Source organism: Eptatretus burgeri, chromosome 10, assembly GCF_056783735.1.
Source record: "Eptatretus burgeri isolate ZD-2024b chromosome 10, Ebu_testis_v1, whole genome shotgun sequence".
NCBI classification, from domain to species: Eukaryota; Metazoa; Chordata; class Myxini; order Myxiniformes; family Myxinidae; genus Eptatretus; species Eptatretus burgeri.
Window position 1 is genome coordinate 40,724,674 of NC_140970.1, and position 107,500 is coordinate 40,832,173.

The window sequence follows — 107,500 nt, forward strand, 5'->3', positions numbered from 1 at the left end:
CTTACAGAGAGATCTCACCTACGGGACCTGAATGGTGGTTTGCGAATTTCCACAACCGCAATATATATATATATATATATATATATATATATATATATATATATATATATATATATATTATTATACACAGTAGTGGTCAAAAGTTTTCGAACACCCCCATTTTTCCAGTTTTTACTGAAATTTAAGCAGTTTATTGTTTCAATGTACTCTGGAATTAAAGCATAGAACAAAAAAACAATTGGAGATAAAAAAATAAATCATGGAATCGTTTTGTTGAACAAAATTAAATCTAAATTTTTGACACATCAAAGTAGCCACCTTTTGCAGATATAATAGCCAAACATACTCGTGGCATTCTTTCTACAATGGAAATCAAATATTGTTCGGAAAGTTCTTCCCAACACTGTTGCAGAAGTTCCCACAAATGTGTTGCACTTGTAGGTTGCTTTGCTTTCACCCTTCTGTCCAGTTCATCCCAAACCAACTCGATGGGGTTTAAGTCTGGAGACTGTGCTGGCCATTCCATGATTTAAAGTCTTGTTCTTTTCTTTGAAGGTCGTTCTGACATAGCCTGGAGGTATGTTTTGAGTCATTATCTTGCTGTAGGATGAACCCCTGACCAACTAGGCATAGACCAGGTATTGCATGGCACTGCAAAATGCTGTGGTAGCCCTTTTTGTTCAGGGTGGCAGTCACTCTGTGCAAGTCGCCGACTCTGGATCCAGCAAAAGAGCCACAGATCATCACAATTCCTCTCCCATGTTTGACAGTTGGTGTCACACACTGAGGAACCATCCTTTTGCCTACTCGACGGCGTACAAAAACCCTGTATGATGAACCAAAGATTTAAAATTTTGATTCATTGGTCCATATGACCTTCTTCCAGTTTTCACTAGTCCACTGGCAGTGCTTCATGACCCAGGAAAGCCTCTTTTTCTTATTTTGCCATCTCAGCAATGGCTTTCTTACTGCCACTTGACCTGTCAAACCTGCAGCTCAAAGTCTTCTCTTCACAGTTGAAACTGAGACTTCCTTACTTTGATCAGTTAATCTGTGCTTGAAGCTGCTGTCCTGTGAGCCGCCTACCACGCAAGCTGTTGACTCTCAGAAACTTGTCTTCTGATTGTGTTGTGGCTTTGGATCTGCCAGACCTCTTCCTGTCAGAGTTTCCTCCAGTTTCCAAGTGCCTTTTGATGGTGTAAGAAGCTGTACTCACTGACACCTTGGCTTGCTTTGTAATTTCTCTCAAGGAAAGACCAACACTTTTAAGGGTTGTAATAGTCCATTTGCCGTTATTATGTGTTCCATTGTCAACCTTGTTGATGTGGAAAGTGTATGGTTTTATGATTGTTTTGGACTAACATGGGTCCATTAATAAAATTCAGGTTGGTTGCCTGGGTGGCTACCTTGGGGAACTCCTGTAATTTGCATAAATTCAAGATGGCTGCTACAGGTCAAACGATGGGGTGAAGTTTTTAATCGGTCAACATATAATCCTGTGTAATACCTCTTTTCCATATGATTTTGACATGAGGAATTCAATTTTGGGGTTATTTTTTTACGTTCAGGAATAAATAGAGGTTCACATGAAATGTCCATGACTATTTTCTGCTGAAAATTATACAACACCAATGCAAAAGTGAAGTCATGAATGGTTCACAACAGTATGTTGATGATCAGAAAGCATACACATTGTCATGTCATTATATTGGACATCTTAGGAACAGAGGACATAGAGCCAAGTAGACAACTTACATATTGTTCATTCCCATTCGCTGTACTCGTCCCCTTCCGTATCCTCGTCTCTTTCCAGTTCTGCTTCGACACTCCCTTCTTCCACTTCACTTTCACTGTCCTCCACAGTCTTGTGTGGGTTGAAGCACTTGTCACTGCAACCACAAGTGCAGTATAGCGTGCAGGAGATCTTTGCATGGTGACAACTGCAACTTGCAGTACTGCAGGCCTTCCCCTCTGCTTTGCATCCACACCGCACAACATCCATGAGGTCCAAAGGGGCTGGTGGAGTAGCAGAAGTTGCTGGCACTGGGATTCCATTTCTGATGTCCCATCCATATTTTGTAATGTCAAGTTCAGGTGGGGCCTGCTGATCAGCTGATTTTGCAAGTACTGTCTGTGGATGTGCACGCAAAATATGTAGGAAGAGATTGATCTCAGTTGGAGGTAATGCCATGAGCTTGAGGGGCTTGCCAGACTTCCTTGTGTACATATAGTACCTCATCTCACTCATCGTGGTACCTTCTGGCTGACCATACAGGGCACAGAAGAATGTCCGCCCAGCTTCCATGAGCTGTTCATGGCTTGCGTTCAGCTTGCCAAGTGCGGAGTACACACCAGGGAAGTTGCCAGCTCTCAGTGTCTTCAGGGCTGACACTTTGCCCTTGCCGTATGGGTATGACATGGTATCTGAGCCAGTGATGTAGTGCATTCCCAAAAGCTGCAGACACTTGGGGCCAAGCTGGTCACAGGTGGTGTTGATATCCCAAATTGCTCCATCCCACTTTTCCATCTGCACTGTGGCTTGGATGTTGGTAAACCAAACAAACCCAGTAAACCATCAATACAAAAATATCAGTGTCATCAGAGAGGATACGTATCACTCTTGCATTACATTCAGCAGCCATGACCAGGTGTGAGATCATTGTAATGTCTGCTTCATCATGGTTGAACACACCATGGCTACGGCTCTCCACAGTAACTCCTTCACTAAAGTTAGAGGTACTCAAAACCTTGGACAGCTGCAACTTGTTCTGCTTGTTTTTCAGGATGGCGTCTCGACGAGGCAGGGGTGTGTTTATTGTGAGGTCAGAGTTGATGGAACCAATGCCAGCACGCCTCACTCGTTCATGGTCCTTTGCAGAAACATCATAATATTTATCAAAGACCAAGATCTTCTGACCAGCAATGGTGGACAGCCTTGTCTTGATGGACTCAACTAAGACTGACACAGTTCCCCTGAAAGGCCAGACAATATGATAGAGAAGTTGGCTCGCGTCAACAATGGCAACATCTGGTTGCAGAGGCTGTTGTGCCTGAACACAGAGTTTGTTTGCCAGTGGTGCTTTGTTGCCTTTCCTTAAGCACCTATATTCATCAATCAGTGAGGGGGGTACTGAGCAGAGCTCAAACTGGAAGATAGGTCCTAGCTCCATTTGTCTTTGCTGTCCAATAGTCAGCAGCCTGAGGAAGATGGTTTCGAGATCAAAGATCGTCTTGTCCCCAATTTTCACTCCTTTCTGTAAGTGCTCCATTGTCTTGATGGGGCATGAGATGGTTGCATGGAATCCACCTGGAAGGGATGCATGGAACTCTGCAACCATTTTCTGACCTATAACCACGGAATCCTCAACATTCACTTCAGCTTCTCGGGGAGCAATTCGACCATTGGCAATGTTGTACAGATGTGGTGAGTGATTCTCAAGAGGATGAGACACATTCGACAATTCAAGTAAAATCTGGTGCCTATCATCTGCATCAACTTCTGTCCTCTTCTTCCCCTCCTCCTTGTGACATGGTCCGATTCTTGTGTCCTTTTCTCTCACTTGGTCTTCATTGTCCTTGTTTGAGGAGTCAGGGTAGATGTGCTCCATTGTATCTGAGATGTAGGCAGTGACAGGAAAGGAATCGATCCACTCTGCTACCATCTCTGGAGAAAGAGTCATACCCTTGAGGCCACCCTTGCCAATTCTAATAGCAGTTTGTTCACCGAACTGATCAGAGCTCACACCATTCCAAATGCCTTCCTGGTGACGACACACAAAAGCACCTGATATGAGCTCTGACTTGGCATCTGGTGGCAGCAGATAGCGCATCTCCAGAAGGTGATGGGTGATGTAACGGGCATAGTGATGGTGACCAGCAACAAAGAAGTAGGGAAGCATGCGTTCAAGTGTTAGCTGTTGCAGCAGGAAGTCTGCCTCCCTCTCACTATGAAGAAGTTGATGAACAAGCAGAGTAGGCTTGATGAAGTTATCAACCCAGTGCTTCCCAGTTGGGTGCTGTCTGCATGTCTCAAGGTAGCTGCACAACTCCTGGAATGCCTTGGGGCCTGTGGTGAGGAAGGAAATGAGAAGGGCAGTTGAAACCATCCAGAAGGCTCTCATTGATCGAACCCAGGACTTGCCGCTCATGATTCCTGCCAGGCCCCCGAATGCTGAACTGATGAGAGTCTCAACAACAGACCCACGCATGAGTTTGCCAATGCAACCACAGAAGGACTGCACAGTGTGCATTATCCCAGGCCTCAGAATCACATTTTTAAAGTGATCAACATCATGCCACTTGATTTGGCAAGCCACCATGTAGAGCTGGAGATCCACAGAGATGTGGACATAAGTCATTCCCATATCAGTCAATGACTTCTGAAGATACTCCAGTGAAGTCACTACAGTGGCTTCGGCTTCGGCTTCCCCTCCACTCCCACCTCATGTTTATAGGTGTACTGTACCGTCCACCGAACAGTGATGACTCCATCTACAGCTCACTATCCGAAAACATGGACCATCTTCTATCTTCTCATCCAAACTCTCTCTTCCTCTTATGTGGTGACTTCAATTGTCATCACGCCAGTTGGCTAGGTGTGGGTACCTCTCTCACCTGCCATGGCACCTCAGCAAAAGCTTTCTGCGACTCATTGGGACTGACTCAATCAGTCAACTTCCCGACCCGGATCTCAACCAATGGTACTCCATCTCTTCTGGATCTGATTTTAACAAATTTCCCTGACAATATCTGCTGCTCTTCCTTCGCTCCAATTGGTTCTTCTGACCACGTCCTTGTTAAAGTGGACATCTCTCTGGCTTTTATCAGAGAACCACCTCACCGCCATCGAGTCTGGCATTTCACTCAAGCCGACTGGCAGGGTCTCCAAGCAGCCATCAAACTTACAGACCGGTCTCCTATCACTACTTTCTCAAACATCAACTCATCCTGGGAATTCTTTCAAAGAAACTTGCTCTCCCTCATGCACAGATTTATCCCCTCTCGTGTTCAGTTGTCTTACCCTTCCTCCCGCCCTTGGTTTACTGAAGCTTGTGGCGAGGCAGTTGTCCTGAAACAACTTGCCTTTGCCTCATGGAAAGCAAACCCAACTGAGGGCAATCTCAGTTCTTTCCACAAAGCTCGGAACAAGTGTGTATCTACCCTCAGGAGAGCCAGAAAACAACATCTTTCTCATCTCAAGTCTGAACTCTCAAACCTCTCTCCCTCCTCAAAATCCTGGTGGCGTTTAATCAAATCTGTTTCTGGTGTATGTTCCCCCTCCATCCCCTCCCTTACCTCAAATGGCCGCACTGCTGATTCCACACATGATAAAGCTGAATGTCTAAACTCAGTGTTTGCAGCTAAATCTTGTGTCCTAAATCCATCACTATCTCTACCTACTTTACCCAGTCGCACCCAACTGTCCCTGGACTCTGTATCCTTTTCTCCTGACAAGGTGGAGAGCTTGCTTTCAAACCTCGAGTCAGATTCTGCAACCGGTCCAGACGGCATCAGGCCACGTGTCCTCAAAGTCTGCTCTTCTACTCTTGCTCACCCTCTCTCTGTTCTTTTCACCCTTTCATTTGCCCAAGGTCATCTGCCATCTGCTTGGAAATCTGCTAACATCACTGCCCTGCATAAAAAAGGTGCAAAAACAGATCCCTGTAACTACAGACCAATCAGCCTTCTCCCAATCATCAGCAAGGTGATGGAATCCATCATCGCCTCAGATATGAAATCCTTCCTCTTCTCCAATGGCTTGATTTCCAATCATCAATTTGGTTTCAGACGAGGTCACTCTACCCTGGATATGCTGCTTCTGCTCTCCCATCAATGGATGGAGGTCCTCAATGCCAGACAGGAAATCCGAGCCGTATCCCTGGGCATATCATGTGCTTTTGACACAGTCTGGCACCCTGCACTACTCACCAAACTCTCTGCCCATGGTATTCAAGGCCATCTCCACTCATGGCTCGCAGACTTCCTCTCCTGTCGCAGTCACCGTGTGGCCCTAAATGGAGTTCTTTCATCCCCTCTTCCTGTGCAGGCTGGAGTTCCTCAAGGTAGCGTTCTGGGCCCTGTTCTTTTTCTGGTTTTCATCAATGATCTCTCGGACTCTCTGGAAAATCCTCTATTTCTCTTTGCCGATGACTCCACCCTCTGCCGTACCATCTGTCATCCCTCAGACCGGCAAGCAGCAGCTTCTTCGCTCACTGCAGATCTGGATAAAATCACAAACTGGTCCAACATGTGGAACATGTCTTTCAATCCAGACAAATCTCACACTCTCACTATGTCTCTTCGAAAGGACCATTTAGAACCCCCCCCATCCACTTTCTCAACAATCCTCTGGAAGAAGTCTTTCTTTCAAGCTTCTGGGTCTCACTGTCTGCCATGACCTTTCCTGGGAAAGTCACATTTCCAACCTCGCCTCAAAAGCCAGTCGCCGACTGGGAATCCTCCATCGTGCAAAGTCCTTCCTCGGCCCTCTTGAGCTCCTGACCACTTACAAAGCTTTTGTCCGTAGCCTGATGGAGTACTGCTCTCCCCTCTGGGCTGGTGCTCCTGCCTCCCACCTTTCTCGGCTTCACGCTGTCGAAACCAGGGCATTTAAGATCATCGGCATCTCCCGCAATGAAGCTGAGTCTTTGGGCCTCTCACTCAATCATCGCAGGTTGGTCGGTGGTCTTTCTGTCTTCTACCGACTCCTCTCCAGCCTTGCCCCCCCCTGCTCTCTCTGCGATTTGTCCCCACCATATTTCCACAGGGCGCTCAAGGTCCGCCAACAACCCCCTTCTGGTAAAACTTCCAAAATCACGAATCACTGCTCATCTTCACTCTTTCATTCCTCTTTTTTCCCGCCTTTGGAATAAACTTCCTCACTCTATTCTTTCCCATTCTTCCCTCCAGGCTTTCAAAACAACTGTTCACCACCACCTCTTATCTTCCCCCATCCAAATCCTCGATCTTTTCTACCCCCGATAATCCACCCAAGCCCACTTCCTTCAATTCCCCTGATTTCCTTCCTGAAAGTCCCTGTAATGTCCATCTTCTCTTCGCCATGTTCCCCGTCCCATCCCCATCCCTCTCCCTTCCACAGTTCACCTAATGTGTCTGTTCCCCACTGTTTTGTCCCTCCCACTCCCGCCCCTCTTGTCTCATGCCTCCTTGCTGTGAGTTGTGTGTTAGCTTTCATACGAGCCTCGACCAAGGCATACAAAAAAAAAAAGTGTCTGGATGAGAATCTTTGGCATCAATAAGGGGTCCGAACATATAGGTACTTGCTGGCTTTTCTGCATGACTGGTGAATGCTTCTTGGTTATTGAACCCACCCCATTCCATGGCGTTCACCTGTGTGCCGACTGTGTTTAGCCACTTCATGTCCTTTTCCTGTGCAGCAGCTAAACTAGCTTGCCGGGCACACACTTCTTGGTAGGAGAATCCAGAGGTTGCATCCACAGCCAGGGGGTTCACTTTGGATGGCCCAGTGTAGTGCTGCAGAGGAAGGCTCCCGGATGAGCTGCTGCTTGTCCTAGACTGGGCAGCTTTCTTAGACAGTCGTGGGATAATAAGGTCGCTCTTCCCTGGGTGAGCATGCCCATACTCAAGAATGCCTGCAGGATGGGGTTGCTGAAATTAATGTGAGAGGACATGAGTAGTGCGCCAACCATTAGGCATGAACACTTGCAGATCAAGATTATCAAACCAGGCAAAAATCACGCCAACAGTTCTACTCAAACCCATGAATTGGTGGAGAAGCTGAGCATTGTCACCAAGAAAATGAGCAGTGGATTTCCTGAATCTCAGGACCTCATCATATGACGTTGTGAACCCATGTTCATGAAGGAGCTTTAGAAGATCAGAACTGCCATGGCGGTGCAGTAGTTTGACAGCCAGTCCCAATGTTGTCTGATTTCTCGTACCTGCAACATGACTTTGAATCTACTGGCTCAGGCTTAGAGATTTCTTGATCATTTCACCACCAGACACTAAGTCTGAAATCAACCTCAGTAAAGTTGGGCTTGTTGCCTTGATTGTGTTGGCTTGTGTAAATTCTGAGAGGTCATAATTGGCACTGTTGTACTTGACTGAGCGTGCCTCCTTCTTGTTCTGCCTTACCACAGAATCAATACTCCTCTCATCTGCATCATCCACTTTAACCATTTTCAGATGGTTAGCAATGGACTCACGGAAACCAACAATGGTAGCACATCCATCTACCCGAACTAACATAATGCCCTTACTCATGCAGTCTGTCAGTTTGCTAAACATATCACGTCGAGTGAGTTTGCCACCAAGATCACAGTACAGGGAATGCAGTTCAACGCTATTCCACATCTTTGACCTGTCACAATTCATACGCTCTATGACGTTCTTTAGGGCACTTTCTTCTGCAACACCAGTTGGCAAATCAGCATATTTAGGGACTGTCATGAAACTGTTATAACAGCGTACACGGTATTTGCACTCAGCCGCAGGGAGATCAACCAAATATCCAATATGTAACTTGACCGTTCTGGCTACTTCATCATTACGTTGCTCAGCAGCATTAATGATGGCATCTTTCATAGTTGGGATGGGATTACCTTCCTTGTCAAAATGTTCTTTCGTCATGCACTGACGAACACGATCCCATCTTTCTGGATGTTTGTCATCAACAGGTAAACATTCTTTGCCACAAAAAAATGCAGTCACGTTTGTAAACAAACGCACCACTGCCTGTTGCCTGTGTGCGAGATCTTGTTGTCACTGTAACACAATCATCTTCAGCTTTTCTTTTCTGTGATTTACGAAGTCTCTCATTTTTTTGTTTTGATGTGTAAGTACAGTAGCATCCTTTGTGACATTCTATGCGAACAGCATCACCACCACCATCAACAATGTCCTGTAGTTTTGCACGTAGCTCTTCATCTCCACGGGCTTTGGCACAGGAGATCAATGTCTTGATCCCTTGATCAGCGAATTTCTTCAATTCCCCTCCACCATGACACACGGGAAGAAAGCACCTTGAATCAGCCATATCTGTAAAAACAAAACAATGAATTAGTAACTCGCATTAATGTCGTATGTGAGCGTCCAGTTGTCAGAATAGTGACCTTGTCGTCATTCAAAATGTATCTCACACGGCAAACAATTGCCAGGAACTCGAACATTGTCCTCAAATTTACTTCTAATCACAAAAATAAGGTTAAATATCGATTTCTAATGCCAAAATTATATGGAAAAGATCTCATGTGTAATTTTAAGTTCATTACCTAAAAACTTATATTTTCAGCCCGGTCGATGACGGCCATCTTGTATTTGCGCAAAAATAACAGATTTCTCCATGGTTGCCATCTGGGCAACCAAGCTTAATTTTGTCTATGCATGCCTGAGAACAAGAAACCACCATAAAACCATACACTTTTGAGGACAACAAGGTCACTTCTCTGGCAAATGGACTATAATGGTCTGTCTGTCTGTCTTCCTTTGCTAATTGTCTATTTCTCGCCATGATGATAGCAATATACTACTTCCTGCAGTGCAATATTGTCCAAATAATGCTTCAGAGGGTGGAGCAACACAGTCTGTTCCAACACTGCTTTTATACAGACAGAGGATTTGTAACTAATCAACAAAAGTTGGGACACCCGTAGGAATTGTTTGCATCAACTTTCCAGGCTTAATTTACTTCCATTGCTGCAGAACATCTGCAGTTGTTAACCCATTACTTGTTCCCTGAAAAAGGCCTTTTTGTTAACAACTCTGAAATTTACATTATTTTTCAGTTTTTGGTAACCGAAACTTTTTTTTTTTAACCTCTGGCAGTTTACCGCTTAGCTTTGTACCATTTCAGGTTATTTACTGGGCTTGAACTGCTTAAATTTCAGTAAAAACTGGAAAAATGGGGGTGTTCTAAAACTTTCGACCAGTCGTGTACTTTAAATGATGCTCAAGTATGTCTGACTTTGGATCGGTCAGTTTCCATGAACTATTATAATGGTCGACTTCAACTATTATAATAAATAAATAAATATATTTATACAGTATATATATAATATAATTTTGGAGTGGCGTGCTCTATTCACCACCCCAAAAATAATGAGGCCCTGGGCAACTGCCCAACATGCCCATGCGTTAAGACGGCTGAATACATGGGATTTAGAACCTAAGTTCTGAGTATCTTGAGCTACTGGTTCAGATGGAAATGCTAAACAGCCATTACATCAAAAAATGGCAGAATGGTCCTTCTCCTCCAGCGAGTACTTACCTCCCCTCTCTCCAGTTGTCATCTCTCCTCACAATCTCTTCCAGGAGTCTCGTCGTTTCAGGAGTGTTAAAAATAACAACAAACACGTTCTTTGACTAATTTTTGTTTTTACCTTTCAATCCTCCACAACTCTCAAAGTACTTTCTATTTTCTTCACATACTTTCTTTTCTTTGTCTTAATCTGTTTCTCAACTCCTACTCCTACCTCCTTCAGCACAGGTCGGTACAGTGGAAGCGGATTGGTTGTGTCGGTAAGTAAGACTTCCTCAAAAGCGGTTTAAGTGGAAGCGAAGTCAGTCAGAGAACTATTTGCCATTACCGTACTCGATTCCATCTTGGGAGCTTTCGGGGATTTTGTGTGCACCGCTTCATATTAGATGTACACAGTCCCACCTGTACCACAAGGAGGAACCCACCTGTGTGGCTGTGCTACATACAAATTGCCAGTTCATGATCAAGAGTTCGCACTGCACGCCCTCAAACAGAGCTTCTTATAAAGAAGGTGCAACTTCCATCTAGTTTTGGTGCCCTTGGAAATTTGCCCCCTCCATACCCAAGTCCAGGCCAAAAAAGTTATGCAATCTTCATGAAAATGAAAGTATCTCAATGTAAGGTGGAACTTGCTCAAGAATGTCATAGTTTCTCACTATATCAATGTGACATCATCGGATCGATCTCAGACGCTATTGTTGGAGACTACGTAGTCTGGAGATATATTTCTGATAAACAATTCAATGTTCAGATCCATAAAAAAAGCGTTCAGCAGACAGTTGATGGGTACACATCCATTTTTGGTCTTGAAACTGGTGTCTATGTGTGCCATAAGTAATCTCAGAGACCACAGAATAAACCAGATGCATTAAGCATCTATCTTTTAAATAAAAAGTTCTGAATACAATCTACAGATTGAAGTTAAGTAATCCTCCGTCGTGCAAAGTCCTTCCTCGGCCCTCCTGAGCTCCTGACCACTTACAAAGCTTTTGTCCATAGCCTGATGGAGTACTGCTCTCCCCTCTGGGCTGGTGCTCCTGCCTCCCACCTTTCTCGGCTTCACGCTGCAGAAACCAAGGCATTTAGGATCATCGGCATCTCCTGCAATGAGGCTGAATCTTTGGGCCTCTCACTCAATCACCGCAGGTTGGTCGGTGGTCTTTCTGTCTTCTGCCATCTCCTCTCCAGCCTTGCCCCCCCTGCTCTCTCTCTCTCTGCGATTTGTCCCCACCACATTTCCACAGGGCACTCAAGGTCCGCCAACAACCCCCTTCTGGTAAAACTACCAAAATCACGAATCACTGCTCACCTTCACTCTCTCATTCCTCTTTTTTCCGGCCTTTGGAATAAACTCCCTCACTCTATTCATTCCCATTCTTCCCTCCAGGCTTTCAAAACAGCTGTTCACCACCACCTCTCATCATCCCCCATCCAAATCCTCGATCTTTTCTACCCCCGATAATCCACCCAAGCCCACTTCCTTCAATTCTCCTGCTTTCCTTCCTGAAAGGCCCTGTAATGTCCATCTTCTATTCCCCATGTTCCCTGTCCCACCCCTCTCCCTTCCAGAGATCTCCTAATGTGTCTGTTCCCCACTGTTTTGTCCCTCCCACTCCCTCCCCTCTTGTCTCATGCCCCCTTGCCGTGCGTTGTGTGTTAGCTCTCATACGAGCCTCGACAAGGCATACAAAAAAAAAAATCTCAGCTCCATTACCTTAGTTTACAGGTAGTGATTTTCAAACCAAAAATCGAGATCCAAAGACCCAATCTTTCAACTTTGCGTTAAAGGTCCACAGCAGGTGAGCAAAGATCCGTCAACAGCATGCTGGAATTCATGTCCTGGGTGTGTGGAGATATTTGGAGTAGAAAATACACATACTCGTAGATTCCATTGGTCGACTCAAAAGTGCACAAAAAAGGAAAGCAAGTGCAAGTTCAAACAATGCCATTGCAAAAGGTGTGGGTGCCAGAACACAGCCTTGCTCAACACCCTACACAGCTCGATCATTGCATGTTCTCCATTTACCTTTAAATTGATGTCTTCATAGTGGCTTTAAACCCCAGAATCACTGCTCACATCTACTCATTCATTCCTCTCTCTTCTCCCACCTGTGGAACAAACTTCTTTCGTCTCTTCAATCTCATTTTCCCCTCTGGGGTTTCAAGGCAGCTGTTCACTACCATCTCAGGTGGAATGCTCAATATCTCACCCCCCATCCAAAACCATGATATTTTATATCCACTTTGACCCTCCCCAAGACCACTTCTTTCAAATTTTCCGTTTTTCCTTCCACCTCTCTGATTGAGAGATTGTGGATGTATCCATCTTGTTCACCCCCCCCCCCCTTTTTGCCCCTATTCTTCCCCACATGCTTTATTTCTCCAAGTCTCTCTATTTTGACCCTCAACCCTGCTGCAGAAGTTACGTCCTAATACATTGTGTTCCAGCTCCTCCATGAGCCTCGACTGTGTATTCAAAAAGGCTTCCTCTGATAATGCTCATTAATGTTGTGGAACATCCGAGCTGTCTCCAGAAGCTCTCATTCGATGGTGTCAAAGGCTTTTGTGAGTCTGTGGAGATCACATTGCTGCTTCATGTGCACTCTCCTTCAGCTGATATGACAGATAAAATCTAAACTCCATTGCGATTCTGGTTGCAGAATTTCAGTAATCAATGGTCTTGTCAAGGGAATATGAATCTGGGAGCTGCGGGTCGTGCTTCAAAGGGCTATTGCAGTCATTTCAAAGCTTGTTACAACCTATACCTCATCTTCCACCCTCCCCCCTTTACTTTCCTCCTTGTTCCAAAATATCAACCTCATCAAACACCTGTAGCATTTCCTGGCATAGTACCAACGTACACCCTCATCTAACACCAGTTTCAGACAGACAAGGTTCTGGGAAGTACAATTTGAATTAAAACAGGAAGAGACACCATGATTTAGACGCCACGACTTGTTAACGCCGTCATTCATTGTGTTCAAAGAAGTACCTTGACATTCCACATTTTATCAATGCAGCGACGCATTTGAAAGTGATAATGCAATTTCTGGCCAAAAGAGAAAAATAGAGATAAAGAGTAAGCTGGGGAAGGCATGTTGTGTTTTTTTATTATTACATGAGAATTTGGTGGCGAGCCTTTGAGAATGATAGCAATGCCAGGCAGTTTCACTTCTCACGGTGTCTTTTCATCTCCACTACTAACAGGGATACCTGCCATTGCCCTGTGCTGTTCTAATCCTGTTGGCTTTTTGAAGAAATCAAACTTTTGTTTTTTTCTATTTTTTTGTGGGCCCAAAAACACTTCCCTACACCCACTAAGGAATGCGGTCCGGGACCATTTAATATTACCTGTCACGTAGCTACAAAGGCTTCGGCACTACAGAGCGATTAAAAAATAAAACATATCATAAAAAATACAAGAATTTTCGAAAAAAACATTTTTTCAAAACTTGTTTTTAACCTAAACCACTCCTCAGCACTTACTGATGAACCTCTGAAAGTTTGATGAAGATCCCTTTGGCTATCTCTTAGAAGAATGGTTACACAGAAATAGACAGACAGATAAACATGTCTCTTATAGTATCGATATCAGCCATGTTCTCTCGTGGGCAAACCAGATTTCAAAGTTGGCCTCCAAAGCCAGCCGCCGATTGGACATCCTCCGTCATACAAAGCCCTTCCTTGGCACACCTGAACTCCTATCCACTTATGAGGCCTTCATCTGCAGCTTTATGGAGTACTGCTCTCCCCACTGGACTGGCTGCCCTACCTCACATCTTGTACAGCTTGATGCCATGGAAACCAAGGTCTTTAAGATCATTGGGATCTCCTGCGATGAAGCCGAGTCTGTGGGCTTATCACTTTGCCATCACAGACAGGTTGGTGGTCTCTCTGTCACCTACCTCCTCTTTTCTGATCTTGCACCCTCTGCTCTTTCCAGGTTTCTGCAAGGCTCACATGGTCCACCATTAATCCCCTTCTGGTGAAACTCCTGAAATCCAGGATCACTGCTCACCTCCACTCATTAGATCCTCTTTTCTTCACCCACCTGTGGAACCAACTTAGGCATCCTCTTCAGTCTCATTCTTTCCTCCAGATCTTGAAGACAGCTGTTCACCACCATCTCAGATCATCCCCAATCCAAAAACATGATCTTTTTTTACCCTCATTAACCCACCCTCCATCCCATCCCAAACACTTCTCCTTCCAAATTTCCAGTTTTCTCTGCTGAGACTTCCCTCGTGTATCCATCGTGTGCACCGCATGCATCTTCTCCTGTCCCCATTGTTGATTTCTTCAAAATGCCAACAGAATTAAATCAGCACCTTGCACCCCTGCTAGTTCTTAAAAAAAAACAGAATGATGTGAAACTATTCCCCCTCGCCCCCAACGGTCAAATTGATTAATGCAGAACATTATTACGACGTACTCAATGCCAAAATAGCACCCCTTTCGAGCAATCTTCATTTACATTATTGCAATAAAAAAATTTGGTAAAATAATAACAAGCAGATGTACTCATCAAGGAAGGGTGATAGGTTGGTATGGGATTTGATTGGACAGGATGGCCATATAATAACAACAGCAGGAGCAATCCTGGACAGAATGCCGCTAGACGCGCTAACCACCTAGCTAATATACCGGTCAAGGACAGGTGATGGGATTTGATTGTATTGGAAGGCCGTGGAACAACAACCCTCCCGATATGGAATGGCGTCAGATGCGCCACCCATCGGAATGTCACGATGTTATCCAACATGGAGAACATTTTGAGAAACGTCTCCTTTTGACTCAGCTGAATGGGATAAATACAGGTGTTGTAAGTACATTTAGATGCCTTGTTTAGCAGAACTGGATATTGTAAATTAAAGTACAAGAAGTTTGGTTAACGATGTGCGTGAGAGAGCGACAGAGACAGAAAGACAGACAGACCAACCTTTTATTTATTTAGGGTAATGAAGACCCAAATCGAGATTACTTTATTTTACATACCATAAATTGCCATGTATAAGCTGCTCTATTTTATTTTTAAGAAGGGGGGAAAAAAAAAATCAAAAGCCGGTGGTGCGACTAATACACGGAGATAAAGAATTTTGGGCGTATGACATTACAAAATGACCGACTGTATCTGCCATGCTGAATATCTCATTTCGTTCAATCAGACGCACAATGGAAGAACTTGTAATGTGTAATGGGATAATGTTTTTATCAAGGAACGGGAAATGGCAAAGCAACTTGTCGCAGTGATAATTGTGCTTATTCCCTCGCTTCTCGGAATGAGCTGTGCATGTTTTCAGTGACTGTGTGTCTTTGATCATTGTAGCACACGGCCCATAATATGAGAAAGCCGTTGACGATTTCTGTCAAAATCTTGTCCGATTGACCGACAGATATCAGACATGATTGACATTCACGGGTCTCAAAAAATGTGTGATGAAATCTTCTTTGTTGTCTTTAAGAGGAAGGCGCAGCCCGAAGAGAAGTTCTCGCCAGGCGTCATCATGAGCTTCCATCCAAAGGGTTAGATGGATAAAGAGGTCGTCGAAGACTGGCTTCGTTTCGTGTGGGGCAGACGTGATGGTGGACCTTCCCAACGACGAAGCATGCCCGTCCTGGACGCGTTCCAGTGCCACAAGATGGAGTGGACGACGATGACCTCGTCTATCTACTCGGACGAAGGAGCTGCTGGGAGAGGTATGATCTTTGATGAGGAGACGGATGACGAGGACTTCCTGGGCTTCAGCATGAATTATAAGCTAATGCTAAGAACAAAGACACTTTTAAGGGCCACAAATGGGAAACAAAGAATTGTCAAAGCGAATAAATCCCTGTCCCGCTATCTTCTCTTCCATGTGTTTCTTTCATAGGAAAGGTCACAAAATATGAAGAAAAAAAAATTCCACCAGTAGGGACACAAAATTAGGGTGCGGCTTACACTCGGCAATTTACGTATCACCAAGCTCATGTTATATGTCAGCATCACTGAAAAATTATCGGTGCAAATTATGGATCACTATTTGAAGCTGAATATTACGCACATTAAACTTATACATGCCAATTTCACGTTTACTTCGACTGACGCACAACTCAAGCGTCACATTTATTGTTAATTTTTCTTTTACAGGAGCTGCCCCCCCCCCCCCACACACACACACACACACACACACACACACACACACACACACACACACACACACACACACACACACACACCCACACACACACACACACACACACACACACACACACGATAATACAGGACTGTTTAAAGAAACAAACACAGCCACTGAGCTTGATGGAAGCGCCAAACTTCCTGTGGCACTCTGGGTACTAGTGATGCCTCTCTCACTGAACTCAACGGGGCATTTCCTAAGGAGGAATTTCCTTCCTGCCCATGGATGCCAACCGATGGGAATTGTCCATGCTCTTATCCTTTTAAATGCTAAAAAAAAAAAAATCAAGCAAGGAAGCAGCGCATACCATTTGTAAAGTCTTGGGCATGACTCCATTGGGGTTTGAACCGCTGACCTCCCAGACTCGAAACGGACGCTCTAACCGTTACACCACCGAGTCTTGTTATTGCAATCGTTCCTGAATCACTCCCACCCCCAAATATCCTAACAGAGGAGGGTGTGTAAAGTTTGAATTGTGATGAGTTACAGCTTACATAGCAGGAATCCAATGTGTTCAAAAAAAAAGCAAAGTGGAAAAAAAGGTAGAAACATGAAAATAATTTCAAATTTTTTTTTTTAAAAAAGGTGGCAAATTGGTCATGAAGGAAATTTCAAGATGCAAACCTCATCCACACAAATATCACATTAGTATTGGAACTGCTGATGAAATAGTACGAGCAAAGAACCCGTCCTTACGGACGGGTTAATTCCCAAACCTTTATCGTGTTCTTGGTAGTAATACGGGCTTCCACCAAGTGACGCTATACGATGCACTTTTACAGAGAGAGAAAAGTGGGGTCCTCTCCCCCATCTAAACTCCTGGGATTATGAATGTCTTTTGAACCACCTCAAACCTTCCAGCACACACTTGAGTACAACCACCAGTGTTCACTTCCTGTCCAGTGGCTCAGTTCTTGTAATGTTCCCACTTCCGGGAGTATTAATTTTATTTAGCACCTACAATCTTCCCCTGAGGACGCTGAGTACAACCACAGGTTTTCAACTCATTCCAACCAGTGGTTCAGGAGTGGATAGAAGGAAAACAAGCACACAAACAGTACGATATTTAATATTGTTTTAGCCATCGGGCGTTCTGGTTTCCCAGTTGGAGTCGGGCAGGTCATGTCAAAGTGACCTCGACAGTGAAACGTTTTGAAGACCCCTTCCTGGATCCTTGCTTCCAAAGCTGCGTTACCATGCAGACTGGAGTTCAGAAAGCATCACGTGCCTTGATCTAATAAGGCCGAGCAAACCTGAAGGCCACGTGAAGCGATCTTAAACAAAGCGGTACGGACCACAACCAATCAACCTTCAACAGGGCCCTTTGGAAGCACCAACTGAAGCGACGAGAACCCGAATTCACCTGAGACTAAGTGGGTTTAATCAAACCAATAATTAATAGGTGGGGGGGGGGAGTGGGGGGGGCAATGGATTTACAAAAAATAATCAAGTCAATAATGAAGCAACAATAAAAACCTTTACCCACGACCAGCATACGTGCCCTGGAACCAACATAAGCTCCTTAATTATACACAGCATGCCTTATCTGGCCCAATCAGACACACCACAGGAAATAGACATGAGATGGATGAGACTGAAATACCTGAGCTGTGCCGTGTGGCATCGCTGGTTAGATGCAGGGTAGCACCACGGCAGATATTTCCCATGCAGGATGGCGGCTCCGTGGGTGGGAGCACGAAGTGGGACTTGAAGAAGGCATGGCTGGCTGGGTGGAGGAATGGTGTCACTTGGCAGCTCTGCGGATTTCTGCACCTTCCTCCAGTCCTTCATCACCTCAGGCATGTACATCATTCCTAATGCTCTGCATCCCACCCCCCTTTCTATCACCATTGGCCAATAGGGCCAGTTGATGGTTGGAAGGACTGCCACCCGCTGCTGTTGTAGGACGCCTTAGAAGGACAGTGTCAAGCCATGGCATTTTCCATCCAGCGAGCACCTACAGCCTCTCAAAATGCTAAAAAGGAACATTAATATGGATAACAGAGATTTGCACATTAAATAAAAGGTCAGATGGGATGGCGATTTTTAGACACAGACAATGGGGGAGGTGGACGTCATTTGGCTTGACATAATGGGGACGCATATCTAATATGACATTTAATAACTTAATGCTCATTAAAAACACTCATTAAGGAAATAACTCTGCTATATTAAGTATTTATTAACCTCAAGGAGTCATTTCCACAACAATATGACAACTCCCCCACTTTCATGATGTCTATGGTATTGATTCAGAGAATTGGCATATTTTATGACTAGTGGGCATACATGCAGATTGAAAACAGATATTGGGGTGCAGACTGCAAGCAGACATTGGCATGCATCCGACCTGTAGACATAATACGAGATGTGTTCAAAATGTATCCAACCTTAATTTTTCGTGTGTAAACAAATGAAGCTAGGGAGGCGTGGTTTGGTGCACGTATGTAGGTGATCCTAATCCGTGTGCGTGAATATTTTCCCGCCTGCAGAAGCTGTCAGTCACTGACAGACCGCCGATGAGTGAGGAAGTGTAAGTGAGAGCCGTCGGATTTTCGTTTTTGACAAAATGATGGAAATACTTAAACAACGCTACTGCATCAAATTTTGTGTAAAGCTTGGCAATTCCCAAGTGGAAACGAACCGCAAGATTCAACAGGCCTTCGGGAACGAAGCAATGGGCACCACACAGATAAAAGAGTGGTACAACCGCTTCAAAGATGGTCACACATCAGTGGAAAGTGAAGCACGTTGTGGTAGGCCCTCAAGCTCCCGAAATGAGATCGTCATTGATCAAGTGAGGATCCTGCTGATGCAGGATCGTCGAATCACGATCAGACAACTTGCAGACGAGGCGGGCGTCAGCATTGGATCCATTCATTCCATTGTGACTGAGGATTTGAGCTTAAGGAGAATCTCAGCGAAGTTCGTGCCAAAGCTGCTAATGATCGAGCAGAAGCAACTCCGTTTGGAGATCGCACAGGACATGCTGGAGACTGTGAACAGCGATCCCAACTTCTTCAACACAGTGATCACTGGCGGAGACCACAGTGATCCGTCATTTTTGCAAAAACGAAAATCCGACGGTGCTCACTTATACTTCCTCACTCATCGGCGGTCTGTCGGTGACTGACAGCTTCTGCAGGCGGGAAAATATTCACGCATACGGATTAGAATCACCGACATACGTGCACCAAACCACGCCTCCCTAGCTTTATTTGTTTACGCATGAAAAATTAAGGTTGGATACTTTTTGAACACACCTCGTATATATATTTGATGAAGTGGATTATTAAAGAACTTAATTTCTTCAATGATGTGGTGTGTGCTTGCAATCTGCAAGCAGCTAAAAAAAACATCCATTCTGTGCTTTGTCCCTTCCCCCTCTAGCCCACATAGTCTGCCAGTTAGCCCTTCTGGTGAAACTCCCAAAATCCAGACTCACTACTCACTTCCACTCATTCATTCCAATCTATGCCCACCTGCAGAACCAACTTCCTCCATCTCTTCAATTTCATTCTTCCGTCTATTTTATCCCTCAACCCTGCCATTGTTGTATTCCCCCTACCTCTAATGTTCTTTTCATTCCGTTATGTCCCGCTTCATTCAGTGTTGTAGCTCCTCCATGACCCTCGATACTGTAAACAAAAACAAGTCAAAGACAAACATTAAAGGATGGAACTGGAACACATAAGCTGAAGCCAAAACAAATGGTGATTGTCATATTCTTGTAGCTCTTCCGACCTTACATGTCGTTAACAGATCCAATACAAGTTATCCTCATGTTAAGTTGGCATCAAATTTAGATCGATTTGCAATCACTTGTTCGAGAGATAGCGATTATTTGTGAACGTCTGATCTGGGTTCAATTCCTGACCGGCTGATAAACGCAGCACAGTATAGTACAACACTCATTTTGTATGCTTTAATAAACGATGATGATGATGATGAATGCATTAGTGGTTTAAACCAAATGCTGCTGTGAAGCATAAATTGAAGATACCATCCAGCAGGCTGTTAAAACATTGCGAATTGTTGAGCCAATGACATCCAATTTCCAGAAAAACCTAAATTCCGTTTCATGTTCTCTCCGAGCCTCTTCCCCCGACTGTTTCAAGAGGCGGGTCCAAGCAAACATTGTCCATCTGAGTGTCTCCATCCTTCTTCCTCGGTGGTGTTCCTGGGGGGTGTATTTCACCACTATGTCAATGCAAAAATGCTGGGAATAATAAAACGATCATTTCATTTTGAGGATTTTGATTATTTTTGGCAATCTCACCTGTATTTTGATGATTTTCTAATGTGGGGCATTCTGTTTGCATGCAACTTGATGGGGCAAAGCCATCTTTCCACCTGGGATTTCCAGCCATGTGGATCATGAATACAGAGTAAATATACATTAAAAAACCTGTTTTGAATGTTTGATATAAAGAGTCGTTTGGTACCATACCAAACGACTCTTTATAACAAACATTTAGGTTTTAAATGTTTGTAATAACTGGGTACTTTATACAAAGGTCCAACTGTACAGTGCCTTCAGAAAGTATTTACACCCCTCGACTCGTCACATTTTGTTGCGTTACAGCCTCAATTTAAAATGGATAAAATCTAAATTTTTTGTCACTGATCGACACAAAATACCCCATTATGACAAAGTGAAAACATGTTTTTAGAATTTTTTACAGGTTAATTAAAAATAAAAAGCTGAAATGTTTTGCGTCATTAAGTATTCAACCCCTTTGCTATGACACTCCAAATTGAGCTCAGGTGCATCCAATTTCCTTTGATTATCCTCAAGATGTCTCTACAACTTGATTGGAGTCCACTTATGGCCAATTCAATTGATTGGACATGATTGAGAAAGAAACACACCTTTCTATATAAGGTCCCACAGTTGACAGTGCATGTCAGAGCAGAAACTCCACCATCCTGTCCAAGGAATTGTCCATCGACCTCTGAGATAGAATTGTGAGGATGCATAGATCAGGAGAAGAGTACAAAACAATTTCTCGAGTGTTGAAAGTTCCCAAGAGCACAGTGAGCTCCATCATTAGGAAATGGAAAGAATATGGAACTACCCAAACTCTTCCTAGAGCTGGCCATCCAACCAAACTGAGCAACAGGTCAAGAAGGACCTTGGTCAGGGAGGAGACCAATAACCCAATGACCACGCTGACAGAACTACAGAGTTTCTTGGCTGAGATGGGACAACCTGCGAGAAGGACAACAATCTCTGCAGCACTTCACAAATCTAGGCTTTATGGGAGAGTGACCAGATGGAAGCCACTCCTGAGAAAAAGGCACATGACAGCAAGCCTGGATTTGCAAAAAGGCACGTGAAAGTTTCTGAGATCATAAGGCAAAAGATTCTGTGGTCTGAAGAGACGAAAATTGAACTCTTTGGCCTGAATGCAATTCACTACGTATGGTGAAAACCAAGCACAGCTAATCACCGATCTAACACCATCCCTACCCTGAAGCATGGTGGTGGTAGCATCATGCTATGGGGATGATTTTCAAAGGCAGGGACTGGGAGACTTGAAGTGATAGAGGGAACAATGAAAGGAGTGAAATACAGGCAAATCCTTGAGGATAACCTGCTTCAGAGTGCAAAAGACCCTTCGACTATAGCGAACATTTATGTTCCAACAGGACAATGACCCCAAACATACAGCCAAAGAAACACTAGAATGGACTCAGAACAAGAATGTGAAAGTCCTTCAGTGGTCCAGCCAAAGCCCATATTTTAATCACATTGAGAATCTATGGAAAGAATTGCTGTTCACCGACGCTCCCCATCAGACTTGATGGAGCTTGAGCAAATCTTCAAGGAAGAATGGCAGAAAATCCCCAAATCCAGATGGGCAAAGCTGATACAGACATACCCAAGATGACTTGAAGCTGTAATCACTGCCAAAGGTGCTTCTACGAAGTATCGACTCAGGGGGTTGAATACTTGACGTAAAACATTTTAGCTTTTCATTTCAAATTAATTTGTAAAAATTTCTAAAAACACATTTTGACTTTGTCATAATGGGGTATTTTGTGTAGATCAGTGACAGATAATTTAAACTTAATCCATTTTAAATTGAGGCTGTAACGCAACAAAATGTGACAAAAGTCAAGGGGTGTGAATACTATCTGAAGGCACTGTATCTACAAACATGCAATACTGTACTTAAAATGTACACTGTAACACCACTGCACTCAGTCTGTAAATGATAAATGTTTATGACTTCCTACCATTGAAAACGATCCATTAAATGACAACCCATAGACACTTCTCTCAAATCATACCACCATAAAACCAAGACACACATTGTGCCTATGCAAGAAAACAGAGATTGTGCGTGTGCAAGATCAAATGAGGTGCCATTGTCTTTGGTCACTTGGCCCTTTGTGAGCAGCAAGGCTGCACTGGCTGACATTTGTTTACAGATATTTCCGTTTACGGACATTTAGGGAAAGTTTTGTGATTTTTCCTGGAACAATGGCTTTGAGTTACATCAGTACGCAGAATTTCAGGTTTTGAATGAAAGTTTCTCAACATTTATGAGTGATTGAGTGAGTGAGTGGTTAGCATAAAGATATATATATATATATATATATATATATATATATATATATATATATATATATATATATATATATATATATATATATATACATATACATATACTTGTTAGATGATGACTTGTAATCACCCCTCACATTGGGAGTGGTGCTATATAATACACAGTTATAGAGAATTTGCATCTCCTCCTCAACTCCCACCCAGAACCCCAGGGGCTATGATTTTTTTTAAACCGCCTAAAACCTTCCGTGCACACGAGTATCATCACCAGTTTTCAACTCATTCTGTCCAATGGTTTAAGAGTGTATACAAGTGAAACACACAAACAAAGAAACAAGCCGGTAGGCGACGATGGGTCACCGAGCATGGAAACTATTAGATATAGAGCAAAATGGATATCATATAGTGGATAGGGAATCACCTTAAGATTATGCATATCAAATCTCATCCAGTTCCATCTGCTGATAACTACTCGGTATCCATTTGAATGAAAAGTACCAAAAATGCGGTTTGAAATCGGAAATCCCCAAATTTCGAGGAGGTGCTGTGGGTGAACAAAGATCTAAATCGAAAATCCGGCTCGGTCGTTTGTGCACAATGTATTCCAGACGATTAGTGTGAATTTTCATGACCATCCGACCATGACCCTGGGAGGGGAGTAGTAGCATTTGGCGCGAAGGCACTTCTGGCTCTCGCATATTATCGATTTTTGCACTAATTGACCTTTGACCCCTGACCTAAGCGAAATCGGTCAATATGTCCTGAGGCAAAGTTGTAGTACTCATTGAGTACCAAGAACCTGCAAAGTTTCATTCGTATCGATGCACTCACCTGGTCACTAGGGGGCCTTCAATTTTCACCAATTTTCGCGCATACCCTAATTGTAGGGGGCGCTGCAGGCAAAGTATTCCATATATCACAAAAACCGGAATATGTTTGATAGGCATCACCTGTAGACCATTCGTGCCAAATTTCATAACCATACGTGGGATAATGGCTTTCGGAATCGATTTCGCGTGAACGGTACCGATTTTGAAGGTTTTTCGGTTGTTGCTAGGGAACCAAAGCATCCCTAGCAACCATCACAATTTCCAAAGCACTAGGTCATAAGATGTACCTCCCACCCGAGTTTGGTCAAAATCTGCCCACGTTTACTACCAATTATGCTGATGACAAACAAACAAACATCCAAACAAACAGACAGAATTACTGACAATAAGGGTCACCTATTTCGGCGACCCAAAATATGTCTTGCAGAGCACAATACTTGCAAAATCCACCCCCTCTCCAAAGGTTTCCATGGATACATCAAATTGTCCATTTCATTAAGATTAAAATTGACAATCTTAATCAAAGCTCAGGTCAATCGGATGAAGATTGAAGATTTTTCAGAGAGAAATTGATGATTTTAAAAGTTTGACTTTGTGACCTCAAAAATAGTTTGTTTCCCAATTCTATGAAGTATCGACTGAGGAGGTTGAATACAATTGACGCAATATGCAAATCATGTTCAACTTTCAAATGAATCGGATGAAAAACAACGATTTTAGAAATTTGACCTTTGATCTCAAAATCAATAGGCTTCTCACTTGAGACAACTTGGTAAAGTTTCATTGACGATCGGTTTAGAATTGTGACCTGTAGGCGATTGACAGACAGACAGACAGACATACAGAATAACAAAATCGACTGGCCAATATACTTTAAAAATCCTGAAAATTGCAAGTAATAAACAGACATTTATGAAATTATGGTACAATTCCTAAATCATACATACAACCAATTAGGCCTGTTATAAGTAGGTATATCAGCCTGGTGTTGGCTTAGTGGTTAGGGTGGCGGCTTGGGATCCAAGGGTCCTGAGTTCAAGCCCCGTTGGCTGCTGAATTAACACCAGGGGGTTGACTCAGCCTGTCATCCATCTGAGGTCGGTGAAGTGAGTACCAGTGTACTGGTCCCAGTGTATGCCCCGGTTAGAATAGGTGTACCATATCCCTGTGTGTCGTAAGAGGCGACCAGGGTTGGCGTCAGGAAGGGCATCCGGCCATAAAAAAAAACATTGCCTCAAGAAAAAGCCCAACCCCTGCACAGCAGGGAAAAATGGCTGTAAAAACGGTCATTATTTATTTTTATTTTAATAAGTAGGTATATCAGGCTATGGAAGAGGGGAGTTATCATGGTAAAGCAGTGATGTGGTGGTATTACATAAAAATCATCAGCATGTGGAGAGAACATTTTTGATGACAGAATTCATTTTTGGAAAATTGACGAAATCCGATGCTCAAATAACTGCAAGAAGAACTGGAACCACACTCAGCAGAGTGCACACCTCCACCAAGATGAACAGATTACATTTTGTATCCCACTGGTAGGCCAGATCTACATAATACATAGACCATAACCAAAATCAAATCGGCTTGTTCTTGTCACCTACCCAACGCATCCACCAAGTTGTAATCTGTCCACACCTTTTTGAGATATCGTGCAATATATCGTTTTTGGCCCGATCTCTCAATGGTGAAGAATCACTTCAAAGATTCCAGTACTGTATCTGGGTTTGGATCCGGATCTTCACCCAAGTAAACTTACTTCGTCCTTGTCACACAAGCAACCTGTCCACCAGGTTTTGTCCAAATCCATCCATAACCTTTAGAGATATCCTGATCACAGACAAACAAGCAGGGGTGATTACATGACCTCCGCCCATCTTTGGTGGCAGAGATAACAATGCCTCCAGTGCCTTCGGCGCCAGAGACATAAGAAAAGATGCGAGTGCACTGTGCAAACTTTTGTTTTTATTTGTTGCTTTTACCAATGTGAACTTAAGATTGATGCTATGCAATGTATTTTGCATCTAATGAAACTTTTATCCCATCTCAAAGTTTGTACCAATGTGAACAACGAGGCGATCTCTCCGTGCGCGTCCTCGTCGATTATTATTAAAGAACGATCAATCAACAATTTGTTGTGTTAAAATGACATGTAGAAATAAACCGATTTCTTCTTTCTTTTTTGATGCGTGAGAAGCGAACACTTCAAAACCGCCGGAAGCACATGAACACAAGGAGACGGAAAATTGTGCAGAAACCTGTGGATATTGTGAGACGCGTGAAAGTGGCATTGTTTTATTTTTTTGGGAAATCGCAGCCGATTTACTCGAGTGGAATGTCTTATTCCCAGCTGATAATGAAACGATATTCAAGTCCCATGTGACACACCCAAGCTAACCCGAGATGACTCTTGGATCAATTGCCAGGGATTCAAACGGTCCAATCGCTCCCATTGTATGACTGAGTCTATTTTAACAAACTGACTCCCCAGCAAATACCATTGTTGTTACAGTACGACAAGTGTTCAGCTTTAATTCTCTGTTGTTGAAATCTTCCTTGAAGCCTTAAATTTTTTTATTTTCCAAAATTATGTTTCAAATGTTTATGTTCTGTGTGATCAATTGATTTCTGCATTTGCAGATATTCGTTTTGTGTGAAAGCAAAACTGATCCTGAAACACCGTTGAACAAAAAAAACAACAAAGACAAGAAAAGCTCAGTATATCAGAAATGCCCTTGGGGCTGGTATGCTGCTCTGGGGGCTCTGGGGAGATTTCTGTGCAGAGCTTGCTCTGAAACAGGGCAAACAAAGACGCTTTCACAGCAAGCCCACCACCGCCTGCTCCGGGTGTGCGGCGTCACACCGGCAACGGCTGTTTTGAGGGTGGAGGTGGAGGAGAGCGAGGAAAAGTGGGAATGATGGTTGTGGGCGATGAAAGGGGGAAGGATGTCGAAAGCACAAGCAACAAGGAGGGATTAAGTGATAGGTGTTCTTCCTATTATAATCTTTTGCACTTTTCTTATACCTTTAAAAATTGTATTAATGGACTCAAAAATATGCACTTCAATATCTACATTTGGTAGGCATACGAGTTCCCTCGGTGAGTTTGTATACCTAATTGATAAGTCTGTTAAGTTTGAAGAATTATTAATCAGGTGAGGAAATGTGGGTTTTCATTCCATCACGGAGGCCGGCCGGGGCAGAACGTCCCCAAAATAGGCAAGCACAAGTCCTAAATGGCCTGGATGTGATTAAACCCAACGTATGTTACGGCTTTAGGGCCTGTATCACTTTCGGCTGCTCAACGCTCTGGGTTTTGTCCTCAACAAGGCCGCATGATCTCTAACCACCATGATTAAATTATACACAATGCTCTGCTGTGCGGTTCGTCCCTGGGGCGGCTCAGGCAGAGACTGCGGTAGGCCGGGCCTATGAAAGACGTACGAGATCTTTTTCCTGAAACATACTGCCCAGCCAGGAATAGCTTAGCTTCTATTATTTAATGCGATTCTCTAGGGTTGGGGGATACCAGCCACCTCGCAGCCTCAACAGAAAAGACACGACGGTGAACACATACCCACGAGCTTCATCGCTCACATTTAAATTGAATGGGCCATGCAAGGGGCGGCATATCATTGGTAAAGTCTGAATGCTTTCCAGATGCAATTTAAATGTTAGAAGTAACAAACAACAGAAGTCCCAAAGTTAGTTTACAACTTCAGGCACGTATCAGCATCATATACGCGGGGTGGGCTATGGAATGACGCTCAACTTTTCAATCGCAATTTTAACGGTGTCGTAATTTTGTGGGCTACCCTGTAGAAACACCAGGAAGAAAAAAAAAATTGATATCGCACTCGAGGACCGACAGACACTACATTCATCAAACCACTGTGAAGCAATGGGAGGTCGCAAGCGCATCAATCGACTGGCACGAACAGAGTTCCTTAACTCGGTTACCAAACAAGTGCCGCGTGAAAGCTTACGTGAAACTGAACATCAATGTTGCAGAAACAGCAACGAAGGAAATCATTAATTATCCTTACTGAGTGAATCATTTGAGATGGCGTGCAATTATTCCCATCATGTGTAATAGAAATTGGCAGGAAGTACAGTACATGTTCTGGGGGAAGCAGGATGGGAATTACTTTAGTAGGTCTCCAACTCGCTGCATACAGTGGTCCGATTTTTAAAACAAAGCTTCTTGTTTCAAGGCAAGTCCCGTTAAAGTGCTTGTGTAAAAAAATGGTGCGAGGTTTGGGGTCGGAGCCATGAGTGGAGAGGCTGTTTGACATGCAGCACAACTTACATCCTGTATCCCACTTGTTTCTTCGTTTAATTTATGGAATAAAGGCAGACAAAGGTGCCGGCCGATAGAATATGGGTGGTCTGTAAAACAACTTCAAAAGCCAATTAAACGTCACCGCAATATAGTTTTGAGACAATTCCCCCATCATATCGATGACGCTTATGAAATCAGAGAAATGTACCAGGGCTGCAGAACGGCTTATGCATTGATGGTCCAAAAGCATGAGGTTACATTCAAAATGGCTTTATTCCACATGCCATACAGTTTACAACAGGTGTATACACCTTGTAACGCAATGTAAGCAGATACTAAATTGCAGCAATCTGCGTAGTCCGGTGCACAGGTTGAGCAACGGTCTGATAGACACCGAGGCTCGTGACAATACCGATGGTACTGGGGTCGAGGAGAAAGATCCCTTGCTAAATCAATCACTGCAAGACGACCTCTGCCGGCATTGGCTGGTCTTGAAGGCCAGCCAAGATGTTCTCAGCCGTCAGGATGGACATCGAGGTTCGTGTGGCAACGGTCGCGCTGCCAATGTGAGGAAGAACCACTGCAGAAAAAAAAAAAGAAGAGCACAGGACCATTTAGGTGGGAGAGGAACGTCGTACAATGGTGAAAAAAAAAATCAATCAATCAAACCTCATGCTAAAAATCAGGAAAGATTGCGGGCGCTTCGTGAAGGTCAATGTTCAGATCAAAGATGGAGCACGTCACAATCATGAAATGTTTAATTGTCATTGTCGGTTCCACTTCACATCTCAGGAAGTGCCAAGTATTGGTTTGTGTGCTTTTTCTTTTTAATTTGGGTCGGTGCCTTTGGTAACTTCGGGAGACGTCTCTTCCAATTAATTTTCTACCACTTTCTGTTTTTGCTTTTCACCACAATGAGAGAACTCATCAAGCATGCGTCAATTCATAGAAGGGGCATTCAAGGACTTAGACACCATGCTACAGACCTTAAGACTTGAGAGCTGTCAAGGGTTAGTGAATAAAGTCGTTTCAATGCGGGGGGGATGGGTGGGGAGGAGGGTGGGGATTTGTAATTTGTTCCGGGTGCCGGCGATAACTTGCCGACTCTTTGCAAAGAACACCGGGAGATCTTTAACGTCCTCAAGCTAACGCTGGTCACGTCCATCCGAGGGACGGCACACACACACATTGATGAATCACCCTGCCTGTGAAACACCAGGATGACAGTTTATAGTTGATTCGAGATTTCAGTCCAGGCTGGACAGCTCAGCGGAGTGTGCGCGTACCTCGAAGCTATCCTTCCAGTCCAAATTAACTTAAATATCACATTTTATCTCCAGGCAGCAAATTTGGCCAAGATTCCAGCACATACCACTTCACTTTATTCCAAATGAAAGACACTGTGTGAGCTTCATCATTCCCAACATGGACAGCCGGCTTTACGTCCCCATCAGAAGGATGGCTTCGACCAAGATGCAGCACCCTCTGCTGGCACCTCACCAGAACAGCAGTTGTCGTGAGATTCCACTCCACAGGTGAAACGAATGTCCAAAAGCGAAGGGCCAGCAGGTAAGGTTCAGTTCAGTTCAGGGTCTAAGCCTCGTCTGCTGGGCAGCTATATCAGGTAATGATGTCATCACTTTTGAGATTAGATCTTCCCAACTACAACCGCTGTAGGGTAAGATAGCATAGAGGAAAGCATGCCACCAAGTGATGTGTCATGGCATTACAGTTCACGTATAAATGTAAACTTTCACTTTGGAAACGCAAGAGGTAAAGCAATAAATTACTTGGAAAGATCGAACCCTCTGCATGTGTGGAGGTAATCTCCCCCATGTCTTCCTCCAACCACCACAACACAATTTGAGTTTGGCAATCAAGAACGAAGTATCATCCACATTTTACTTCGTAGGCCCTCCGACTGCGTACCAGAAAACTTTTGCTCGTGTTGCTTGAATTGGCAGCTTTCACGTCTCAAAGGGGTTCCTTCAGAGTACGTTTGAGAATGGGCAGAGCATTGGCAAAAGTTTATTGAATTACACAAAGCTTATGTTGAGGCCGAATTCTGTTTGTCATGACAAAACACATTGTGGGCTATTTCCATGGTAACATTGTACCTCGTAAAATGGGACGAAGAACGAGTGCAGCAAAACATTTGGCTATTTTCTGGGAGCCGGGAATACCACGTATTCACCTGGAAAACTTTTGACTACCATACCTCGGAGATGAAACCCCTACACTGGCCTGAACCCAAATCCCCATGAAAAAAAAAGCCCAAACTTTGAACATGTGGTCAACCAAGACTGGCATGAAGCAGCAGGACGACTGAAAATACGAATTAGGTGAAAATATCAGGGTAAATAAAGAAGAAGTGCTGCGATTGAGGCCGGAAAAGTGGGAATGAACAACGACAAATGCAACAGCAGGACTTGCGATGACAAACTGTGGTTGGAATTCAAACCCATTCCCCCAAACCACTCAGATTCTGCTCACCAGAGGATTGGGGAGGGGCAATTGTGCGTGTGTGTGTGTGTGTGTGTGTGTGTGTGTGTGTGTGTGTGTGTGTGTGTGTGTGTGTGTGTATAGTAGTGTCACCCTTCTTACCCCATGAGCATTCCTGTAGATTATAACCATAGACTTTGGGCAGAGTGCCCAGTCTGCAGCGGTGCTGTTAAAACCCTCTGGAGGCTCACTCAGCTTCTTGCCCAGTACCCTGTTTGTACCACTTCCTTCTCCGTGTCACGAGATTGATAGGAGTTCAACCACAAGTGTACACCAAGCAGTCTTTCTCCGTGGTTACCTGCTTCTTCTACCATACACCATTACCTGTAAAGCAACTTCTCCAGACCTCAACTTACTTAGTGCTGCGTCTTAGATTTTTTTTTTCTCCTTCAAAGTGATGCATGTCTGAACAGGAGCCAAAGGGATTATGGTGTGGCATGATGCCAAGCAATGCCAAGTAATGCAAAAAACTACTGGACATCGGCATATCTGACACTTTGTGCAAATCCGAGATTTTGTTTCACGGCAAGGCCACAAAGACGTCATCACATTGGCGGTGGACAAACTATTTTAGCTGGGGTGGACGGTTTAGCCTCCGGGCATCCAGGTTGTCTCGGCAGGTACTTTAGCGGACAGCGATGTCGCAATTTACAAATAGTTTGCAATATTCTCACTGGCATAGCATGAGATCCCTTTGGTCTTCAATTCCCGATGGAAGAGGGTCCGGTTACAAACGGAGAAGGCTTATGCATCAGAGTACACGCTGTCTTTCAGAGAGGACGTTAATGGTAGCACTTGCTCAAGGACATAAAACCAAAGACCGTTAAAAGAGTAGGCTATTGTTTACCAGGACGCTGGCCAAATTCCAACCTTTTAATTTTTGTTAAATCTCTGCAGTGAACCCAGTAATACATGCAATGCAACAGCAACGCACAACGGAACAAAGACATTTTTGGTGAAACGATCATTTCTGGCATCGGAATTCCTTTTTCATTTTTGAGTCGTCTTACAACATGAGATAGCAATGGTGAACTACAATCTGATGCCTTCTCCCATTTATGACAGCGACAAAGTATTTTTTTAATTTTACTTTTTTTAAAGGCTTGCACGGCCCATGGGAAAAAGTGAGATGTGAAAGGGGGGAGTGTGAGAGGGGAAGGGAGGGAGAAAAAGACGGATAGAAAGAGAAAGAAAGAATTGGCGTTGCAGGTTTTCAAGGGATCTGACATCTTGGAAAAAAATTTTAAATAAAAAAGCCTCGACTCGTTCATGCAAGCAGGTGTTTGAAAAGTCGAAAAAGTGCCCTCCACTTGGACTCGCTTCATTTTGAGATTCAGAGTATTCAGCAGAAATAAAACGGTGTCTAATTTAGTGATGTGCCTCTTGCTCACACTGCCTGTCAGTTATCTGTCACTTGTTTTCTGGGACACGTGCGTGCCGCCCTGCAACACAATGACACCATGTCTGCCACCCAGTCGAAGGGAGCGAAGATGCAGTGATTTCGAAGAGGATAAGTGCACTCTGCAAGTGGAGTGCTCCGTAAGAAGGCAGCACCTTGCGCATCGAAAATATCCCTTGTGATGTGAAACTGCTATGAAGCCGGACAGGTCCTGACAACAGTGCAGTCACTGTTGAAGCAGCAAAGAAATGTGCACACAGTCCCTCTAGGCAAATCAAAGAGGACACAATAAATCCTTAGTTAATCCCCGATTGCATCCCTAGCTTACTTTTACATCACCATGTCATCAAGACCAGCAACATGTCCGTTTGATTAATATTAGTAATAGACTCAAGTCGAGATTGCATGCATGTTTCATTATATATATATATATATATATATATATATATATATATATATATATATATATATATATATATATATATATATATATATATATATATATATATATATATATGAATACAAATAAAGACCCACTCACATCTCTCACCTGTGAAAGGGGGAAAATAGCCGATAGCCAATTATAGCCAATCTTTATTTATTGTTTATATATTGACTGCTTTTGACGGTTGCACGTGGTCGGTATATGCTTGGGAGCCTCGTTGGTATGCATTGCTGTTTGCGCTATCGCTGATGAGTCACCAATAAGTGATGAGACCCGTCCGGTAGCTGAAGGGGTGTGTAGCATTGGGATTCTCATGTGTGTACGATGTGTGAACGTCTTTATAGTTGTTGAGGAACTCTGGGAAGGGTTCGAAACAGACTGTGTTGCTACACCCTCTGAAGCATTATTTGGACAACATTGCACTGCAGGAAGTAGTATATTGCTATCATAATGGTGAGACAAAGACAATTAACAAAGGAAGATAGACAGACCATATATATATATATATATATATATATATATATATATATATATATATATATATATATATATATATATATATATATATATATATATATATATATATATATTGTTACGGCTGTGGAAATTCGCATTACACCATAAAGGGCCCTCAGGTGAGATATCTCGATAGGTACATGTGTAGTTAGCCCAAACCCATTGTATAGAGGGAATTTATGTGATCCATTCGTGCTGCAATCCTCCAGTTAGTCGTTTTTCTTTCCCTATCTGATTTCAAACGAACAAAAACTGCCAAGGATGCTGGTGGGCTTTTCCCGTCATTCTTCCCCACGCTTGGTGTGAGGGAAGGGGGGAAGGGCGGCTCACCGCCGATTGGTGGATGGACAGCGTGAGGCGGTCGGGGTGAGGGAACACCCCTTTTCGAGAACCCTCTCAAAAGAGGGTGGAGCGGAAAACGGGGCGGAGTGAAGGGCGGAGCGCCGTGCTATAAAAGACAGACACGGGCGGGGCGCGTTCTCTCCCTCTTCCTGCGTCCTCCCTCTTCCTCTCGCTCTCTCCCTGACTCGTGAAACTCATCTGAAGTCGTTGTTTGGTCATCGCCGAGCTGTGTCGTCGTGGTCGAGTGTCTCTGCGTCGGTGTGGAGCTCGTGGAGCTCGAGGAGCTCGATGAAGTCGAGCTGTGTCATTGTCGAGTCTGGTCGAGTCGGCAGTGGAGGACGGCGGAGGAGGACTCGACGGCCGCACCAAGGGAAGTCCTTTCTTTTCTTTGGGTTTGTGTAAATGACTGTGGGTGGCGCCTGTCCGACAAGTAGAACTGTTTAAGTGTTGCCGTGTGTACGCGTTTTCGGTTTTAACTCTTATTTCGCTTTTTATGTGCATTTTGATTATTGTGACTAAATACGTGCCTTCCGTGCTGGTCTGTGTGAACTTGTTCCCCGTTTCGCTGCGTCCTTTCCTTTGTTTGACTCTCCATCCTGCTTCACGTAAAGGGTTCGTAGTGGGTGCAACATCCCGGTAATTAATCGGAACCGTCAAGGCCGACGATAACACCGCTCGGTTATCACTGTAGCACGGAACGGACCGCTAAGCGGTTCGTGTACGGAGTCGGCCTGTGGCGTGGTACAATCGCCCGGTCGACCATCCGCGCAGGCACTTAGGTCGATCGAATTTGGCGAGCAACCCTATCGTGCGCGGGTGGGCAATTGGCACGATCGTGGTGAGGTTAAACCCCCACCCGTGACTAGCTCCCGGCGTTGTTCCGAGAGGGTCACGACTGAATTGTCCGTTCCGATGGGCGAGGCGGCCGCCATTCGAGTCGAGCGGCCGATCGCACGCCGGCAGGCGCGAATTCGCAACAATATAAAGTTGAAAGTGTGTCTGTTTGTCTGTGACCTATGCACACGAAAAGTACTGGACTGATCCTCACCAAACTTCACATGCTGACAGACCATGTACCCGGGAGTGTCCCGATGTAAAATAATTGTACTTCCGGTTTCCGAATTATGACGTCCTCACCTGATTTTGTAACGTTAATTTTTCAAGTTCAGCCGATTGACAAGGGGCCAACGCCATATACAACATATCTAACATATGATTTTAAGTTTTTGTTTGTCCCTTTGTTTGTTTGTCTGCAAGTGCTAATCTCCTGAAAGGTGAAAGATAGGAGCTAACCACTGAAAAAAAATGTCGGGATGGGCCCCGAGAAGGTTATAGGCGATGTGGCAAGGCCCCTCGGCCGGGGGGGGGAGGGGAAGGGGGTGTGTTTCCCCTTCACCAACCCCCTTAGCCTATGACTGCCATGGCCCAATAGGGAACCGATACTGTGCTCGCGTCAGACATATGTATAGAAGATTAAATTCATTCAAAAAGAACCCGGGCAGCGCCGGGTGCATTCACTTGGTGATCTATATATTCCTAAAACTCTCATGTTGTATGTATGTATGCATATATGCATTGTATGTATTGTATGTATGTATGTATGTATGTATGTATGTATGTTCCCGAAATACAGCCAAAATGACACACGATAGCGCAAAATTTTTTCGCCAACGTTACTCACCATTCTCCTGTGTGCAGTATCAAGTTTCGTTTAAATCGGGCAACGAAAAAATTATTTAAAAATCAATTCCTGATTTAGTCAAGTACTCTTCAGGAGTATTTGATCAATGCAAACAACCTCAGCGGTATAGTTCGCTGGAGTTATCTATTCTTTTTTTCTTTTCATCAACCGCTGCCACAACGGGAACCCAACGGGTTCACGGGTCGTCTAGTAACCCTTAAATGTGTAGGTCTTTCCTTTAGAGCAATTGCAAAAAAGCCAAGATGTCAGTGAGTACAGTTTCCTTCACCATCAAAAGGCACTTGGAAACTGGAGGAAACTGACAAGAAGAGGTCTGGCAGTCCCAAAGCCATAACACAATCAGAAGTCAAGTTTCTGAGAGTCAACAGCTTGCGTGATAGGCAGCTCACAGGACAGCAGCTTCAAGCACAGCTTAACACTGGTCGAAGTAAGGAAGTCTCCGTTTCAACTGTGAAGAGAAGACTTCGAGCTGTAGGTTTGACAGGTCGAGTGGCAGTAAGAAAGCCATTGCTAAGATGGCAAAATAAGAAAAAGAGGCTTGCCTGGGCTATGAAGTACCACCAGTGGACGACTGAAAACTGGAAGAAGGTCTTATGGACCGATAAATCAAAATTTGAAATTTTCGGTTCATCACGCAGGGTTTTTGTACACTGTCAAGTAGGCGAAAGGATGGTTCCTCAGTGTGTGACACCAACTGTCAAACATGGAGGAGGAAGCATGATGATCTGGGGCTCTTTTGCTGGATCCAGAGTCAGCAACTTGCACAGAGTGACCCTGAACCAAAGGGCAACCACAGCATTTTGCAGCGCCATGCAATATCCTCTGGTCGATGCCTAGTTGGTCAGGGGTTCATCCTACAGCAAGATAACGACCCAAAACATACCTCCAGGCTATGTCAGAACTACCTTAGAATAAAAGAACAAGACGGTCAGCTTCAAATCATGGAATGATCAGCAAAGTCTCCAGACTTAAACCCCATCGAGCTGGTTTGGGATGAACTGGACAGAAGGGTGAAAAAGCAAAGCAACCTACAAGTGCATCACATTTGTGGGAACTTCTGTAACAGTGTTGGGAAGAACTTTCCGAACAATATTTGATTTCCATTGCACAAAGAATGCCACGAGTATGTTCGGCTGTTAAATGTGCAAAAGGTGGCTACTTCGAGGAGTCAAAAATTTAGATTAAATTTTGTTCATCAAAACGATTCCATGATTTCTTTTTTTATCTGCAATTGTTTATTTGTCTTCAAATTCAGAGTACATTGAAACATTAAACTGCTTAAATTAGAGTAAAAATTGGAAAAATGGGGGTGTTCTCAAACTTTTGACCAGTGGAGTGTGTATATATATATATTCATGAGAGGGGGTTTGATTCCTGGTCTGGGCATGTAATTTTTCCGATATATATAATCTTTGTTTCCTGTTCATTTATAATTGTGTCACTGCGCTCCCTGTGGTGAATAATAGCGGCCATGGAATTGGCCCCCCACAGGGGAAGACCTTCTTTTGGACAGGCCCTTACTGCTCCGATGGTCGACAGAGAGTGCCCTGGAAGCAACGGGGGAGAGAGAGTGGAATCTATATGTGGGAGAATTACGTATTCAGCCTGTGGCTCGCCCAGATAGCTCAGATGGCAGAACACTGGTACGGTTTTCCAGAGGACCTGGGTATGTAATTTTTCATGTACATATATATATATATATATATATATATATATATATATATATATATATATATATATATATATTCTTTCTTCCCTGTTCATTTATAATTACATATTTAATTCCAAAAAGCCAAAGATCCAAAGCAAACTACTGAATGGAATTAATAAAGAGGCAGAAAAGGATGTTGGTGAAATGGAGGTGCATGGGGGATTGGTATAAACATGTCTTTAGTGCGTTGGCTCAACGGTTAAGGTGACTGGCTTAAGATCCTCGGGTCTTGAGTTCAGGGCCTTGTCATACCATTGAATTAACACCAGGTATGGTTGACCGAGCCCGTCATCCTTTTGGGGTCAGCATAATGAGTACCAGCATGCTGGTTACAGGGCACAGCTATGCCCCCATATTCAGTAGCAGTGGCGATGCACTGTTGTCATAGCCAGTTGAAAGCATGAAATCGTGCCACCACAATAAGTGGAAGTAAATGTGTTGTTTTTTTTTAAGTCTATAGTAAATCTAACCAATTTTGAACCCTAAGATGATGAGCAATGATGGTACTTAGTTCAATTGCAAATGATAGTGAGAGGAAAAAAAAAAGGTCAATTTCGTCTTGGTTGGGGGAACCACTTCAAAGGACTTGGATATTCCTGGACACAATGGCAAGTTCCACGGGAAGGCAAAAATCAGGAATTACGGGTGTTGTTATATGGTCAGTCTATAATCTCGAATTTGCAGGTAGCCACTCACCTCTGTTGGCAATTTAGTTAAACATAAAAGAGCTGTTGCTTATCAAATATGCAAAATGGTAGAATCCTTGCCCCACCACTACCCCCTAATCCACTTCCCATCCCTCTCCTTCACTCTACTCCTCCCACATCACACTGTCTCTCCAATACAAGTATCCCCTTTTCTTCTTCGTTTTCACAATTTAGCACCTGCCCCAATCTACCACTTCACCCCTTGCATACATCACAAAAATGTAGAATGAAGAACTCGTCTTGTTCATGAAGGCTGGTGTCGATCAGCATTGGCAGACAGTTAGAACAATGGATGAAATCAACAGGACAATGATCGAGGTATGCCAACCTCCATGGGAAGTATGGAGAAGCTGCTATTTCGGGCATTCACCCTTCATGAGAGCAATTTTTTTTTATAGCAACGATGAAGGGTTAATTGCTGAAACGTCAGCTTCTCTTTGCTTCCTACGGCGGTTAGCATACCTCAATCAACATCCTATTGATTTCATCCAAACATAACAAATAGACAACCTCAAAGGAGTCTGGTATGAACTGGAGAGGAAGTTTTACATGAGCTTAACTTTGCAGTCGAAAACTATTGAAGAATGGATCTGTAGAATCATAGAACATGCCTGCGTGACTAACCCAACATTGGGCTGAGTCAATTAAAATACTCCGCACAGCCGAAGTAGGAAGGAAAAGGATTACATGACGACGCAATCCTAAACACATCACCGTGCTAGTGTATAACCATGCAAGGCAGCACTCAAATTAGTACGGCCATCAAAAAATGTGCAACAAAACCGGGGAGCAAGAACACGACAAATTCATTGAACCAGTCGCAATTGCTTTGTGCACCTGCACGAACTTGGTGTGCGTGACGGCGCCGTCAAGCTCACCGCGTCACTTCGCGTGTTCATGGTTCGTGCACAGCTTTTTCTTATGGGGGAGAGAGAGAGGGCGAGAGCTCAGGGACTTTGTTACGACACAGGGTCGCATTTCTAAGGGGGATTAAAATAGTGTGCCAGCCTCTCTCCCAAGTATATTATCATTAGTGCCTTTCACTGTAATAATCACGAAGGCAAAATTGCTAACACGAGGTGGAGGGGAGCGCATGGCACGCAACATTCAAGCGATGACATTTCACTGCTGTTTTAACACAGTGCCTTCCACTGGAATCAAAGTACAACCTAGTGTCAGCAGTTTGCAGTTCAGCCCAAAGAAAACAAAACCACCAACCTCTTCGTAGATGTGTAACTGACCTTTTTACAGCCATTTTTCACTGCTGAGCAGGGGTTAGCTTTTTTGCGGGCTCCATGCAATCATGGTTCCCTTCTTGAGGCAATGTTTTATGGCCGGATGCCCTTCCTGACGCCAACCCTGGTCACCTCTTACGACACACAGGGATATGGTACACCTATTCTAACCGGGGAATACACCGGGAGCAGAACACTGGTACTCATTTCGTCGACCTCGGAAGGATGACAGGCTGAGTCAACCCCCTGGTGTTAATTCAGTGGCAAATGGGGATTGAACTCAGGACCCTAGGATCCCAAGCCAGCCACCGCAGCCACTAAGCCAACACCAGGCATAATGTGTAACTGACCATTTGCAGCAAATTATTATTCATTGTTACAAAAACAAACAAACAAGTAGCGGTACATTCAAAGTACACCGCCCCCATGCCAAATAAATAAATAAATAAATAAATCCTCCAGCACACGACATTGCTGGGGCACCTTCGGTGCCCAGTGATGCCACCGTGCAGCACATGGAGAGGGATTTGGGGTGGAGCGGTGTACAATAATTGATTGATTGATTAATTGCATAATTAAAATAAATGATAATGATAAAATAATTGATTTCTCAATCAATTGCCAAATAACATACCAAAACCACCACTGTTTCATCCAAATCTGTAACTTTTTGAAAATCAAGTAATTCATCGGAAAATGAATAATTATTATAATTAATTGTAATTAATTGATTGATCAATAAATCCAAAAATACCCTTTAGAGGCAAATCACTTGTTCACTGTTGTGCACAAATATCAGTTTCCAAACTCAAAAGATGCCCGAGATATTGCTCAGATGAGAAAGAGAATAAATTGAAAATAATTACGTAATAAATCAATTAATTTATGAATCAAAAAATAAGAAATACTTTTTTTTTTCCACCAAAGCACATCTTCACTTTTGTTAAATACCCTTTATAGTCAAATCACTTGATCACTGTCGTGTCTAAATATCAGCTTCTGAGCTCAAAATGCGCCTGAGATATTACCAGGATGAGAAATAAAGTAAATAAGTAATTAATTAATCGATAATATCGTGAAGTAACTAATCAATTAAATGATGAATCAAAATTTTTTAAAAACCATTGTTGTCAAAGCAAATCCTCACTTTTGTCCCCAAATTTCAGCTTCCTAGATCAAAGGATGGCTGAGATATCGCCCTGACAAACAAACAAACAAACAAACAAACAAAGAAAACAAACAAACGGAGTAAAAACTGAGTACTCCCAGCGATGACGTCATGCATTGCCTGGATATGGAATTGGGAAGGAGCGGTGTACAATGAACAGCATTGGTTTCAATAATCTGTGGACAAAGGCAATATTATGGCAGAGAAGCCACTGGCATGGAGTTATGTTTTTGAAAGCTGCACAAATATCAAAGGTCTTGAAGACAGCACTTACAATGGTACATTCACAGGGAGCTGGGAAAAGGACGAGCAGATTTGCATCGTGCATCATTGCGATGAAAGCCGTGTCAGCACTCAAAGTCGAGCTTACTTGTTTTTCGAATGTATGATTGAAAACATAATATGACTCTTCATTAAAGGAGTGCTCCATAAAAGGAAAACCCGAACTGCTTGGAGGAAATATCACTTGCCAGAGGTGGGCATGACGAACTAATGTTTATCAGTCACCTTCGCAATATCCAGACTGGCAGGGCAAATCGGTAGGCACAGTGAAGGAACCGATCTTCTAAAAACGCAGCAAGTTGGCAGAACAATGGAACACACTTGGGCTCATCTGACAACACCTTGTCCAGATCAATGAGCTTCAATTAGTCGAGAGGCACGCAACACATCTTTTGTAATCCCTCCGAAACGTGCCAAATTTGAAGCTGAGAGAAGGCACAAGCACACACTCACAAATATATATTGTTGCGGAATTCGCGCCCGCCGGCGTGCTGACGGCCACGTAACTCGAATCGCGGCACGTCGCCCACCGGACGGACAATCCAGTCGTGACCCTCTCGGACTAACGCCGGGAACCAGTCACGGGTGGACCTTTCGGTCTCACCGCGATCGAGACAATCAGCCCCCGCGTGGGATAGGGTTGCTCGCCAAATTCGACCTACCTAAGTACCCACGCGGAGGGTAGACCGGGCGATCGCACCTCGCCGCAGGTCGACTTCGGACACGGGCCACTTAAGCGACCCGTTCCGTACTATCAGAATAACCGAGCGGTGTTATCGTCGACCTCGACGGTTCGATTAATTATCGGGCGTATTCAGCCCACTACCAACCCTTTACGTGAAGCAAGATGGGGATTCAATAGAGGAAAAGACGAAGCGAAGCGGGAAACAGTTCAACACAAAGCACATTTATTCGCGGCACACGGGAGCACACATATACAATTCCACCAAATGCACACAGAAAAGACACAATGGAATTTACACAAAAAGCAAATGTAAAAGCGAAAACACAATGCAGAGCTAATACCGACTACCGAGCACACGGCAACACTTATACAATTCTACTTCACAGACGGCGCCGACAACACATACCCAAAACCAAGGAAAAGAATACCCTCAAGGATGAGGCGGGCCTGAGGCCGAGACCGGGTCGCGCCTACCCGTCTGGTGATGAGACGCGGAGCGGCGATGGCGCCTCAACTCCGCGGGCCTCGCGGACAATGTCTGGTAGGGGGTGGGAAAGGGGCCCCCTTGGTCGCACTATCTCAGCGCGGGGGGAAACAGGAGGGGGTTGCTGATGCTCGGGGTATAGAGGATTTTTATTATCCTGCGACGAGCGTCTCCACCTCGGCCAGGTGGCGCTGTCGGCCTCCCAGGGGTGCAGCTCCCTGCACGACGCGAGCACCCCCTCGTCCGCCCTCGCCGCCTCTCCACAGCTCCGTCCCCTCCGTTCCGACTCCAACGCACACGACGACCAGCTCCTTCTTGCCAACTCCACCGCCCGCGAAGTCTTGACTCTCTGTTTCCGACTCTCCTACTCTCCTACTCTCCGCCTCTCGACTCTCTGGACTGACGAACACGGTCCTTTTATCAGCCCCGTAGCTTCGCCCTCTCATCTTTGACCCCCTCCCTTCGACCTTTCACCTCGCTCCCCATTGGCCCGAGAAAAAGTGGGCGTGAAGGCTTTTTGATCCATAAATTTGCATATATCGATCGCCCTGGGGGCGGGGCCAATTCGCCCCTCACTCACCGATTGGACGGCAAAAAGTGGGCGTGTGTCGTTTTTGATCCGTTTTTGAAGCACAAAATCCGTGATTTTGTACACGCTGTTCGGCGCGCGCCCTGCACGAGTCCAACACCGGTACCCACAGCGGGGCAAGAACGGTGGCGATGCGACGGTTGCGAGGTGTGATGGGAAGGTCGTGGCGGTTGTGGTGAAGCGGCGTTGTGGTTGGTGGTTGATGTTGTGGTTGTGGTGGTAATCATGGCGGTTGGTCCAAAATAAAGATAGCAAAAGAAAAACGGCTATCCTGAAGAGTCGCAGCACGCATAAATGACATGTATTCCCACGAGACAACGGGTTTGGGCCTAACTACACATGTACTTACCGAGATACCTCACCTAAGGGACCTGAATGGTGGTTTGCGAATTTGGTAACCACAACACTACCCCCTCCCCTTTTTACAGACTCGTCCCGAGTCGTCAAATTTTCGTGTGCCATCATGTGTAGTTTTCCCCTAGTACATTTTACCTACGGATCCCTGAGTGCGACATTCATGGTATTCGTGTCCCCAAAATAAATAACCTGAGGGCTGCGTAACTACCTAAACAAACTCACTCACACGGACGGCTTAAATAAAATTGCCGGCGCTAAGACATACATGCCGGGGGCGCACTCATATTTACAGTACATGTTAACCTTAACTTACAAATTTTACACTAAACCATGGCCCAGGATCATTGAACTCTGCAAAAAGAAAGCAGTTAGCAGGGAGCCAGGCTGCCCGCATGCAGTCTCTGGCTCAAACAATGCAGGTGACAGGGAACGTGGCTGGCTGCTCACACGCAGTCCAAGGCCTTCCCTTTTGAACTGAACGCAGTGAACCACAACGGTGCATGGGCTGCACAACGCAGTCTCCGTGCCAGCTCAAGTGGCACACACAATGAGCACAACGAATGGATGCATGAACACAAACACGGTGCACGGGCCGCCACTGCAGGCCCGTGTTGTAGCTGCCAACAGGGCAGTTCTTGCAGCTTGCAAACTGTTGCTTTCTGATCCTGGCGCACATGGAAATGAACAGGGGGGGGCAAAGCAAAAAGTGAACGGGGGCTGGTGAACAGGGGCAGTGGGCATGGCATGGCAAAGGCAGCAGGCAAACACAGCCCGCAGAAGAAGGCCGCTGCAGGCAAACACAGCCGGCAGATGAACTGGCCGGCACAGGCCTTGCAGCACAGCAGCGGCAGACAATCCAGCCGGCACAGGCCTTGCAGCACAGCAGCTGCAGACGAAGTTGGCCGGCCTCCGCCTTGAAGCAAAACACGGTCAGCCGATGAAGTTGGCCAGCCTTTGCCGTTCAATGGAGGTTGGTGGAGGGAGTGCGGTGGTGCTGGCCACTTGGAAGGCGGGCTCGGACCGACCTACCTGTCTCCCTCCCAACCTATCGCCTTTGCCTGTCACTGTACATACCCACTCCCTTAATTTGTCAAACGCCAATTTAGCCCCAACTTATTTTTTTGTTGTTTTTATTTTTACTTCCCCACTATAAATCGTCCCCTAACCCCCTTTATCGTCCTTGTTCGGCTAACCTATTCTGTCACCTAGCCTACTCCCAACCCCTACGTTCCCTTCCCGGAGGGGAACAAGGGAGAGCTAACGTCCTGTGTCGAGGCCCAACGAAGCCTCAGAATGGCCTCCCCAGAGTTCGGCGATCTATAACCAAAGTGGGTCCAGCGGCCCACAACGACAGCGAGGGGATGGATGGTGCGGAGGGGTACACTTCCTAATCTACCCTATCCATTTAACTGTTAAACTACCCCGGGGCTTTCAACAAGCGCCTCTCGCTTAAAGTATTGGTTCTAACAACCCAGATTCCCGTCGCCTGTGTTGGTGTCCTCACAATTTCGGGCCTCGCCCCCCAATTTTCTCTCCGTGCCCTCACACGGTCTCCTGGCTGGGACACGTGGCTCCCTTTGGCAGGCACGACCCTCTGCCGAATCTCCCGCTATGGCACCCCCAGGCACTACACTGCCTCCGAGCCTACCAGCTCCCTAACACCGGGGAGTGCCCCCCATGGCACCTCCCCTGAAACGCACACGTGGCAGGCCGGCCTCCCGGGCCCCTTTCCGAGGATCACCCGTGCCCACAACACTGCCCACGCAGCTAATGGCGCCCCGGGCCCCCGCACCAAGCAGGCGCACCCGTGCCCACCACGCTATCCCGGCCCCCCATGGGCCCATGGCCTACCGCGGCCGACTAGCCTGGTGCCCGGGGTACCCACTCAGCGATACTCACCTTTCGCAGCCACGCTCCCAAGCCCGTCAACAGGGCTCCTGCACCCCTCCAAATGGGTCTCGAGCCTACTTTCCCACCAACAACAAAACGACCTCCATTTTTCAATTTGACTAACCCCCGAACTCACTTTACTCTGACCCCGGGGTCCCTTGGGCGGGAGTCACTCCTCCCCCCAATCACTCATCGCACCATGCATTCCCCATTCGCTCCACACACACAGACCCGCTGGCCTCACTCACTCAACATGTACACGTACTCACCTCACAACCCACAACTCTTCAACACACACACCGCTGAACTCTGCCATCCTCCTAACTACCTCCCCTAACTAACTCGTGCTCCCACGTCGTCCCTTAAACTAGATGCACGTTCCTTTTAACACTACGTAGCTAAACTACGTCCCCTCTACACATTCAAAGGCTGTCACTGTCTCCAAATAAATCATTTTATTTCCCAACCTAAATCTGACTACAATCCCTCTAACTAATCCATTCCACGGACTCCATGAGGACTTACCCCTGCCCCATGAAGTCGGTCTAGCTAAGCTAACCCTTCCCCCTAACTAGTTTCCATCCTGCGCCCAGGGTCAAGGGGGTCTTCCACCCCTTGCCCAGGAATCCTGTGCACCCGAAAGTGAGGCTTGCTGTTTTTTTTTTTTTTCATGCGCAGCACCTGCGCGGCAACTCAGAGCTCGCGCACTTTACACCTGCCCGTGACGTCATGCAGCTGCACGTGTACCTCGTCCCTCCTTGGACGGTACCATCCGGCCGGGATACCCCTCCTGCCGGATTCCAACCACACGTGCAGCCATGACGTCACCGTGCGCATAAAAAAAAAAACAAGCCCCACGTCTCGAGGGGTTCCCCACGCGAACACATGTGCTTTGCCCGTTGGAGCTTAACACACACGATCGCGTGGAGAACCCGTCCGGTCCAAATCCGTTTACCTGCCTAAACTTTGTCCGTCCGCGGGATCGGCAAATCCACCGCGTGCGTTTCCGGACCGGGACTTCACTCTCGCAAGCGAGCACGTGGTGGTCTCGTGCGTTGCACAGCACGGACCGCGTGCTCACTGCTGGGTGAACCCGGCACGGTCCCCGAAATAGCTACAGCCGCTACTCGGCTTTCTCTCCTCTGTCGCCGTCTCCGTCTCCATTCCACACACGCATACCTGCGTGTTACGACGCACACAGTCCACTCCATTACATTCACACCGGGAGACGCGGCTGCGTGCTCCCGCATGCCAACCGACATCTCCCTCTCATACCGCTCTCTCACACACACGGTCTCCCTTGCACACAGCGACCTTGCACACGGCCGTTCACTCACGCGTGCGGGGGCACTCACCCGCGGTGCCTCACTCGCACTCCGTGCCTCATCCACACACGCGGGGGAACTCAACCGCGGTGCCTCATCCACACTCCGTGCCTCATCCACACACGGCGTGCTGGGAAGCACGTACTCCGGAACCATCGCCACCACACCACTCACACACGGGGTCGCTTCCACACACGGGGACGCACTCACACCTTGCACCACACACACAGGGGATTTGTGTCCCCACAAGGGTCTCCGGGGCCTCTATACCCCCCAAGCTCTCCGTGCACCCGTCCTCAGCACCCGTCCCCTCAACCTCGCAAAACACGACCGAACTCACCTGGTCGTGACTCGCCTCAAGGGGGCATACTCCCTCCCCTCGTTCCTGGAGGAGGCCATCCAGGTGCTCGCACTGGGTCTCTACACGCTCCGCGAGCTCACCCCCATTGTCCTCCACTACCTCCGTGTGTGTGTGCGCGTCACTTACCCCGTCTTCATCGTGTTTATTGGTCTCTGCTTCTTTCTGGCGTCTTTCCCTTACCTTTATGTAGGTCAACCTTGCTTTCTCTTTAAGTCGCTCCCGTCCTTCCCTGTTTTTCACTCCTTGCTCTTTCACGATCTCCGCGTACCTCATCCTTGCTCTCCGTATTAATTGTTCTTTTCTCTCCCTCGCAATTACTTTCACCTCGTCTCTTGTCTCCCGAATTACTTTTTCCTTACCTGCCTCCACCGCGGGCCTGTCAGCCGTTGCACCCCCTTCTAGCTCGTTTGTTCCGACACGTGGAGTCGCCATTTTAAGTTCCCTGCTCACGGCCTTCATGCCCGCCTGCAGGCATCGGCCCATGTTCTGCGTCTCACCCCGTAGTTCTTTCATTTCTTTTTTCATTTGCTTGCCCATGCTTTTCATTTCGTTTATAAATTCATTTGCGTTTGCATCCATTTTCGTTGTCATTGCCGCCAGCATGGCGAATAGCTGGGCCATGTCGGGTGCGCTTGGGTGAGCCGTTTCGGCAAGGGTCGGTGGGTTTTGGTGGAGAGGGGGGGGGGAGGTGTCATACACCGCGGCCGCTGCCGCTCCTATTTCGGGCTCTGGGTTCAGTTGGGCGAGTCCGTGTTCCTGCACAATCAACATTTCCTGCACGGGGATTCCATCCTGGACCATGGATTCTACACATTCTACATCCATTTCTAATACCCCCGGCTCCCGCTAGCCTTGAGACGCCATCTTGCTTCTCTTAAAGGGTTAATTTCGCTCGCTCGTAATTTGGAGGGAATCGGGGGTCGCTTCTCTCACCCCTGGACCGATTCCCGTGAATTTAGCCGGAGACAGGAGAGCCCGTTTTCCTGTTCTCCGATACCAGTGCCGCGAGGAGGGCGATGAATTTGTATCCCACTCCTGACACCAGTGTTGCGGTATTCGCGCCCGCCGGCGTGCTGACGGCCACGTAACTCGAATCACGGCACGTCGCCCACCGGACGGACAATCCAGTCGTGACCCTCTCGGACTAACGCCGGGAACCAGTCACGGGTGGACCTTTCGGTCTCACCGCGATCGAGCCAATCAGCCCCCGCGTGGGATAGGGTTGCTCGCCAAATTCGACCTACCTAAGTACCCACGCGGAGGGTAGACCGGGCGATCGCACCTCGCCGCAGGTCGACTTCGGACACGGGCCACTTAAGCGACCCGTTCCGTACTATCAGAATAACCGAGCGGTGTTATCGTCGACCTCGACGGTTCGATTAATTATCGGGCGTATTCAGCCCACTACCAACCCTTTACGTGAAGCAAGATGGGGATTCAATAGAGGAAAAGACGAAGCGAAGCGGGAAACAGTTCAACACAAAGCACATTTATTCGCGGCACACGGGAGCACACATATACAATTCCACCAAATGCACACAGAAAAGACACAATGTAATTTACACAAAAAGCAAATGTAAAAGCGAAAACACAATGCAGAGCTAATACCGACTACCGAGCACACGGCAACACTTATACAATTCTACTTCACAGACGGCGCCGACAACACATACCCAAAACCAAGGAAAAGAATACCCTCAAGGATGAGGCGGGCCTGAGGCCGAGACCGGGTCGCGCCTACCCGTCTGGTGATGAGACACGGAGCGGCGATGGCGCCTCAACTCCGCGGGCCTCGCGGACAGTGTCTGGTAGGGGGTGGGAAAGGGGCCCCCTTGATCGCACTATCTCAGCGCGGGGGGAAACAGGAGGGGGTTGCTGATGCTCGGGGTATAGAGGATTTTTATTATCCCGCGACGAGCGTCTCCACCTCGGCCAGGTTGCGCTGTCGGCCTCCCAGGGGTGCAGCTCCCTGCACGACGCGAGCACCCCCTCGTCCGCCCTCGCCGCCTCTCCACAGCTCCGTCCCCTCCGTTCCAACTCCAACGCACACGACGACCAGCTCCTTCTTGCCAACTCCACCGCCCGCGAAGTCTTGACTCTCTGTTTCCGACTCTCCTACTCTCCTACTCTCCGCCTCTCGACTCTCTGGACTGACGAACACGGTCCTTTTATCAGCCCCGTAGCTTCGCCCTCTCATCTTTGACCCCCTCCCTTCGACCTTTCACCTCGCTCCCCATTGGCCCGAGAAAAAGTGGGCGTGAAGGCTTTTTGATCCATAAATTTGCATATATCGATCGCCCTGGGGCGGGGCCAATTCGCCCCTCGCTCACCGATTGGACGGCAAAAAGTGGGCGTGTGTCGTTTTTGATCCGTTTTTGAAGCACAAAATCCGTGATTTTGTACACGCTGTTCGGCGCGCGCCCTGCACGAGTCCAACACCGGTACCCACAGCGGGGCAAGAACGGTGGCGATGCGACGGTTGCGAGGTGTGACGGGAAGGTCGTGGCGGTTGTGGTGAAGCGGCGTTGTGGTTGGTGGTTGATGTTGTGGTTGTGGTGGTAATCATGGCGGTTGGTCCAAAATAAAGATAGCAAAAGAAAAACGGCTATCCTGAAGAGTCGCAGCACGCATAAATGACATGTATTCCCACTAGACAACGGGTTTGGGCCTAACTACACATGTACTTACCGAGATACCTCACCTAAGGGACCTGAATGGTGGTTTGCGAATTTGGTAACCACAACAATATATATATATATATATATCGGATACAAAAACTGATAGTCTTCAATGGGGTGAAAGTAAAATTAGTCCAAAAATCTTTGGATGAAATCCTTGCATGAGGAAAACACTGCACAAGGGGAACATCTCAGGAGCAGACCTTATCGAGAGAGGAAGCTGGAACCCGAAGCAAGAAATCTCAGTCTTTTCTTTGGAGTACAATTACACACTCACACACATATCTATACCAATAAAAGGCAGTGTGTGCGTGTGTGTGTGTGTGTGTATGTGTGTATGTGTGTGTGTGTCGCTGTTGCCTGCTATCTCCACATGTGGGTAGGTTTTAGGAGGTGAAACAAAGACCTGCCAGGTCTCAAAGTGTGTGTAAGTGTGTCTACATATGGGGTGTCAGAATGTGGAATGGAGTCCCCTCAGGCTGGGCTCAAAGTAGCCACCTTCATCTCAGTAAGGGGTCATGATCTATGACAAAGCTGAAGTTTTTTTTGTGTGTGCGGGTTTCAGAAGGTGGAAGGGAACCCTCCCAGGTCTTGAAGCATCCACCGTCGTGTGTGTATATGTGTGTGTGTGTACCTGCAAGTTGTTGTTGCCTGCTATCTCCACATGTAGGTGAGTTTCAGGAGGTGAAACAGAGACCTGCAGGTCTCAAAGTTTGTGTGTGTGTGTATGTGTATGTGTATGTGTATGTGTATGTGTGTGTGTGTTGTTCATAAAGCAGAACAAATTCTTCCTGTTAACTTCCCCACACCGATATATATATATATATATATATATATATATATATATATATATATATATATATATATATATATATATATATATATATATATATCTCTGTCTCTCTCTCTCTCGCTCTACCCCCTCCCAATACAGTGCAGTACCCTCCTCCCGCATCTCCTCTCTCTCTCTCTCTCACTCTCCCCATCCCCTCTATCTCTCTGCCTGTCTCTGTCTCTGGACATATCCGGACGGTGGTTATGTCTGGGCAACGTTCACCTCCAGACTCGTCCGGGCAGTGTTTATTTCTTGGTGGTATTTATAGTATGACCAGTAGAAAATGTATTTCAGACATTATTGTGTTTCCATCTTCACTGTTTTCTCTTTCTCTCCCTCCTCATTTTCTCCCGACCCCTTTAGTATTTCCATCAGTAAAGTGATGGGTGGTATTTGCTTGTATACAATATAGATTATTAAGAGCCCTCATTGATGAAGGTAAAAAGACTGTGGTTGGTTACAGGTACACAAAAGGTCAATTCCAGAGCGGGAATATTGCGACTAAGAGGGAGGAAATGGCTCCCGCCTTTGTCCACTCGGACGTGGGCTCCCTTCTGGTGAGCAGGGTTTCTGTCTTCCAGTGAGTGGCTTCACAGGCTGCCAACTAAGCTTGCTTCTACAAATGAAGAGTGAAAATTTAGAACAGTGATATTCATAGTGACTGGTACATCCCTTAAGGGGCTGTCACACCTTGACGATTTAGCCAGCGTATGCCGACGTATGAAAAATTTGTCTAAAACGTTGGCACACGTCGAATAAGTTATGGGTAAGTTTTGTATAGGCTAAGAGCATGCTTGCATACGTCGTAGTACGCTGAGCTCGTCGACAAATTTTAACATGCTCAAAATTTTTTGACGTATGCCAGCGTATGACTCACACGTTCCGCATACGCTGGCCATAAGTTGTAGGCACGTTACGCGATCGTTGACACACGTCGACACAGGTTACTTGTAAGTTACTCATCAGTTGAAACACATCGAGGTAATGGCGCTGTCACACCTTGACGATTTAGCCAGCAATGGCAACGTATAAAAATGTATGTAAAACGTTGGCGCACGCTGAAATTTTGATTTTTTTTTAAAGTTTTGGTCGTATTCATAACATGTTGGTCGTATGAATAACATATTAGTAACGGGCACAGAACGTTTCGTTGTCTTATAGATAACTTATACCAACGAATGCTTAGCCTGTTGTCGGCGTTCACAACCTATGCCTCACGATAGTTTAACTTGGGCATAGCGTGCTGCACGTATCGCCGACGAACTCGTGGCGTAGCCTGTAAAAAACCTGCCGCACGCCGATTTAAATCATAACCCCCTGAGAATTGGAAGTGTCAACATCTCAATCACACCTTGACGATTTAGCCAGCGTATACGTTAAGAGCACGCTGAAAAAGATGAAGTATGCTGTCATATTTCGTGGTACGTCTCGTACGCCGTGAAATTTCAAGCATGCTGAAAATTTTACGACGTACTCGCCGTATGGCTCACATGTTCCGCTACGCTGGGAATAAGTTGTAGACACGATATGCGATCGTTGACACACGTTGACACAAGTTCCTTGTAAGTTACTCATAAGTCGAAACACGTCGAGGTAATGTTTAGCAAACCCGGAACTTATTTTCTCCGTAAAGGCACATTTTATTTTTTACTCCTTGGCTCCGTGAAGGCACGTGACGAAATATGTTTTTTTTTTTGTTTTTTTTTAGTCTCACGAATTTTAAAATATATTTTGACATTTGCTTTTAAGTTTCGACGTCGACGTGACAATATCCTCAAACAGAAAATATTCACAGAGGAAGAACTAAGAATAAGACATGAGCAAACTGAAGAGGCAATCGGACGTGACGTAACGGCACGTGACGAAATATCGGAAGTTATGGATTTTTTTTTTTAAACGCTGCCAATACGCCATTATACGGTAGCTGTAAATTAGAAACACGTTCAGTAAGTTCTGTGGTCGTCCGGAAGACGTCAATCAAATACGTCTACATACGTCAATATGCGTTGGAGGTACGTTACACATAGGTTCAAAGCACGTTACTCATAGGTTAGAAATAAGTTTTCGGTACGCTAAGCATTACTTCGACGTGTTTCGACTTATGAGTAACTTACAAGTAACGTGCCTCGATGTGTGTCAACAATCGCGTAACGTGCCTACAACACGTTACTCATAGGTTATAAATAAGTTTCAGGTACGCTAATCATTACCTCGACTTATGAGTAACTTACAAGTAATGTGTGTCGACATGTGTCAACGATCGCATAACGTGCCTACAACTTATGGCCAGCGTAGCGGAACGTGTGAGTCATACGCTGGCATAAGTCGTAAAATTTCAAGCATGCTAAAATTTGAGGACAACCGCAAAGTACAACGATGAAAGCCAGCATACTACGACGTATGGCAGTGTTTTTCAGTGTGCTCTTAATGTATACAAAACTTACCCATAAAGTATTCGACGTGTGCCAGCATTTTAGACAAATTTTTCATAAGTCGGCATACGCTGGCTAAATCGTCAAGGTGTGACAGCGCCTTAATGTTTAGCGTACCTGAAACTTATTTCTAACCTATGAGTAACGTGTTGTCGGCACGTTACGCGATCGTTGACACACGCTACTTGTAAGTTACTCATAAGTCGAAACACATCGAGGTAATGTTCAGCGTACCCAAATATATATTTCTAAGCTATGAGTAACGTATTTTGAACGTATGTGTAACGTATCTAGACGTATTTGACGTCTTCCGGAAGACCACAGAACTTACTGAACGTGTTTCTAACTTACAGCTACCGTATAATGGCGTATTGGCAGCGTTTAGGGGAAATGGTATATGCAAATGGGGTTCACAGGAGGAACCTGTCAGTGTTCCAGACTCCATGTTTCTTTTTTTTGTTGTTTTTTTTTTCTTCAGTATGACGGTGATGTTGACACTTCGATTTCTAGTGCGGTTATGATTTAAATCGTTGAGCGGCAACCTATGAATAGCCTACGCCACGTGATCGTCGACGATACGCTGCTACACGCTATGCATACGTTAGACTATCGTTGGGCATACGTTGTGAACGCCGACAACACGCTAAACATTCATTGGTATAAGTTATCTATAAGTTATCGAAATGTTCTCTGTACGTTACTAAAACGTTATGCATTTGTCCAACTCGTTATGAATACGCCAAAAACTTAAAAAACATCAATAGTTCAGCGTAGAAAAACATAAAAAAAAAAAATATATATATATATATAAAAAGCCAAAGAAAACCTCGAAGAATGCTGCAAAGAAGTCTCCTGGCCATGGCCGTGGATGCAAGGAGGATCCATAATCACCCACACCCTCCCCATCACACTCACCTACGACTACTGACATGGACCTACTACTACTAATGACACGCTCACCTACTACTACGACTAAGACTACTACTACTACTACTACTACTACTACTACTACTACTACTACTACTACTACTACTGATACTACTGATACCACTGACATGGACATGTACTCACCATGGAGTCTGAAACACTGACGGGTTCCTCCTGTGAAGCCCATTTTTAAATACCAATTCCCATAAACGCTGCCAATACGCCATTACACAGCAGCTGTAAGTTCGATACACGTTCAGCAAGTTCTGTGGTCGTCCAGAAGACGTCAATCAAATACGTCTACATACGTCAATGTGCGTTGGAGATACGTAACACATAGGTTCAAAGCACGTTACTCATCGGTTAGAAATAAGTTTTGGGTACGCTAAACATTACCTCGACGTGTTTCGACTTATGAGTAACTTACAAGTAACGTGTGTTGACGTGTGTCAACGATCGCGTAACGTGCCTACAACTTATGGGCAGCGTAGCGGAACGTGTGAGTCATACGCTGGCATACGTCGAAAAATTTTGAGCATGCTTAAAAATTTGTCCACATGCTCGGCGTACTACGACGTATGCCAGCGTACTACGACGTATGCCAGCGTGCTTCGGCGTGCTATTAACGTATATAAAACTTACCCATAACGTATTCGACGTGTGCCACCGTATTGGGCAAATTTTTCATACATCGGCATACGCTGGCTAAAACGTCAAGGTGTGACAGGGCACGACGGTGATGTTGACACTTCGATGTCTAGTGCGGTTATGATTTGAATCGTCGAGCGGCAGCCTTTTAATAGGCTACGCCACGTGATCGTCGGCGATACTCTGCCGCGCTATGCATACGTACGACTATCGTTGGGCATACGTTGTGAACGCCGACAACACGCTAAGCATTCGTTGGTATAAATTATCTATAAGTTATCGAAACATTCTGTGTACGTTACTAATGCGTTATGCAGACGTCCAACTCGTTATGAATACGCCAAAAACTTTTAAAAAACATCAATAGTTCACCGTACGCCAGCGTTTTACATACATTTTGATACGTTGCCTTACGCTGGCTAAAACATCAAGGTGTGACAGCCCGTGCTCTTACCATTCATTGCTAAAGGGGCTGTGCTTGGGAATTTTTTGAACTAGACATGAAGATTAACTTGTGCACGTAGAGACTCTTGTTTGAACAAAAATTAAATGGTTCATGAAAACTTTTGTGTTGCTGCTGTGATACATACCTGCAGTGAGCATTTCATTACATGACAAACGGGCTTTGAAAGTGTTGCCGTTCTCTCGGAGTCTGGATATGAACTCATCTCAATCCTGAGAATTTGTCCTGCTTTATTATGTGTAATCTTCATTGACCCAACGGCCCCCAAAAGTAATTACCTCCCAACTTGCGAACAAAGAATTGTGGGATACAGCCAGGGTCTGTTTATTTCAATACCAGCAAATACTACTCGTCTCTTCGCTGACGGTAATATGAAAGGAGGAAGGGAGAAAAAGAGGGGGGGGAGGGAGAGAAGGGTGGGGGATAGAGAGCGTGGGGAGAGTGAAGAGGTGGAGGGGAAAGGGGAGAGGAGAGGGGAGCGAGGAGAGGTGGGAGAAGGGAAGACTGTGTGAGGTGAGAGGAAGGGAAAGCACACGTGCGGTGGAGTGTTAATTACAAATCACATCGTCTCATCAAAATGACGCTGCGTAGAATAACAGTGAAGATGGAAACAAAATAATGTCTGAAATCCATTTTCTACTGGTCATACAATAAACACGGCCTGGAGACAAACTCCTGTCCGGCCAAGTCCGGAGACAAATGCCCGTCCAAACATAAACACCACCCAGAGGCGTCCGGAGACAAACACCGCCCGGCAGACGCATCCGGAGCCAAGCTGCCCGGAGACAAACACTGCTCGGACATGTTCGGAGACAAACTCCCGTCTAGACAAAAACATCACCAGGACACGCCTGGAGACAAACACTGTCCAGACATAGCTACGAGAGAGAGAGAGAGAAAGAGAAAGAAAAAGAAAGAAAGAGAGAGAGAGAGAGAGAGAGAGAGAGAGAGAGAGAGAGAGAGAGAGAGAGAGAGAGAGAGAGAGAGAGAGAGAGAGACAGAGAGAAAAATAAAAAATAAAATAAAAATTAAAAAAAAAAAAAAAAAAAAAAAAAAAAAAAAGAGAAAGAGAAAGAGAAAGAGAAAGAGAAAGAGAAAGAGAAAGAGAAAGAGAAAGAGAAAGAGAAAGAGAAAGAGAAAGAGAAAGAGAAAGAGAAAGAGAAAGAGAAAGAGAAAGACGCAAATGGCTCGGAAATTGGGTGTTATTCAACAACTCGCTCAGGATGGCACAGCACGAACCACTCGCTCAGGGTGACGCAGCACGAACCACTCGCTCAGGGTGACGCAGCACGAACCACTCGCTCAGGGTGACGCAGCACGAACCACTCGCTCAGGGTGACGCAGCACGAACCACTCGCTCAGGGTGACGCAGCACGAACCACTCGCTCAGGGTGACGCAGCACGAACCACTCGCTCAGGGTGACGCAGCACGAACCACTAGCTCAGGGTGACGCAGCACGAACCACTCGCTCAGGGTGACGCAGCAAGAACCACGCACTCAGGGTGACGCAGCACGAACCACTCGCTCAGGGTGACGCAGCACGAACCACTCCCTCAGGGTGACGCAGCACGAACCACTCCCTCAGGGTGACGCAGCACGAACCACTCCCTCAGGGTGACGCAGCACGAACCACTCCCTCAGGGTGACGCAGCACGAACCACTCCCTCAGGGTGACGCAGCACGAACCACTCCCTCAGGGTGACGCAGCACGAACCACTCCCTCAGGGTGACGCAGCACGAACCACTCGCTCAGGGTGACGCAGCACGAACCACTCGCTCAGGGTGACGCAGCACGGACGACTCGCTCAGCGTGACGCAGCACGAACCACTCCCTCAGGGTGACGCAGCACGAACCACTCCCTCAGGGTGACGCAGCACGAACCACTCGCTCAGGGTGACGCAGCACAGACCACTCGCTCAGGGTGACGCAGCACGAACCACTCGCTCAGGGTGACATGGTGCAGCTAAATCATCTGCAGAGAGTGAATGGTTCACTCAGAATGGCTTTGCATGGTACCACTATCGACAATGGGCGCTCGCCAAGTGGCTTAAGCATTCATGTAAGCACTCCAATTAAATGGTTGATAAGGAACGGTTCGCCAAGCTGTCGCTGCATACCATAAAGGATCCCTTTAACTTTAAAGCCGGTCTTCACGACACATGCAACAGTTAATGAAATAAAATTAATTCATTCAAATAATGATTTTATCCACAAAAGATTTGCTGCTTAATGCAGAACAACCCTGGAAATATCACAAAGTTCAATCACCCGTGACATAAACATTGCAAAAAATCTGCCAGATTGCCTGCTCGTCTGTGCACATGTCACGTGGTACATCGGTTTGAGATCCACGCAAATGTTCTAACTTTTTTGTGAAATGTCCGTTTTTCACCAGATTTGCTTTGATTCCCTGTGGAACACTTCACGAAACTTCCGAAAATAGACACAGATCTGGCAGAAGCTATGGATAGGCAGTCCCTCTGGAGGACATGTTGCGTCAGGTCTGCCAGTAAATGCAATAAATCATATCGCTCAATGAAGCTAGATAATTTTGTTACCTTACTTAATGTTTTGTTCACTCAATATAATTCTCCAAACAGTAGAAAAAGATGAGTTTCATGCTTTGGAAATTTCACATTTTCTTGTGTATGTATAGAGAAGAGAACATTGCCTTGCTTGTTTAAAGTAGATAGGTATATCGGCTTTGTTATAAGACTCGTTATTACCTTCGCATTCTGCGAAAGGTTATGTTTTGGTCGCTGTGTATTTATTTATTTGTGAATATGTGTGTTTGTTTGTTATTCGCATAACTCAGAAAGTATTAAACCGAATTGCACGAAATTTGGTGGCATGATTCGTGAGTATCCAAGGACGATTTGTTTAGATTTTGGGAGCGATCGGGTCAAAGGTCAAGGTCAAGGTCATGAAAAGGTCAAAAACACTCTTTTGAGCATAACTTCCTTCATAATACAGCTTTCGACATGCAACCACCGCCATGTTGTTCCATGACGAGATACCTTTCGGATATGTAGTGTCGGATTTGACGTAAGGTCATCGGAAGTGCATCTAAATGACGTCACAAGATGACGTAAATTTTCAGTTTTCGATCTCATCAGTTTTGATCATACCGTTTTGTAGGACTTACCTTAAGGATGTCACACACCAAATTTGACTTCGATCGGACTGATCGTTATGACGTCATTGACGTTTGAACATGACGTTTTTCAATTGTGGCTAAAATGTCCTGATATTTTACATTCAAATATCGATATAATTTATAAAGCAAAGTCTCCCAAATCCAGGCATTAGGATCAGTACCAAAATATCTGTTTATTGATGTACAGGTTTTGCCAATTAACTCTGTAGTCAAGGTCACACTCAAGGTCAAAATATACTTGTAGGCATAGCTTCAGATCTAATAGAGCTAGTGACATGAAACCAACGTTAAAACGTTCAGTGAACTACGAGCTTTCAGAATGGTAGTCTCCGATTGGACGTGACGTCCCCAGAAGTGCGTCAAAATGACGTCAAAAGATGACGTCATTTTTCAACTTTTTAATTTTTCAGTGTTTATCATTCCATTTTGTTGGACTGCCTTCAAGGAGGTTACACACCAAATTTGACATCAATCGGACTGACGGTTGTGACGTCATGGACGTTTTAAAATGACGTTTTTCAAATGTGCCTGGAAAAAAGTTGTGGCAGCGAAGGTATGCGCTCCACCAAGTGCCCGTTCTAGTTTCTTGGTATTATCAGATTTCACAACAGATTTCGACACTTATCTTGTCCGGACGATATCCGATCCTCAAAAGCGAAATAATATTTCAATGATATTCTTTAATTAGTCCGTGAGAGTAGATCGTGGAAAATCATCTCATATAATGGATGAAATCGCTCCAAGCTTCGAATATGAAAACTATAGTACTTACAAAAGCGATGTGTACAGCGATTCGTAGCTATGATGAACAGGCATTCGATATGAGCGAGGAAAGTGAAAAATAAACTTGATCATGAAGAAATCGTTATGGTCTGTTCCAAGTCAAGGCATGGTTGAGTAGGCCAAAAAACATGGCGGCTTCAGACCCCAATAAGGTTACACAGGAAACGTCTTAAGATCCCAGACAGCAAGTTATGGAGGACACACACACACACACACACACACACACACACACACACACACACACACACACACACACACACACAGCCTTTTATTGGTACAGTATATATATATATATATATATATATATATATATATATATATATATATATATATATATATATATATATATATATATATATATATATAATGGAGGCTCACTAAAAAACGAGGTGACAAAGGATAAAATGGCAACTGTTGTGACAGTTGGATACAAGTAAGGGAATGCGTGGACAGAGATAGAGAAGGGAGGTGAGGTGAGGGGAGGAAACGTACAGCAACCTGCAAGGAAGAGTTCATTGAGGTATGGTTGATTTGGAAGGAAACGATTGTGGGAAGTGATGAAGGATCATGTGAGATGGTAGCGCATCTCCTCTTGAAGGAAGAATGCATTTGAAAGATGCTCTCTGGGGGGCAGCTCAACAAACGGGATTAAAAACAACAGGAACAAAACAGTACAAGTGTGTACGAGGCCTACATTTGAGAAGTTTAAGCAGAAGGGGATTAGAAGAAGTACACATACATCTGGAGTTCCTGGGGAGGATCGGAGAGCTAAGAGAGCAGACGGAGCTGGAGGAGAAACGGTTAACAAACAAACAATAAATAAATAAATAAAAATTGGCTACTGACGAGTCTATAATGCCAGAGCAACAGACTTGATTTCATCATGAAAGATGACAATAATGTTGAGACCTTTATATTCCAAAGATTCTAAGAGAGACAGATTATGATGGACACTGGGGGCTTCAGCCGATAGGGAAGCGCAGTACTCCATTGAGCTACAGACAAAGGCTTGTAGGCTGCGATTAGTTCTGGTTTAACAAGGAATGACTGAGAATGATGTTGGATGCTCACTCAGCTGTGGCTGCCTTTGAAGAGCAGCTTTATTGTGTGTTCAGCCATTAATTTGCTCTTTGCTTGCTCTTTCTATTCGATAGAAACTGGGAACTGTGGTTAAAAAAAAAACATGTTAAAATGGTAGTTTTGAAAGTTCATCTTTCAGCCAGGTAGTGTCATTTTTAAGGAAGATAAAGTTTGAGGTCACATGTCTTAGGACTAATTGACCACACACTTTTTACGTAAGTAACGAAGGAAGAAAGTATGGTGCTGGGAGGCTTAAAGACAATAAAAGAGAACAAAAAGAGAATGGTTTGGGATAAGGGAGGGAATGAAAAGTTGGGGGATTGGAAAGAAAGGGGGAAAAAGATGGAAAAGGATTTTAAAGGCAAAGGGATTTGAGGGAAGACAAACATGTATACGAGTTTAAAGGAGGGAGGATAGTGTATAATTTCCTCCCTCCACCCCCCCCTCCCCACTCCCCCAATCATTCCACTTTGTTTATGTATTGTGAGGTGCTGCTCAATGTGCTGGAACAAATTATACCAATAATGTGAGCAACTCACAAAAAATATGAGCAGTCAATATTAAATAGCCAATTAAAAATGAGAAAGATAATTAATTATCTATATTTCTACATTTAAAAGATGTCCTTCAAATAACAAATCATTCATCATGTGAAATGGAGATGTGCTTGAACTGCTGCAAAGTAAAGCATACTGCTGTTGTTGTTTTTGTATGCGGCCTGTGGCTGCTGGTTGCTTCCTTTTCTGGAAGTGTGGCTGTGCTACTGATGCAGTGCCCCTGTTACCAGTAAGCCGATACTCATTTTGCCAACCTCGGAAGGATGACGAGCCGATTCAACCCATCTGGTGTTATTTCAACAGCCTGATAGGGGCTCAAACTCAAGACCCTAAGATCTTAAGCCAGCCACCTTAACCACACCAACACCAGGCTTCTAAAGCATACCAACCTACTACTACTACTACTGCTACTACTACTACTACTACTACTACTACTACTACTTCTCGTACTTTTTTGTCAATGGCCCAAATAATTCCCACCTTCTTCTGTGGTCAGTCAAGGAAAGCTTTTAACCCAAGTCTTTCACTTACTGGCTGGCCAAGCCTGATGCTCGACTGAAGTGAGATGCGGAGGTGACTGTAATTTGGCCTCGGTGCCGGCGACAACTCGTCGACTGTTCGCAAATTACGTCCGCCAGCTAATGTCTTTAACGTCCACCAGCTAATGCTCGTGTGCCCGATACCCATGTTAATATCCATCCGAGGGGGACGGCATGCTTTGTGATGCCTGCAACGCACCAGTCCATCAGTTTATGGTTAGATTGGGAATTGAACCAAGGATAAGCAGCTCAAGGGCAACTCGGCTACCTCTGTGCCATCCTGTCGCATTGAGAGCAAATAAAGCACAAGGGAAACAAAAAAAAAGATCTGCTCGAAATACTTAGAAGGTAAAAAATGGTGATCAATAAAATTCATTTTCCAACACTTTCATGGCATTGTGTTGCACCTTGTAAACAGAGAATGGCACCTCGTATACATCAATAAGTCATGTAGCAAAGTGCCCAACATGAAACATGAATGTATCTCATAAACATGGGAATAAATGTTTTTATGAAATCCCTGAATCTCACAAACAAACAATAGAACTGCCAAAGGAATGTGATCATCACAAGGAATAGCAAGGGAACACTCGGTGAGTGAAAAATTGCAACCGATGTTATTTGATTGGTACAATTCCCAAAGTTTCAGATATCAACCACTCATTTGTTCCTCTTTTCTCTCACCTGTGGAACTCACTTCCCCAGTCTGTTCAGTCCCATTCTTACCTCAAGGACTTCCAATACTTCTGTTCACCACTACTTCAGGTCATCCCCCCATCCGTACTCATGACACATTCCACCCCAAATGACCCAATTCCCAAGCACTCCTACTTTTTGTTCCAGGTTATTGTGATTTTCGTCCCTCTCCCTCACCGCTTTTCATTTGTTCCACTTCTCGTTCATCCCAGCTTTCCCCTTCTCATTCCTCTGTGTTTCAGCTTGTGTGCAGCTCGTTCATCCCTAATGTGTCCTTCCCCCCCTCTCCCCTTGATCTCACCCTCACTCTCACTGATCCTCTGCTGTTGCCGTTTCCCCTTTTCCATTTTGCTCCATTACATTCTGCTGTAGTTCTTCCACGAACCTCAACCATGTTTCCAACAACAACAAAAAATTGAGCAGGAAAGCCTTTTCATCCATAACACTGCAGGATATTTTAAATAGACTCTCGGAGAAGAGTAAAACAAACATAGCAAGATGTTGACAGGGCTCCACAGGCAGTCCAAATATCATTCATCATCAGACCTTACTTAACTGTGCTGTACATACCACAGTTCTTGAGGGACAGCAGGGGGTGATCTGTGGGCAAAGGCTCAGGTGTGGTGACGTCAAGGCCAGCGGCAGCAATTTGTCCCTCTTGTAGTGCCGAGTACAAGGCATCCTGGTCCACCATGGCTCCCCTGAAGTGGTGTCATGTTTAAGCATTTCATAAACACAAACGGCTACTGAATAAGAGTGCATCACATCTCCAAATTAGAAGTGACAATATCTCTAAACCAGTTAAGTGTACTGGACCATGTCATTTGGAGTGATGCAAAAACAAAAACAATAAAAACAAACAAACAAATAAATAAATAATTATTATTAATTCCTGGCAAAACTTCGGATAGCAATTGGTCTGATCTTTTCAGATATTCCGAGACACCGGGTGACGCTGTTTGATGATATCTCAGAGTGTTATTGCTGTGCTCGAAGCAACTCCCACACTATATATATATATATATATATATATATATATATATATATATATATATATATATATATATATATATATATATATATATATATATATATATATATATATATATATATATATATATATATATATATATATATATATATATAAGCAAAGTCATGCTCCCAGGTGTTCACAAGTTTCGCACGAAGGACCATCTTTGGATATTAAAGACAACCAGAACAAGTACAAGTGCAGCTCATCGGGTGTTCAGAACGCCCTCTGCTGGGCTCTCCCAAGTTAGCAAATCATAAAGGAAGAAACAGCTATTTCTGCAACAGGAAGAAGTGGCATTCTTGAGAACCTGCGTAAAGTATGGCTAACACACTGGGCCAGAGTAACTTCCTAATGCTGTACAATACAAAGCTGAAGGTTATTGGATGTTTATAGGAGGTTGCCATGGCAGAGGGTTTGCTTCCCTCACACCTCTGGCATACCACAGGTCTCAGTTTGTTGTTTTTTTTTTTTTCCAAACACTCTTCTCGTCTTGTTGGCAATCATCTGCACCTGTTTACTCAGTTCATTCAAACATGCGAATTATATCAAACCCATCCCTTGTTTGCCTCACGAGGTCCAGTCTGACACATCACTTTCAACAGAACTTCACTTTTACAGTTGTCTATAGTCGTCTTCAAGCATCTTTTCAATCTTGCTCTCTTTACGCAATAAAAGTGGCAACGGGTTCTTTCACATCATTATTACATCTATCCCTGAGTCTAATGTAATGTTGACCACACCAAAGCTCAGAAACTCATTTTATTGACTCCTTAACCATGAACAGAGAAAATGATGGTAAGAAAAGTTGGTAAAGGAGGTAGTCTGGAAAACCCAGCTCCGTCGGTTTGATGTTCACAAATACATTATTGTTCGCAACCCGTAGCTCAGATGTGGAACCTTTGCCTAAGTCAGCCATCCTGCAGTCCCTGACATGTTTGTTTTGAAATGCTGAAAAGGAGGGTTTCTTCTCTCATTCAAAACACCAACAGACACTGGCATAGACTACTCACACGCAATCCCACCAGCGCACGCACGCACGCACGCACACACACACACACCATCTGTGCTGCTCTCTCAGTGCTCGCACTGTTTCACTCTCCGCTAGTGTGCGCATTAGCTGGCTGTCCGGCTATGTTATGTTGAGAAGCATTCACAAGCACATCATGTTGTGCTCTCGTTTGTAACGTCGGTGGCCAAGCTGTCCCCACAGGTATACGCATTCTTGTCCAGCTTCCTCTGTACTTGTACTAAATTGTGCCCAGCTTCAGCTATTTGTCTTATTCTGTGGCACACAACAGCCAGCATAATCAGCACTAATGGGCTAGCTTCCCCTGCGTATACTTAGATAATCTGCTTTTCCCCTTACACCTTGTCATTCTTAAATGTGCAGTCCATCGTCAAGACCCTGACTGACTCAACTCGCTCACATTCCACGCTTATATGGCTGCACACCTCTCACCTCAGCATTGCCCAGATTATCCTCCGTCTCACTGCAGCCTCCACTATTTTAGCCTCTGTCTCACCCCAGCATCCCCTGTATTAGCCTCTCACCTACCCCCCCCTCCCCGGGTGTGATGTCACAGCTGCTCTCGTGCACCTCTGGCAGCGGCGCACCCACACTGTCGCCTTCCTCAGCACACCTATCATCCACATTGGTGGATTTCGCTGCTTACACTAATATTACCATTCTTGTAAAAGCCCATATAGGAGCTCGTACAATGTCACGTGTAGTACCTTAATAGTTATGAGACATCAGTGTGCCATTAAATCGATTACAAGGACATTTTACACAAAACAAATTAATCTTGGGATCCAGCATCATGAGCTATGTGCAGCATCATGAGGAATGCCAAACAGGCGAGCTTTTCTCTTCTTCCTCTTCCTGTTCCTCATCAGGTTGCCCTTGCCTTCCCTTCCCTTCCACTTGCAAGAAAGCATGCTATCCAGTCCACTATCATTTGGCTATTTCACAAGTACTGTCTCTGTAGAAAGTCCACACCCCCTTTTCAACGCTTTCACCTTTTGTTGCCTTATAGCCTGGAATTAAATTGCATTAAATCAGACCTTTTCACCCTTACTTACACATCGTAACCCACAACTTCCAAGTGAAATACAAATTCCACAAATTTCACAAAATTAATTAAAAATACAAAACTAGAATATCTTGGTTGGATAAGTGTCCACCCCTCTTATAAGAGCAATTGTAAATTAGCTCAGTTGTAACAAATCACCTTCAAAGTCACACACAAAGTTAATTAGCCTCCACCTGTGTTAAATTATAGTGATTCTGATGATTTCACAATAAAATCAGCTGTTCCTGTAGGTTTTCTCTGCTGGGTAGTGCATTTCACAGCAAATACTCAAACATGGGCACCAAGGAGCTTTCAAAAGACCACTGGGATAAAGTTGTGGAAAGACACAGATCAGGGGATGGGTATAAAAATATTTCAAAGGCCTTGAATATCTCTTGGAGCAGAGTGAAGACAATCAATAATAGATGGAAGGCGTGTGGCACCACAACAACCCTGCCTTGATCAGGCCGTCCCTCCAAACTGGATGACCAAGCAAGGAGGAGACTGATCAGAGAGGCCACCAAGAGGCCAATGTCAACTTTAAAAGAGTGACATGCCTTTATGGCACAGACTGGTCACTGTGTGCATATGACAACAATATCCCAACACTCCACAAGTCTGGCCTGTACGGTACGGTGGCAAGAAGGAAGCCATTACTCAAAAAAGCCCACCATGCGTCGCATTTGAGGAATGCAAAAAAAACACTCCATGGATTCTGAAGCCATGTGGGGAAAAAGTTTTTTGGAGTGATGAAACCGAGATAGAACTTTTTGGCCTAAATGCAAAAAGTTACGTTTGGCACAAACCCAACACAGCACATCACCCAAAGAACACCATCCCTACTGTGAAGCATGGTGGTGGCAGCATCATGTTTTGGGGATGTTTCTCAGCAGTGACTGGGGCACTTGTCAGGATAGAAGGGAAAATGGAAGGAGCAAAATCCAGAAAAATCCTCGAGGAAAACCTGCTGCCCTCTGCAAGAAAGCTGAAATTGGGATGGAAGTTCACCTTTCAGCAAGATGACCCGAAGCACTCAGCCAAAGCGACACTGGAGTGGCTCAGGAACAAAAATATTAATGTCCTTCAGTAGCCCCGTGAGAGCCCTGACCTAAATACAATCGAAAATCTGTGGCACGACTTGAAGATTACTGTCCATCAACACCCCCCACGCAACTTGGCTGAGCTTGAACAGTTTTGTACGGAAGAATGGGAAAATATTGCCCAATCGAGGTGTGAAAAGTTGGTAGAGACCGATCCCGATAGATTCACAGCTGAAATTGCTGTCAAAGATGTTTCCACCAAGTATTAACTCAGAGGGGGTGGACACTTATCCAACCAAGATATTCTAGTTTTGTATTTTTAATTAATTCTGTGAAATTTGTGGAATTTGTTTTTCATTTGAAAGTTGTGGTTTATGATGTGTAAATAAAGATGGAAAAAGTCTGATGTAATGCAATTCCTGGCTTTTAGGTAATTCAAGGTGAAAATTTTGAAAGGGGGTGTAGATTTTCTATCAGCACTGTAAATAGGCCAGGAACAGTAAGGAAAATTAAAATTAAAAACATCTTGGGGGAAAAGACCAAAAACAACAGCAATAACTAGAAGGGCACTCGGTGGAGCGCATTCCTCAACCATGGAATGCGCGATCAAGCAGAACATATCGGGCCCAATAATTTTTTTGACATGTGCAAGATATCGATTTTGGCCCCATCTCTGAATGGTTAAGAATCACTTACAAAATTAAATAATATTCAGATACAGATCTGGATCTTCACCAAAATTTAATCAATTCTTCCTTGTCACACACCCAGTGTCCACCAAGTTTCATCCAAATCCATTTACAACTTTTTGGGATCTCGTACTATATATAATTTTTGGCCTGATCTCTCAATGGTGAAGAATCACTTAAAAAAAAGTCTGGTGGCCGGATCCGTATTCCGGATCTTCACAAAACCTGATCAGTTCGACCTCGTCACACACCCAACCCACCCGCAAAATTTCATCCAAATCTGTCCAAAACTTTTTGAGATATCCTGCACGCAAACAATCAAACAGACAGACAGACAAACAGACAGGGGTGAAAACACAACCTCTTTCCACCTTCTGGTCACTCTGATGGTTACCATGCCCAAGGGGATGCTGTAGCTGTGTCCAATAAGCTGACACCAATGATATTCTTTTTGGGTCCTCACCAAACACAGATGAGAGTTTCGGCAGGGGCTGCTTGCGGCTTATGTTGATCTCTGTAAAGCGTTCGACTCAGTGAATCGGGATGCCCTCTGGAGGATTCTTGGTCTTCGTGGGGTGCCACCAAAACTGATCGATCTGATATCTAAACTATACTTTGGTACTGAGAGTGCTATGAGATATGGTGGTACCATCTCAGACTTATTTCCAGTTGTTACTGGAGTTCGTCAGGGGTGTGTTCTGGCCCCCACACTTTTCAGCACTTGTATGGACTGGATTTTAGGGAGGATGTTGGAGAAATCAAGCTGCGGTGCATCGTTTGGGAATATCAAGATCTCTGACCTTGATTTCGCAGATGATGCAGTCATCTTTGCAGAGACTTGAGATATCCTTTTGGGGGCCTCGAGGTGCTGAATGAGGAGTCGGAGCCGCTGGGATTACGGGTTTCCTGGGTGAAAACTAAGATCCAGGCTTTCAATGACATCTTGGATCCTGCTGTCTTGTCTGTATATGTTTGTGGTGAGGATGTTGAGGTCACAGAGAGATTCACTTAACTTGGCAGTGATATTCATGTCTCTGCCGGCTGTGAGCCAGAGGTCGACAGACGTCTGGGTCGGGCCTGGGAAGTCATGGATTCAATGGATCATGGGGTGTGGCACTGCCGGTACCTGCGCAGGACGACAAAAGACTGAGTCTTCAGGTCCTTGGTGCTTCCAGTCTTGCTTGATGGATGTGAGACTTGGACTATGACCAGCGATCTGAAACAGCAACTTAATTCCTTTGGTGCCAGGTCACTTCAGAGAATCCTTGGCTATCGCTGATCAAACTGTGTGTCCAATGAGCGGTTACTGAGAGAGACTCAAATGAGATGTGTTACCTGCATGGTCCGTGAGCGTCAGCTGTGGCTGTATGGACATGTGGCTCCTTTTGCTGATGCTGATTCTGCTCATCTGATTCTCTCAGCAAGGGAACCTCGTGAGTGGAGGAGGCCAATGGGCCGACCACGTGCCTCGTGGTTGCAGCAGATTGATCAGCCTCTCAAGGAGATGGGGATGGGCCAGGCATCTGCCTGGGGGATGGCCAGACGGAGGCCCCTGGAGTACCTGTGGAAAGTGTATGCAGCGACGCGCTGCTCTGGCGCATGCTCCCATACCTGACCTGACCTTCCACCTTTGGTGGTGGAGGTAACTCGTGGACTATCTATTCTTTGATAACATGCTGATGAAGACAAAGTTGTTAAAATTTTTGTTTACCAGTACAGCAGGGAAGTTAAATTAGTCCTACTTTTGAATCTTGCAGAAATCACAAGCATCCATTGAGCAATCTATTAATAAATGTATTAATTAAGCACAAATTAAGCCTTGTACTATTAAGTTAGTGAACTATGCAATGCAGTAGATTGAGAACTACACCCACTGACTATGTTATACCAGAGAGTGTGGTTGGCAATCTCCTACCTCTTTCAAAAAGCTTCCTGGAAAGAGCTCGACTAAAGAACACAATATGCAGAAGTGTTACTAGAAGAGTCACAATTCCTTGAGAGAACGTACAGACCTGCTGGTATTGATGAATATGGCAGAGTTTTTCATCTTGCGGAAGGCATCCTCAGCAAACATTTCTCTCGTCTCGGGGGTCAAAGAGCAGCAAAGCACCACAAAGTCCGATTCAGCCAGTAGAGTCGGCAAGGGGACTTTGGAAAAGAAAAAGATGAACACTGAAACCCGAAATCTGAAAATCTACCTCTTCCCAAGAAACAAAATCAAAGCACAAACCAGCTCACAATGCCAGTGAACCAACACAGCAACACAGCTACAACACAGCAACAACACAGTACATTGGTCACAAGCAGAATTCAACAACCTGGATACCGAAACAAGGAAAGTGCCGACTATTCACAAAATGATCAGAATAAGGCCTCAGTCACATTTGCTCTACGGCGAGGATAAGGCGGCCGTCCGCCCTCTGAATTGACAGAAACATGCGGCGGCTGCAGAGAAACTGAGGTGGCCTCAGGGAGGCCCTACACCGTTTGGCTATATTTTACAGCCGTAGGGTCGCCGTGGAATGAAAATCGCTGAGTTATTACTTTTTTTCATTTCTACGCTCGCCGTAGCAATTTGACAAGCCAAGCTATGACGTAGATGTGTTCCACGTCGACCGTACGTAGGGCGTACATTGGGCTTGCGTTATTCGTGTGGCTGCCGTAAGCTCAGCTCGATGAAAAAAGAATTTTCCCAACCCCCAAAAATTTACGGCGGCCGCACTATTTCCACGGTCGCCGTACGGTGGCCTTGCAGTCTGTGTGACTACCTGTGGGCAACGCACGGTCGACACACGGTTCCCCTACGCCCGCCGCGCACCTACGTACGGCCTCCGTGGCAGTCTGCGTCGACCGTGCGTCCACAGTGCGCTACCGCTAGAGATCGGAGTATAGGTGTTTGCCTATACCGTGGTGCCCCCAGAATCCCAATTTAATTCGTTCCAGGAGGCTGTTCGGATTGCAAAAAGTTCGGATTCAAAAAATATTTTCCCAATAAGAAATAATGGAGTGAATTAACCAAAGAAATTAACCAAATGGAGTCCATGTTCGTGGACCCAAAGAAAACCCACTTTCAAGACGCTTTAAACTGAAATTCCCCATGTTTAAGGTAAAATAAGATGAGGGAATGACATTCGGTGGTGGTGTATTGTATGTAAACTGGTACAATCACCACATCCAAAGGTCCACACAGGCTCGAGCTCCGGCCTGGGTTCCGATCGCTCACGCACTCTGCGAGAGCGCTGCCCCCAGGGCACCTCATCAAACATGATGCCCCCAGAACTACAATCACTTTCATCAAACGCATCGGGCTGACGTAATCATGGATATTAAGAATTACAACCGGTTTTGCTGTGAAATTCAATCCTTGCCCGACAGTCCGTCACACCACGTGATCGGATTGCTTTTTTTGTTATTAATTAAAACACAAGATGATTAAAAAAAATAAACATCACAAATGAAGGTGAAAACACGAGGTAAGGCCCAAGTCACATTTGCTCGGCGCCCGGAAGGTCCACAAAATGTACGGGCACTCACAATTATAAAGCGGCCGCAGTATTTCCACGGTCACACAATGTAGCAGTCACATATGTTTTTATTTTTCGGGTAGACACACGGCGTGTTTATAAATTGTGGACACCGAAAATGTGGGGGTGCCATACGGTCTTTGATTTGATGTCGCACGGTGACCTCAGGGCGTCGCTGCGGCAGCCATAGAATTTTCAAGGCAGACACAAGGCGACCGCAGGGGGACCGCAGGGGGGCCCTAAGGCGAACGTGCGGCCAGACGGACGGTAACGAATGGGTATATATACCAGTTCTTTTTTTTACTGAATTAAAAATATACCAGTATATATATAACTGAATATACTATAACTAGAATATACCGTGGTCCCCCAGAATCCGAACGGCCAAGCTGTTTGAACAAATTGGAATCCGAACAATTTTTTCGAGAAAGTTTGGCCCTAAAAACCCAATACATTTAAAAAAAAACCAAACACAACGTAGCGTTCATGTTTGTTCATGTGTCTCCCCCACCTGTTCGAGCCGCCTCTTCGCGCTTTGTTCATCCAGTTCGTCGGTGGAAGTATTCAGTCACATTTGCTCTACGGCGAGGATACGGCGGCCGTACGCCCTCTGAATTGACAGAAACGTGCGGCGGCCGCAGAGAAACTGAGGTGGCCTCAGGGTGGCCCTAAGCCGTTTGGCTATATTTTACAGGCCGTAGGGTCGCGTGGAATTATAACTGCGGAGTTATAACTTTTTTTCATTTCTACATTCGCCGTAGCAATTTGACAAAGCCAAGCTATGACGTAGATGTGTTCCACGTCGACCGTACGTAGTGCGTACGGTGGGCTTGCGTTTTCCGTGTGGCTGCCGTAAGCTCTTCTTAATGAAAAATGAATTTTCCCAACCCCCAAAAAATTACAGCACCCCCACGTTTTCAGTCTCCACAATTTATAAACACGCCGTGCGGCTCCCCGAAAAATAAAAACATATGTGACTGCTACATTGTGTGACCGTGGAAATACTGCGGCCACCGTATAATTGCTAGTGGCTGCAGATTTTGGAGACCCCACGGCCGCCGTGGCAAATGTGACCAAGGCCTAACCAACGCATCCCAAAGCTATACCTGTTGAGACTTGAAGGGGGCACACTCTCATGGAATTGAATCAGGTGCAATTGAAGGATTAGTCACGGACTTGAACATGAAAAATGCTCAGCAGATCATAAAGTACAATTTGTACATGAACATGAAGAAAGCAAGCCGGGAAAAACGAGACACAACTCGGATTGCTCAAATAATCCAACAACAAGTGTAATTGGAAAATGTAATGCAGTATCTGAGAGTGAGGTGTGTGAGTGTGTTTGTGTGTTTGTGTGTTTGTGTGTGTGTGGGGGGGGGGGGGGGTTGCATATACTGTGTTGACAATGCAGGGGACAGAAACAGGAGGTTGTAAAACATACAGTTATATTAGATTCATGAGAGCACAAAATATTGCTCATCATCTGGGGGAAGATCAGAGATGATGGTGAACCAGTGATTTGACAAAGAGAGAAGAATAAGAATGGACTGGCAATAAGATCGCATGCTCACACATTTGTTTGTGTAGTTGTCAGTGTTGTTGCTGAATTTTGCGTAAATTGATTGGACATTAACCTTTTGGACCCAAGCAAACATTTTACAGGCAGCGATTCAGACCTTCATATAACCGAGAGGCCAGGTTACCGGCCGCTATTTAAACCTCCATATACTTGGACGGCCAGGTTACCGGCCGCTATTCAAACCTCCATATACTTGGACGGCCAGGTTACCGGCCGCTATTCAAACCTCCATATACTTGGACGGCCAGGTTACCGGCCGCTATTCAAACCTCCATATACTTGGACGGCCAGGTTACCGGCCGCTATTTAAACCTCCATATACTTGGACGGCCAGGTTACCGGCCGCTATTCAAACCTCCATATACTTGGACGGCCAGGTTACCGGCCGCTATTCAAACCTCCATATACTTGGACGGCCAGGTTACCGGCCGCTATTTAAACCTCCATATACTTGGACGGCCAGGTTACCGGCCGCTATTCAAACCTCCATATACTTGGACGGCCAGGTTACCGGCCGCTATTCAAACCTCCATATACTTGGACGGCCAGGTTACCGGCCGCTATTCAAACCTCCATATACTTGGATGGCCAAGTTACCGGCCGCTATTCAAACCTCCATATACTTGGACGGCCAGGTTACCGGCCGCTATTCAAACCTCCATATACTTGGACGGCCAGGTTACCGGCCGCTATTCAAACCTCCATATACTTGGACGGCCAGGTTACCGGCCGCTATTCAAACCTCCATATACTTGGACGGCCAAGTTACCGGCCGCTATTCAAACCTCCATATACTTGGACGGCCAAGTTACCGGCCGCTATTCAAACCTCCATATACTTGGATGGCCAGGTTACCGGCCGCTATTCAAACCTCCATATACTTGGACGGCCAGGTTACCGGCCGCTATTCAAACCTCTATATACTTGGATGGCCAAGTTACTGGCCGCTATTCAAACCTCCAGATACTCGAGCGGCCAGGTTACCGGCCGCTATTCAAACCTCTATATACTTGGATGGCCAAGTTACCGGCCACTATTCAAACCTCTATATACTTGGATGGCCAAGTTACCGGCCGCTATTCAAACCTCTATATACTTGGATGGCCAAGTTACCGGCCGCTATTCAAACCTCTATATACTTGGATGGCCAAGTTACCGGCCGCTATTCAAACCTCTATATACTTGGATGGCCAAGTTACCGGCCGCTATTCAAACCTCCATATACTTGGATGGCCAGGTTACCGGCTGCCATTCAAACCTCCATATACTCGAGCGGCCAGGTTACCGGCCACTATTGAAACCTCCATATACTTGGACGGCCAGGTTACCGGCCGCTATTCAAACCTCCATATAACCAAGTGGCTGTATTTTTTTTTTTATCTCGGGAGCGCATGGCAAGGAGTGGCCAACTCCCTTGTGTATTCATGTTAATATACAAATTGCCGCATCTGTGTCGTACTTTTGTGAATCGGAAAAAGTGGTCCAAATGTACCGGAGATGGAGTATCTGATCATGTGTTCCATGGCTCTGGTTTCCCTTTCACCCCTAATGCCAAGAATAAACCACTGTGCGTCATCATTTTACTGTTCATCGTGCATCCGTGCCGCTCCAGGAGCTGCAGCCTCACCCTAGCGGTCTGGTACGTGATGTACGGCACAGAGATGCCGAAGACCACCCTCGAAGCCTCAAAAGAGGTGTCAATGATGCTGTGCGGATGATTTTGCCAGCGTCCTTGATGATGGGCATTGGAGTTAGGACAGGTAGGGACAGTAACAAATGTAATACCTTCATTCAAGAAAGAAAAAAAGAAAGAACATGAATTGGAGAACTAGAGACCAATTCGTTGAACTTCATTTAGTGGAAGATATTAGGGACGTTAATTAGGGATCAGATGGAGAACCACTGGGAGAAATTTTTCATCTAAATAAAGGGAGTTAGGGTGTCATGGTTAACGAATTTATTGGAGTTCTATGAAGCAGTTTCTGATTGGTTGGATGAGGGACATACAGTGGATGTAGTATATCCAGACTTCCAAAAGGCATTCGATAAGGTTGTGCATAGAAGGCTGTTTGCCAAGATGAGGGCTTGAGGAGTAGCTGGTAAAATAGTTAGGCAGATTAGAAACTGGCTTCGTGAAAGTGGAAGGACATCTAGCGGGGAGGATGCAAGTGGTGGGGTACCTCAGGGATCGATTTTATGAGTATTATCGATTATGTAATGCGAACAGTGGTGTCTATCAGTGTTCGGGTTCGAATCTCGGCCGTCATCCTGGACATAAACCGTCATCCCGGTGTTTCACTGACTCGGTGAATCACCAATATGTGTGCCGCACCTCCAATGGACGTTAAACTGGACATCACGTCGACCGATATTAGTTGTTGGACGTTAAATGTCCTCATGGTGTCCTTTGCAAGGAGTCGGCGAGCTATTGGTGACACCGTGGCCAAATCAAAAATTCCTGCCCCAACGACTGCTGGAAGGCAATGGCAAACCACCCAGTTTAACAATTGCTCAGGAAGCTGCTTCAGCAACACCAACACTCTGTGACAGAGAATGAGGATTATCACAAAGTAGAACAAACCATGTCAGCATTATTAATAACAGTCAGCCGATACCATTATTATCCATGTCAGCCGATACCATGTCAGCATTATTAATAACAATTGGTTTCCGTCGATTTCGAGGAGAATGCCTTGTCCGATTAAATCCATTTTGCAGGGTGTGTTGGGGTTGAGTAGAGGAAGTTTCCTTTCGAAAATGGGCGAGCCGCAATTTTCACGAGCCGCCACGGTAGCCATCTTGAAGTCTGATTGATTGATTTTCGATATGACGTCCAACGTGCTCTAACTGACTGCATCATCGTGATATCACTGCTTCCTTTTACAATGCATGGGCTGAGGGGTTACGCCCGCTTTTTGGAAATATTTTTTTTCAATGTTATAAACAGCTTTTAAAGGAAGTGATGTTTTATTAATTGAAGATTCAGTTTGGGGATATTGAAAATGAGAAGGGATTGGGAATTAAGGAATAACAGAGCATGGGAGATAGAGTTCAGTTTTTTTCCTGATGTAGTTGTTGTTTTTTTGTGGTTGGGGGGGGGCAGGAAGGGGGTTGAAATAAAGACAAAACAAGTGGGATAAAAGGAGCGGAAACGAGGGACATGGGATAAAAAAAAAATACGGAGGCAGAAGCAACAACCTGACTACCATTAGTGGGCCACACTTTACAAGGGACACAAACTCGACGATTCAACACAATAAGATACGGTTTGGGACCAAAAAAATTCGATGAAAAACACGACCAGCAACACAGGGATTAAAACAAGAAAAAGAGCAATCGGTGATTGCAAACCCTCACCAGGACTTCTTTTGAGTGGTGCGTTTTATCGATTGGTTTTAGGGTAAATCCAATATGGCTACCAAACCATGTGACCAATGACATCATATGTGTGAACCTTTTGTTCCTCATGGACAGGCGGTCATATGTGTAAAGTTTCACCTCCATCTGTTAAACCACTTCAGAGAAGATTTTTGAAGGTTTTCATTAAAAAAACAAAAAAACATTATGGCTGCTCAATCACGTGACCGATGACTTCAAGGTTTTTTTATTTTTTTTTCTGTGGACCATTTTATCCTGAGATGACCCTCAAAAATTTTCATACTGATTGGATGTGGCATTTTACATATGCAATGACGTCATAACAAGGGCAGCGATGATGTCATTAAAAAACAAGAGCTCAAGTGAGCACAATATACGCCCAAACAAGAAGGTATATATAGAATTGTGCTACAACATGGAAAACAGCATCCTGGTTGCCATGGCAACCACTTTAGATGACGAATGTATGTTGCGACACACCGTCTCCACAGTCTGTACCTATGTACAAAATATGAAACGTGAAAGTTGAAAACTTTGGGAGTTAGAGTGCGGACAGGAACAGATGGACGGATGGACGGACGGACAGACAGACAGACAGAGACGGACGGACGGACGATCGGTATCACATAATACGTCCCAATATATTGTTGTGGTTACCAAATTCGCAAACCACCATTCAGGTCCCTTAGGTGAGATATCTCCGTAAGTATATGTGTAGTTAGGCCCAAACCCGTTGTCTAGTGGGAATACATGTCATTTATGCGTGCTGCGACTCTTCAGGAAAGCCGTTTTTCTTTTACTATCTTTATTTTGGACCAACCGCCATTGTTACCACCACCAACCACAACATCAACCACCCACCGCGGCGCCGCTTCACGTCACACCTCGCAACCGTCGCATCGCCACCGTTCTTGCGCCGCTTGTGGGTACCGGTGTTGGACTCGTGCAGGGCGCGCGCCGAACAGCGTGTACAAAACCACGGATTTTCCGCTCCAAAAACGGATCAAAAACGACACACGACCACTTTTGTTCCGTCCAATCGGTGAGCGAGGGGCGATTTGGCCCCGCCTCCAGTGCGTTGGAGGGCGGTCGCTATATGCAAATTCATGGATCAAAATGCATTCACGCCCACTTTTTCTCGGGCCAATGGGGAGCGAGGTGAAAGATCGAAGGCAGGGGGTCAAAGGCGAAGCCACGGGGCTTATATAAGCGGCCGCGTTCGTCAGTAGAGTTGAGTTAAGACTTCGCAGTCGGTGGAGTTGGGAAGAAGAAGCAAGAAGGAGTTGGTCGTCGTCGTCGTCGTGTGCGTTGGAGTCGGAGCGAAGAGGACGGAGCTGTGGAGAGGCGGCGAGGGCAGACGAGGGGGTGCTCGCGTCGTGCCGGGAGCTGCACACCAGGGAGGCCGACGGCGGGACCTGGTCGAGGTGGAGACGCTCGTCGCGGGACTCGAGGAAGAGTAAAAATCCTCCTTTCCCCCGAGCATCAGCAACCCCCTCCTGTTTCCCCCCGCGCTGAGATAGTGCGACCAAGGGGGACCCTTTCCCACCCCCTACCAGACACTGCCCGCGAGGCCCGCGGAGTTGAGGCACCATCGCCGCTCCGCGTCTCATCACCAGACGGGTAGGCCCGACCCGGTCTCGGCCTCAGGCCCGCCTCATCCTTGAGGGTGTTCTTTTTCTTGGTTTTGGATATGTGTTGTCGGCGCCGTCTGTGAAGTAAAATTGTATAAGTGTTGCCGTGTGCTCGCGTAATCGGTATTAGACCTGCATTGTCGCATTTGATTTTTGTGTAAAATTGCATTGTGTTTCTCTTCTTTTCTATGTGCTTTTGGTGGAATTGTATATGTGTGCTTTCCGTTCATCGCGATTTGTTGTCGGGTAGGCCCGACCCGGTCTCGGCCTCAGGCCCGCCTCATCCTTGAGGGTGTTCTTTTTCTTGGTTTTGGATATGTGTTGTCGGCGCCGTCTGTGAAGTAAAATTGTATAAGTGTTGCCGTGTGCTCGCGTAATCGGTATTAGACCTGCATTGTCGCATTTGCTTTTTGTGTAAAATTGCATTGTGTTTCTCTTCTTTTCTATGTGCTTTTGGTGGAATTGTATATGTGTGCTTTCCGTTCATCGCGAATAAATGTGCTTTATGTTGAACTGCTTTCCCGCTTCGCTTCGTCATTTCTCTCATTGAATCCTCATCTTGCTTCACGTAAAGGGTTGGTAGTGGGCTGAATACGCCCGATAATTAATCGAACCGTCGAGGCCGACGATAACACCGCTCGGTTATCCCGATAGTACGGAACGGGTCGCTTAAGTGGCCCGTGTCCGAAGTCGACCTGCGGCGAGGTGCGATCGCCCGGTCTACCCTCCGTGTGGGTACTTAGGTAGGTCGAATTTGGCGAGCAACCCTATCCCACGCGGGGGCCGATTGGCTCGATCGCGGTGAGACCGAAAGGTCCACCCGTGACTGGTTCCCGGCGTTAGTCCGAGAGGGTCACGACTGGATTGTCCGTCCGGTGGGCGACGTGCCGCGATTCGAGTTACGTGGCCGTCAGCACGCCGGCGGGCGGGAATCCGTAACACTGGTGTCAGGTCGTGCGATACAAACTCATCGCCCTCCTCGCAGCACTAGTAACGGAGAACAGGAAAACGGGCTCTCCTGTCTCCAATTAAATTCACGGGAATCGGTCCAGGGGTGAGAGAAGCGACCCCCGATTCCCTCCAAATTACGAGCGATTCAAATTAACCCTTTAAGAGAAGCAAGATGGCGTCTCAAGGCGAGCGGGAGCCGGGGGTATTAGAAATGTATATGTGTAGTAATGTAGAGTCCATGGTCCAGGATGGAATCCCCGTGCAGGAAATGTTGATTGTGCAGGAACACGGACTCGCCCAACTGAACCCAGAGCCCGAAATGGGTGCGGCAGCGGCCGCGGTGTATGACACCTCCCCTCCCCCTCTCCACCAAAACCCTTCCCCAACCCCTGCCGAAACGGCTCACTCAAGCACACCCGACATGGCCCAGCTATGCGCCATGCTGGCGGAAATGACAGCGAAGATAAATGCGAACATGAACGAAAAGATGGATGCGAATACAAAGCAAATAAACGGAATGAACAAGCAAATGGACGAAGTGAAAACGACGATGGATGCGAATACACAGCAAATGAGGGAAGAAATGAAAGAGCTCCGGGGGGAGACGCAGAACATGGGCCGATGCCTGCAGGCGGGCATGAAGGCCGTTAGCAGGGAACTCAAAATGGCGACTCCACGTGTCGGAACGAACGAGCTGGAAGGGGGTGCAACGGCTGTCGGGCCCGCGGTGGAGGCGGGTAAGGAAAAAGTAATTCGGGAGACAAGAGACGAGGTGAAAGTAATTGGGAGGGAGAGAAAAGAACAATTAATACGGAAAGCAAGGATGAGGTACGCGGAGATCGTGAAAGAGCAAGGAGTGAAAAACAGGGAAGGACTGGAGCGACTTAAAGAGAAAGCAAGGTTGACCTACATAAAGATAACGGAAAGACGCCAGAAAGAAGCGGAGACTAATAGACAGGAGGGGACAACAGAAACTTATAAATGTATAGAGACACGGGAGATACACGATGAAGACGGGGTAAGTGACGCACACACACACACGGAAGTAGTGGAGGACAATGGGGGTGAGCTGGTGGACTGGGTGGAGGCCCGGTGCGAGCAGCTGGATGGCCTCCTCCAGGAACGAGGGGAGGGAGTCTGCCCCTTGAAGCGAGTCACGACCAGGTGAGTTCGGTCGTGCTTTGCGAGGTTGAGAGGAGTGCTGTGGACGGGTGCACGGAGAGCTTGGGGGGTATAGAGGCCCCGGAGACCCTTGTGGGGACACGAATCCCCAGTGTGGTTGTCCCTGTGTGTGTGGTGCAAGGCGTGAGTGCGTCCCCGTGTGTGGAAGCGACCCGTGTGCGAGTGGTGTGGTGGCGATGGTGCCAGAGTACGTGCTTCCCAGCACGCCGTGTGTAAAAGGGGCACCGCGGGTGAGTGAGGAACGGAGTGTGGATGAGGCACCGCGGGTGAGTGCCCCCGCGTGTGTGGGTGAGGCACCGTGTGTGAGTGAGGCCGTGTGTGTGAGTGAAACGGCCAGTGTGGATGAGGAACCGCGGTTGAGTGCCCCCGCGTGTGTGAGTGAGGCACCGCGGGTGAGTGCCCCCGCGTGTGTGAGTGAGGCACCGCGGGTGAGTGCCCCCGCGTGTGTGAGTGAGGCACCGCGGGTGAGTGCCCCCGCGTGTGTGAGTGAGGCACGGTGTGTGGATGAGGCACCGCGGGTGAGTGCCCCCGCATGCGTGAGTGAACGGCCGAATGTAAGGGAGACCGTGTGTGTGAGAGAGCGGTATGTGAGGGAGATGTCGGTGGGCATGCGGGAGCACGCAGCCGCGTCTCCCGGGGTGAATGTGATGGAATGGACTGTGAGCGTCGTAACACGCGGGAGTGCGTGTGTGGAATGGAGGCGACGACGGCGACAGAGGAACGAAAGCCGAGTAGCGACTGTAGTTGTTTCGGGGACCGTGCCGGGTTCACCCAGCAGTGAGCACGCGGTCCGTGCTGTGCAACGCACGAGACCGCCACGTGCTCGCTTGCGGGAATGAAGTCCCGGTCCGGAAAGGCACGCGGTGGATTTGCCGATCCCGCGGACGGACAAAGTTTAGGCAGGATTTCGGATTTGGACCGGACGGGTTCTCCACGCGATCGTGTGTGTTAAGCTCCAACGGGCAAAGCACATGTGTTCGCGTGGGGAACCCCTCGAGACGTGGGGCTTGTGTTTTTTTTAATGCGCACGGTGACGCCATGGCTGCACGTGGGGTTGGAATCCGGCAGGAGGGGTATCCCTGCCGGATGGCACCGTCCAAGGAGGGACGAGGAACACGTGCAGCTGCATGACGTCACGGGCAGGTGTAAAGTGCGCAAGCTCTGAGTTGCCGCGCAGGTGCTGCGCATGTAAAGGAAAAAAAAAAAAAAAAAAGCAAGCCTCACTTTCCTGGGGCACAGGATGGAAACTAGTTCGGGGGAAGGGTTAGCTTAGTTAGACCGACTTCATGGGGCAGGGGTAAGTCCTCATGGAGTCCGTGGAATGGATTAGTTAGAGGGATTTAGATGAGCTTTAGGTGGGGAAATAAAAGTTATTTTTGAGTTAGGAGACAGTGACAGACGTGTGGATGTGTAGAGGGGACATAGTTTAGCTACGTAGTGTTAAAAGGAACGTGCTGTAGTTTAAGGGACGACGTGGGAGCACGAGTTAGTTAGGGGAGGTAGTTAGAAGGATGGCAGAGTTCAGTGGTGTGTGTGTTGAAGAGTTGTTGGTGAGTGCATTGGAAGCATGTGCTTGGTGAGTGAGTGAGGCCAGCGGGTCTGTGTGTATGGAGCGAATGGGGAATGCATGGTGCGATGAGTGATTGGGGGGAGGAGTGACTCCCGCCCAAGGGACCCCGGGGTCAGTATAAAGTGAGTTAGGGGGGGTAGTCAAATTGAAAAATGGAGGTTGTTTTGTTGTTGGTGGGAAAGTAGGCTCGAAACCCATTTGGAGGGGTGCAGGAGCCCTGTTGACGGGCTTGGGAGCGTGGCTGCGAAAGGTGAGTATCGCTGAGTGGGTACCCCGGGCACCAGGCTAGTCGGCCGTGGTAGGCCAAGGGCCCATGGGGGGCCGGGATAGCGGAGTGGGCACGGGTGCGCCTGCTTGGTGCGGGGGCCCGGGGCGCCATTAGCCACGTGGGCAGTGTTGTGGGCAAGGGTGACCCTCGGAAAGGGGCCTGGGAAGCCAGCCTGCCACGTGTGCGTTTCAGGGGAGGTGCCATGGGGGGCACTCCCCGGTGTTAGGGAGCTGGTAGGCTCGGAGGCAGTGTAGTGCCCGGGGGTGCCATAGCGGGAGATTCGGCAGAGGGTCGTGCCTGCCAAAGGGAGCCACGTGTCCCAGCCATGAGACCGTGTGAGGGCACGGAGAGAAAATTGGGGGGCGAGGCCCGAAATTGTGAGGACACCAACACAGGCGACGGGAATCTGGGTTGTTAGAACCAATAGTTTAAGCGAGAGGCGCTTGTTGAAAGCCCCAGGGTAGTTTAACAGTTAAATGGTTAGGGTAGATTAGGAGATGTACCCCTCCGCACCATCCATCCCCTCGCTGTCGTTGTGGGCCGCTGGACCCACTTTGGTTATAGATCGCTGAACTCTGGGGAGGCCATTCTGAGGCTTCGTTGGGCCTCGGCACAGGACGTTAGCTCTCCCTTATTCCCCTCTGGGAAGGGAACGTAGGGGTTGGGAGTAGGCTAGGTGACAGAATAGGTTAGCCGAACAAGGACAGTACAGGGGGTTAGGGGACGATTTATAGTGGGGAAGTAAAAAATAAATAAAAAAATAAAAGAATAAGTTGGGGCTAAATTGGGGTTTGACAAATTAAGGGAGTGGGTATGTACAGTGACAGGCAAAGGCGATAGGTTGGGAGGGAGACAGGTAGGTAGGTCCGAGCCCGCCTTCCAAGTGGCCAGCACCACCGCACTCCCTCCACCAACCTCCACGGAACGGCAAAGGCTGGCCACTTCATCAGCTGGCCGTGTTTTGCTTCAAGGCCTGTGCCGGCCACTTCATCGGCTGGCCGTGTTTTGCTGCAAGGTCTGTGCCGGCCCACTTCATCTGCCGGCTGGCTGTTTTTTCTTCAAGGCCTGTGCCGGCCAGTTCATCTGCCGGCTGTGTTTGCCTGCAGCGGCCTTATTCTGCGGGCTGAGTTGCCTGCTGCCTTTGCCATGCCATGCCCACTGCCCACGTTCACCAGCCCCGTTCAATTTTTGCTTTGCCCCCCCCCCCCTGTTCATTTCCATGTGCCCCAGGATCCGCAAGGCAACAGTTTGCAAGCTGCGAGAACTGCCCTGTTGGCAGCTACAACACGGGCCTGCAGTAGCGGCCCGTGCACCGTGTTTGTGTCCATCCATCCATCCGTTGTGTTCATTGCGTGTGCCACTTGAGCTGGCACGGAGACTACGTTTGTGCAGCCCATGCACCGTTGTGGTTCACTGCATTCAGTTCATCCATTCATCTATCCATTCGTTGTGTTCATTGCGTGTGCCACTTGAGCTGGCACGGAGACTGCGTTGTGCAGCCCATGCACCATTGTGGTTCACTGCATTCAGTTCAAAAGGGAAGGCCTTGGACTGCGTGTGAGCAGCCAGCCACGTTCCCTGTCACCTGCATTGTTTTGAGCCAGAGACTGCATGCGAGCAGCCTGGCTCCCTGCTAACTGCTTTTCTTTTGCAGAGTTCATTGATCCTGGGCCATTGTTTAGTGTAAAATTTGTAAGTTAAGGTTAAGATGTACTGTAAATATGAGTGCGCCCCCGGCATGTCTGTCTTAGCGCCGGCAATTTTATTTAAGTCGTCCGTGTGAGTGAGTTTGTTTAGGTAGTTACGCAGCCCTCAGGTTATTTATTTTGGGGACACGAATACCATGAATGTCGCACTCAGGGATCCGTAGGTAAAATGTACTAGGGGAAAACTACACATGATGGCACACGAAAATTTGACAACTCGGGACGAGTCTGTAAAAAGGGGAGGGGGTAGTGTTGTGGTTACCAAATTCGCAAACCACCATTCAGGTCCCTTAGGTGAGATATCTCCGTAAGTATATGTGTAGTTAGGCCCAAACCCGTTGTCTAGTGGGAATACATGTCATTTATGCGTGCTGCGACTCTTCAGGATAGCCGTCTTTTTTTTGTTTTAAATATAGTAAAAATATAGTAAAAATATTTAAATATAGTAAAAATAAAGATTTTACTATCTTTATTTTGGACCAACCGCCATTGTTACCACCACCAACCACAACATCAACCACCCACCGCGGCGCCGCTTCACGTCACACCTCGCAACCGTCGCATCGCCACCGTTCTTGCGCCGCTTGTGGGTACCGGTGTTGGACTCGTGCAGGGCGCGCGCCGAACAGCGTGTACAAAACCACGGATTTTCAGCTCCAAAAACGGATCAAAAACGACACACGCCCACTTTTGTTCCGTCCAATCGGTGAGCGAGGGGCGATTTGGCCCCGCCTCCAGTGCGTTGGAGGGCGGTCGCTATACGCAAATTCATGGATCAAAATGCGTTCACGCCCACTTTTTCTCGGGCCAATGGGGAGCGAGGTGAAAGGTCGAAGGCAGGGGGTCAAAGGCGAAGCCACGGGGCTTATATAAGCGGCCGCGTTCGTCAGTAGAGTTGAGTTAAGACTTCGCAGTCGGTGGAGTTGGGAAGAAGAAGCAAGAAGGAGTTGGTCGTCGTCGTCGTCGTGTGCGTTGGAGTCGGAGCGAAGAGGACGGAGCTGTGGAGAGGCGGCGAGGGCAGACGAGGGGGTGCTCGTGTCGTGCCGGGAGTTGCACACCAGGGAGGCCGATGGCGCGACCTGGTCGAGGTGGAGACGCTCGTCGCGGGACTCGAGGCAGAGTAAAAATCCTCCTTTCCCCCGAGCATCAGCAACCCCCTCCTGTTTCCCCCCGCGCTGAGATAGTGCGACCAAGGGGGCCCCTTTCCCACCCCCTACCAGACACTGCCCGCGAGGCCCGCGGAGTTGAGGCACCATCGCCGCTCCGCGTCTCATCACCAGACGGGTAGGCCCGACCCGGTCTCGGCCTCAGGCCCGCCTCATCCTTGAGGGTGTTCTTTTTCTTGGTTTTGGATATGTGTTGTCGGCGCCGTCTGTGAAGTAAAATTGTATAAGTGTTGCCGTGTGCTCGCGTAATCGGTATTAGACCTGCATTGTCGCATTTGCTTTTTGTGTAAAATTGCATTGTGTTTCTCTTCTTTTCTATGTGCTTTTGGTGGAATTGTATATGTGTGCTTTCCGTTCATCGCGAATAAATGTGCTTTATGTTGAACTGCTTTCCCGCTTCGCTTCGTCATTTCTCTCATTGAATCCTCATCTTGCTTCACGTAAAGGGTTGGTAGTGGGCTGAATACGCCCGATAATTAATCGAACCGTCGAGGCCGACGATAACACCGCTCGGTTATCCCGATAGTACGGAACGGGTCGCTTAAGTGGCCCGTGTCCGAAGTCGACCTGCGGCGAGGTGCGATCGCCCGGTCTACCCTCCGTGTGGGTACTTCGGTAGGTCGAATTTGGCGAGCAACCCTTTCCCACGCGGGGGCCGATTGGCTCGATCGCGGTGAGACCGAAAGGTCCACCCGTGACTGGTTCCCGGCGTTAGTCCGAGAGGGTCACGACTGGATTGTCCGTCCGGTGGGCGACGTGCCGCGATTCGAGTTACGTGGCCGTCAGCACGCCGGCGGGCGGGAATCCGTAACAATATATATATATATATATATATATATATATATATATATATATATATATATATATATATATATATATATATATATATATATATGGGGCGTATAAAAAAAAAATCAGAGATACAGTGTTCCAAAGTTTTTTCGTTTTTCCAATATGGCTGCTACACCACGTGACCCATGACAGCATAATTATCATTAAAACTTTCTGCGCGAGTAGTTGCACCAATGTTGAAAATTCGTCTAACTCTGATAAGCGGTTGCGGAGAAAAATACGAAAGTTCTGTGCGGACAAGCAAACAAGCAGTCATAGACAGGTACTTACGAAATCGTCAACTTGACCTTTGACCTTGTCGAATAAAAGCTTTCTCTAGAGAAGGTAGCGATGCAAACCAGAAGTTTCAAAGATGATTCTGTACCAAACCATCAAAAATCTAATGTTTTGGATGTTTGACCTCACTGTGACCTTGACCTTTGACCGATTTTGACCAAAATCTAATCAGCGCTAGCCATCACCCTCCTGAATCACGGGTGTAATTTGACATTGACAGCTTTTTCCGTTCTCGAGTTATCTGTACCAAACCATCAAAAATCGAATATTTGACCTCACCGTGACCTTGACCTTTGACCGATTTTGACCAAAATCTAATCAGCACTAGCAATCACCCTCCTGAATCACGGGTGTAATTTGACATTGACAGCTTCTTCCGTTCTCGAGTTATCGTGCTTACAAACAAACAAACAAACAAACACACAAACATATGACGAAATCTTTCGATTTCGTAAGTAACAAATGGAACCAAATGCAATACCCTCTCCGAATCCTTTGGCGAGATTAATAAAAGTAAAACACAACATATCTGGTCAGGGAAAATTAGCTTTGATGAAGTGGAAAAAGAAAATGCCGATCAGATATCCACGTGCAGCAAGCCCCCAGCTTGGGCAATGCACAGGTGATTGTACGAGGTCCGTCTAAAAAGTAACTGGACTGACTTCACAGAAATTTTATTCCAAAAAATGTATTGAAATCACAGCTTGTCCCGTTCAAAATAGTTTCCCTCCAGTCTCACACACTTGTCCATCCTCTTCTTCCACGCTTCGATGCACCTCTGGAAGCCTTCTTCTGGAATCCTCCGGAGCTCCGTCGTCACGGCCCTTTTGATGGCCTCCACATCAGGAAATCGGGTCCCCTTGATTACCCCCTTGAGCTTGGGGAATCGGAAAAAAAAATCACAGGGGCCAAGTCTGGCGAATACGGGGGTTGCTTCAGAGTTGGCACGCTCCTCTCCGCCAGAAACTGTCGGATGCTCAGGGCACTGAGCATGGGGCGTTGCTATGGTGGAGCACCCAGGCGTTGTACTGCCACAGATCCCACCTCTTGTCCCGGACTGATCTCATGAGGCGCCGGAGGATCTCTTTGTACACGTATTGATACACTGATTGACCCTGTGGTAGAAACTCAAAGTCGACGATGCCCTTGATGTGAAAAAAACGTGATGAGTGTCACCTTGACCTTCGACTTCGACATCCTTGCTTTCTTTGGTCTTGGTGATGCCGGACTTTTCCACGGACGACTCTACCGTTTGGTCTCGGGATCGTATTCGAATATCCACGATTCATCGCCAGTAATGACTCTCCCGAGCAGGTCTGGATCGTCCTCGAGGCGCTCGATAATGTCTTGACAGACAGTGACTCTTTGCTGCGTCTGGTCCTTGGACAACAGCTTGGGGACCTCCCCGCTCCTCCACCCACTACAACCTCAAGTATCGATAAACTGATGGGTTGGATTTATGTTGTGTTGGTGTGGAAACGGCATTATGGCCCAAATGGCCTTCTCTTCTGTTAAAGTTTCTTGTATCCCCCTTTAAATTGCCACATTTGTTCCTGCCGTCTTTGCGGGAAAAGCCATTCACATAAACCAGTCGTTCTTTTCAGAAGGAATGAAATTCCCACCTACGCCATTCAAATACGGCCATTCAGGCTGCTCGGTAATCTTGGAGGCTCCTCTCTGGTGCGGATGTGACCACGTACATGTTACAATACCCATTCATGAGGAAAGCATTTATTCGAGAATGTTGGAAAGTCAACAGGTGTAGTGTTTTGCCCAATTCTGACTGTTAATTGCAGAGACGCAAAACAAGATGGTAAAAATCCTTTTTTTTTTTTCAGATAGTACGACATATAGCTGGCAGGTATGCCAATTATATAAGAACTGAGAACAACCACAAACCGACCTCATCGGTATAAGCAATACAGCTGCATTTAACATATGGTACTTCGACATCACAAAAGGGTGAGGAAAGAAAATGCATAAACTTACCAAAGTGAGCACCCAACCGGTCAGCTTTTTCTGGTTTGGGTTGCCTCCCACAATACAAAAATCTTTCCACTCCGAAAGGCTTCAAACGTTCTGCCACTGCACAGCCTGTACACACACACCGGCCCAGGGAATGCTACGGTTATATATTTAATTTTACGGTGAAACAGCTAAATAAACACAATCGAGAAATCGTAATGTAGCATCAGAAAGAGAGCTCACCGATCCTCCCAAGGCCCACAATGCCCACAGTGCTGTTGGGAAGGCCTTGCCCGCACATCCACAGTGGCTTCCACGTGCTCCATCCACCACTGTGTGACACCAAGTAATAGAAATGCACATGATTACACAAATTTAAATGGTCGTTTAAGTGTCACTGCTACGAGCCATGACAGTGCTTCAACTCTGACAACAAAAAGAGGAAAAAAAAGAAAAAAGAAAAGTAAAATAGGACATTTTTCACGGTAATGATGGAAGATACAAACATGTGAATATAAACTTTGCTAATTTAACAGGTTATCGACATCAATAACGAACTGGACTTGCAAATAACTACCAAGACTTTCAAGCAGTAACAGCTAAAGTTCAGAGAAGGAACCTTAGGATACCATCAAACTTGCTCCTTTGCTGTTGCTCACACTCTCTCTCTCTATTCTGTTCACCCTCTCATTTGCTCAAGGTCATCTGCCATCTGCTTGACTATCAGCAAATATTACTGCCCTGCATAAGAAAATGTGCAAAAACAGATCCCTGCAACGACATATCAATCAGCCTTATCCCAATCATCAGCAAGGTTATGGAATCAATCATCGCTTCAGACATTAAATCCTTCCTCTTCTCCAATGGCTTGATTTCCGATCTTCAATTTGGTTTCAGACCAGGTCACTCTACCCTGGATATGCTGCTTCCGCTCTCCCAAAAATGGATGGAAGCCCTCAATGATGGACATGAAATCCGAGCCGTATCCCAAGACATATCACGTGCTTTTGACACAGTCTGGCACCCTGCCCTGCTCACCAAACTCTCTTCCTATGTTATCCAAGGCCATCTCCACTCATGGCTCGCAGACTTCCTCTCCTGTCACAGTCACCGTGTGGCCCTAAATGGAGTTCTTTCATCCCCCTTCCTGTCCAGGCTGGAGTTCGTCAAGGCAGTATTCTGGGCCCTGTGCTTTTTCTCGTTTTCATCAATGATCTCTCCGACTCTGGAAAATCTTCTTCATCCCTTTGCTGATGACTCCACCCTCTGCCGTACCATCTGTCATCCCTCAGATCGGCAAACAGCAGCCTGTTCACTCTCCTGCAGATCTGCATAAAATCACAAACTGGTCCAACACGTGGAACATGTCTTTCAATCCTGACAAATCTCACACTCTCACTACGCCTCTCCAAAAGGACCATGTGGAACCCCCCCCCCCCCACTCCCCTTCTACTTTATCAACAATCCTCTTGAAGAAGTCCTTTCATTCAAGCTTCTGAGTCTCACGATCTGCCATGATATTTCCTGGGAAAGCCACATTTCCAACCTGGCCTCCAAAACCAGTCGCCCACTGGGAATCCTCCGTCGTGCAAAGTCCTTCCTCGGCCCACCTGAGCTCCTGACCACTTACAAAGCTTTCGGCCACAGCCTGATGGAGTACTGCTCTTCCCTTTGGGCTGGTGCTCCTGCCTCCCATCTTTCTCTGCTTCACACTGTGGAAACCAAGGCATTTCCGATCATTGACATCTCCCGCGATGAGGCCGAGTCTTTGGGCCTCTCACTCTCTCACCGCAGGCAGGTCGGTGGTCTTTCTGTCTTCTTCCGTCTCCTCTCCAGACCTGTGCCCCCTGCTCTGTCTGCGATTTGTCCCCACCATATTTCCACAGGGCGCTCAACGTCCACCAACAACCCCCTTCTGGTAAAACTCCCAAAATCATGAATCAATGCTCACCTTCACTCTTTCATTTCTCTTTTTTTCCCACCTTTTGAATAAACTCCCACACTTTCTTCAACCCCATTCTTCATGGTCTTCAAAACAGCTGTTCACCACCACCTCTTATCTTCCATCCAAAACCCTGATCTTTTCTACCCCCATTAATCCACCCCAAACCCACCTCCTTCAAATTCCCTACTTTCCTTCCTAACAGTCCCTGTAATGTCCATCTTGTATACCCGATGTTCCCCGCCCCATCCCTCTCCCTTCCACGATCTCCTAATGTCTCTGTTCCACACTGTTTTGTCCTTCCCTCTCCCGCCCCTCTTGTCTCATGCCCCCCTTGCTGTGCGTCGTGTGTTAGCTCTCATACGTGCCTTGGCAAAGCATACAAAAATAAAATATAAAAAAATAGCATTTTTGAAATCGACAAAACTTCAAAGCGATTGAAAAGTGTTTTTTTTGGGGGGGGGGAGTTGGAAAAAATGGCATTCGTGTCTAAATTGTTCAGGACAGCATCTTTGAATTGCCAAGCAAATATTGACAAAATGTGGTTACGTGTTGAAATTGTATTCACCATGGAGAATAACATGAAAAAACGCACGCGGACGCACGCACGCACGCACGCACGCACGCACGCACACCTTCGCCTATACCCTACATAAACCAATTTAGTCTAGATTATAGAACATATACAGTCTTACGGATCTGGTCTGAGGGTTAAAATAGGGTAAATGTTGTCGAACAGTTATTTCATAGTACATGTTACAGTAAGTGTGGTGTAATTACTGTAGCTGATAAAATGTGTTGAGCAAGTCTTTAGAAAGATCTAGTCCCCCCCCCATCCTCCTCCCACCCAAGTGTGTGCGTCTAAGCCCCACTCTTTCCACCCTCCCTGTCGTTTATCTCTCCTTATGTTGAATTTCTTTTTGTTTCATGGTGTGGCCCACGAGCACGATTGGATTATTAACCCGCTAGATGGGAAGACTGTGTCTGGGCATACGCTACTCAATGGAGATCACCGACAAGCTTTGCTCGGCTATCCACCGTGGTCGTTGTGTTCAGAGATGATGATGCGTGCAAAATTAACCCAACAGACGTGGAGATCTTTTAGACCCATACCGGCTGGAAGGCATGACGGTCATTTCATTGAAGAAGCATGACCACAACAACATAAATATATATATATATATATATATATATATATATATATATATATATATATATATATATATATATATATATATATATATATATATATATATATCCATGCTGGTAAAGAATGTTTTGACCCCTGGTTTTCTTCAGTTCCAGTGACAATGCAATTTATCTTATCCCTATGTAAACTTTTACTGCGGTTTCACATGGTTAACATCATTGAGATTGTCACGTGTCTTGTGCGCACTCCACAAAATGAAAAATGTGTGAACACGTTTTGTTGTACATCAGCACGCGTAAACAGGCACATCCTCTATCTCCGCAGGAAAATTAGCATGCACATCGAAAGTAACCATGGTACAAACAGCTCACTGCTCATGCGTAGCGGAAATGGAAAAGGGGTGGTGGTGGTGGTGGTGGGGGGGGGGGTTCTCTGTACCAATTTCGGCTTGCTTTCAGTGGTGACCATGACCAAGTTACAGACGTTAAAAAAACCCAAAAACAACCACTTTAAACGAGAGTTCCTAGAATACGATACCCTGCACAATGTAAAATATATACTTCAATTTCAATAAAATAACGATTTAAAAGATCGTTCAAAAAATCCAGAACTTTAGCACAACTGAAGCAGTCTTCCACAACACCTTTAAACACTAATAAGATGACGTTGAGTCACAGTTTAGGAGATTGAGGCTTTATTGATCACCATAGAACGAAGCGTCAATCATAGCCATATCGTTGGCCTCTTCTCCACTCTCTCACATGCCATACCCTCTCATGCTATATAAATGGACGTATATATATCGTGGTTCTTGGAAGTATTATGAAGGCAATTTGTGTTATACAGCGTTGAAATATACAATTCAATTTAAATAAAGGTTTAAAGAGGTTGAAAGGCAAATAAATAAATTAATTCCGGGCTTTACCGCTTCATCCAGTGTCTATTACATCACCCTATCTAACACGTTACATTAGTTCTACGTGCCTGTTGTTTGTGTCCTTTATAACATCCTTGGAAACAGTAAGTTTCCTGTTTGGAATTATTTTAAATTTTTTTTCACTATCAATAAATAATTATATATCGAACTCCTCTCTGCACATGCATGATCGGGACCAATTCAGAGCCAAGGTTTGGTTACAAGACAGACTTGTCTTCCCATTCATGGTTCAATTCCTGTCCAAAATATAACATTCAATTTATATTAGCTGTTCCTCGATCCTAAACTAACAATCAGAAACGGATAAGACGGTCGGACGGACATGAACCAATCGCCCCACCCTATTGCACTTCGTGTGCGCGGGGTAAAAAAAAAATTAAAAAAACGAAAACAAATGAAATTTCAAACTTATTCAACTTGTGAGCCGATCCGGGACCCAACAGATTTTGGCCAAAATTACCGAGCTGGATCCGAACCAAGTTTTTGCTTCCGAGTTCCAGCACTAACTCCGGGGTACCGACAGCACCGTAAGCCATCCTTACGACATCGTTTTTCTCTCTTTAATCAGCAGGTGATAAAGGAACCACCCCTCTCCCTATGGTAACAACCTATGGGGTTTGTGCATACTCTGTCCTCCAAATTCTTAGTGTTAAGCGAAGCAGCAGCATGTACCATTTTGAAGTGTTTTGTGTAACTCAGCCTGCGTGAGAATCAAACTGTTGACCGACCAAAGTCAGAGCAGACACTCAAACCTTAACCAAAGTGGCACTTAGTCTGTAAAAACTAAAAAATAAATTGTGAAAAAAAAAAATTGGAAAATATTCACTTGAGTAAGCTATATTGAACATACCAGTATTAGTTGAAAAGAATGGATACGTGAGAGAAGTGCAAAATATATTCAGTACATTAGTCATGACAACACATAATGCCATCAACGAAATGAGAATGCAATGATTTCATGACACAACGTGGAGTTACGTGTTAATAAACGTGATGTTCCACTCTCACCTTTTAACCTCCATAGCAGCCTCAAATAGGCGACGCGTGGTGGCAAGTAATAGAGCGACGGTAAGCTCTGCTGTGGCATCAGTCAAAACATCTGGTGTATAGCCCAGCCTAATATTCCTGTTGGAAAGAAGACTTGATCTTCAGATAAATAAAGGGATAAATTAATGAATGGGGCAGACAAAATGGAAGGGACACTACTCTTAACATCGCCATTGTAAACATCCCCATGGCATTCATTACTAACCTTTTCTTACACTCTTCCACAGCGATGTGATCGTAGCCCACAGAGAGCGTGCCGATCACCTTCAGATTGGGACCTGTAAGAAGATGTCAAGCAATGCACGTAGCACCCATCCTGGCAAGGCTCAGAAACATAAAATCCAGGTTTATATTTCAAGTCGGAACACATTGCAATTGTTTTGCCGCATGATGGTATTTTGAATCGCAGAAGTTGATAATCATAATTGTGACTTGTTAAAGTGACCAAAACTCAAACAACAGATGGAGACGTTTGCTTGTAAATAAATTCTCACCACAAACCCATCATGAATTACATTACGGTCCCCAAGTCGCAACCATCTACATTACAAGTAATAACGCACAATTTTTTTTAACTGTCGTTTTCATCAAGTTCACTCCTGGGGTTTGGGAGGTGTAAGACCAGTACACAGAGAATGGGAATCGGAGTTCTTGATGTATAGAGCGATTACGCTGCCAGCACGATTTTTCAGGTTGATGAAACCGGAGGAGAGACGAAGGAATCAGGGACATCCTGTGGGAGGAAGGATTCTGTGAAACAGATGATGTCTGGTTTATCGGCAGCGGCCTGGATTGAGAGATCTATCAGCTTGGAGCGTAGACCTCAGATGTTTGAGATCCACACATTTAGGTGAAAGGGAGGAGTGATTTTTATTTGTGTGTAAATATATCTTGTACTTGCCTTCCTATATTATTTAGTACTAGCAGGGATACCCGTGCTCTGCACAGGAATCCCGTGGATGACGGCGTGTCTGAAGGAGTATACGTCACAGTTAATTGTAAAATTGTAGAGGCTGCCACCATTATTATTTTTTTTCATCACCACTATAATATTATATTTTCCCCGCCATGTTTTATATGCAGAAGACTTGAGTTCAAAAATGTTAAGATTTATTGCCGCATCAGATAAAAAACCATAATTCCTCAACAATGTGAGGCTGGTTTCATGTCATCATTTGCGACTTAATTAATTCTCATTCTCGAGCAAATTCCGTTGGCCCCATGTCAATCGGCTGAACTTGAAAAATTAACATTACGCAATCAGGTGATGACGTCATAATTCGGAAACCGGGAAGTCGGAAGTCATTGTCTTCAATTGACTGTAGCATTATTTTTTCATTCTATTGCAAATGGCGTTGGCCCCATGTCAATCGGCTGAACTTGAAAAATTAACGTTACGAAATCAGGTGATGACGTCATAATTCGGAAACCGCAAGTCGGAAGTACAATTCTTTTACATCGCGACACTCCCGGGTACATGTTCTGTCAGCATGTGAAGTTTGGTGAGGATCAGTCCAGTACTTTTCGCGTGCATAGGTCACAGACAAACACACACACACAGACACACATTCAACTTTATATATATAGATTATTCTTCCTCATCCAATTGTATAATTTGTAAATTTAAGACTTTACATATGGAGTAGTGGAGTGCTGGAATGTATCTCCTGCTTATTAATTAATTATTATGGGAAATAGCTGATCAGTTAACGGTCGTATCAGTTTAAGTCGTGTTTTCCAGGAACATAAACCCAACTTGCAAAACGATCCTCACCAGTATTGTAAAAACTGACCTCCATGCATGGCACACAGGTTTCAAAACCTTCGTGTCGAGTAATTTGAGGTTTTCCTTCTCATCTCTTCCAAGCACAAGTCACCACCACACATCTGACCTCTTCCCACTCTCAAAACCTTTTAAATGCCATCATGCTGTGCTTGCAAACTCATATCATATTTCTCATCAAAAGGACTCTTAAGGTCCCTTTTGATGAATAATAAGAAAAAGCACGAGCGTATACAGTTCGTTGCATTGTATGTTATTTGGATGGTTAACCATATTTATTTTACTCGCAATCATGCTAAACAGGTTATAAAAATTGACCCTTGAAGATATCCACATGATCAATGGAACATTGTAATATGAATATATTATGTAGACCAAGCAGAAGAGTAGAAAATAAGACCAAGTAGAAAACATCTCATTTAGAGTTGAGTGATCAGCAGAACAAATCATAAATAAATATATATATATATATATATATATATATATATATATATATATATATATATATATATATATATATGTAGTGAAGGAGAAAGTAGAGTCAGACAAATAAATTGAAATAAATAAAAGCAGAGCAGGTCAGATAAACAAATAATGCACAGGGAATGGTGGAGAGTGAATGCAGCAACTGACATAAAAGAGGCGAGGAGGTGGCATAACAAGCAGAGAGGAGGGATGACGGCAATGGACATGTGAGAATGGTGGATGTCGGAGGAGTGAAGCTGTGAACATGTGGACAGGAAGGGGGAACCACACAGTGCACAGGAAAGGTGAAACGGAGTAGACGAATGTACTGAGTCGAGACAGTGGCATGTGTACATGCTGACGCACCAGCTGCATCCAAGACTTCCTCGTCAATGCGGTCCGAGAGCAGGCAGAAGAGAGCATGGAGTCCCGGGACTCTGCTAAGAAGCTCAGCATGTGGCATGGGATCATCAGAATCCCACTGCTGGACCTCACACCTCATGTCACACCAAGCAAGTACCGAGTAGAAAACATCTCATTTAGAGTTGAGTGATTCTGAGATGCTCCACCTTAATCTATACATTTGAAATGAGGGAGCGAGGCTATCTTACACACACAATATGGCATGTGGACCATGCATGCAATATGGTGTTTGTATACACATAATCCTGAGTATAATTCATGGAACGTGTGTCGTGCTACAGTTCTGGGCTGATTACATCCAGACTTGCTGGAGGATGAGGATGACCCCAATTATTGTATCCATAGCAGTGTTTTTATCTTTGCCGGTGGTCTTGGGGTGGGGGAGGAGGAGGAGGAGGAACGCAAATTCTCTATGTAAACGTGTATGGTGTAGCGCCGCCTCAAGGTGGGGAAGGGTATTACAGGCCTTCACCATGTACAGTGCTGCACTGTACTATATTCCTGTCCCCAGGTTTCCAATGCAGTGAGGTGTTTTGAATTATAAACAGGGAGTATGGTTTTGCTTCATGCAAGTAACCTACGGTATTTATTATATTTTCAGAAGCGATTGAGGCAGCTGTCAGTTGCCTATACACCACCCAAATAAAGATGTGTCAGAAGAACGTGTTGCATGCTTGGAACAAGATCGCCCATGGGGCGGCTACTCTGCTCGAAATAATAATAACAATAATCATAATAATATGGTGTTTGTAGCTTGGACATAAAGAACCCATGGTGTCTTTCCGAATGAATCAGCAAGTTATCGCCAGCACCGTGAACCAATTACAAATCCCTATCCTGAATGACTGCTGGAAACGACCGCTCCATCATGCCAACAACGAGACTGTCGACACAACATAAAGGATCGTATTCCACAGTGTGGTACAGTAGCAGCGTTTTGATCAAATGATCGAGTAAAAGTCGTATCCGACCCGGACGTACCACAGCCGAGCTGAAGATCAACGTCAATACTCCCCCGCAGAATATTCGTCAGAAGTTCCATTCGACCTCTCGTTGGAAAGTTAAAATAGCACCAAATATCATTCGATATATAATCAAAACAATCAGAACGGTTTACCCGTTACTGCACAACTCGCTCCCAACGAGAAGTTTACGTTCAAGCGCACAACAATTAGCGTCACGTGACTTACGAAATGAATTAAATGTACACGACGCGCAGAATGGAGAAAAATTCAAATTCGGCCAAAAAATAAATAATAAATACTATACGGCCCGACGAAGTGAAGTTGAAAAGTTTGTGCGTTTTAATGTGTGTACGTGTCCAGTCCCGCGTCCATCGATGATGAGGTTACTCACAGTGGGGATGTGGACAGGATACGCACGGCTTTGGGAGGGACGCGTCGTGTGATCAGCACAGAGAAGCGAGCGGGTTCACAAGCAGCAGGAAGCACGACGTGAGCCGCCATGCCGCGCTGTGCCAACCGGAACAGAGGGGAGAGCGCGCGAGTCCCTGCGTGCGCGATCATTGTCCTATTGTTACATATCCTTGATCGTCATCATCGATTGTGCAACCAAAGCACTTTTATATTGTCTTCGACGATGAGTACGCCTAAGTCGCCACCCGTTCGCCAAAATTATTTAACTGTTTAAATGTGTAAATTGTCTTTAAAAACAAGCTCAAATGAGCTAAGATCCTCGCCCTCTTAATGATGACGTCATAAAAACGAATATGACGTCATTGTGATGTATCAGGTTTGCGATAAATTATCTGTGCTAATGCCCGGCTTGATTCCCGCAAACAAAATTCAAACAGCTTGTCAAGTTTGGGAGATTAACGGTATAGGTGATTTCCATTAGCGGCGATATTATGACGTCAACTTTTTTATAGGAAGAATTTCCAAAATCGGAGATGGTTACTGCCTGCGCGTGGGCTTTTCTGCATATACAAGGCAAGTTTCACGAAGATCCGATGAAAACTCTGGGTTGTGAAACAAAAAATGTCAAAAAAATAGGAATGACGTCATAAAAATTGATATGACGTCATAGTGATGTATCATATGTGCGGTAATTCATCTCTGCTAATGCCCTGTTCGATTCCCGCAAACATAATTCAAAAAGCTTGCCGAGTTTGAGATAATTTTTTCGGCAATTTCCATTAGCGGAGATTTTGACGTCATAACTTTTTTTTTTTCTCAGAGGAATTTTCAAAATCGGAGATGGTTACTGTCTGCGCAGGGTATTTTTACATATATACGCCAAATTTCAGGAAGTTTCGATGAAAACTGTAGGCTGTGAAACAAAAAAGTCCACAACAAGAGGATGAAAAACAACAACGTGAGTAAGACTTGGAGATCCTCCACGAGGATAGAAAAATAAATAACTACACCGTCGAGATTCCCACTCCTTATACCGCACTCGGAAGAAGAATATAAAGGAGGAGGGAGGGGGGGCACACAAACGTGCGAATGCCCCCGAAACCTTTTCGCCCATTAAAAAAAATGTCATCGTGTGAAGAACACGTGCACGGCGACGTACAGTGTAGAGAGCAAAAGCAAAATCGTACACGGCGACGTACAGCTAACAAATCATGTAGAGCAAAAGCACTTATACAGTTTACTACTTAGAGGATGGGCCCATGGACACACACACACACACACACACACACACACACACACACACACACACACACACACACACACACACACACACACACACACACACACACACACACACACGAAGTGATGGCTGACGCCTTTATTTCGGCCTTCAGTTTGGAGGATAGTGGAGCTGAAGGCCAGGGTCAATTTTGGACCTGTCCGCCTCGTGCGGTCTTCAAGATGACTCGGTTCGGCGCCCGTTCCGGCCACCAAAACCTCGACTCCGTTCCCTCCGGAGACGACACGCAACCCTTCCGGCTCCGGCGGCAGATGGTCTTTCACAAGCTCGATCTTTCAGGAGGAGGAGGAGGAAGAAGACGTTCCAGAGTCCAGACGGCAGCGGCAAGACCAGTCCAGGCCTTCGGAGACGAGCGCTCCCACAACACGAGCGTTCCAACCGATAAACGCTCCAGCAAGGTGGGTGCTCCTTCGTTGCTTCTCGCTGGCTGGCTCCTCTCTCGCTTGCTCCCTCCTTTCTCTTCTCCTCCTGCTTTTTCGCTTCTTCTTTGGCTTTCTTCCTCTCCTTTTATGCGCCCCTCCTTCCCCCTCCTCAGCCCGCGGAGAATCTCAGGGCGGGGGATCGTTGTTATTCTCTACACCGTTGCTTTAACCGTCATTCTTGTTTACGCTGCTGCAGAACCGCCCCAACGATCATTTCTGTTTTCGTCGCTGAAGATGAAGTTTTCCTAAAATAAATCACAGCGCATTTACATTGATTTACCCATTAGACAAGGGAAGGAAGCTATCTATAAAATACATACTTACCGATATCACTGAGCTATAGGAACCTGAATGTTGTGTGCGATAGTTTTCCAAATCCGCAACAATATTACACTCGCTGTGATTACCTGCTTTGTGCATTCCGATGAACTTTCACCCCGTGTGGATGTGCTTATTACCCTCGCCAGACACGGGGGCACGGTGTGGTGCATTTGTGTGTGTCTAAGTTTGTTTTGCTTGGTGTATATCAATTACATTGGACCCTGAGATTAATTACAAAAAGAAAGTTAAATGCCAAGCAAAGTTCTTCATAATATGTTCGTGCGAACACAATGTCCTGTTGTTCAAACATTTTATTTATTTCAGTTGATCATCATCGTCATGTGTATGCAGAGCATGCCGGTTGCTGGTTTCATCATTACTCGAGCTAGGCACAGCTATTCCATTGGCTTGTCATTTCCACTGCAGATAAGGGCAGGAACTTATAATCTGGCCAGGATACTGGTCCACCATGGCCAATTATATACAAGATGTACAATGTGATCTTTAACATCCACAAGAGATTGTAAACATATGGGAAAGCTGGCTTATTGAAATTTCCAAAGGAGGGTGTACTCATTGATGAAACACCCTGTCTGCAAAGGCACCAGGATTACCTTACAGTTGGGTTGGGAATCAAACCCAAGCTGGACAGCTCTGTTCACACTTTGTTCTAAGCCAGCACACCTTGTTTGGATGAAAACAATACCTCATAACACCTGATTTTATCTTCAGCTCCACTCAGTAATAAACTTCACCATTGTGGGTGAAAATGTCCTGAAGGTCTGACTCTCATACCAGGCACTCAGTTCAGAGACAAAACGAGGTATATCAGCAAATGCAAGGACATTTGGTCCATCATGCCTGTGGCGTATCTACACACCAGTACTCGATTCCTCCAACTAACGATAAATGTCTAAACCCAGTACACTATATAAAGAGAGTCTGGCCATCTATTGTTCTGCTCGTATAGAGCGATCCAGCTGTGGGATCGGTCAATCCGTGTCACGTGATCTCCATGGAGCCATTTTGCCTTCCAAGGAACTAACTTCCGGGTTCACGTTCATCCAGAAATGGCATTTTATACAAGATTTCGCTCGATTTTGGTGGAATTATGGCATGCTGTGGGGCATGGGGCTGGTCTCCTCAACCAGGGCAAAGCCAAATTATGCACAGGTTCCCTCGTGAGAAGGTTTTGGACAATCTAGTTTCAGACATCAGTATCCCCATTTGCCATAATATCAAAAATAAACTGCTCGTAAAATTATTCACTGTCCGACAATATGTTTGCTCGAGAAGACAAACACAATCACAAGAGTGAACGAGATAGCATGAAGGGAGAACTTAGCAGCAAAAGTATGGCAATGTGATTACTAGTCTCGAAATTGAAATAATAATTGTATTGATGTTTTTTTTTGGATATTTTTGTAAGCAAAGTTTGCATTGTTATTTCCTGTTTCATCGTCATTTTGAATGTTGTATCACGACTTCATATTATTAGAAACAAACTGCAGGAAAACACGTCGGATGCCGATACGGCTCTGACATGCCAGGTAAATACAATGTATATGCCTCAAATGTTCTGATCATTCATTGTCTCTTTCTTTCATCCTTGCCCTGTACCTGAAATTCCCTTCTTGTACTTCATCCCATCCTGTTGAATATAATATTCTGGTCAGTGACCTTCATGAAGATTATGCGAAACAACACAGATTCCTGTTTTTGTGGTGTCATGTCTTAATTTATAAAAATAAAAAAAGAAAGTAAAAACCAATGCCCAATTGATTTGTTAGATCATTCCACCCAGCTAAACACACAACCACAGACACAGACACACACACACACACACGATGATGGAAACGACAGACAACTTGTAGCAGTCACTTGATGCACTCCTCACCACAACCACTACGCCCTCCTGGATCACACCCAACCAAACACAAAGCAGATGACACCTTGGGATGGACCAACATTAATCAGATGAGGTCTGCATATACCAGGATGAAGACTACGCAGATAATCAAAATTGATAGTTTCATCCACCATCTTGTTTTCAAGTTGCTGTTTGCAATAAAGTACGAGCTGACTCGGCCAGACTGATACTTGCTCCAAGTCAAGCTCACCTGGAACCTCTTTCTCTCAGGATTGGATGGTAACAACAACAGACTAGAAGGGCACTCGGTGGAGCGGATACCTCCGCCACGTAATGTCTGATCCAAGGGAACATATCAGGCCCAATACATTTTTGAGATCGTACTATACATCGTTTTTGGCCCGATCTCTTAATGGTGAAGAATTACTTTCAAAATTATGAGATGCGGATCCGGATCCAGATCTTCACCAAAATTGAATAAATGCTTGTCACACACCCAACCTGCCCACCAAATTTCATCCGAATCCGTCCACAACTTTTTGAGAGATCCTGCACACAAAGACAGACAAACAAACAAAGACAGAGAGGGGGTGAAAACATAACCTCCTTTACCTTGAGTGGTGGAGGTAATAAATGCAATGAGGGAGTTATATTCTACATTACAGTGCAGTTTGGTACACATGTAGAGTAGATATTAAATATCAGTCAAATTATTCATGATGCTGGTACCACAATATTCAAAACCAGGAACAGTTTTCAAGAATGTTGGCATAAAATTATCAGAGTAATCAAAATACATCCTGAAATTTTCATGATTTTTGCCTTTCTTTAAAAATTTCAAATTTAAATGTGCCAGAAATTTCACCAAATCGATCCGACTTGCTGAAGCTCTTCGATGGTGTGAGTAAGTGGTGCACAGTCATCTGCATGCTGAAGTTCATGAAGAAGTAATTCAAAGGAATGTGGGATCCAAGTTGGGCTAGATTGGATATAGCACCATTAAATGGGTAAAGTAACACCAGTTTTTTTATTTCAAGACTCACAGCCTTCAAAACATTTGTCCATCATACTGTTAAGGTTGTGGAAATTGACAGAACTCCATACAGGTCCTTTAGATCAGTTATGTCGATAAGTGCGTGTTCAGAATAGATTTCCCCACCGATGTTTAACGGGCAATTATTCATGTGCAGGGCTGTGAATCTTCAGTTAGCCATTTTTCTTTTGCTATCTTTATTTTGGACCAACCGCCTTCACAACAACCACCTTCTCCACAACCGCCTTCACAACAACCACCTTCTCCACAACCGCCTTCACAACAACCACCTTCACCATAACGACATCTCCTAAACCACATCTTACAACATCACCTCACCTTCATCTGCATTGCGCCACCATCTTTGCGCCAGCCACGGCGAATTCCCCACGAACGGCATCGCCGCCGACAGACGCAGGGGTTCCCTGTTCGGACGGGGGCCGGTGATTTTCACAACGTCCGCGTGGGGCTGGTGATTCCTGCAACGTCCGCTCTCTTCGCATGACTTGCGATCGGATCAAAAGATCAAAAGGGGCGGAGCCAGCGGGGGGTCGGAGGGGAGAGAATGATCAAAACTTCGCTGCACGGATTCCATATAAAGGCGCGCAGAGACGCCAAGCGAGGAGTTGAAGTCGGAGTGCAGTGGAAGTCTGGAGTCGGTGGGGAGCTGAAGAAGTCTGGGTTCACCGTGGAGCCTGGAGCGCATCCTGCCGTGCCGAACTGTGGGTCGCTGGAGCGCAGCCGGAGAGGAGTCGCCAACCAGCGGAAAACGGTCCGAGGTGATCGGGCCCCGGGAAGTCCGAACGACGCTGAGGAACGGGCGGGCTCTTAAGAGAGCATCAACTCTAAAATAGCAAAGGCCCGTTTGTTCCTCAGAGGCATTGTCGACTAGGCCCGATCGACCGGGCCGCACGACGAAGTCTCGGCCGAGCCGCGGTCACGCCAGCTGCCGTGTGGATGGGACGTCGAGGAGCGACCAGCGAGTCACCACGAAGGTGACAGGTAACCAGCTCGGTCTCTCGGAGTTCCTGTGGTCTTCACAGCTCCGTGAACTATAAAGACCCACGAGGTCCAGTTCTACCCCTTGCCTTTCCTGGGGATTTTCTTTGAATGAAAGTTGAGGCGCCGAGTCCGTTAAGTAGAACTGTTAATAAGTAATTGTACATAATAAATAGACCAACAGTTGTAGTTCTTCTTGTCGTGCTTTTGTTGATTGCATTGCTTTTCTTTGCGTTGCATAAATGCATGCGTGTTTGCCTCGCCTAATTGAAAATGTGCATGCCTGCATACGTACTATAATAATAAATGTCCTTGTGTGAATGTTGATCCGTTCATTGCGTCCTTTCCCTCGAGTGAACTGCCATTATTAAGTTCGGAATATAGTTGGTTCTTGATAAACCGATAAGAGAATCGGTCTGACGGGCTTGGCGATTATCCGCTCGGCAATCGCAAATGGAGTGAGCTGCTTAAGCGGCTTGTTTCCAAGCAGGTCCTGTCGAGGTGTAAATCCCCGGCATTCTGTCTGCGCGCATAATTAGGTAAATCGACAACTCGGCGATCGGACCATGTCATGCGCGGACAGAATAGTTGGCCGATTTTCGGTGTGATTAAAGATACACCCGTAGCTGGATTTCGGCGTTGTTCCAAAAGCTGCGACTAGGTTTGCCCGTTTGGTGGGCGAGAGCGGCCGGCATTGGCTAAAAGCGGTCGTCCGCACGCCGACGGGCGGGAAGCCACAACAATACATTATTGAGACCGAAGCACAAGGGCTGTTGCTTTCACAGCACAGGCAAGTTAATGTTCTCAATTTTTCTTTTTACCACTTCTTCTCTGGTCAATCTTCATCTGCTCTCAACCCCGAACCTCCCCCCCCCACTCCTCGCTGGTGAAATTCCCAAAATCCAGGTGTCCGACACACCTCCACTTTTGTTCCTTGCTTCTCCCGTTTATGGAACAGTGTTTCAGCGACAGTTCAATCCCATCCTTGCCTCCAGGGCTTTAAGAAAGTGGTACACCACCATCTCATGTCATCCCACAATCGTTTTTTTTAACCCCCCTTTAACTCTGCTTAATCCAACCCTTTTACTTTCACAGGTTAGTTTTTCTATTTTCCCCCTCTATTCCTCATTCCCTTGCTTGTGTACAACTGTGGCCCCATTTCCCCACTTTAAGTTCATTGCCTCTTCACTCTTCCACGAGCTTCAATTTTGTATTAATTTTAAAGGTACCAATAAGTCAGTGAACATAACCTTGTACACCCCTTTAACCTCAAGAGGTGACCCCGGACAAAATAATTCCAGTACCGTACTTCAAATGACATTTCTTCACCCTAATATATGAAGTGCTTGACACCAGTTTTGCATCACTCACCACACCAACTTGCACCAAACAATGGAAGAGCCGTATACGATCGCTCGTTTTGAATGCACAGTGCAAGACAAGCACCCTAAAGACTCAATTTGATTCAAAGGTTTCTTAATAATGTCAGCAACCCCTTAAAATGTTCATCAGGTGGAGTTTTGTTCACTTTTAATTTGAGATTCAAATGGTACAGGGTGATATGAGAGTTCATAATATGACACTAATGCCTTCATTTTCGACAGACGAGTTTATTTGAAGAATGAATGTGCATCTGCTCAAGATGAATTCAACAATTTTCACAAAACGAAAAAGATAAAATGTTCAAATACACCTTTAAACACATTTGTCTTGACCTAATGATGAAGAACAAAGTGGATGTTATATATATATATAAACATGTTTCAAATCACGTGAGACCCAAAACGCCTCATATCATTGCACGTCAGCAACTGAACCCCTCATCCTCAGACTCATAAATCAACCACGATTACAAAAATTTCTGTCAATTAATATTTTCCTTCTGCTTCCGTATACAAAATAGAGGATTTTAAAATGCTGTGACTATGAGATTAAAGTTTGTTCCCATCTCCTTGGAGCTTTTCAGGAGACATTCGGTCAACTATTATGAAGTTGCAAATACTGTAACAGTACGGGACTAAGGTAACAACATTTGTGTGCGAAGCACTGATGTAACAATCTTATTTATTTATTTATTTATTTTTAAAACATGTTAGAGTTGACACATGGTAATTCTACATCCATCAACAATACACTTGAACAAAAAGTAAATGACTGGTTTAAAGGTGAATGAATCATTTTTGTAATATCTTGACTGCAATTTGCTTCATCCTTTTTACAGACACACAAACATGTTGAAAGAAGGGAGTGGGGGAAAAAGTGGGAAAAGGAAGACTAGGAAGGAGTGGGAATGAAGAAAAGGAACATGAGGTGGTTGGGGTGAGGGTTCTAAAGTTATACCATTTTGTGGATGCAATATACCTGTCCTTTAGCCACTGCAAAACACCAAATATAGTTACATTCAGTAAATGCTGAGAACTCTTTTCAAAATAATTTCATTAGGAGGACTTGCTATGCAAAAAAACAACAAACAAACACAAAATAAGGTTTTATTTGTTGCTATATTGAAATATGCAAGAAGACTGGATACCACTTGGCATGAAAGAGGGGTAAGCAACTAAATAGCATTATAATATGTAGCAGGCAGCCAAGCAAAAAATAATCCAAAATCATTTTCCTTCCCTCATCTGCCAAGAAAAGCACCAAATAAAACCATCCCATTCATACATGCGGGTTGGGCAACACAAGACAAGCCATATGGAGTTAACGTGCTCTAAACACCTGCTCGCTCTGGGAGCGGCCTGGGGTGGGGGAAGGATTTATTATGCTCCTGACTAGTAATAGCTCATCCCTCTGGCAGGGGTCAGTAAATTGCGTGCATTATGCCATGTGCACAAGCAAAAAAAAAAAATCACACGTAGTCGTCTCCCCCCCTTCCTCGTGGTGGTGGTGGCGGGTGGAGGAGGGAGGGAATGGGTTAATTTCTGTCCATGACTACAAAGGTTTGGTGAGATCAGCCAAGTCATTTTTAATTCTATAAGGTTTAGATACACCCACATACATCCATACATACAGAATTGTGAAATGTTATGATGTACGGTTGTGTACAAGCACTTGATAATTGCAAGCAAATGAAGGTTTAAAATGGAAGAAGCCATTAACCTGTGCTTCAACTACTGTCGTCCCCCCCCCCCTTTTACACACCTCTTCTTCAGTAATCTTGTGGAATATTAGAGTAAACAGCAATTTAAAAGCTTTCATGATAAAAATAAATGTACGAGATAAAGGCTATAATGTGCTGATAAAGATAGTAAGACAAAGGTAAATGTAAGAGTAAGGATAGCATAGTCATGGTTCCATCCATCCATTGGGACCATACTCTGTGCAGAGCGTTGGTGCTGCCTCAGCAGTCTCCTTGGCTATTGGACACAATCCTGGATGGGTCGCCACTCCGACACAGGATATCAGCAAGCTAGCACTCATTTTGCCGACCTCGGAAGGATGACAGGAAGAGTCAACCCCACCTGGAATTAATTCAACAGCTGAGTGGGATTTGAGCTCAGGATCCTAGGATCCCAAGCCCACCACCCTAAGCATTAAGCCAACACCAGGCATATAGTAACGGATGACGAGTCTTTAAGGATGGTGTGACGTTTAAGAATGAAAACAATCACAAAAAATGCTTTTGCTTTGTGCCACACATGATATTTTACCATATAGTGAAATTAAAATAATCAAGTTCTTTAGGTTCCACTAACGAAAATTTGAATGCATATTGAGAATCAAAGATAAATTGCCAAAACAGTTGAAATTTGTTGTTGTTTTTTGCAGATCCACAGACAAACGAACAAATTGCAAAAAGATCAGTTAGTGGTAATGCCAGGTAGTAGGGGTGGTGAAGATTAATGCAAAGCTCTGGAAAAGATGGACAGGTGTGGGAGAGCTTATCCTATGCATGAAGATGTAGGATCATGATCAGATTTCAGGAATTTCCCCAAAAAACAAAAAGAGAACAAGTATTATTACATAAAAAAACACAAAAATAAAAGTAATGAGCTATTGATAGAACAAACAGAGGTGAGAGGTAGATAGGATAAAATGAGAGGAAAGAGATAAAATCTGAGAAACCAGTGGAATCGAAATAGGAAATGAATATGAAGTCGATGATCTTGGTCCAGAAGTACTAGAAAACGAACTGAAAGCAACAATAAGAGAGATAAAGAATAATAAAGCTGAAGATGTGGCTGGAATAATAATAGCTGAGAGAGGAAATTATGTGGGAGAAGAAGTAACGTATAAAACAGAAGAGTAGCCAGATGACTTTTTTTTTGTATACCGTCAAAGCTCATGTTTTGAGCGAGAACACAGAAAGTGTCAAACAATGTGCGACTTGGACAAATGAATACTTTCCCCTCCACAGTCGCAACTACTGCTAAGATCAATTCCGCATTTAAAATTTTGAAACTCAGCCCATGTGAAAAAAAGAGTTTAGAGGTTATCGCATTTCAGCTGTAATGCTTCACCAAGATCGTTATAATTTTGTTAGAAATTAGGGTAAACACAATGAAATATAAAGAACACACAAGAAGTTTGATTCCACATACCGGTGTACATCAAATATCAAATTGAAAGTACCAACTCAAAGGACTGAAGTCAATTTAAGTGGGTATGTAGGAGAGCATCAATTTTGGTTTGTGAAATGATGCGAGTACAAAGTGAAAGAACCCTCAAACATAGAAAGCATTTGTATGTGGGCCAGGTGGACTTTGAGAAAGTTGTTTAAGATTTAAGATTATTGAAGTTAACTGGAGAGATAGGCAGCTCAACAAAATGGTTACGAGACATAGCAGTGTTGAGAGTGGCAAATGGAGGATCTGAATCGGGTATTGCATAAAGAGGGGTGAGACGGGAATCTTCCTTTCTGATACTTTTCAATATCGATACAGAATGATTGACGAAGGAGGTGCTGTGGGAAATGGAGGAAGAAGTGCAAGTCAGAGGTAAGAGGGATCAGGACAGTCAGGTTTGTCCATTCCGATATAAAGCCGTATTAAAAGGTCAAATATAAAACTTTTCTCGGATAGAGTCGGTTGCAGCACTCATTAAAGCAAAACACCTCAAGTGCCAAAATGTTATCTTGATGAACCATATCTGACCCCTGTTGCCTGTAGAATTTGGCAGAGCGATTCATGGGTAGTCTCCAGTGCCGACTCTCTTCCCGAGTAAATCAAGTGCGGAAAGGTAGATGGTGTCCCGTATGAAGTCACCGTTGACAAACAATGCAACTGGATGACAAGCTATGTGCGTGGTGTTTACAAACATCACGACATCATTCACCACTGTTTTTCACAATTCATCATGTCTAATCAGGATCATCAGAGATCCAGTTGAGTCTTGACAGACAGCCGTATATGTATGGACCATTGAAAAAATAAGCCACGGGACACCGTTTTGACTGCCGAGAATAGTGTGGGGTTTTCATTGTGTGAAGAAGATTTGACGGGAGACAAAGGAAGTAAAGCTGCTGTTACGACAGATCAGCCAGTTAAAGAGTGGCGAGTTTTGCCTGAAGAAAGCCTGAATGTTTAGTTAGCGCTATTCAAAACTTGGAGCACTTCTGTTTTATATATAACTATTTAAGTACATGACATATTAGCTGCCAAGGTGCAAAAAAAAAGCCCAAGAGAACCTTTCGGGGGAAAAAAATGGAACGAAAGGGGGTTCATGTGTTTTTAGAGCGGCACTTTTTTGAATATCGTGTTGAGGTTTGTGGAAGTGCTGGAACACAGAAACAAACCAGGACTTAATAGAACGAAAATAAGTGTAAAGAGGGGGGTGAGGAAAGGAAGGACACCAACAGCAGGGAGGGACTTGGAGAAATAAGGGTTATGGGAAAGAATGAGGGCAAGGGGAAGACACAGGGGGTGAACAATATGGAGACAGCCACAAAAATTGGAAAAGAAGAGGTGGGCTAATTGAGATAGAAAATATCTGTTTGCCAATGGGGATGACCTAAGATGGTGGTGAACAGCTGTCTTGAAGCTCTGGAGGGAAGAATGAGATTTTAGAGAATGTGGAATTTGGTTCCACAGGTGGGAGGGGGTGGGGGTGGGGAGAGGAACGAATGAGTGGAGGTGAGTAGTGACTGGATTTTGAGAGATTCACCATGTGGGGGATACTGGCAGAGCACGTTCACCCTGCAGACGCCGAGGGGATGGGGGTGGGGGGCACAGAGAGCATGGAAAGAGCAGAGGGTGCAACACAAGAAAGGAGGTGGTAGAAGACAGACACCAACCAATTTGCAATGTGAAAGTGATAGACATAGACTAAGCTTCATTATGGGAGATTCCATTGATTTTAAAAGCACTGGCTTCCATGACGTGAAGGTGAGCAAGGTGTGAGGCAGGGGAGCCAGCCCAGAAGGAAGAGCAGTACTCCATAAAGTTGTGGATGAAGGCTTTGTAGGTAGATAAAAGTTCTGGTGTGCCAAGGAAGCAATAAAATGGAGGATTCCCAGTCGGTGACTTGCTTTGGTGGCCAACTTATATTTGTGGTTTATCCAAGAAATATCATGGCTGATAGTGAGGCCCAGAAGTTTGAGCGACTGAACTTCTTCAAGAGGATTGTTAAGGAAATAAATGGGAGGGTTTGCAGGACGGTCTTTTCGAAGGGACAGTGTGTGAGAGATTTGTCAGGATTGAGACATATTCCAAGTGTTTGACTAGCTCGTGTTAATATATGTTCAACAGATGTGTGTGTACACATGGAGGGGTGTGAATTCTCTTATTTTGAGCTCAAGGGAAATTATTTCATTTCCACCTGCAAAGATTTCTGATGCAGAACATTAAATTGCCTTTGGTCAATGGATTTTTTTCAGGAGTTGATACAAACGGCTTGGTTGTGATTTCAAAAATCATGCCAAGTGAACAGATTCAACATGGGGATTTTGAAAGTTTTTCTTGTAGAGGCCGAGACCAAGTAGGCTCTGGGATCCTTACCTGACTTGGACTC

The 107,500-nt window shown here is 45.5% G+C and overlaps 1 protein-coding gene across 1 annotated transcript; it reads right to left on the reverse strand.

Annotated features, from left to right (window-relative positions):
- Positions 1-28,356: 28,356 nt before the first annotated feature.
- GRHPR (glyoxylate and hydroxypyruvate reductase) lies at positions 28,357-94,826 on the reverse strand. Its single transcript, XM_085897976.1, has 9 exons — positions 94,585-94,826; positions 93,172-93,302; positions 90,763-90,835; positions 90,519-90,635; positions 85,725-85,813; positions 85,506-85,610; positions 67,446-67,581; positions 61,170-61,300; positions 28,357-28,682 (listed from the first exon to the last, which is right to left on the reverse strand). The coding sequence occupies exons 1-9, from the start codon at positions 94,752-94,754 to the stop codon at positions 28,558-28,560; spliced, it is 1,077 nt and encodes a 358-aa protein (XP_085754102.1). The 5' UTR covers positions 94,755-94,826; the 3' UTR covers positions 28,357-28,557.
- Positions 94,827-107,500: the final 12,674 nt, after the last annotated feature.

Coding starts and splice junctions, on each gene's coding strand:
- GRHPR (XM_085897976.1), bottom strand. CDS start 94,754: ATGATCGCGCACGCAGGGACTCGCGCGCTCTCCCCTCTGTTCCGGTTG. Junction 90,636..90,762: donor GTGGAAGAGTGTAAGAAAAG/GTTAGTAATGAA, acceptor TCTTTCCAACAG/GAATATTAGGCTGGGCTATA. Junction 85,611..85,724: donor TGTGGGCCTTGGGAGGATCG/GTGAGCTCTCTT, acceptor GTGTGTGTACAG/GCTGTGCAGTGGCAGAACGT.